At 45.7% G+C, this 115,950-nt stretch overlaps 6 protein-coding genes across 12 annotated transcripts; 5 read left to right on the forward strand and 1 right to left on the reverse strand.

Moving 5' to 3' along the window:
• Nucleotides 1-2,497: 2,497 nt before the first annotated feature.
• nup160 (nucleoporin 160) lies at nucleotides 2,498-20,244 on the forward strand. The gene is made up of 35 exons (XM_066700698.1): nucleotides 2,498-2,618; nucleotides 3,926-4,031; nucleotides 4,378-4,588; nucleotides 5,714-5,936; nucleotides 6,207-6,285; nucleotides 6,529-6,643; nucleotides 6,775-7,011; nucleotides 7,192-7,289; nucleotides 7,559-7,643; nucleotides 10,552-10,620; nucleotides 10,808-10,891; nucleotides 11,076-11,246; nucleotides 11,405-11,504; nucleotides 11,704-11,869; nucleotides 12,024-12,151; nucleotides 12,363-12,523; nucleotides 12,727-12,863; nucleotides 13,163-13,233; nucleotides 13,340-13,499; nucleotides 13,683-13,752; nucleotides 14,122-14,220; nucleotides 14,368-14,490; nucleotides 15,761-15,856; nucleotides 15,950-16,044; nucleotides 16,171-16,267; nucleotides 16,658-16,763; nucleotides 16,993-17,153; nucleotides 17,328-17,388; nucleotides 17,711-17,821; nucleotides 18,098-18,221; nucleotides 18,341-18,442; nucleotides 18,548-18,689; nucleotides 18,882-19,007; nucleotides 19,148-19,252; nucleotides 19,539-20,244. Exons 1-35 carry the CDS (start codon nucleotides 2,528-2,530, stop codon nucleotides 19,620-19,622), a joined length of 4,194 nt encoding a protein of 1,397 aa, XP_066556795.1. The 5' UTR covers nucleotides 2,498-2,527; the 3' UTR covers nucleotides 19,623-20,244.
• Nucleotides 20,245-21,036: 792 nt separating this feature from the next.
• fnbp4 (formin binding protein 4) lies at nucleotides 21,037-32,115 on the forward strand. 4 transcript variants are annotated; one of them, XM_066700702.1, is made up of 18 exons: nucleotides 21,131-21,220; nucleotides 21,900-21,950; nucleotides 22,832-22,924; nucleotides 23,555-23,685; nucleotides 23,803-24,004; nucleotides 24,323-24,470; nucleotides 24,602-24,722; nucleotides 25,533-25,877; nucleotides 25,994-26,195; nucleotides 26,291-26,412; nucleotides 26,622-26,726; nucleotides 27,070-27,203; nucleotides 28,224-28,402; nucleotides 28,938-29,230; nucleotides 29,518-29,677; nucleotides 29,786-29,985; nucleotides 30,074-30,231; nucleotides 30,473-32,115. In XM_066700702.1, the coding sequence occupies exons 3-18, from the start codon at nucleotides 22,891-22,893 to the stop codon at nucleotides 30,561-30,563; spliced, it is 2,625 nt and encodes an 874-aa protein (XP_066556799.1). In that variant the 5' UTR covers nucleotides 21,131-21,220; nucleotides 21,900-21,950; nucleotides 22,832-22,890; the 3' UTR covers nucleotides 30,564-32,115. The 4 variants fall into 4 exon arrangements, with proteins under 4 accessions (XP_066556797.1, XP_066556798.1, XP_066556799.1 ...); XM_066700700.1 differs by lacking the exon at nucleotides 21,900-21,950 and having other exon boundaries at nucleotides 21,037-21,220; XM_066700701.1 differs by lacking the exon at nucleotides 21,900-21,950 and having other exon boundaries at nucleotides 21,037-21,220; nucleotides 24,602-24,716.
• A 588-nt stretch (nucleotides 32,116-32,703) lies between these two features.
• agbl2 (AGBL carboxypeptidase 2) lies at nucleotides 32,704-51,086 on the forward strand. 4 transcript variants are annotated; one of them, XM_066700704.1, is made up of 23 exons: nucleotides 32,704-32,790; nucleotides 32,980-33,086; nucleotides 33,579-33,642; nucleotides 33,917-34,066; nucleotides 34,277-34,465; nucleotides 34,942-35,049; nucleotides 37,590-37,737; nucleotides 37,873-38,655; nucleotides 39,072-39,231; nucleotides 39,408-39,534; nucleotides 40,817-40,917; nucleotides 45,453-45,583; nucleotides 46,119-46,185; nucleotides 46,483-46,593; nucleotides 46,794-46,868; nucleotides 47,079-47,195; nucleotides 47,504-47,582; nucleotides 48,049-48,132; nucleotides 48,471-48,719; nucleotides 48,881-48,923; nucleotides 49,291-49,523; nucleotides 49,689-49,824; nucleotides 50,066-51,086. In XM_066700704.1, the coding sequence occupies exons 2-23, from the start codon at nucleotides 33,051-33,053 to the stop codon at nucleotides 50,358-50,360; spliced, it is 3,486 nt and encodes a 1,161-aa protein (XP_066556801.1). In that variant the 5' UTR covers nucleotides 32,704-32,790; nucleotides 32,980-33,050; the 3' UTR covers nucleotides 50,361-51,086. The 4 variants fall into 4 exon arrangements, with proteins under 4 accessions (XP_066556801.1, XP_066556803.1, XP_066556802.1 ...); XM_066700706.1 differs by lacking the exon at nucleotides 48,049-48,132; XM_066700705.1 differs by lacking the exon at nucleotides 32,980-33,086 and having other exon boundaries at nucleotides 32,710-32,790.
• A 529-nt stretch (nucleotides 51,087-51,615) lies between these two features.
• mtch2 (mitochondrial carrier homolog 2) lies at nucleotides 51,616-59,189 on the forward strand. The gene is made up of 13 exons (XM_066700708.1): nucleotides 51,616-51,769; nucleotides 53,282-53,366; nucleotides 53,503-53,609; nucleotides 54,247-54,273; nucleotides 54,507-54,563; nucleotides 55,279-55,336; nucleotides 55,709-55,760; nucleotides 55,850-55,909; nucleotides 57,727-57,820; nucleotides 57,988-58,035; nucleotides 58,181-58,248; nucleotides 58,445-58,520; nucleotides 58,944-59,189. The coding sequence occupies exons 1-13, from the start codon at nucleotides 51,683-51,685 to the stop codon at nucleotides 59,028-59,030; spliced, it is 906 nt and encodes a 301-aa protein (XP_066556805.1). The 5' UTR covers nucleotides 51,616-51,682; the 3' UTR covers nucleotides 59,031-59,189.
• Nucleotides 59,190-61,335: 2,146 nt separating this feature from the next.
• psmc3 (proteasome 26S subunit, ATPase 3) lies at nucleotides 61,336-67,884 on the forward strand. Its single transcript, XM_066700709.1, has 12 exons — nucleotides 61,336-61,480; nucleotides 63,023-63,103; nucleotides 63,388-63,513; nucleotides 63,736-63,840; nucleotides 64,115-64,177; nucleotides 64,443-64,580; nucleotides 64,795-64,938; nucleotides 65,094-65,242; nucleotides 66,701-66,797; nucleotides 67,036-67,181; nucleotides 67,277-67,358; nucleotides 67,558-67,884. Exons 1-12 carry the CDS (start codon nucleotides 61,439-61,441, stop codon nucleotides 67,666-67,668), a joined length of 1,284 nt encoding a protein of 427 aa, XP_066556806.1. The 5' UTR covers nucleotides 61,336-61,438; the 3' UTR covers nucleotides 67,669-67,884.
• A 2,901-nt stretch (nucleotides 67,885-70,785) lies between these two features.
• On the reverse strand, nucleotides 70,786-107,869 carry tmem276b (transmembrane protein 276b). Its single transcript, XM_066700710.1, has 4 exons — nucleotides 107,043-107,869; nucleotides 87,601-87,714; nucleotides 84,252-84,389; nucleotides 70,786-71,527 (listed from the first exon to the last, which is right to left on the reverse strand). Exons 1-4 carry the CDS (start codon nucleotides 107,440-107,442, stop codon nucleotides 71,283-71,285), a joined length of 897 nt encoding a protein of 298 aa, XP_066556807.1. The 5' UTR covers nucleotides 107,443-107,869; the 3' UTR covers nucleotides 70,786-71,282.
• Nucleotides 107,870-115,950: the final 8,081 nt, after the last annotated feature.

Consider the following 115,950-nt stretch of genomic DNA (forward strand, 5'->3'; position numbering starts at 1 on the left):
CTGGACATCGGTGTTTGACACCCTTTCTCAAACCTTGCAGGTAATGACTGCTCCCACCCCACTAATTGCACTTTTGGAGTGCTGGGCTGTTTTCTGGGCAGCAGCCCAACACTGTGTCCTTTGTGACTCTTTTGGCTCTGCGCCTCGTTTTATTTTGTTGGAAGCACTGGATTAGCGATGTAAAGACATTCCTTAAATTGGAATAAATTAATTTACTCTCTGGTTCAACAGCTACATTTTACAAAGCTTGACAACCCTGCCCAGTCTTCTATAAATTCACACATAATAATACTACTACTAATAATAATAAACTAGTGGCAAAACCACTCCCTCTCTCTCTCTGTATTATTATTATTTTTATTATTATTATTATAATTGTTGTTATTTTTAAATGTTTACAGTTACCAGTGTAGTGCTTGTATTATCATGTTGTGTATTATTGTGAAAAAGGATAATCCAATTGTTTAAAATCTTTATTATAAATGAGAAGTCATATCTTATAAACCATAAAATGTATATGTCGGCCCATTACATTGTTTTATTAGTTGACAATGCATTTGAAAATGAACCTATTTGTTCTGTCTGGTTTCTGTGCACAATATTTACTATAATGTCTGAAGATTATTAATCTGTAAACATCCAACTTTTTTTAGATTTCAGTGAACAGTCACCTTAGCTATTTTCACTGACTTCCTCCTTTTTAATAGTGGGTGTTGAGAAACGGTTTCAAAATTATATTTTACAACCATCTGTGGTCAATTAACTTTCTTCATTCACTTTTCTTTCATTGGAAATGAAAAAGTGGAAGCCACAGTTACCCAATGTCAACAGTTTTACCCATTGCAGATTAGGTCCTATATAACACAGCTATGCAATTCTAAACACAAAGCAAAAATACATTTTATTGCATTGTTAGTTTTCCAAGTGTTGGTGAAATGCTTGTAGTTAAACTACAAAGTTTGTTTCATGTCCTCACTGAATTCAGGGGGGCTGAGTTGGTTAAATGTTTATATGATGCTCTTTTCATTAATGCAAGATTTAGATTCATGTCAAATGTCAATGAAATTATGAATGAAACCATGGCTAATAAATTAAGGCAAATCAATTAATCCACAGTATGAGTATCAGTTGCAGAAATAATACTTTATTAATTGACACTTTTTAATTGGAAGCAGTGATTAAATAAATTCCTTTGATTGTGCCTTAGGGCAATCCCAATTTTTCTTTATTGTGAATTATCAATACCATCAAATCCCTCTTCATGAGTAATGTTTAAAGTTAGATGTAAGACCATGAGATGAAAGCGATTTCCTAATGCAATTGTGTTTATTGGAAAGAATGACCTTTGGGGACTAGGGCACATATGCAATTGCCCAATCGCTCATTTCAGGGGTTCCTCATGTTAACTTTCACAACTCGAGTGGTGTAATGTATGTGTAACTTGGCGAGGGTACTATCAGACTCTGACACCCTGTTGATTTGCTTTTGGTGGGCAGGGTCCCCTAAATTAACTTCTAGAATACCTCCCATGAGTTCTTTAACTCAGTTAAGTTACGGGCAGAGGAATGTAATATTTAAGTCTTTATTTTCAAATAAAACAAAGTATATTTAAAAGTTTCAGTATCAATTATTCATACAAAAACAACAAAATATGATCAGAAAAGAGTCCAACAATTCTTTAAAACAACACCAACCTTATACTCACAGTCACACACAGGAGTGGAGTGCAGGAGCAGAACAAGAACAAGAAACCTACACACTGTAAACTAAAGGCTATCTTTTGTTTGTCTCTTTAAAATACCTTATTTCTCCTTAACACTACCAGCTAAAGTATATTATTTTTCTATTTAAATATCTCCTTAGTCTATATGTTTTTCGTTTCTTCATTTTAATGTCTCACCATTTCCCTTGCTCCTGCACTGCACAGCACCGCACACACACACAGTAACTCCAGGATGACCATCCAGCAACCAGAGCAAAAAGCTATTCCCAAGTATCCAATTATCAATCAATTAATTGATGCAGAAAATAGCAGTGTGGAGTAGCAGCCAGGGCTCTGGACTCTGGAGGGAGCGGAGGCTCGGGGTTCAATCCCAGGTGGGGGGACACTGGACTGTACCTAGATTGCTCCAGTAAAATCTAAAAACATCAGCTGTTTTTGGCAGCTGTATCAATGGCTAACTGTATGTAAACAATAGTGTGATATATTGCAAACATTCACTTTCATTTATTGCATGCTTTTTTTTTCAGTGTTTAATGTTATTTCACTATTATTACATTTCTTAGCCGACGTTGTCGGCTAAGAAATGTAATGATAGTGAAATAACATTAAACACTGAAAAAAAAGCATGCAATAAATGAAAGTGAATTAAATAAATACATATAAATGCAAACACAAATGAGAAACTATGCAAACTAAAGTCTCGTACGCCGAAACGCGGCACTGTCTCTTTAAGAGTTTGAACGCAGCCGATGGCGCGTCTCTTCGGACACTTCCTGCTGCCTCCCAGGGTGCACCGCGGCGAAGATGGCGGCGGCTGTGGAGAGGAGTTTCATAGAGATCTGCGGGTTCGAGAGGGAAACCCTGCAGAGGTTCCGAGACATAACCGTCAACCCAGGTAAAGCTGTCCGGAGCCCCAGGCCCATCGTGTGTCCCGCCAGCCCGGAGAGGGAGACTGTAAACGCGGACACTGAGCAGGACAGGGGATGCACGCTGCGGGTCCTGCCATGCTGCTCCTGTGCCTTTCACAGCCCCTTCACACACCGGAGCCGATTTCAAAACCTGCCACTTACATCCATACAGTCACCTTTCCTTCGGGTTATAGTGCATGATCACATATTCTTTCTCTTTATTGATTTCCGTCACGGAAGCCGGTTACAGTTCAATGAATCGATAACCGCCATAATAAAGTAATACGGAGGCTTTTAGTGTTGCATTGGGCTTTAGTGACACTTCCTTATTCTGATGTATTTTTGTTTTTATTGCCGCCACTTTTGCGTTATTGATATATCTAATTATTAACTTCCTGCTAAAGTATGTCTTATTCATTATTGGTGCGTTAAGTTAGTCTCTGAGATCCAGCGCTGAATTGCTGAGGAATCGGTTGTGTAGTGTTGTGTGTATCTTGAATTGTCCGCAAAATCACGCCCACATGGTCTTTTCTGGCCTTGTTGGCAATAGGTATTGACCCTTATTATCATGCACGGTGTCTGTGATCTGTTTGATTAGCAATCCCGATCACGCTTATAATAGTATCTCATTCTCTCTCCATCTCAGTCTAGTGTCACTCAACTCTTGCAGTGCTGGGTGTCCCGTTAGAAATAGTAGATATTCTGCTCTTATTGTGTCTATTGGGAATTCCTTGTAGTTTTAAAATTAAGTAAAAAGTGCCTACAGGGGTGTGGGACTCCAGGCCTGGGGGGCGGCAGTGTCTGCATTGTTTTGTTCCAGCCCAGCGCTTGCCTCCTTAATTGGTCTAATTAAACAATTAACATGATTCATTGAACACTTCTCTCCAGACTCTGAAATGTCCTGTGGGTTCAATGTGTTTGAGTCATGGACAAATTGTAAGGTAGCAACTATACAATTAAAAGATGACATTTTGAGTTAAGCCTACCTGAGTCAATAATGTCATTAATAAAGTAATTAGAACAAAAACCATTAGACACTGTGGCCCCCCAGGACTAGAGTCTGACAGCCCTTGTCTTTGAGGGCCAAGAAACATCTGTGTTGGTTTTTGTATCCCCTCCACTCCTTAATTGCTTAATTTAACCCTTTACTTAACCAGTTGCAATTACCACGTCTCTCAGATCTGCAGCAGATGGGGGTTAAAGACGCTGTAACTGATTTCAGAATCCAGGGCCGAACCTTGTGCCAGCCCTGATTACAATAATGTGATGAAATCCTTGTCTCGATTGATTGCAGGTGTGAACGCTCTTCCTGGGGTCAGGTATGCTGACAGCGCCGGAGGATTTTACTACGAAGAGAGCGGCAAACTTCTGTCGGTTACGAGCAACCGGTTCATACACTGGTGAGCAACAGTGCTAGAGGCTCTACTGACCTGGGCCTGTTTATCCCTGTCAGACTGTTTGAATCAGTTTTGCCAAAGAAGAATGATTGTCAGGTTTGTTTTGGGTTGTGTGTGCCAGTTTACTTTAGTTGGGGGGGGGGGGGGGGGGAGTTGTAATGATTTCCTTACTCTCTGTAGGAGGTAAGTCAGAAATCAAGTGCCCCTCCTCACCGTTTATCTGCGTAAAGCGGTGTGAGAAGGTTAGTGGGTGAGCGGGAACGCGTGGGCTCGAGTAGCCCAGTTTTAAACGTTGCCACCGGAGAGTCCCATGGGTTGTGTTGAGCGCCATTCTGCTCCGTCTCTGCAGGAGCACCTCGGGGGACACGGTGCAGCTGGTGGAGCAGTCTCTGGACACCAACCTCCTGAACAACTCGCTCCGTCTGAAGATCGTCAACTGCACCCTGCTGCCCGGGGGCGTCCACATCCAGGAGACCTACAACCATGTCATCATCCTCCTCGTCACCAACCAGACGGTGCACCGGCTGGTGCTGCCCCACCCGTCACGCATGTACCGCAGTGTAAGTGCCCCGCCACGCCCCTCTCTGTCAGAACTGCAGAGAATAGGGAGCCCCCATTGTCTCGCACTGTTACCACATAAGAACATAAGAAAATGTCCAAACGAGAGGAGGCCATTCGCCCCATCGTGCTGATTTGGTGTCCATTAATAACTAATGCCGGGGTCACACTACACGATTTCTACAATCCGACCCGATTTTGTGAACAGTGCGCAGCTCACACTTAACGACTATTTTGCACCGAATTTGTGACTTTTGCGTCGTGAAGGAGCGCACACTACACGATCGCTTAAGTACAGGGGAACACACACTACACGACTGATCTGACATCCTTGTCGTGGCAATCTACGTCACAGCCTCCAAATCTTGCAGAAACGCGCGCGTGATCCATACAGCGAAAAGGTCAACAAACACAGATGTGCACATGTACAGGTCACATTTGTGTAGCGCAGATCTGCGCTGCTCCACCAATGGGGTCAGTGGATTTCTGCAGATCTGTGCAAAACTGCGGAAAGTACGCGACCACAAGCCGCTTTTGTTGTTTGTGTTCGTCTGTGTGGACAAACAGAAGAAGCGTATAGTATTTTAGAATAACGTGCCCCGAAACAACCATTGGTATTTGAAGTATTTTAATAAATACGTATGACAATCTTATTCTCCTGTCATGTTTATTCTTGCTGTTTCTTCTCTCTTCTTCAGTCAGCTCAGCTCTTGTTGGCTGCTGATCACGTCACTCTCCACGATCGGTGCCGATCGAGCCGTAAATATTTAACAAGTTTAATCAAATCCTAGCGGCTCCGACAAGCTTACAATCAGATCGGAGGGCAATCGATCTCATCGCAGCCCGTCTCTCACTACATGACCATGGGTAGCGGGGACATGCCCCGACCAGGCTTTCTTGATATCTTTCTTGAAGTGTGGAGCCCAGAAATGACTTGTTAACATGAAGCTTATCTGCTTCGATCATCTGAAAGATAATCCACAAACTCACACCCCTCGTATGACTGACTGTCTTCCAACAAACTGCTGTTGTTGATTATTTCCTTTTTTTTTTTTTTTTTTGTGAATCCAAAAATCTGTGTTCAGTCAGACTAAAACATGAATCTGCTTTGTGCCTGTGACGTCCAGGAGCTGGTCACAGAGCTGCAGATGCAGTCCATATTCACCGACGTGGGGAAGCTGAACCTGAGGGACCCCTCGACCTACTTCGTGATCCCCGCCGTGCCAGGCCAGGTGCCCCCCTCCAGCGCCTCTGCGGCCTGGGTCAGCGGTGACGGGGAGGCTCACTTCGCCGTGGCATCGGTGGCGGGGGGCATGCTGATCGTCCGTCTGCCCGCCCATGATGTGCAAGGTGAGACTGAGAGCTTGGCCTCCTACTTGCTTCCCTTTATGGACGGGTCTTGTTCAGTTCAGAGCTGCCACTTCCCCTCTCCCCTCTGCAAACTCCTTGAGGCCTAGATCATGCTTCAATTCTCTTTCTGTCTCTAAGAAGATGAAAGCATGAATTTGCATTACAGCATATTGCTAATCAACATCTATTGTACTGAATTGATATCTGAAATACTGGTGTCTTCTAGATAATGTTAACTAGCTCTTTGTCTCCCCATTGTGTTTCCTTCAGGAAGTGTGTCTGTCCTGGAGCTGAAGCAGAGCTCTGTGGTCCAGCGCTTCCTGGCGGGCTGGATGCCAACAGCCATGAGGTGAGAGAAAGAGAGACGTGTTCACAAATATCTGTAGACCCGTTAAACATGCCACTTAATTTCCTGTAGAAATATTTACTCCTGATCAACCTGCCACTTCAGATCCCCTTCTCTCACGTTTGGGTCTCAAGTTTTTCCATGAGCCACTAAGGAGAAGATGGTGTGCGCGTTTTTAATTAACGCACCACCGGTTTTACATTGGCGTATCTCTCTGTACCGATGATTGACTGGTTTTCCCAACAGGGGTGACCAGAGCCCCTCAGACGTGCCCCTGAGTCTGGCCGTGAGGCAGCTGGAGAGCGACACCTTCATCTTCGCCCTGTGTCAGGATCACAAGCTGCGCATGTGGTCGTACAAAGTGAGTGTTTCATTTGTGGTGGAGTTTCTGTGCAGCGGGGGATAGCCTTAGAGATGTCCGTCTCTCTGCGAGTGCGTGAATGCTCTGTATTTGAAACGATGGCCGTGCTGACCACAGCCTCCCCCCCGCAGGACCAGATGTGCCTGATGGTGGCCGACATGCTGGAGTACATGCCGGTGAACAGGGATGTGAGGAGCAGCCTGGGCCAGGGCCACAAGCTGCGCCTGTCCTTCTCCTCCTCCACCGGCCTCTGCCTGGGCGTCTACCTCAACATCCCCAAGAGAGGGCAGTTCTGCGTCTTCCAGCTTGTGAGCACGGAGAGCAACCGCTTCAGCCTGGACCACATCTCCTCGCTGTTTGCCACGCAGGTGCCCACCTTTACACTCCTCTGAACGAGGGTCTCCACACTCGTTTGTCTGTCTTCTTGCTCAAGTTACACCCAGTTAGTGTTGGTAAACGAATGTCAGTCGAGCTTCGGGATTCTCTTTGTAGTCTAGGGCTGGTATCACAGATGGTACATATTTCTTTAATTCTCTCTGTGTGTGCAGGAGACTCTGGTGGATTTCTCTCTGACCTCCACCGACGTCTGGGCGCTCTGGCTGGACGATGAGAACCAGACGGTTGTGAAGTACATCAACTTTGAGCAGTAAGTGATCGCAGTCCGCCGGCCATTGCCACTGAAATCCCTGTCGGTGAAATCAAGCCGTGTCAAACGCCGTCGGCCTAGCTGAATCATTTTTAAAACGGCTCGTAGATCTGATTCAGCTATAATGTCTGGTGGCCCCTTATATAAATATATTAAAATAAAGGCAGTCAACTAATTACGGATAGACTTTTCGGGGATTGTTTTAGGGTGCAGTTTATGTCCGGGTGTGACCGTTGCGGTTCTCAGTGCTTGCTCTGTTCTTCCCGCAGTAACACGGCAGGTCAGTGGAACCAGGTGTTTGTGCAGCCCCCCCCAGAGGAGGAGGTCAACATCGGGGAGGACCAGGACCCCAGGGTGCGTACCTCGGGACAGATTCACGAAGGGTCACTTTGCTGTGAAGTTTCAGCCACACTGCTCTCCTCCATCTTGTCTTCATTGATTGTGCATTGATCACGTTTGTTTATGTCAACACGCAATGCACATAGAATTTATTTTCGATATTTGGCTGAGGCACATTCATTCCAGAACAAGGGTCGCGTTCGAGAAGCGCAGCTCTGCGCAGAGACTCGGAGACGCGTGTTACTGCAGTGTTTCTGCGTGATGCCACTAAGACCCAGCCACAGAAATCTGCGCAGAATCACACAGCGCAGCGCAGCTCTGAGAAGCTGCTGCGGGAGGCGAGCTGTGGCTGTCAGACAAAAGATTATGCAGAAATCAAGAAGGCAGAAGAGCTGTATGAAAACTACTGCTGCCCCCTTGTTAGCGGAGGCGAATGTCAACTTTCATTACACAATGAAGCTGTGAACAGCATCTATATCAACACTTGTCAATGCTTTATTAAATAATTACATCAATTATTTTTACAAAATTGAATGTAAATCTGTGATGCACAATAATTAAGTTGTTACTTAAATGATTGGCAATTCTATTTTTTTAAATAACAAATATGAAAATAATATCATCCAATTACATTGATTTCTGCAGGGTTTGTGAAGAAAGGTGGTCATGTTCTTGTAGCGCAATCTGCAGGATCCAACCTATCCCATTGGTGGAGCTGTGCAGATCTGCGCAGATCTGTGGAAATTTGTGTTACACGAACACTGTCTGTGTTTTTTGATCAGATGCGTCTCATGTCAGAGAGCGCAGTCTCAAGCAGCCGGCGCAGCAAGTTGTGGCATACGCAAACACGATCCCGTTTACTGGTAGCTGAATGCTATGACACCGTAAATAGTAAATTATTCAAAACTTTAAAATACTGATATGAAGGTATGGTAAAATTCCAAACTGGTCCGTAAATCAATACTGGTATATCGTTTTTTTACGGTATACCGCCCAGCCCTAATAAGAATAGAAATAAACATACTTAAACGGAAATAAATGGTAAGGGGAGATGGAATACTAGAAAAGTAGACCCAGGTTCATTGTGTGGGGGCTGTTTTATGGGATACTAAACAACAACAACAGGGAGGGAGCTGCCACACAATGTTCTGTCGGTGGTTAAAGGTTTATAAATACTGTTTTATTGGGTGTAGTATTTTACAATTTCATAACAATTCAAATTTTTAATACTTGTGATTAAAAACTTTTAAAATCTTTGTGATTTTAACGAAAAACAAAACAATTAACTTAAAATAAACGTGCCCAAAACAACAAAACAAACGTGATTAAAGCAAAACTGCTCACCATTCAATACATTGAAAATAACTGAAAATGCATTGGACAAAATAAAGAAACAATTAAAAAGGTAAAAATAAAAAACAAACAAAAAAGGTCCAATGCATTTAAAATTAAATCCAAGACGGACAATGTATTTGACAAAAGAATATAACAAAACGAAACCAAAAAACCCCTAAAACAATTAGTGATTTAAAAACAACTAAATCTTTAAAAACAATTAAGATTCATTTTTAAAATCGTTTTAAAAACAATCATCCATAAAATAATTAAAAGATCTTGGGCTCGGGCTCCAGCAGGGGGAACTGACCGTCCCCGGAGGTGGGTCCCATCATGGGATCCTGAGCTCCCCCAGATCTTGTATGTGCCAGTTCTTATAGGCTTCCTCCTTGCCCCTCTGATGGACCTCCAGATTGACATAGTCCCTTACGAACACCATGCCCCTCCGCGCGATGACAATCGGGTCCAGCTCCTGCTTTTTGAATAGACAGATGTTCCGTCCCTCCCACAGTGCCTGCTTCACTGCGCAGACGACACGCCACCAGCACCTCAGGGTGGATGATGATAGTCCCCTGGCAGGACCGTACAGGATCTGCTGGGCGGTCGCCCGCGCAGGAACGGCAAACCTGTGGAGGAACGGAGAAAACAGGAGCCAGACCCTGTGGGCGGAGGGGCACTCACTAAAGATGTGAGCTTCCGTCTCCTTCTCCAGGCAACCCTTATAGGGGCAGGTGTCATAAGGAGCTATGCCCCTTCTGTGCATGAACACTCGGGTGGGGAGACACCGACTCACAGCCATCCAGGAGACATCTTTCTGCGTATTCGTGAGGCAAACGTGCGTAGCGTTAGCCCAGATAAACCGGCAGGTTTCGGGAGGGAAATCTTCTATCCGGCTGGTCTCCTGGGTAGATCTCATCTGGCTACAGATGGTCTTATAATCCCAGGAGGCCAGCACGACTTTATGGAGGCCTACTTCGAGCGCAAAGGCTCGGAGCACCCTGTAGAACGGCGGGGGATCCCACGAGTGCGGCCTGGTGTTATCCATGGCGCAGAGGCCGAATGGTCTCAGGCTGCTGGCAAAATAAAAGCGGTTCATGAAACTCACCTTCTTGCCAGCAGCCTGGATGTTCTTGACCACATAGGGCAGCCCCTGCGCCTTAATCAGCCGCACAACGTCCGGGACCCCCCTGCCTCCATCCAGGGTACCCTTCACCATCTGCACTCTTTTCAGCCTCTCCATTTTGCTCCCCCAGACAAACCGAAATATAATTCGGGTCACAAATTTTGCGATGACCTTGTCTGGGGGGAAGATCATTCCTACGTAGAGGAGTATCGGGAAGAGGATGGCCTTGACGACCAGCACCTTACCAGCCATCGTCAAGGTCCTTGTGCTCCAGCCGTGGATCTTCTTTTGGACCTTCGCTATGGCCTCCTCCCAGCTCCGGGTGCCCGTGTTGGTCCCGTCGATCGTGATCCCCAGAACCTTGATAGACGGCTTCACAGGGAACAAGGTTTATAAAAGCAAAACAAAAGCCTTTCTTGTGTTCTGAGACTCAAATTCTGAAACGTTTTGTCCTTCTTTCGACAGGAGACCTATCTGGAAACGCTCTTCTCTCCCGGGAGGTTCACGGCCTCGGCTCTGCTCAAGGCGCTGCAGGTGATCTTGTGCTTTCCGTGTCGCTTGCTCCGTCACCGGAGGGGGCTGTGAGGGGGAGATGGGATGGGGGGCTACAGAACAGACATTAATTGCTCGGCAGACTGGAAAGCTGGCTGCTAATTCGGTTTTATGCTGCTGTGTGCCGCCCGGGCTGACGAGGTCTCACTGCTGCGCTCTCTGCCCCCAGATCTACCGCAGGGGCGCCGAGAGGATCGCCGACCTCTCCTGGGAGGCTCTGAAGAAAGAGGTGACGGTTGCGGTGGAGAGTGAAGTAAGTGCTGAGTCGATTGCACGCTCAGGAAGTTGTTGCAGAATGTGTTTCAATATACTTCCTTTAATGGAGTGTTTTGTTTTGTTTTTTAATAATAATAATTGTGCTGTTGGTGTGTGCCTTGTGTCTGCTGTCCTGAAAATGCCTTTTTGCTTTTCGTTCTTGTCTGTGTCTGCGTGCGCAGCTCCAGGGCAGCGTGACGGAGTACGAGTTCTCCCAGGAGGAGTACCGCCAACTGCAGGTCGAGTTCTGGTCCAAGTTCTACGCCTGCTGTCTGCAATACCAGGAGGACCTGTCTGCCCCGCTCGCCCTGCACATCAACCCCTGCACCTCCACAGTGTGCCTACTGAAGAAGGTGAGGCGGGGGGCTTCTTGCATGGAAACCATAACGCGCTCGATCGGACGGTCCTTACCATTTACAGAGGGTCTGATTTCGCTAGCGGTATGAAAAAAGTAAAAAGTAAACGTCCACCTCCCACTCAACCTCCACCACTTGAATCTAATCTCTTCCAGGGGTTCATGTCTTTCCTGGTCCCCTGCTTTGCTGTTGATCACCTGTACCTGTCCTCTGACGACAACCTGTCCTCTGAAGAAGAGACTCCCCTCGCGGAAGGTGAGTCTGCACACCGGACACACTGTTGTGATGTCCCCTCTGTTTGTTTTCCTGTCTGTTGGGTGGTATTGTGACTACTCCTGTAAGCCCTCCGGTGTTCTGTACCTGTACACGTGGGTTCGAGGCGGAGGCGGTTGTGGTTGGGCAGGATGTTTTGGACTGAGGGTGACTCTGGGGTGGCTGTCTGTCTCCCTGGCAGACCCGGACGTGGCGCGGGACGTCCTGCAGCTGGTGCAGTGCCTGCGGATGGTGGGGGAGTCGGTGTCGGGGGAGATGGCCTACATCATCGAGAAGGCCCTGGAGCACCTGCAGTCCCCGGAGTGTGCGGCCGAGCAGGTGTTGGAGATCCTGCTGGCCAATGACAAGTGAGTGCTGGACACAGGCCGCTCCTCCTCCTCCTTTTTACATTTTTCTCTGTCTGTGTATTGATTTTATCCACGTCGTTTTTGGCCGTATCGATCCCTGTCCCCCCGATCGTGTTGGCCCAGTCGTAATCTCGGTTTTGTTCTGCCGTTTCAGCGATAACGTCATCGAGGACATCCAGAACAAACTACAAGACATCAGGAACCCAGTGAACGCCATGGCCATCCTTCTGCGGGAGATGGACTACGAGACAGAGGCCGAGATGGAGGGGAATCTGGCAGCGGGTCGGTCCTGACTGGAGCGCGATTTAAATGCGGCTTGCTTCATTATTTAAAATCCGTTCCTTTATAACGATGATACTATGGTTCCTGGAGAGCCGCGCCACTCTCTGTCCTCCTTAAGGGCTGGAGACCAGGAGATTTAGATCAGAGCAGTCGTTGAAGAGCTCGGGTGGAATGCGTCTGTGTCCAATGTGCCATCTCCTGTCCCCCCCAGCCCAGCCACTCGGCGTGCGCGTTAACCTGTCCCAGCTGTACGGCAGCAGCCCGGCGGTGGCGGTGGTGTGCCAGGCGGTGTGTCAGAGTGCCATGACCCGGGTGCTCTTCTGCAGGGACCTGCTCATCCTGCAACAGCTCTACCTGCGCCTGGGAGACCACGTGAGTGCCAGCATGCCCCCGCCCCCCAACCCACCTTCTCGCTCTCCTCCTCTGAGTCTCTCTAACCCAGATCGGGAAGATTGAGAAAGAAAGGAGAGGGAGAAGGTGTATCGGGATTAACCCAACTGCACATGATAGGAAGTAGACCGCCCGTCCCCAGTGCATCGTGGGAGCCAGAGATTGAGCCGCTGTCTGTCCCGCAGGTGTACCTGGGCGGGGGGGGGCAGCTCCTCCAGATGCAGCAGGACCTCATCCCGAGGACGGCCTACCTGCTCTGCTCCTACTACCTGGTCCGGTGGGCCAGCCAGTGCCTGTCCACTGCCGTGCCTCTGGACACGCTGTGAGTATGACTGGGGTTGACGAGAAAAAATATAATAACAAAGGTTAGGATGCGCACAACGGTTCCTCTCTCTCGCCGAACACAATGAAAGCATATTGTGCGCATCTTAACCTCTGTTATTAGGAAAACAAAGTCTGTTATGGGGATTTCCATCCAAAATGAGCTGGTTGTACTTTGACACGGGGAAAGCCCTGGTTAAATGTGAGATTCCCACACAAGCTGTGACGCTTTACACCTTGAGTGGCATCAAAATCCCCCGTTATACTTGACGTGTTTTTCTTATTTTCTACCCCTTTCAGAGACGCCAACTTGCAGCACCTCTCCGTCCTGGAGCTGTCCGACTCGCCCGCCTTGAGCCCCAATAAATCCGGTAAGAAGTGCCAGAAAATAAATTTAAAAAAAAACCTGAGCCCTCACATCTGGGATCAGAGGGGTGTAGATGCCCCTCGACTCCTAATGCTGCTCCTCCCCTGTAGTGCTGAGCCCCCAGACCGTGGTCGAGCTGTTCTACCAGAACGTGGCCCGGCGGGTCATCGTGTCCCAGATCTACGCGCAGCAGAACACGCCTCTGAGCCAAGCTGCCCTGAACTGGCCGCAGATGATCTCCGCCATCGTGGGCTACCTCTCCCAGCACCTGTATCCCTTTACCTAGTGTTTCGACCACCCGACAGGATGTGGGGTTTGGTTGTCGCGTTCTAATGGTTTAAAAAACAATAGCAGTATCATGTCGTAGTGTTTAATAAATACAGTAAACTGAGGCTGAGGTTGTTGTTATCGCTTACCACGTGTAGGTTGTCGTTCCTTAGTTTGATGCTCTAGATGGCCGAGCAATCCAGGCTTCCTGTTCCCAGAGTGTCTCATGGGAAATTGCCAGTACACCCAACTGCAAGTGAGTGACGTCTGTCTGTCTGGGATCGAGGGAAAGACCTCAGGCACTTCACTCTGGAAAGAACTTTGGTTTTTATAGATCTTCTCATTAATCTGTTTTTTATCTGCCTCTTTTTATTCACCTCAAGCACTTTTGATTTTGTTGGCAAGATTGTCGTGATTACATTTGAGAAATATAGGTCCGGAATAGAAATCTAAATGTGATGTTTCCACGTCATGCCTGCCAAGTCTATCATTTCATCCTCCCAATTTCCACATGGATGTCTTCTAGGGCTTTTTTCATGTGTTGGTATCCATTCCATAGCGTCCTTTGTCCGTCTTTGATCTGGTCTTCTTGTCCGGCCCAGTGAGTCTCTCCCTCTCCTTACAGGAGTACATCCGGCTCATCAGCCCCTGGTGTCAGGTGAACGTGGGGTCCTGCCGGTTTGTGCTGGGACAGTGCTATCTGGCCACTGGGGAAGGACACAAGGTGAGTAACTGAAAGCCTCCTGCATGAGTTTTTACTCTCTCTTGTCTCGTACCTCCTCGTGCTTGTCTCCACTCGTCTTCCGCTACGTTGAGTGTTGTGTGTGAGAGGGACGGTGAAGGGTGTGAGCGTCGTGTTGTGTGTTTGCAGGCCCTGCAGTGTTTCCAGGAAGCGGCCACGGAGGTGGAGAGGGAGAACTTCCTGCTGCGCCTGACTGGCACAGAGGAGGAGGAGGAAGCGGCCACTGCCCCCCGCCTGCAGTATTACAACAAGGTACGGGCCGCCACGCCGGGCAGCGCTGGCTGTGGGTCGATACGTTACGCAGTCCAGTCCAGTTTTAGTTCTGTGCAGCGTAAAGAGCGCCTGCGCAAGCTCTACTGACCTTGAGTGTGTGTTTGGACGGAGACATTTCGCGTTTCAGACGGGGAACATTCATTCCCTGTTTGTGTTGTACTGGCGCTACATGCAGGAGTGATGAGAGAGAAGCTGAGATGATTCCCTAGAATTTAGTGAGAGCTCCCTGGGTCTTAGTCACCACATCTTTATTATAAATACACTGATCAGCTGTAATATTATGACCTACTGCCTAATATTGTGTAGGTCCCCCTTTTCCCACCAAAACAGCCCTGACCCGTCGAGGCATGGACTCCACTAGACCTCTGAAGGTGTGCTGTGGTGTCTGGCACCAAGACGTTAGCAGCAGATCTTTTAAGTCCTGTAAGTTGCGAGGTGGGGCCTCCATGGATCAGACTTGTTTGTCCAGCACATCCCACAGATGCTCGATTGGATTGAGATCTGGGGAATTTGGAGGCCAAGTCAACACCTTGAACTCGTGATTCATCAGATCAGGCCACCTTCTTCCATTGCTCCGTGGTCCAGTTCTGATGCTCACGTGTCTATTGTAGGCGCTTTCGGCAGTGGACAGGAGTCAGCATGGGCACCCTGACTGGTCTGCAGCTACGCAGCCCCATACGCAACAAACTGCGATGCACTGTGTGTTCTGACACGTTTCTATCAGAACCAGCATTCACTTTTTCAGCAATTTGAGCTACAGTAGCTCGTCTGTTGGATCGGACCACACGGGCCAGCCTTCGCTCCCCACATGCATCAATGAGCCTTGGCCGCCCATGACACTGTCGCCGGTTCACAGCTTTTCCTTCCTTGGACCACTTTTGATAGGTACTGACCACTGCAGACCGGGAACACCCCACAAGAGCTGCAGTTTTGGAGATGCTCTGACCCAGTCGTCTAGCCATCACAATGTGGCCCTTGTCAAAGTCGCTCAGATCCTTACGCTTCCCCATTTTTCCTGCTTCTAACACATCAACTTTGAGGACAAAATGTTCACTTGCTGCCTAATATATCCCACCCACTGACAAGTGTCATGATAACGAGATTATCAGTGTTATTCACTTCACCTGTCAGTGGTCTTAATGTTATGGCTGATCGGTGTACACAAACACACACACAGGCACATATTTCCGTATTTCATTGCTTAACCTGGACTGTGTGGGTCTGTGTGTGTCTCTGTGTGTCTGTGCAGGTGCTGCGCTTGCTGGAGGATGTGGGCCTGCCCGAGCTGGTCATTCAGCTGGCCACCATGGCCATCCCCGAGGCCGCCAACGATGTCAGGAGCCAGGTAAGGCAGGCCGGGTGCCCCCCTGCAGTGCGTTCCCTCAGAGCTCCTCCGCTGTGACCCATTTAGTTACAAACCCTGTCGATTCCCCCGCAGGCGGCTCTGAGAACCCGAATCTTCAAACACCACCTGGACCTCGGACACAATAGCCAGGCCTATGAGGCGCTGACTCAGAACCCGGACTCCAGCAGGTACGGCTTGTCTGAACCCCCCACTGTTCCCCCTGCGGGAGATGGTGCTCTTGTGTCGTAACCCAAATGTGTCTCTGTCCTCCGTGGCACTGTGCCCTGACTGCTGTGTGCATGTCATTTCTGCAGGCAGCTGGATTGCCTGCGCCAGCTGGTGGTGGTCCTATGTGAGCGCGCCCAGCTACGGGACCTGGTGCAGTTCCCCTATGTCAACCTGCATGACGAGGTGAGGGGCGCTGCTGGAGGATGTTAAAACCCTGATCATGTCGTTTATTAGCTGGGCCTATCCCTCACTTATCCTGTTACACGTTATCCCTCACTCGGGTTCGGGCTGCCTTTGTGCTGGTTGTTTGCTGTCCCTGGCGTTGCCTACAATGGTGGTTTCCACACCTGCCCTGGAGTTCTTAATTGGACTAACCATGCCATAACGGTTCAATTAAGTCATTAAGAGCTCAGTTGGAATAAAAGCCACAGGGCGGGGGTACCCCAGGAACAGTTTGTGAATCCTAGTATGTGACCCCTGCACTGTGTACTGTGGTTCCCATCTCCCAGCCCGCTGTGGGCTGCTCTGGACCAGGAGGTGAACAGAGTGAGATGGGGTGTCCTCTCGTTGCAGGTGGTCAGTATTATCGAGTCACGCGCCCGAGCCGTGGACCTGATGACCCACAATTACTATGAGCTGCTCTACGCTTTTCACATCAACCGGCACAACTACAGGAAAGGTACGCGGCTCTGATTGCGATACATATTCAGTGATTCATATGATGGGGGGGGGGGGGGCGAGGACTGTTGATGGTTATTGGATCAATAAGAACCCTTTGCATCTCGAGCGCGGAGCGGGGGGATTAGGGGGCGGTGGGCAGTGTTAGTTTTTAAAGACGAAGCAAGTTTAAAAAAAAAAAAAAAAACGCGCCAGATGCAGATTGAGTGTCTGTGTCCCTCTCCCCTCAGCCGGCACCGTGATGTTCGAGTACGGCATGCGTCTGGGCAGGGAGGTGCGCACCCGCCACGGGCTGCAGAAGCAGGTCAACTGCTACCTGGCCGCCATGAACTGCCTGCGGCTCATCCGGCCAGACTACGCCTGGATCGTGCAGCCGGCCTCCGGGGGAGTGGTGAGCTCGGCCCTCCGTACTCTCCCTCTGTCTCTAAGTCTCTCTCTCTCTGTCTCTGCGCATCTCTCTCTCTGCTGCCTCCTCCCTCTCACTGATCAAAGGACACAAATATGTAAATAACTCCATCCCAGCGTCTGTGCCGGTGTCTCTCATGGTGTGACTTGTCGTCCTCAGTATGAACGCCCAGGCACGTCCCCGAAGAGGAGCCACGATGGAGAGAGCGCGGCCGGCCCAGGTACACCAGTCCATCCCCTCTGCACGGCCTTCTGTTCTGCTGTGTGTTTTGATCTGTGATTAAAAGCTTGCACACGAAGTCAACATGTTTCAGATGTGTTATTACAATGACCAGCATTGTACACAGAACGGCTGAGGTTCCTCTTCGGTCTATATTGCTTCTCTCCATATAAGATCTTTAAATAAACTGAACTAGTGAGAAAGTAATGGAAAAACAAAACTTGAGACTGCATCACAGTGTGACTTTCCTGGCAGGTGCACTGTTACCGTATGTGTAATTCCGTGTTAATGTGTGTAACAGTGTGTGTTTGGTTTAACCGCAGTCAGTCGCCAGATTGAGATCCTGGAGCTGAAGGACTTGGAGAAGGAATACACGCTGGCCCGCAGCCGCCTGACGCTTGCCCAACATGACCCGGCCGCGGCGGCCATTGCAGGTGAGGTGTCTCTGCCCTCAGACCGCTTCCCTGTCCGCAGGGTTCTTTAACATATTACCATAACAAAACGCCACCCCACCAGTGGACAGTGACTAACCCAGTACTGCACGGCAGCTTTTGTGTTCTGCCTCCTCGTACTCCCTGACCCCTGTCAGAGTGAGAGTGCTGGTGTGATTGGGAACCGGCTGGGGGGTTGAAGTTCAGATATGAGCCTGTTTATCGACATGGTTTGGTTATTCTGTGCCGAGCCGTAACGGCCGTGTCCTCGTCCTGCAGGCAGCGCCTCCGCGGTGGAGATGGTGGCCCTGCTGGTACAAGCCGGGCTCTACGACTCGGCGCTGTCCCTCTGTCAGACCTTCCAGCTGCCCCTGAACTCTGTCTTTGAGGGTCTGGCCTTCAAGTAAGTAACTAGGCTTTAGACCTGGTTGAGCCCAGCACGCTGTCCGCTCCTCCCTGCGTGTGTGTGTGTATGTCGGCACCGTCTCCTCTCCTCTGAATGTGTCCCTGCTCTCCCTGCAGGTGTATCAAACTGCAGTACAATGGCGAGGCGGGGCAGAACGAGGCGTGGAACTGGCTCGCGGCCAATCAGCTGTCCTCGGTCATCACAACCAAAGAGTACAGGTTCGTTTGATCTTCACGGCTGCAGCCCAAACCATGACCAAAAAACGTGTATCCAAAAAAACCTAAAACTAACTCCTGGCTTAAACTCTTTTTCCACCCTCTTAGCGCCACGGACGAGGCCTGGCGTTTGCTGTCGTCTTACCTGGACAGCTACCCGTCCCAGAACGCGCAGTACCACCGCTGTGTCATCAACAAGCTGCTGTCGCACGGGGTGCCCCTGCCGGACTGGCTGGTGAACGGATACAAGGCAAGGAACCGCACATCCAGAGAGTCCGGTGTCGTCCCCGGGGTCCGGCTTCGCGGATGGGACTGTCCTTTCAACTTTCTCTGCGATTTTCACTTTACACTTTCATGTTCCGGTGGTGGTTGGGGGTGGGGGGTAGGGGTTCGAGAAGGTATCCGTGCACTCTGTGAAGAAGCATTTTTGACTCCCCCGCAGGCCGTGGACGCCGCCGGTTTACTCCGCCTCTACCTGAACTTCGACCTCCTGGAGCCGGCGGTGGAGCTGGTTCTGGAGTACGTGGACGCGTTGCTGGGGAAGGGCCACCAGTACTTTGGGATTGAGGTACGCCAAGTGTGCAGTCTTCGCTAAGGTCTGGGCCCACTCTCTGTGTCAGCACTGGAAGTTGTTATATGTGGGCTGAGAGTTTCCCTGCTGGCACCTGTCCCTAACTGAGTTGTGTTGTGGCGTTTGGTGCGTTTCAGAGGCCTCTGTCAGCCACCGCTCCTCTGGTCTGGCTTCCGTACGTTTCTATTGATCAGCTGCTACAGGCGCTCCACGAGAACCAGGCCAACACCAATAATTCCAGAGTAAGTCTATTTATCTTTCTACATCTATATAAATCTCTTTAATGGAGCGGTTTCAAAGCTCATTAGATGGGCCTGATGCACTGTTTTCATTGACGTTCAGTAGAGATTAAAACGTTCTTTAAATGTATTTATAAATCACTCATCTCTCATCATTTCTGCGATTACAATTTATAATGTGTTTATTTGTAAACCATCGAGTTTCCTCACATAATCGCTTTGGAGATGCGACGTCTGCTGGCCTCCTCCCTTTCCACAGACCTCTGACTTCTCTTAATTTCATTCTCAGCTGTACAACAAGCTGCAGGAGTCGCTGGCTCACTACTACACCATCGTGGAGCAAGCCACCATCCGCAGGCAGAAGAGCGCGTAGGAGACGCTGCCCCAGGGGTCCGTGCGGGGGTCTCTCCGCAGCCCTGCCTTCTCACTTGGTGCTCATATCCTCCATCAACCGGTTTTAACAAACATCCATAGTCATTTGAAATTTATTTTTCTACCGCAAGAAACGAAACAAAACCCAGGAATGTGTATTTATATGACCATGTGTGGATGATTTTTTTTTTCTGTAAATGTAAGTTCACCGCCTGTAATACGAAATTATTCGCACGAAAGCAATCGATTTGCTCTCATATTGGGAAAACGGGAGGCGAAATGGGCCCGGTCTCTGTATGTTGCTGCCGTGTTGCTGTGGTCCCCCCATGTCAGAAGATGTACAGTATGTGTGTGTGATCCGTTTTGTTCCCCTTAGAATGTTTGACTGGTGAAAATTCTAGAATGTGTGTCACTAGAATCCAGAGTAAATATATTTTCTTTTTTATATATGAAAGTACACTATAACAAACTCCTCCTCGTCCTTACTTTTCTGACGGACTCGTTGTCTTTTGTACTCAGCCTGCTGGGTTCCGCCAGCAGGTCAACTGTAAATTTTTGGAGCTTTCTTAAAATTTGTTTTCTGTACTGTATTTACAATTAAAGGAAAAAATGTCACTGTACAATGTGTTTTATGTATTATTACTGATGGGTACTATTCTGTACATCAATTATACCATTTCTACTTCAATCACTTCAGTGCCACCCCCACCCCCCCAACGGACAGTGGCCCCCTCAGATATGGAGCAGCACAACCAATTCAGCTTCATACCGGTTATGTTTCTTGTGCTATTCTAAAGGATATTTTCAGTAATTATTGATTTAATAATAGATTAAAAAAAAAAAAAAACGCCCTTGAAAACAAATGTAGAGCTTTTTTAGAATACCTCACCTTGCAGAGTGAATTGTACACTGTACACTGTGACCTAGATTATAGGGGCGTCTGGCAGGTGGTAGGGGAGCTGAGTAATACATTTATTTTCCCCTTGTGACACTTTCTGTCCGCCTTGTAACGCACTTTGTCTCCTTTTTCTTATTGGCTTGTATTTGTATTGTAGGGGTTATGATGTAAAAGCAGCTTAATTACTCTTGGGGTAATTAGTATTTCATTGTATGATCACACTAACTCACATACAGTTACAAACATGGGTACCTGCATATACTACAGCTAAATAAGTTCGTTGATACTACTACCCAAACATTTAATATCAGTACAATTAACTGATATTAACTTGCATACTATCATAAAAAACAAATGCATGTCCAATAATGTTATATGCAAAAGTACCGTCAGAAGCAGATCATCATCAGGTAGTTTAAATCTATTTACCCGCATCACGTGTAGGAGTTGTTGTTGTCCCCCAGTAAGATGGCGACTAGGGGGCAGGCTTCAGTCCCCTGTCGTCACTTCCTTTCCGGCCCTCTTTGTTCCTTTGTGACAGTGCGGGGCCGTACCGAGCTGCGTTTCGGACGCCATGGGAAAGAAAACGCGCACAGGAACGGGGCGTAGGACGATACTGCAGCTGTCTCCGCCAGGGCCACGCTCCCTCAGTGCTGGCGGAAACCCCTGCCGGGAAGAAGGCCCGCTCTCCGGATCCGACGGTAAATAAAGAAGTAGGCCTCAGATACATCCTCGGGGTTTGAGTAGTCGGGTGACGGCATTCAGCATCGGGATACCGGCGAGCGCTAGTGCTGGGCACGGATCTCCATGTTTGGCGTGCAGTAGGTTTGAGGAAGGCCGTGAAAGACACACCATTGAAAGCCGTAGGGGATGTGCCGAGACTGGGCAGTGTTTCACAGATGGACACAGTCGTCCAGATGTGCACAGCGCTTTGTGATGCCTGTTGCCTCTTTGAACTGTTGATACAGTAACACATCGCCTTCTTTATTTACAGACGTATGTGATTATTTATTCGCCTAACTTAGCATTGTGCTACTATGAGTGGCACGGAAATGCCTTCAATATAATTACTGTAGGCCCGGAGTTTTAGGCTGTTTTTAATGATGGTCAAAACAGTGACGGAAATCAAACCACAATGAAAACGGTTGGAATTCCATTAATGTTATATAAACCACAATACAAATATACAAAGTTATTTCCTCAGAACAACAACAACATAACAAAGGTACCGCACTAAGTAATAAGACCGTGTCCAGTGTGTGTGTGTGTGTGTATATATATATATATATATATATATATAGTCGCCTGCTGAGATGATTTCCAAAACCTTGTATTCATGACATAATGGTCTGGTTAATCTATACACTTTTTTGATTTCAGTTTCTTTTGGGTAACTCGCTGGACCACGATCGACCAACCAGGGAAAAAGTGGTTTGTTGAATTCAAATCCCCTTAAGAACTGAAGACCTGGGTGCAAATTAATGCCTGATATAGGAATTGTTTAATGTCACTCAAAATAAGGGCGTCTGCAAAGAACTACATCATAATCAAATAACACATCTTTGCATCTGATAGCTGCTACAGCAGTGACCTCTGACCCCAGTCCTGCAGAGGCTCAATCCAGTCACTTTGTGAGGTCAACTGAAGTCCCCAATGCCTCGAGTCTGGGGACTCATGCCAGTTATTGATCAATTAAGCAAGTCCATTAACACTGGTGATTTGAAGCTCTGAAACTGGTTTGATAGAAATTGCTTTGAGGATTTTGACAGGGTGGTTGAGGGCAGGGGGGTTTGAGGAATCCTTTATGGCATTTTGTAGAAATACAGCTGTTGTATCTGTCCTCCGTCTCCTGCTTTTTCTTCCACACTTCATTTACCATAGATGTGTATAGTTTACCACAGAGGGAAACGAGGCCAATTAAAGCAGTCCCTCGTCTGAAGCACACCCCTTCCCTTCCTCGAATCAAATGCCACCAATTGCTGCCCTCAGATTTAAGCTCTATTTGTTTAATTTCCCAGATAACTAGGAGGCTTATAAATAAGTGTATGACATTATGTTAAAGCCTGATTTGCATCTTGTTTTTGCTGCATTATGTACCTTAAAAGGTACTAGTGGATAATCTTCATCTCTGATGTCACCCTGTCTGTGTTGGTGTGTTCATGGCATGTACAAAGTAGTCTTGGAGGTGACTTTTGACTGAAGGGGGCATCTTCCACTGAAAGCGTGAGTGGCAGCTGGTAGACAGATTATTTTCATGTTGCGTCTCGGCGGCGGTGTGGCAGTGACCGTTCTTTCCCCGTGTGCTTTTTCAGACGAGCAGGACGGGAGCACCGATGGTCCCCGTGTTCACAGCATCTCTAAAGACCTTGCCATGGAAATGAAGCCGCCAGCAGTGAAAGCGACAGGTAAGGGGATGCCACCGAGCGAGCGGGCAGGCAATGCACCAAACGGGAGTGGCACAGTGACTGCATCTCGAGAGCCGCGTATAGGACAGGGTCGGAGGCTTTGATTTAGCTATTATCCACAGTTATATTAATTACAGTTTAAAATATAGCAGAAATTGGGCAAAAAGTGCAAAGAACGTCATCAGTGATATGAAAACCTTCTGTCCTTTTCGCTGTGAGTGTCCAGTTCACTATAAGTAGAAATGCCATTGAAATACACTTCTCTTTGTGTTTTTCCGCTTCCTGTTATTCAAGCTGTATGTGGGAGTGATGCAGCCTGTAAATCTGTGTAATAGCAAAGCTTGTCCTTTTAGGATCATTTGGTTTTAATTTAAAACAAGAGAAATCCAGGTTTTAATGCAGCACATATGGTGGTTTATGTAGATGCATCATAGTAAGATCCCAGTCTGGTGTGATCAGCTCTTAGACAGTTTTTTGATGTGGACTGTATTTTTGGGGGCTTTTAAAGTGAAAAACTTGTCCCAAAGAGATTGCCCTGGGGAGTTAGTGATTATTGACCCTTTACCCACCCTGTAGAAATCCGGTGAATAGAATCAGTTTGGTGACACCTTGTTCTCTGTTGTCCCTCAGAGGGCCTGTCCTTGCTTGGGGCCTATGAAGACAGCGACGATGAGGACGGGACAGATTCTCAGCCCGCGCCAGCGAAAACCAATCACAACCAGTCTGCCGACATCGACAGCACACTCGCCAGCTTCCTGGCGGTGAGTCTCTCTTACCGTTCCTGTTTTATCCGTTAGAGAAAGTCACGAATGCCAGAGTGCTGCTCTTGATTTGTGTCCGTGTTTTGCTGATTTGCTGATTCTCTTGTCGACGCTCAGGAAATCGACGCGATCACGACGCAGCCCGCCCAGCCCTCGGAGGACCCTGCGGCGGACTCCTCCGCCCCGGCCCCCACTCCCCCACGCCCGGACCCCAAAGACCAGCCGCAGACCCCCAAGCACCCCGGCACGCAAAATGGGGCGGAGCCAGCCAGTGAGGGGGCGGAGTTTCAGTATGACACGCAGTACTCCCTTGTCGGAGGTGAGTGCTGGTCTTTATTGTGCTGTATGGGCCCGGAGATTGATGGCTGTGGCTCCTTTAGGGATCCAATTCACAGTCTTGCCTACTTAATGAATAGCTTTGGAATATTAAATGGGAAAATCTATTCATGACGTGCTTCTAAAGCCGAGAAAAGTATCGCGTGTATTCAGGGATACATGGCTAGGATATATGCATCTTGCATTCCCAGTTGGGTTCTTCTCTGTGCTCATGAAGTATACTGTAGTAATGTGTGTTGTGGTCCCCGAGGACAGGGTTTCTGTAGGGTCTCCTCTGAGCTCAGTGTGTGTTGTTTTCCAGTGGGAGTGGAGATGGGCGACTGGCAGGAAGTGTGGGACGAGAACACAGGCTGCTACTACTACTGGAACACCAACACCAACGAGGTCACCTGGCAGCTGCCCCACTACCTGGCCCACCAGGTGCAGGGTCTGCAGCAATACCCCGACAGGTACCCGGGTCGCCCCCTCACGTCATCTTGATAACACACACTGTCGCAGATTTCGATCGGGGCATTTCTTGTCCGCTGACGGATCTGCAGCCCCGTGTGAGCCAGACTCTTTCTGGTTTTGTCGTCCGTAGTTCGGGGGTGACGGTCAATGGCAGCAGCGCCGCCCCAAGCGCCGCGTTTTACCCTGAGCAGAACCCGACGATTTCCACGACTGTGCCCGCCGCCAAGAAGGAAGCCAAGAGGAAGGTGGGGGTCAGTGTCTAGCACATCTTTAAACCATAGATTAGAAACTGCTCTGATTAACAACTATCGATGTAATTTACAAACCGTACATTCTTAATGATTTAGTTTTACATTTTAAAATGGCAACTTAAGAACATAAGTGTTCAATCGAGAGGAGGCCATTCGCCCCATTGTGCTCGTCTGGTGTCCATTAATAACTGAGTGATCAAGGATCCTATCCAGTCTGTTTTTGAATGTTCCCAAATTGTCTCTTCAGCCACATCGCTGGGGAGTTTGTTCAGATTGTGACGCCTCTCTGTGTGAAGAAGTGTCTCCTGTTTTCCGTCTTGAATGTCTTGAAGCCCAATTTCCATTTGTGTCCCCGGGTGCGTGTGTCCCTGCTGATCTGGAAAAGCTCCTCTGGTTTGATGTGGTCCATGCCTTTCATGATTTTGAAGACTTGGATCAAGTCCCCACGTAGTCTCCTCTGTTCCAGGGTGAAAAGGTTCAGGTCCTCAGTCTCTCAGTAGGACTTTCCCTTCAGACCTGGAATAAGTCTGGTTGCTCTCCTCTGAACTGCCTCTAGAGCAGCGATATCTTTCTTGAAGTGTGGAGCCCAGAACTGTCCACAGTATCCAGATGAGCTCAAACTAGTGCATTGTACAGTCTGAACATGAGTTGAGAACATAAGAAAGTTTACAAACGAGAGGAGGCCTTTCGACCCATCTATCTTCCAATAGATTAGCATGCTTGGACTTCAAAGGAGCTCATTATGGTAACGAATGATATAGTTTTAGATGTAGATCAGGTGTGTGACGGCTCGGTCTCGCTCCCCGGCAGGAGGTGATGGAGAGTGTGGTGGCTCTGACCTGCGAGGAAGAGGAGCGCCGGGGGGTGGCCGCATCGCTGCTGGCGCCGCTCATCCCCGCCGAGGTGAAGGAGGCTGAGGAGCGCTGGAGGAAGAAAGCCCTCGGCCTGGCGGAGGCGGAGGTTCCGGACTCGGAGGGGGAGGCGCGTCCCGCAGAAGAGCCCGTCCCCATGGAGCCAGAGGCCCCCGCCCAGGCGGACCCCCGCAGCAACGCCCAGTCGGGGGAGAGCTCGGAGGCGGAGGCGGCGGTTGTGGAGGAGGAAGAGGAGGCGGAGGAGGATACCATCGAGCTGGAGCTGGCGCTGGAGAGGAAGAAGGTAGGAATGCGGCGCTTCCGGGGCAGAACAGGTCATGTTTACGTGCCTCTGATTATTTTGAAAACCTGTGGGGTGGGGTGCGAGGCTCCTCTAACCACCCCTCTCCTGTGTCCCAGGCGGAGCTGCGCGCCCTGGAGGAAGGGGACGGCAGCGTGGGGGGCTCCAGCCCCTGTTCGGACGCAAGCCAGGAGGGGGCCCGCGTGGCCCTGCTGCGGAAGTCCAAGTGGAAGACGACGTTCCTGCGCTCCGCCAGCCCGGACTCCAACAGCCGCGGCTCCGAGAAGACGGGCAGGGACACCCCCGAGCCCCCCGACACAGGTACGTTCCCCCCACAACCGCCGTGAGCTAAGGGTGGCCCTGGAGTCGAGGCGTTTCGGCAGGGCACGGGTCCTGAGCTGTGTTTTGTTTTACAGTGCCGCTTCCCAAGCTGATCGAGCAACCGATCAAGGAGGAGCCGGTAGAGCCGGAGCCGGCAGCGGAGAAGACCAAGCCCAAGGTGCCCACGAAAGAGGAGGAAGAAACGGCGGAGCTCAAGGTAACCTTGCCCACAGTGGCTAGGCGGTGGGGATCCCTCTGCTGAGCACCCTTCAAGGTCTCTGGCTACAAAGCCAGTAAATCGTTGACTTGGTTTAGAGTATTGTTTAAAGGCACCAGCATTGCTGGTCCTTATTTCTTGAGGTTTGTGCCAAATGCCCGGCATGGACTGGCTGCTTGCCCGTCTCAAATCCGTCTGATCTCTTTCAGTTCCAGATCGGAGAACTCGCCAACACCGTGACCAGTAAGATGGAGTTTCTGGGAATCAACAAGAAGGCCATCTCTAACTTTCAGCTGCTGCTCTTACAGACCGAGGTAAATGTGTGTGAACGTGTTCGGTGTAGACTATGTCGATCTACTGGTGTCGGTTATACAGGCAGTGAATCTGATCAGTTTCCTTATCATCCCATACAAGAGAACATGAAATGGGAGCAGAATAACACCCCGACGTGCTTTAACCCTGGTCTTCTGGGCGGGAAACCTGCTTTATTCCTTAAAGGCTGTTAGAGACTGTGAACTGGAATCGTTCGAGGGCCACTGCGTTGTTAGACATCAAGCGTTATTCGATTTGATCTCTGAAAGAATGTTGTTTAGAGGAATTGCTCGTCTCTGTCTTCAAACCTGACGGCCTGTCCCTCTCCTCTTCCTCTCCTCCCAGACTCGGATCGCGGACTGGCGGGAAGGGGCCCTGAACGGAAACTATCTCAGGCGCAGGCTGCAAGAAGCTGCCGAACAGATAAAACATTATGAACTTAACGCCACACCTAAAGGCTGGTCCTGCCACTGGGACAGGTACGCTCTCTCTACCTTTCTCACCTTTCACTCCCTCCGAACCCCACCCCCGCCACCCCCCTCCCATTTGACATTTGACACCTCGGCTGTGACATCACCACCGCTAGATGCCGTGATCTCTGCAAGTGTCATTGACTTAACCTTTTGTTGTTGGGGGGCACAAAAAAAGAGAGAGAACGGCTGCAACGACCATTTACCAAACCAAGGTGCTTCTGACTGTTTGGACTGGTCTTTAGCACGGAAACAAAACAAAACGATCGCTAAAAACAGGCCGGCCTGGTTTTAATCACGACCGAGAGAAAGCGGAGCGGTCAGTGGAAGGGTACTGTAGGACGGTGGTTGCGCGCGCGAGAACTTTGCACTTTGCAGGACGACCCCCTGAGTGCGAGTGATTGACAGAGTGACATCCTGCCGGCGGCGTGTCATGGCAATCAAGTAAGAGAGAAGACCGAGAATTGTCCTGGACGAGCAGGTCAGACTCCTTTTTTTATTTCATCGTTTTCTGCATTTTATTTCTTTGCTTTTCTTGGTTTTGATTACTGTGTGCCACAATGTGATGATTCTGAATGTGTCCGCTCCTCGACGGCCTCCGGAGCCACAGTCGGGGCTTCTGGGGCTCGCTCTAGTTTTTCCTCTCAATCCTGTTTCTGTGTGCTGTCGATTTTCGGACACGTCTTGCGATGACCTCCGAACCCTTTCAGCTGCCAGCTAGGAATTCACGATGGTTTTTATTTTTCTGTGTTTTGCCAACAAGGTGGGTTCCATGCCTCTGGTGGAGGGAGGCACTGTATCCTCCCCTCCGTCTGTCCGCAAGAGACCAATGTCCTCGAGAATCTGGCATTACCCTGGGTAACTGGCTCACTGGGCAGCTGACACAGTTACCCGGAAAATTCCTCCTCAGGCTCCCCCTGCCCTTTGCTCGCGGCGGCGCAGTCCCCCTGCCGCAGTGTTGCATCATGTGCGCGCTCCTGCACCCCCCCCTGCTGACACGGCCCTGTCTCTCTGTTTCCCCCCCTCTAGAGAGCACAGGCGCTATTTCTATGTCAACGATCAGACCAGCGCGTCGCAGTGGGAGTTCCCCGATGTGGACGAGGGCAAGGACGGCGATGGGAAGGACGCCGGTGCTGCCCCTCTCGGCCCTGAGGCCCCGGACGACTTCAAGCCCCCGCCCCCGCCCGAGCCCCCCGCCGTCTACACAGGTGTGACCCCCCAGACCCCTCCCAAGGGCCTTGTCAAAACAGGAACAGGAAAATATGTTTGCCGAGCCTTTTTCTGCCAAGAGGACTTGGATATCTTAAAAACTCGGTCTTTCAAGAGACATTCTGATTTATTATCCTAAAGCTGGAGTGTCAGACTCCAGACTTGGGGGGCCGCAGTGTCTGCTGGTTTATGTTCCAACAGGAGCTCCCAATTAATTATTCATTATTGACTCAGGCTTATCTAAAACTTTTTAATATTAGAATTTTTTTAAGCCAATCTGTTACAATGTGTCTGATTTAAAACACTGAACCCACAGAACATTTCAGAGTCAATTAATCCAGTTAATTGTTTAATTAGACCAATTAAGGAGCAGAGCTGGGCTGGAGAAAAACCCAGCAGACACTACGGCCTCCCAGTACTGGACTCTTGAGACCCCCGGTCTAAAGTGTAGCCATGGGGTACCGGGATGAGGATTTGTAGTAATTTGTGTAGATTTCAGATTATTTTACAACTTGTCTAAACCCTGTCGAACAGGTGCCAGCGGTTACATGGGCCTGGCCCCAGTGCAGTCCGGACTGGCCTCGTACTGGACCCTCCCACAGCCCCCTCTCCCTCCTCCCACCGACCCACCTCTCCCTGCTGACTACCCACCGCCGCCGCCGCCCCCCCCGGACTCCCCGCCCCCGCCCCCTCCGCCGCCCCTGAGCGAGGACGGAGAGATCGAGGAGGTGGAGATGGAGGACGAGGAGGGGGAGCCGCCGGCGCCGGGCACCGAGGAGGAGGCCGGGAGGAAGTCCCCCCCGCAGCCGGCCGTCTCCAGCACCAAGGTACGGTTCCGCTGCGTGGTGCTGCCTGTCTGGAGGGGCCTCGGACCCCCGGAGAGCATCTTTTCTCCTCGGAGTCTGTCTGTCCATCTGTTCGTCTGTGTCTTAGCCCTTGGCCTTCACAGATTTAAGACCGGCCAGTACAGTTACAGTCCAGTCACGACCTGTCGTCTCTTGTTCTGTTGTGACTGGACTGTAACTGTACTGGGCGGTCTTAAATATGTGAAGGCCAAATGCGCCTTAACTCGTTACGAGCGACGCTGTATCAATTAAAACCCGGATTGTTGCAGGTTTGCGAGTCTGCTGCCTCCCCCGGCGTCCCGGTCAAAGCCCTGAAGAGGAAGGCGCCCAGCTCCGTCCCTGGCTCCATCCCGGGCCCTGGCCAGCTGCACAAGACCGTCACCATCGGCAGCAGCCCCATCCTCTACAGCCAGGCCGTGCTGCCCACAGGTCAGGGGGGGGAACGCCGGGAAGGGGCCCTGGGAGCTAATGTGGCGCTTGAGGAATCGGTGAAAAAAAGAGTGCACGAGCGTGATTGTCCCCGTCTCATCGGTGCAGGCCCGGTGCTGTCAGCTCCCGTGTACTGGGGGGTCTCCGCGGTGGCCGCGCCCGTCCCCGCCGCCGAGACCACCGCGCCCCCGGTCCCCGCCCTGCCAGCCCAGCCCCCCATCGCCCCGGCGCCCGTCTCTGGCCCAGCCGACCCACCGCCCGGCAAAGTGCAGGCGGCCGAGAAAACCAAGAAACTGAAGAGGGACAAGGTGGGTGCAACGCCACAGGGGGGTGACTCCTCTGCCAGACGTGGGTGAGCAGAAGCACAGAGGCCTGAACTCCTCCCTCTCTCTGCAGGCGAAGAAGAGCAAGACGAAGATGCCCTCGCTGGTGAAGAAGTGGCAGAGCATCCAGAGGGAGCTGGACGAGGAAGAGAAGTCGAGCTCCAGCGACGAAGACCGTGACCAGCTCAACCACAAGCGCATCGAGGAGTGGAAACAGCAGCAGCTCGTGACGTACGTCTCCTCCTCCTCCTCTTCCTCTTCCTCCCTCCTCTCTCCTCCCAGTCTGTGTCCATCCTGTCAGCGCAATGTCCAGGGGCTGGAGTCTCGCCATCTCACTCATGCTAATTAAAATAGTTTGTCCTTCGGCTGGGTTTTATCATCAAAACAATGGTGCCCTTGGTGTCTGTATTATTTAGTTTTTGGTGTTTGTTTTTAAAAACTTTCACCTCAATGAGTCTTTTCTTCTACTCAGGGGGAAAGCTGGGAAAAACGCCAACTTCGAGGCCCTTCCCGATGACTGGAGGCAGCGGCTGAAGAAGCGAAAAGTGACTCCAAGCACCTGAGCGTCCATCTCAGCTCCGGGACATCTTCGCTCGTTTACTCAAACTTTATACTTTTTTTTTTTTTGTAAGTTAAAATGGATTAAACTAAATTGTCAAAACTCTCAATTTTAACAGCCACCTGTGTTTTACGGGGCCATATTTTTAAGCTCTCAAAGTTGTACGGTCGGATGACAAAGCTGTGAGGGATGGGATGGGTCTCAGTGTTTAGTTTAGCAATTTGAATCGTGTCGTATTATTTTTGCCCTGCCTTTCTTAGCCGCTTCTCGAAATGGACTGGAGTCTTTTCGTGGCCCTCAACGGAAGAGGGCATCTCGGCTTAATATTAATTTCGTCTCAGTTTTCAAATTCGGGTTCAGATCCTCAGCCCTGAGTTCCTGAAGCCGCTTTTTCTTCAGGGGAGAAGACGCCGGGGGGGTTAGCTTTGTGTACTCGGGCTCGGCGAGGCTTTGTAGGTCTGATACAGGGAAAGGCCCTAGTCTTTGTGTTGGTTTGTTCCTGCTTCCCCTCTATATTATTACCCTTTAACTTTTTAAATGGCATCTAGTTTGCTTGTTCCTGTAGTTTTTCGTTTTTGTGACAAACCGAAATATGAATTTCTAAGTGTTTTTGTACCATGAGCTTTGCCTGTCCTGCCGTCCTGTTGTGTAGTGATTTGTCTTCCACGATGCACGTCTGATCATCGTAGTCTCGCAGCTTCCGTCTGTGTTCAGTTGCACAACTTAGCCGTCTGTAACGCGGACAGTCTCTTTATTGTTGACAAAAAAAGTTGGACGTCTTTAGCTCATCGGCCCTCTATTGTATGATTTGATATGTCGCTGTTGTGTATGGGATGTGAGATGTGCACTTCAACTAAGCTATCCTGGTTACAGTGGGCCTTCCCTTAGCAGATGTTGTCCAAGAGCTTTGTACGGTTTCCATTCCCCCTGCTTTTATTTGGTTGGTTTACTTTAGAACAGATGGATGTTCTGACCCAGTTTCCCTCTGAACGAACACCTGAGCTGCAGTGCCTGTGAAGTGTGGGCCTTGGTCCTGGAGAGCCAAGCGTCTTCTGCCTTCATTCCAGTTCCGTAATTGAGTCCATGAATGTCTTAATTAGTCAGGTTTCTCGTGGTTTAAAGGGCACCGATGTGAACTCTGGAGGACTTGGTGTCTCTCGAGGACCAAGTGTAGAGAGACTGCTTTAAAGCTCCGAGAGACCAGTGCCAATTTCCGTACAGCTGCCTTTTCCTCAGAGAATTGTTTTAACCTTCCTGGACTGTGATCCATATTTCACTGAGACCCAGCTTGTTCTAGATGCCGAGATGCTTTTGGTTTCCACTGGGGGGGGGGGTTGGTGCCAAAAGCTCCCTTTAAGTAACCGTCAGAGACGCCGAACACTGTACTGGCTACAGTTTTTGCCACTTGAGAGTTGAGTTGCTGTTTGTGCATCGAGTGTGGACCTGTGAAGCTGGGACTGTGGGCTCCCGTCAGCGTTTCAGCTTCGACCTGATGAATAAACGCAAACTGTTGTACATTTTGTAAATAGCGATTAATAAACATTTTTGTAAACAAACACTCAATTGTGGATTTATTTTCATCAACCCGAGCAGGAATGTGTGTGTGTGTCTCTCTCTCCTTTTTGATATTTTCTCCCTGGTTTAAACAGGGGACATCTTACAGTTAGTTGGCATTAGAACCAGATGCACATTTCTAGAACTGAATTGGAAAAGCAACTTCATTTTTTAATGTTTTAATTAAGGTTGCTATCGCTCCAGTTTTCTCGTGTCTTCCAGCAGGCGGCAGTAGTGCTCAGATTGCGTTATTTACTGCGGAAAGAATGGTTATATGCAGTTTGCCGGTGTTGGTGAAACTTGAAAATGTAGAGCTTTCTACTCCTGCAATAATAATAATAATAATAATAAAGCTATTTATGTGCCTCTAACACCTAAACAGTACTATAACTTCGGTACTTTTAGTACTAAATGTTTTAGTTGGTCATTTTCCGAGTATTTTGTTTTTTTCAATATAGCCTTTTGATTAGTATTAAACATAATTACAGTGTATATCCTAAATCTGTTCAAACGCGAGCTTGACGACCTTCGGTGACGTCATGCGGGCGACACCCTTTGAAGTCCCTAGAAACGGCTTTCTTATTACGTCTGTTGCCTGGAGACGGGCACGTTGTGCTGGCGGAGCGGCGGCGACAGACGGGAAAACATGAAATAAACTCCAGATCCGCAGTCCTTCTGTAAGTATTATAGCTGCCATCTCAGACGGCAGAGCCCGTCCAGCAGGCTGTGGTCTGTCCGCTACACTTTTAAGAGTTTGGCTAAACAAGCGCAGACCTGCAGCCGCTGCACAGGAAGCGCTGCCTGGTCGAGCAGCTTGAACAAGTCGCGGTTTTAACGCCATTAAACAAAGTCGGCTTCTCCCGCAGGTGCTTCAGTGCGTTAATTGATCATCTACACAAGCATGCGCCTCCCGCGGACCCGTGTTCGGTGAGACGCCATGTGTCCCGCAGTGCAGACGAGCCTGGGACCGCAGGTGGGGGCTGTGTGTGTTTGCCCTTCCACACTCATTCACCCTTTGCCGTCATTTTGCATGGAAACAATCCAACAATACAACTGAAAAGACAAAGTCCTTCATTATCCCGCTGCACATTTAGATTAAGAGCCCAGGTAACAATGTAACGTTGCTGCAATGTAATCGGGTGTGGTTGGAACAATGTTGCCACAACGTTAATTTTGGACCAGGTAACATCTAACGTTGTCAGACCGTTGCTTTGGCTCCAACCATCCTACAACCTTGTAGCAACGTTGTTCCCTCCCTCCCTCGCTCACTCGCCATGTGTATTGTGCCGTTTAGTCTTTTATTGATTGCAGTGTGATTTAATTCCTCCGTTTTATTTTTTCTCTTCCAAGTACATCAGTCATTTAGTCCAGAGCAGCTGTTAAACAATATTTAAGTCATTACTAAGTCTCTCTCTCTCTCTCTCTCTCTCTCTCTCTCTCTCTCTCTCTCTCTCAAAAAAAAAAGATATTTAATGATCCTTATGAGAACTTCATGCAACACCACCTGCAGCACTATGGACTGTTTACAGGTAAGAGGAGAAATAATGTCAGAGAGTGGAAACTCCTGATTAATTAAATATATATGTCTGGAATCAAGACAGGAATTCAGTACAGTTCATATGTCTGGTAAATGGAGATAGAAGCTGTGAACTGTTGGCAGGAATGGCCTGTGGCCCTGGGGTGGATTGTGGGATTAATGCTGCCTGTCCAAAGAGCAGTTTTTGTGCAGTTGCCTCAAATAGACAAATTGAAAATAATTTAAAAGTACCTAAAGGATGGTGAACTCCCCCTCTCCATTGTTAGGAGGGAACGTCCCGTATCAGAGCCGTTTTAAAGCCGCGGAGAGCTGGGACAGGAAGAACAGCTGCCTCATGTCTGACAGCAACACCCAGGACAGCAACGACTCGGCCTCCGACACCGAGGCGGACAAGGAGACGAGCAAGAAAACACCCTGTGAGTAAAACGCTCTTAGACTGCCTTGTTCTCCACCCCAAGCAATTAATTGAGTTACCGAGTGACAAAGATGACGTTATCCAGGGGGACCTTACATCAGGGTCCCCTCCCCACCAGCCCCTTCCAAGGGAGCGGCACACCCCCAGCCCCGGCTCCTTGATGAGATGAAGCCTGTTCAGACTCTAAACCCTGATCCCGCTGCCCCGGCAGATTCCCTGCTGTTGGAGCGTGCTCTGCTGAAGACGCGGCAGCTGGTGTTGGACTTCGAGGGGGGGAAGCAGGTGCCCCGCCTGCGGGAGCCCCGCGCTCTCTTCGCCCTCCCCACCGCCAGCAGCCCGAGCCAGAGCCCCCGCTGGCCCATCGAGTGCGAGGTCCTCAAAGAAACGGTCCAGCACATAGGTGAGGGGTCGTCCAGTATCTGAAGGACGCGCAGAGTTCGTTTCCCTTCTTGTTCGTTTTGTATTTATCTATCTTCAGTAGAAGGGTGTATTAAAAATGTGTGGCAATCCCCTACTTTGAGCCATGCTAGGGATGAATTTGCTGAGGGGTGGGATCTCGGGTCAAATTAGATGGCAAATAAGGACAACCGAGTGTTTGTTTTGGTCCCCCTATATTTATCAATAAAACAGGGCGGTGCATGAATTGTGCGACGCTCGGGGAATACACTGAAAACTGGAGTGTGTCGTGAAAAAACGTGTCTGGTGAAAATACTCCATGAGGGGCCGTGTGTCCCCGTCAGCTCTCCCCTCATGTGGCATCAAGGGTGCCCTGACTATGTGACACAGCTTACGAATCACCTGTTTGTAGCTGTTCTGTTTGTGCGTGTATGTGTGCATATGTAACATGAGTTCTCTACTGTTCTACCGCCACTGCAGAATGGGAGCCACCTGAGCCAGAGGGGTTTTACCAACTGACCGGCTATGAACGAGCGCCTCTGTGTGTTGGGGAAGAGAAGGGCACTGTGGTGTATTGTATAGACACAGGTACTACATCTGTACTGACACTGACACAGGCAGAGTTGCAACCAAGTCACTAAAACTGGGACTCATTCAGGAGTAAAGACTCACTAAAACTGGGACTCATTCAGGAGTAAAGACTTGAGTTGAGTCATTTAGGAGTAAAGACTCAAGTCGAGTCACTGGATTTGTCAAGTCAAGTCAAATTAAACATAATACAACTACCGGTTCAAAATTACAGATAAACAGTTAATATAAAATACAAGATCTACATCCTAGTTTGTGTGTGCTCGAGTGTAGGTTTGGTTTCAGAATGAGGTGGGAAATGCTTTTAGAGTCCGCGGTTTGGGCGAAGGGGGGGGGGGGGGCGGCTGGTGCGTGTAGTTTTCGAGTAGTTGGCGTGTTGTTCTCTCAACATTAAATAAAATGTGTGTTACTGTGCATGTATAAAAACACACACACACACGCACACAAAAACGAGCTAACATCAACAGTAATTTTCTGACATTTCAGGTTCAGCTCCAACGTAGTTTACTGTGAGACACTGGGTTAACTGGTGCGGTCCTGTACTGTTGTGGCCTCTGGATGAATATTAAAAATTAAATAAATAAATAACAAAACAAAACACGGCAGACTAGGCAGGTATGCATTATGCACACGCACCTGTACACATGTTCAATGTTAATTTTAAGTGTGCCGCTTTCCATAGTGTTGAAAGTACAGTTTAACACTACCACTCACCACTCCCCACCTCATATCTTAGGTGGTTTTCTGGTACCACCTATTTGTGCAGATCTGCGCAGAATCTGACTATCCATTGAATTCCCAGTATCGGTGCAGACAATGCACCACCATAGCTGGAGTCCGGCTCTCTGACGTTATGACAACAGAGCTGTGCTATAGGCTAGAAAAGCGTTTCCTTACCAACAGTCTGGCCAATCACTGCGGGAGCCGTTCTGTTTATGCCATAAGATGACTGCGTGCACAGAAGGGGAGGTTCAGTTTTTGTCTTTTGACTCGAATCGAGTCACGTATTTTGGGCACGAGTATTTTTGAGTCGAGTCTTTTCTTTCAGGGAGTTGAGTCAATTCGTCAATCCCCCACCCCCCCTAAACAATATATACCCCCCCCCACAAAAAAGAACAATATATATGTATTTTTAATTATTATAAAAAGTGTTTTCCCTAAAAAATTTCACGGGGGGGGGGGTGTTGACAAATTTCGACTGGAGAGATGGTGTGAGGGAGGCGGGGCAGGTGTGCACGGGGGGTGAGTCGAGTGCACACAGTTTATTCAGTGAAACTGTCCTGACTGCCGTCTGACTGCTGCTCTCATGAAAAGACCGAAGCCATCGGGGGCACAATATAGAAAGAAAAAAGACAGACGTTTTTTATGGACATTTTTAAAGCATCTGTCTGTCTCTTGTTTTAACTATTTGAAATGTAGCGCGCTAAAGTCACACTACACGATTTCTACAATCCGAGCCGATTTTGTGAACAGTGCGCAGCTCATACTTAATGACTATTTAGCACCAAATTTGTGTCTTTTGCGCCGTGATGGAGCACACACACCCGAGCGCTTCAGTACAGGGACACACACACTTCACCTGGGGTCACACTACACGATTTTAAGCCCGATTTGGCCCTCACAACAGATCGGCACTGATCGTCACGACAGGCAGCCTGGTCGGGGCGCTTCCCGCTGCCGATGGTCGTGTAGTGAGAGACGGGCTGATGCATCGCTGGCCTCCGATCCGATTGTAAGCTTGTTAAAATACCAATGGTTGTTTCAGGCACGTTATTTTAATATACTATACGCTTTTTTGTGTTTATCTCCACAGACGAACACAAACAGCAGCAGCGGCTTGTGGTCGTGTTTTTTTCGGCAGTTTTGCACAGATCTGCAGAAATCCACTGACACCATTTGCGGAGCAGCGCAGATCTGCGCTACACAGACGTGACCTGTACATGTCCATGTCTGTGTTTGTTGACCTTTTTTGACGCTTCTCGCGTGTTTGTGCGAGATGTGGGGAGGTTGGAGGCTGTGATGCATCAGCCCGTATCTCACTACACGACCATCGGTGGCGGGACGCACTCGACCAGGCTGCTTGTCCTGACGATCAGTGCTGATTTGTCGTGAGGGCCAAATTGGGCTCAAATCGGGCTTTAAATCATGTAGTGTGACCCCAGCATGAGCTACCTAACTAGCTAAACCTGAACTAGAGTAGCAGTAAAGACATAGCATGTGCTGATGCATCGCTGGCCTCCGATCCGATCGTAAGCTGGTCGGAGCCGCTACGATTTTATTTAAAAGCACACATAATGCAATTTTGTTGTCTTTTTTTAGTGTATTTTTGTTTGCCCACCTTATGCACCTGCTGTTAAATATTTGATTGCACATTAGTAAATATTTTGTTTTTATGTTGTCTTTATTTATTTATTTATAATTTTTTAGCTGCACACAATATTTTGACTCCTTTTTTAAAATGATTTTTAGAGATCTGGCCTAGGGTGCCAGATTGGCCAGAAACGCCCCTGCTCTTAATAACACCATTGCCTCCACCGCAGCGATGAAGAGCGCCTGTTTCACCGGCTCCCGTGTGGGGGGTAGTCGCGGCCCGGTGAAGGACGCCTGTGCGAGCGCGACGGCGAGAGACGACTCCTTGGTGTTCGAGTCCCGGTTCGAGACCGGGAACCTGCAGAAGGCTGTCAGGGTGTAAGATCTCCTTCACAAGCTGTCTCTCGCTATTAGTGTTGCAGCTGATGGCGATACGCATCAGCAATGCACAGTTAGAGAAATTACCGGAGTAACGAAACTGTTTGTATTGTTTTTCCATTTTTGTCTAATCAGAGGCCTCCACGACTACGAGCTCACGTTGCGGGCTGACCTGTACACCACCCGGCACACGCAGTGGTACTACTTCCGGGTCCAGAACATGAAGGCGGGCGTCACGTACCGCTTCACCATCGTGAACCTGATGAAGTCTAGCAGCCTGTATGGCGCCGGCATGAAGCCCCTGCTGTACTCGGAGCGGGATGCCGAGATGCGGGGTGTGGGCTGGAGGCGGGTGGGCGGCGACATCCGGTACTACCGGAACCAGCAGGAGCAGGAGGGCCGTAGCCTGTACTCACTCACCTGGACCTGCCAGTTCCCCCACCCGGGCGACACCTGCTACCTAGCACACTGCTACCCCTACACCTACTCCGACCTGCAGCGCTACCTGGCCCGGTTGGCCCAGGACCCGATCCGCTCGCAGCACTGCCGGTTCCGGGTGCTGTGCCGCAGCCTGGCCGGCAACGCGGTCTACGTGCTCACAATCACCTCGCCCTCACCCAGCCCCGCCGCCGCCGCCGCCAAGAGGGCGGTGGTGGTGACAGCCAGGGTGCACCCGGGGGAGACGAACGGCTCCTGGATAATGAGGGGCTTCCTGGACTTCCTCCTGGGTGACTCGGCGGATGCCCGCCTCCTGCGGGACACCTTCGTGTTCAAGGTGGTGCCCATGGTGAACCCGGATGGCGTGATTGTGGGCAACTACCGCTGCTCGCTGGCCGGCCGGGACCTCAACCGGAACTACAGCACCCTCCTGAGGGAGTCCTTCCCCTGCGTGTGGCACACCCGCAACATGGTGAAGAAGTGAGCTGCTCAATTAGGGTCCGGTGTGGGTCCGGGGTACCACTAGGATCAGAGTCCCCAGCACAGTTAGGCTTTCCCCGAGGATAGGGTCGCTCTGATATATTTGGGCCTAGCTTCAACATTTTGTGTTGGTTGGAGTTGGGGTTCGAGCTCTTGTTAGAGTTTCTAATAGGAGAAGTATCTTCCTACCTCAATCCTCCTACGAAGAAAAAATGAAACCCACCCACATTTACCATCTTAAACTCAGTGTCTTAACCTTACCAACACTCTCTCTGAGCCAACACCTTAACCTGTACTAGCCCTGACCCAGCAGAGAACGTGAGAAACCTCCTCACTTGACTCAGATGTTCATCCAGGTGCTCAACGTGACGTAGTACAACAGTCCTAACTGGTTGCTTTCCCTTGGTCTCTCCCAGGCTGGTGGCCGAAAGAGACGTCATCCTGTACTGTGACTTCCACGGACACAGCCGGAAGAACAACGTCTTCATGTACGGCTGCGACAACAAGAGCGATCCGGCCCTGCGTCTCCGCGAGCGTGTCTTCCCACTGATGATGAGCAAGAACGCGGCCGACAAGGCAAGAGCTGTGTGCAATCAGGGTCTCGTTGAACTGCTGTCGTGCATTTTCACACAGGAATGATCATCTAGGTCAGAGTCCTGGCAGGATAGGATCTCAAGACTGTTGTGTCGTGTTGTGATTCTCTTTGAGTCTCTCTTTGAATTACATCTCTCCCTTTTTCCTTGTGACGTCAGTTCTCCTTCAAGAGCTGCAAGTTCAGAGTGCAGAAGGGCAAGGAAGGCACGGGCCGCGTGGTGATGTGGAGGATGGGCATCACCAACAGCTACACCATGGAGTCCACGTTTGGGGGCTCCACTCTGGGTGAGCAGCACGGCTTTCTGTTGGGGGAACAGGAATTTAAGAAGATCTATATGTTTGGAATTCAACTTAGACTCTCAGACTGATCCGTATGTCCACCTTAAACCAAGTGATTTACACAGTTGTAATGACTTGAATCAGTGACTCGACTCAAGTCACACTCGAGTCCCTGTAAAAAGACTTGACTAGAGTCAGTGCTCAAATTGTGACTCGACTCAAGTCAAAACACAAGTCTCCATCTGACTTGAGTCATTGTCTTCATGTAAAAATAAATTAAAACTACAGGCAGTCATCTTGTCATGTAAACAGAACGGCTTCTACAGTGATTGGCAAGACCTTTGTTTAGGAAATGCTCTTCCAGCCTATAGCACAGCTCCGTGGCCATAAGGTCAGCAAACACAATCCTGTTGCACAGAATCTGCACAGATACTGTGAATTCATTGGTTAAATGGTGAGATTCTGCACAGATTTGTGCAGATCTACAGAATTCGGCGGTACCAGAAAGCGATCTAATATGGTGGGGAGCGTGTAAGGTAGTGTTCAACTGTACATTCAACAATATGGAGAGCCGCACGCTAAAACATAATATGAACATTGAACAGTGTGTGCGTGTGTGTGTGCACTCTGCCTAATCTCCCATTTTTATCATTTTAATTTTTTTTAATATTCAGAGGTCACAACAGTACAGGACCGAATCAGTTAATCCTTTATCTCACAGTAAATTACATTGGAGCTGAATCCAAAATGTCAGAAAATTCAGGTTAGATTACAAACACACCTACTGATACACACAGTAACACACACACATTTTATATAATGTTGAGAGAACGTTAGTCCCTCCCACAAATAGTTGCTCAGCTCCAGAGGTGCAGTGGACGCCCCTCCCCCCCGATATGAATGCTGACAAGCTTTCTGCTCCGCTCGACAACAATGCGCCTCTCATAACTACTCGAGATTCGAAGTGACTCGACTCCACTTGACAAATTCAGTGACTCGACTCGAGTCCTGGTTTTAGAGACTTGGTTTCAACTCTGTATTTACATTTGTCTATTAAAATCAAAGTTTTCTGCCCACCTTCACCGGTAGCAATTCACAAGCCTGATCTGTGAGGACGCTGGTGTTTCTGACGGAGGTGTCTTGCTTCATCCAGTTCTTAGTTTGTGATTTAAGGATTCAGATTAACGTGCAGGTTTTGGTTTCGATGTAAGAAAACTACTTCTCATGCTGTTTATTTTCTCTTTGAAGATTAATTTGATCTTTGTTGTGTGTTTTTGTTTTGTTTAAGGTGGCAGAAAGGGAACCCATTTTACCACCCAGGACCTACAATCCTTGGGTTATTATTTCTGTGACACCCTTTTAGACTACTGTGACCCAGACCAGGCTAAGGTGAGAAACAAAATGAAAACAATTTAGCTTCTCTTTATTACACTGAACTTTAGGGTGAGTTTTTCAATCTCCAACTTCAGTTTCAATAAAACTCTCTCGGAAAACATTAGCTGCTGTTTCTGTGTATGTGTGTAATACCTGGCAAGGGGCAGAAGGGTAGAACCCAAGTGCAGAGAGACACAGTGGCCGTACAGGCGTGGGTCGAGGGCCAGCAAACGGAATCCGCAAGGCAATCTAGGGCAATCCAAGAGCTGACGGTCAAAAGGAGGCAAACGAGGTCACAAAACAGTAGCAATACAAAAAGGTGCTGAGGAGTGTTAATTGCATGATTGCTCGTTGTGCTGGGGTAATGTAAGTGTCAGGGTCAATATTCTGGAGATGATGACCTCTTGTGGGGAATGGGAAGTGTTGCGCTCAGATGTAACATTACCACCCCCCTCCACTGGAGGCTCCCGACACCACTGGGGGTCGGCGGCACGGACGTCCATGAGGACGAGGAGCAGGAGCAGCCGGGTGGTCACTGTGGAAGTTCGAAAAAAGGGAAGGGTCAAGAATGTCAGATGCTGGAACCTATAATTTATCCTCCGGGCCGTAGCCTTCCCAGTCTACAAGCTACTGGAGGCGACCCCGTAGACACCAGGACCGAAGGAGAAACCGAACCGCATAGACAGGACCATCTTCAAGTTCGATGCGAGAAGGAGGAGGAGAATCCAGTTCTTCAGCAATAGCACAGTATACTTTTCTGAAAGGTTTATGGTTGTCATTGAGTCATTAGAGCGGTAGATGTTCAAACAGCCGTACAGAGACAGACGAGACGGTTTATATCCATAGGAAACTCTTTAGTTACCGCCCACGCTGCTCAATAATCGGATCAACAAATTATATCAGCGGAGCCGGATCGTGATCTGCTTCGTACAACGGTTTTTCATGATCCGGATCCAGTGAGCCCGGATGCAATCCTGTTTTCTGATCCTGTTAGTACAACCGGCCCCTGGCGCTGAACTGCACGTTGAATACATGTGGGCAGCTTGCCAAACCTCCTCACTGCGACAATACCATTCGTCAACCGCTGGAACATCCGTACGATCGTCCATGCCAGGAAACAAGGGGGGTTGATAACCAAGCACACATTGGAAGGGCATGAGACCTGTAGAAGAGTGAATGAGAGAGTTTTGTGTGTACTCGCCCAGGGAAGAAACCTGCTCCATTCAGTTAGGTGACAGCTGCAGTAGGTGCGGAGGAAACGTCCGATCTCCTGGTTGAAGCGCTCCGTTTGTCCATTGGTTTGTGTGTGGTAACCTGATGAGAGACTGACATTGACATTAATTAATCGGAAGAAAGCAGACCACCCCTGAGAAATGAACTGGGGACCACGGTCCGAGACAATGTCTTCAGGCAACCCATAAAACCAAAAGACCTGGGAGAAAAGACATTCAGTGGTAGCAAGAGCAGTGGGGAGCCCCTTGAGGGTGAGTCGACAAGCCTTTGAAAACCTGTCCACAGCCAAGAGGATGGTGGTGTAACCACTTGAGTTGTGGAGATCAGTGAGGAATTCGATTGCCATGTGGGACCAGGGTCTGTGTGGAATGGGGAGAGGTTCCAGAAGGCCGGCTGGGAGTTGACATGATGACTTGGCTTGGGCACATGAGGGGCATGCAGCAACAAAACGCGTGACATCCTGAGGTATGAAGGCCACCAGAACGTTTGTCGAACGAGGGTGAGAGTGCGACGGACACCGGGATGTCCCAAGGTGGTGGAGGAATGGAGCCAGTGAAGAATGTGGTGACGTACAGAAGAGGGGACATATTGATGGGAAGCAGGACACATGCATGGAGTGGGTTGCTGTATGTGGTCCATTATGTCCCATCAGATGGGAGCTACAATGCAGGATGGAGGTAAAATGGGATCTGTGGAGCCAGGGATAGAGTGCGAATCATATAGTCGGAAGAGAGAATACAGTGAGGGAAAAAAGTATTTGATCCCCTGCTGATTTTGTACGTTTGCCCACTGACAAAGAAATGATCAGTCTATAATTTTAATTGTAATGGTAGGTGTATTTTAACAGTGAGAGACAGAATAACAAAAAATCCAGAAAAACGCATTTCAAAAAAGTTATAAATTGATTTGCATGTTAATGAGGGAAATAAGTATTTGATCCTCTATCAATCAGCAAGATTTCTGGCTCCCAGGTGTCTTTTATACAGGTAACGAGCTGAGATTAGGAGCACCCTCTTAAAGGGAGTGCTCCTAATCTCAGCTCGTTACCTGTATAAAAGACACCTGTCCATAGAAGCAATCAATCAATCAGATTCCAAACTCTCCACCATGGCCAAGACCAAAGAGCTGTCCAAGGATGTCAGGGACAAGATTGTAGACCTACACAAGGCTGGAATGGGCTTCAAGACCATCGCCAAGCAGCTTGGTGAGAAGGTGACAACAGTTGGAAATGGAAGAAACACAAAATACCTGTCAGTCTCCCTTGGTCTGGGGCTCCATGCAAGATCTCACCTCGTGGAGTTTCAATGATGATGAGAACGGTGATGAATCAGCCCAGAACTACATGGGAGGATCTTGTTAATGATCTCAAGGCAGCTGGGACCATAATCGCCAAGAAAACAATTGGTAACACACTACGCCGTGAAGGACTGAAAACCTGCAGCGCCCGCAAGGTCCCCCTGCTCAAGAAAGCACATGTACAGGCCCGTCTGAAGTTTGCCAATGAACATCTGAATGATTCAGAGGAGAACTGGGTAAAAGTGTTGTGGTCAGATGAGACCAAAATTGAGCTCTTTGGCATCAACTCAAATCCTCCTCAATGGAGGAGGAGGAATGACCCCAAGAACACCATCCCCACTGTAAAACATGGAGATGCTTTGGGGGTGTTTCTCTGCTAAGGGGACAGGACAACTGCACTGCATCAAAGGGACGATGGACGGGGCCATGTACCGTCAAATCTTGGGTGAGAACCTCCTTCCCTCAGCCAGGGCATTGAAAATGGGTCGTGGATGGGTATTCCAGCATGACAATGACCCAAAACACACAGCCAAGGCAACAAAGGAGTGGCTCAAGAAGAAGCACATTAAGGTCCTGGAGTGGCCTAGCCAGTCTCCAGACCTTAATCCCATAGAAAATCTGTGGAGGGAGCTGAAGGTTCGAGTTGCCAAACGTCAGCCTCGAAACCTTAATGACTTGGAGAGGATCTGCAAAGAGGAGTGGGACAAAATCCCTCCTGAGATGTGTGCAAACCTGGTGGCCAGCTACAAGAAACGTCTGACCTCATGGGTTTTGCCACCAAGTACTAAGTCGAAGGGGTCAAATACTTATTTCACTCATTAACATGCAAATCAATTTATAACTTTTTTGAAATGTGTTTTTCTGGATTTTTTTGTTGTTATTCTGTCTCTCACTGTTAAAATACACCTACCATTAAAATTATAGACTGATCATTTCTTTGTCAGTGGGCAAACGTACGAAATCAGCAGGGGATCAAATACTTTTTTCCCTCACTGTACGCCTTGATATTCTTTGAGCCTGGATGATAGGTGAGCATGAAGAGGAAGCGTGTGAAAAACCAAAGCCCAGCATGCCTGACGGGGCTTTAATCACTTTGTGGAACGAATGTACTCGAGGTTGCGGTGGTCAGTGAAAACCAGGAAACGATGCTGGGAACCCTCCAACTAATGCGTCCATTGCTCAAAGGCAAGTTTAATGGCATGAAGCTCCCGGTTGCCAATGTCATAGTTAAGTTCTGCAGGAGAGAGTTTTCTAGAGAAGAAGGTGCAGGGGTGGAGTTTATGTGGAGAGCAATGATGTTGTGATTACACGGCCCCTACGCTGCTTTCAGATGCGTCAACTTCCACTACAAAGAGGATATTGGGATCCGGATGCTTTAAGATGTGTGCGGTAGTAAAGAGTGCTTTGAGTCGGACAAAGGCAGCAGTAGCCGCTGCTGTCCAGGTCAGAGTGCGAGTGGATCCCTTGAGCAACGATGTTAAGGGAAAAGCCACAGAACTGAAGTCTGATAAAGCGCCTGTAGAAATTGGCAAACCCCAGGAATCTTTGTAATTCCTTGACAGTCCATGGTTGTGGCCAATTTGCGACAGCTCCTACTTTATCCTGGTCCATATGGACACCATCAGCGTCGAGGATGTACCCCCTGGGTACCAATACACTGGCGGTGGAACGTGCACTTCTCTGCCTTCACATACAGCTCGTTCTGCCATAAGCACTGTAGAACCTGGCGGACCTGGGCGATGTGTTCAGAAATAAATCAAGATGTCGTCAATGTAAACAATGACGAAATGATGTAAGAAACTTCTCATTACTTCATTGACGAATGCCTTCAAGACTGAGATGGCATTGACAAGACCAAAGGGCATGACCAAATATTCAAATGATGATGATGACCTCTGGTGGCGAACAGGGGAATTGTGGCGCGCAGATGTAACTGTGTGTGTGTGTGTGTGTCTCTGTTCTGTCTGTGTCTGTCTGTGTCTGTGTCTGTGTGTCCTCTACTGTCCTGTCCTGTGGTGCAGTCCAACCTGTGTCTGAGGGAACTGTGCGAGATCCTGCAGCAGGAAATCCGAAAGAAGATGGAGAATCTGGGTAGGAGGGCGGAGTCCGACGGCATGCTGAGCGATGTCTTCGTGTCAGACATGGAGTCCAGGTAAACCACGTCTGACTGTTAAGTTAGTGGTTCGTCATGCCTCCCTCCTACTCTATTGTTTATTATTTTAAGGGCTTTGGCTAGCAATAGTTACACATGTACCAGCAGCAAAAGTCCCTTAGTTTCAAGTGGTGGGGTCTCAGTGTTATGGTTGTAGTGGATATAGACGGAATCAGGTTTGCTGGAGAAGTCCCTGTTGTCCAGGAAATGACTGAAATCAATCCCGGCGTGTTATTTTATTGTTATTTTTCTATTTGTGCACTCAGTCTAAGGGAAACGCACTCTGGATGGTAAGTGTGTTTGAGAATTTATTTGAGTTTTTTAATTTGTTTGTCAGTTTGCATGAGGATTCATATACTTGCAGTGGATTCTTCTTTTTCTTTTCTTTCTTGGCAGCATATCCTAAACTGAGAATCAGCTGTCTGTGTTTAAGTATTGCTCGTCCTCTTCTGCTTGACAAATCAAAACAAGGACATCTGTATGTCCACCCTGAGAAACTCTGAATGGCTTGTTCTGTTGACCCTATTTTTCAAAGCACCAGCGGCTCAAACAGCACGGAGTCGGACGGCCTGCCTGTCCATCTGCTGAGCCTGGCACACAAGGTACTTGGATATTAGTTGCGTAATTGAACCCTTAATTGAACAAATAATTACCTACATTTTAATTATTTAAAACAGTAGGGGTTTTAAAGTTTAGAATTGTATAAATAACTTATTAAAGAACTACCATCTTGTAATACACAATTTAAAAAGTCAAATCTAAGAAGATTGTTACTTCAATTAAGGTAACTGGGAGCTTGGTTGGAACAAAAACCAGCAGGGTAGAAGCATATTGATGTTAAAATAATACATATTTAATCTGGTAATAGTTAAGACTTTCCTGTTGCTCTTCCACTGCAGTTTGCACAGAAAAAGAAACATCTGAGGACAAGAAAGGAAAGAAACAACATGCGTCAGGGACGAGCCCCAGGCCGAGAGCAGAAAACGCCCAGCGAGAACCACAGCCACCCGGTGAGAGAGAGGCTTTGTTTCAGATTAAGATCAGGACTTTTATTTTATCCCACTTTTGAATATCCGAAGCACAGTTCACATATCTGTTATAAACTCATGTGTCTGCAGTTCATCCTATTAAGTGCAGGACACTTGCATTACTTAACTACCTAATGCAAAATAATCTTGACCAGTTTCTTGGCACCCTGTGTAAATCGCAGGACTTCACAGCGCTGCTCAGTGAGGGAGGGATGAAGGGGGGGGCGACTCCTGGCACCGAGAAGAAGCCCGACAAGGTAAGATCACGTTGTTAGTGGCACATAAAGACACCACAGCAGACTGAAGCACTCGTTCACCCGGGTCTATGCCTGGGCCTCCTGTGTCCTAATATGATAGAGGCTGAAAAATCTCAGCATGGGAAATGTGTTCATACTGAAGGTGAGGCCCCATGTCAGGTTGGCTGTATCCCACTGAGTCTGTTCTTATGATGTCATCCCATCTTGGAGGTGCTGGCCAATCACAGGGAGCGAGGCCGGAACGGGCCGGCCTGGATCCCACACCCAGCCACTGGGATCACGGTGATCGGGGAAGGCAGTCTCTGGGACCCCCGGCAGCGCAGTAAGGTATAACAGCAGCTTCTGTGTGGTAACGAAGGGAACTGATATTACGATCCTTTCATTTGTGGAGCCGTGGTCAAGCCATGAGACTCGATATTTCTAAACAGACAGGCAATCCTCGTTGTCGGTGGTCCTTGTTATTCTTCATCATATAATACGTTTGCTCAGGTTGTTCACTTTCCCTCATCGATGCATGTAGTTCTCTGAGTGCTGAAGACGGCTGCTGGACTGTAGGGGTAGTGTCTTTGTAGTGATTTCTCCAACCTATTGGGCCCTGCTGGCTGGTAACTGTCCAAACTGTCCCTGTGGTCTAGAACGTGTATCTGGAGGCCATGACCGCCGCATATCTGCGCAGCGGAGCCGTGTTAAATGCAGCCCGGCGCTCTCTGACAGGTACGCATGGCTACAGTCTTCTGCTTGCTGGACATTTTAGTTGCCTGTTTCCAGTTCACAGGCAGCAGCTCCTGATCTGTGCTCTGGATTTTTATTCGCACTGTTGTGAACTGTTTTCACCATTATCACTGACAACCGTCCACCAGTTCTCTTGAATCTACCAGTCTTCACGCACTTTCCTGATTGGCCAGTGGGCAGGGTAGCGGTTGGGAGCTTTGACTTATTGTAACACGGCACCACAAGAGAGAAGTGTAGGGAATTGAATATCAGTGAAGTCTGGCCAGGGTGGGGTTTCAGGGACAGACACATTGAATTGACACTGATATCAGTGTAAGTCGCCCTGGATAAGAGCGTCTGCTAAATGACAAATAATGTAATGTAATAATGTAATGATATCTTGTGTAGTGTTATTGTAGATTAAAACTAAGAATGAAAGCCTTTCTAACTGCACTTTACTGACCTGTAGATGTACCGCACCTGAAATACTCCCATGTGAAGACTAGCGCTGATGTACAGAATACTGTCAAACTCTCATCCGCTGCAGAGAGTGGTTTGTACACTGTCTCGCCTCCCTCTCTTTCCTTCTCCAGGTGACTGGGAAGTCATGGTGCCTTCACTCAAATGTCTGTGTGCTTGCTTGTGTGTTTTAGAAAATGATTAAACCATCAATAAGTATAAAAAGATCTCCTTCTTCAGAAAAACGCAATCAAATAATTAAATAAACAGATAATTTGATTGCGCAGCGCTGATCTCAATTCAAAGGAGTTTTTGAACGGCCTCTTCCAGTCTGTCCTTCTGTGTGTGTTGCATGTTGCATGTTGCGTGTTGTATTCTTCGTGGCCTTTGTGGTGGAACGCTTCTCCTCCTTTTCTGCTCACTTATCCGCAGACTATGAATGGTCCAGCAACCTGTGCAGCCGCCACGGCCACCGGTCGGTGACATCACACCGGCCCCCGCTGACCCCACAGCGCCGGCCCCTCGCCATCACCTCCATTCGGCAGCACTGTTCCCTGGAGCCCCCCAGGAAGGGCGGGGAGAGACTCACCCCTCTCAGACAGCAGCCCCTGCCCTTCGACTGGGCGCCGGAAACAGGGGGCATGAGGCCGTTCACCCCAGCGCAGCCGGCTGCCCGAAGAGGTGAGACCCCTGCCACCCCCCCGACTATCAGCTCCTTCATGTCAAACCCCCCACAGAGAGCTGATATATATGTGCAAAACTGCAGATCTACATTTTAACTGGTGCACAACTTGCGCACAGCTCTGATGGCAACGTGTGTTTGTGTGTTGGTTTCTCCTCAGGAAGGACAGCTTCAGCCCACACGCTGCTGAGCTCCGTACACTGGTAATCCCAGCAACTACACAACAGTAATACTGATAAAAAACAATACTCTGTGAAGATTAGATAGTGAGAGATGTTTCTGTTACTGTTAGATGCCCTATCTAATAGCACAATGATCCTCTGTTTTATTGTTGTGTGGATAACTTACATTTCTCACACTCAAACTCCAAGCTGGAGGCCACTGACCCTTCCTGCCCTATTTGAGATGTCTTGAAACGGAGTTAGTTTGTTAGATGTGTAATTCAGTTTAAGATTTCTCAAGTTGTATTTCGAGATCTCTAAATGACACTTAAACTGGCCATAGTGGGTTTCTTTTCTTTCTCTGATGCAAGATAAATAAATGTAACAAATAATGTCTGAAATTGACCAGGTCTCCCACTGCAGTGAGCAGTCAGGTCATGCTAAGCAAGGTGATGCCAGAGCTGCCAGTATCTAGGGGACAGTATTCCTCAGGAACGCCTGCCCCCGTCCAACGGTCCGCTCAGGAATCCCCCGGTCAGCCTGCTACAGTTTCTGGGCAGGACTTCAGCCACGACATGGCCACCTCCAGCTCCGACACCATGGACACCAGCAGAAAGAGGCAGGAAAGAGACGGTGTGGCAGGTAACTCTTACTTTCCCCTTAAAACAACAACAAATGCACCGAGATAAAAGCCTCTGTCTGGTCAGCTTCATTCAGCTTTAGCCGTGTTTTGGCACCTTGGACTAGAGCAGGTAGTCGAATCAAGAACAAATAAACAGCTGGACATCTGTGCTGCCTTGTCTTCAGGAGCTGTTTCTCTGGATGAACTCGGAACTGACAGAAGGTCTTCGAAGCCTGACAGCGTGGTGAACCCACCTGTGATGGACTTGACCTCATTCTTGCCCGATTTAAAGAAGTCGAGTACCAAGCTGTTGGAGAAGAGGTGAGGCATCAGGAAGCAATTCAATTGACTGGTCTTTCTCATGAGTAAACTTTTTACCAACTTTAAAGAACCAGACCGTCAATGTGGGCTCTGATTTCTTAAGAAAACCTGAGTTATCGTTCACCACCAGGACTAAATTAATAGAATAAAATGCAGATGAATATATTAATTATTCTGTCATGTGATCCTGGTGCTGTAATTGATGCAGGTGTTGATCGATGTGCTGAATCCCTTCCTATAGGGTCTCCAGATCCCCATCCGAGGTCGCAGATGACATCACGCTCCTGATGAGCCCCCTCACCCGAGCAGCAGCGCCGCCCCCTCAGCAGCCCGGGCGCTCGGACCTGCGCAGGGAACGTCTGCAGAGACTGCAGAAGCTGAACTTGGCCAAGGCGGGGACGAGGGGAGGGACTGAGAAACGGGCAGAGCTGAGCGGGGGGTGGCGGGCGGAGGAAGCCAAGGAACAGGCAGGGGGTGTGGCCGGGTCTGCGGGGGGGGACCTCAGTGACTCCGGGGCAGCGCCGGCCGGGACATGACCACCGGGACCCGTCCCAGCATGTCTCGATCAAGCAAATCCCATAGAACAGGACCAGGAGAATCTCGGAACCAAAGTCCAGAGACACGAGATGTAGACTCTGTAGATTATGCATCCTAAGATGAGTAGGGAACGTTTACTCTACACAAGTACTGTCTGTTTGGTGTTTAAATATGCACATACATTATTTGAATTAAATTAAATACACCACCCCATCAGTATATCGCTGATTTGGATATTTATCACCGTTGTGTTTGCCCTACTCTACTGTATACAGTGATGACACGTTCTCATCTGTAAAGCAATAGTGCATCATTTAAAAACAGTTACTCTGCACTGTATTAGCCTCTGATTTATTTGTTTCTAGATGTATTGCTGGCCTTGTTAAAATTTTTAAGGCCTGCACTAAAACTAAAGTCAATGTACAGTATGTGTGATTTTTTTGCCTTTTTTCAGCATGTCTTGCTTTATCGTGGCCCTCAATATACTGTATATCATGTTTTTTTATTTGACCCTGACATCTTCGATATAAAGAGGAGGTGGTGTAGATGCATATAAATATATAAATATTGATCCACTGCTGGGTGAAGGTCTCACCAAGATGTTTCCACTATATTTTGTTTAATGCCTGGAGTTTATACTCTATCACTGTTACATTATATTCTCATCAAGAACAATATTATGATAAGACTGAAATGAAGAGGGGGATTAAAACAACTGAACCTTGTTTTAAGCGCCTATGTTTTGATTTTTTGGTTTAAAAATATTGTAAACACTTCTGGGTATAACAGCAATGCTTTCAACCTTCTTCCAATGTGGGCTGTCTGTGTTGGGGGGGCACCATCAGAAATCAATTAGGGGTTCAATCATTAGCTTCATTGAACTTGTTTTACTCTATTTCATTCAATTTGCTGTAATCCTTTACAGTAGTCATTGAGTATTTTGCATAATTCTGCTTAAGATAATAAAAACACGCACAAAGCTAAACGTTACCTGTAATCGGTGCTTCACACAATTTTCTTAAATGAAGGCAAACAAAAAAAACAACAACAACAATGATGATTGAAAACAAGCACCACTATCCCCCCACGACCCTGGACGCTTCTACAGCGCTCAGGTGAATCTCAGGGTCCAGGTCTCTGATTGCAGTCACAACGGCTCCCCCGCCGGACGATTCTGCGCATCTATATGGCGTCTCCCCTGTCACATGGTCCCCGGGCCGGCCTCGCACCACGTGACGCGAGACCCAGCGCAAAGCCCGGGCAGGTCATGTGACCGCCGCCTGGTTCCCGCAGCCCTCGGAGGAGAGTGTCGTTTCCCATAATGGCGGACACGTGTGGTCAGATAGCGCTGGGCTCGGGGCTCACGGTGCTCTCCCACCCGCTCATGTACATCAAGGTGCTGGTGCAGGTAAGAGGCGAGCAGTGACGCGTTGTTTTTGATTTATATATTTATATCATTGCACTGCTGCGCTACAGCACAGGCTGTCCTCTGCTGTCAGGGCACAATCATTCACTTTTCCGCAGCATCAGATAAGAGCAAAATGTCTCCTGTTTGAACCCCGCGGTGTCTCTGCTACAGTTTCGCTCGTTTGTCTTTGAGGTGGGTGTGCAGGGTCAGTGACGTCATAATGCCAGTTCAGAGGACACGGTTGTGTGCCTGACGCGGGGCGCAGGCCGTGAGCCCGAAATGAGGGTTTTAATAAATTAAATCGGCAATGGCACAGCTGTAATCATCCCTGAGCTGCCCTGCTGTGGAGGCGACACGCATGCGAATGAAATGCTGTCCTCAGACCCGTGGACAGACCCTGGCAGGCGGCTGTGGCCCGTTTCACAAGCCTTACGGTCCTCCCGGTGTTTGTTCACTGAGGTCAACACAGTGCATTATTGATTGGAAATGAATAAATGATTTATATGTGTTCAGTAACCTTGACATGCGTCAATGACTGCTGTTTAAAAAAAAAAAAAAATGGGGGGGACATCCTCATTAGTGAAAGTAGCTGTAGTGTATCTGACATTTGTGAAAGGAAACTAAAGAGAGGAAAACTGCCAAATGAATTCTTCGTTGTTGTTCTTTCAGACACCATTTGGCAGAAGAGAGGCTTATGTCCTATAGCAAGTTTTCTGATCCATAACAGAAGGGGGATCATTCATAATTGATTTAGTAATCAAGACCTGTCTGTATTGTGTGTGTGCTTTAAATTATTCCCCATAGCTGTGTCACTTGTGCTGAGACGCAGTTTAAGCTATGCTGTCATGTCTGATATCTGTTCCCATTTTGATTTAAAAGTGGATCATGCTTTTCTGATGCAGGGAAGTATCTCATTCAGAATTAGTCTGGGCTTACTTTATGAATTACCTGGTTGGGAAAACAGACAATAATATCGGCAGTGAGAGCAACAGTTGATCAAAGGCTCCTCTCTCAGACATGACCTGTGGCTTAGTTCCTGGCCACACCCTCATCCTCCACATTTCACCCCACTGCGGTCTGATAGACAGCTTTCCTTTCTGCTGAAACCTCGCTGCTTCTCTCTTTCCAGATTTGAACACAATGTGTATCCAAGTCTCTGAAAATAAAAGCTTTTTTTCCCCTCAAATAAGAGTATTCATTGACTTTTTATACCCTTTCAGATATTCTGCTGTGATTTTTTCCCTAGGGTCCTGTGTAGATCTTGTTTTGAGAGATTGTGTGTGTTGTTAAAGATGTTAGATCGTTCTGTTTATGTATTTATTATTTGTTGAAGTGTGGATGGGAAACTGGAACCGAAGCTCATATTTCACCAGTGACTTATGGCATTCCCATTGACGTTTACCATCAATAACACTGCAATCGATGCGTAAGATTGCAGAGCTCGCTATTGCGATAATGGAAGTCTTAATGATTGACACTTTGACCGATGCTTTGAACAATGTTCCCTTTCAGGTCGGGCATGAACCTCTCCCTCCCACTCTAGGCAGAAACATTTTTGGCCGACAGGTTTACCAACTGCCAGGCCTCTTTGCTTACGGTAAGACTTTGAACAAAAATACGTACGTGTGTGTAGTATTTTTGTTATGTATTGGTCTGCATTGTCAGTGGTGTTTATTCACAGAGATTTTTAAATGCTCGTCTAAAAAGAAAACTGCTTGCTTCTCCCTTTCCAGCGAAACACATCGTGAAGATCGATGGGAAATCAGGCCTGTTTAAAGGCCTTGCCCCCAGGCTGTGTGCTGGGACCATTGGGACCCTTGTCCACAGTAGTGTACTACAGGTAGGATGAGAGAGCTTCTGTTTTTTCAATATCAGCCCCCACAGTACAGGCGCTCCCCATGGATCGACACAAGAATGTTTTTACATAAAGTACAGTGAATATGTGCCATAGGATAGGAAACTGTGTACCTGTACAGTACATACGGACATAGTGTATAAGAGTGCTTTCTGTCTCCAGAACCCCTCGCGAGTTGGGAAATATCCGAATTGTAGAAGAAACGTATTGAATTCAGTCTTGCAATGGTGCAGTGTGAGCCGCACTTCCACCAAGACAAGGAAGGAACCGCCAGAACGTTTGCTATTTGTTATCGATGGAATTTCAATAAGTTGACTTTCTCTCATAACCGTCTCTATAACCTTGCATTTGCACGTCCAGCTTTGTGTTTCTGGTGTGTGTGAGGAAGACACTTTACTGTTAACTGGTTATCATGTTCACGTTTTGCATAGCAAGGCTACTTAGTTTGCCACTTAAGCCTAACGATCAGAAAGGTGTCCAGTCCAGGTTTCGACTTTAATTTGCCTGAAGATTTCCAGTGTGTATCGGAAAGCAGAACTGTTTAGGTTTCCTGATGTTTCACCTGGCATGAGTTTGTTTTGTTAACAATTGGACTGATTTTGTGCACGTTGTTCTTTTCCAGAGATTCTCGGAAGGAGATAGAAATGAGGTACAGTGAGGGTTTGTCTTTTTTTTTTCTCCCGCCCCCCTCTCTCTTCCTCTAATGATACAGTGTTAGACCCTGTTCAGTTTTGTAGGTTTTACTCACGCACACACATTTGAGAAACAAAATCTGACTCTTTCCCTCTTTGCCCTTAATTCGCTTTCAGAATTAAGTTATTATTCAAATCTGTGTTGATTGTGTTTTAAATTACAACATTTTTTTGAATAAACTTGTTTTAGGAATCAGGGAACGGGAAGAAGGAGGATTGTTCTTCGCTACAGCATGTCGTGAACGAGGTGAGTGTGGGACTGACGCATGTTGAAACGCCAGACTAGTCTGCCTGGCCGTTTTCCACCGGGTCTAAGGGACTGTCCGTACTGTTCTCAAAGTATTTATAACCACATACATGGTGGATTACTCTTAGCATGGGAACACTTCAATGGTAGGTCAAAAAGCAACAGAATAGAGAGCAAATCCAGCTGAATGAAATATAAAATGACTTGTCTTTACTGAGACTTAATTGGAAAAGTTCAAGGTTTGCTGCAGCACGTCCACTTTATTCAGCCACCGAAAGTAGATTTATTTATTTAAAGTCACAATTGAAAGAAATGTAATCTCCAGGATGTTTTCCTTTATTTAATTAAAAACTGACACTAAATTTCTCACTGTTTCGAAGTGAAATGGAGGACATTAGAATTTCTTATTTGATCTTAAGTCAATATTATATATTTTTCTAACATGTAAGCAGCAAAAGAATAATAATGAAATATGACATTTGCTGTGTTAATGATTTATTTTAAGTTGGCAGAATCCACTGTTTGATACCAGACCGCACTCCTTCCCTGTTTTTAAAAAATACATCCATAAGAGAACCTGATGTGCGTGCATTTCGTTCTCTTTATCTTTTCGTTTTCGAAGTTCAAAGGCTGTGATAACGTGTCTGTTTCTGTGTCGGGGTGTGTGTGCTTTTTTAAAAGTCCTCTCCCTGCCTTTTATTCCCCCTTGTCACAGACAACCAAAGAGATGGTGGCACGCTCCTGCGCCACGATTGTCACGCACCCCTTTCATGGTAATGGCATGGTCTCAACTCCCGTCATTCCCCCCCCGCCTCAGTGTCCCATGACTCAGATTAAACCTGAGCTCTGGAGACTGTTATCTTTTCAGCGGAAAGGGTTTCGGTCTGCACTGGCCAGTGTTGGCTTTGTCCACAAACACAATTTAAATCGCCTTTGTAATTGAACTGTAGTATTTTCTTGTTCCAATTCATTGTGTTTTTCAAAATGTTCTCCTCTGTTATAAAAGCCATTTCATGATTTATCTTCGATTATGATGATTATTACAGTTATGTGTGCATACTATATTCATTGTAAACTGAATGTGTAATTTTAACGTGTGTGTGTGTAAGAAACAAATCTGATGTTTGATAACCTTTCTCTTCCAGTGATCACTTTAAGATGTATGGTACAATTCATTGGAAGGGAAACCAAATACAGGTCAGTTTAATCAGTTGATTTTCTTTAAGTAACTTTACTAAACCCTGTATTTGAATTATATTTATATATGTACTTTTGTTTATTCACAGCGGAGTGTTCGACTCGATGGTGACCATCTATAAGGAAGAGGGAATTCTGGGATTTTTTGCGTAAGTATGACTTTATATTTGTCATTAGGTTATAGATTCGTGGAATCAAATTCTGCAAAATCAGTGTCTTAAACCCCAGGAACAACTGGAAATGGTAGTGAACGACTCAAACAACCCGTCTATACATAAGATTTCTCCGTACATCGGCAAAAGAGGGTTTTTAAATCCGTGTCGAGGATGACTGGCAGTGGAAAAGGGAAGGAAGCCGTGCTGATGTCGTTTTGCGTCGGTTGAGTGGGTCGGGGCCACGCTGAGATTGGCAGTATGAATGTACTGCTACGTTGTAAGTGAGGTGGGCCTCGGGAGGTATTGACATACCAGTACGTTCTACAATAGAAAGGTAATACAGCACATATGAAACTATATGCAACTAGCTACAACCTTTTTTTTTTTAATCATTTGACAACTGAATGTTGCTGTAGACTAAGAAAACAACTGAACAACATTAAAAGTCAAGTCTGATAAAAACCTGCATACCATTACAAGCTTTGTACTGGTAAGACGGACTTATTCTGGACTGATTTTTGTAATTTGCAAATAGCGGTCAAAGTGTTATTTCGTTTATTATATAGTAAACTTTGTCAGTGAGTGTCCTGTTAAAAATGGGATGATTTACTCCAATAATACTGTGTTCAGTGCTGCGAATGGGAGTATAGAAGAAAAGGTGCCTTGTGGCGTTTTATTTTGGCTTTTCAGCAAACGCACTATAACAGAAAAATAAAACAACCTAATTATCCACCTCACGGATGTATATGGTAAAAAAAAAAAAACTAAAACTAAAAGGCAGCGCGTCACGACACTTCCTGGTTGCAATATGCAAGGATTGTGTTTCATATTGCATGATAAATATCTAAATAAGGAGATAATTAAATAGATGATCTTTAACATGGGGGGGGAAAAACCCCAAACGAAATACCAGCTAACATGCATATTGTAGATCAATAATCTCCCATAGAAAAAAATCCCTCTCCCTCATTCAAGTGCTTTTTGGAACAAAAAAAAAACAAGTGTTTCCAGTGCTATAATTTAAATATTTATATAATTAAAAGCAAGCTTATTCTCACTCTCAAAATAACTAACTTACTCAACTCCGATATTGAAAGTTAAATGCATATATTTTCTCTCTGGGATGAAGAGATGTGTGTAAGCTACAGGAATCGAATTTTAAGCACGTTCAAAAACGGTCCCTCCGGGTCACGGCAGAGCATTTTGTAACGCACTGCTCAAAGGGTTAAATAATATCGAAGGCTTCCAAGAATAGATCCGATATTCCTCGAGTCCGTCCTGCTGAAGCCGGGAGAGTCAGTTGGCGGTGCTTGTGGAAGTCGAACAATGCATCCATATCAGACACGCTTACGACCCTGAAGAGTTATCTGAGTTGTTGAAGAGCTCAGACACTGCGTTCCCTGGAGGCTTTACTCCTGAAATAGCTTGAGTGGGGGTGGGGGGGTGGAAATTACCTATCATTAGATGACCGTATTCTAGTGTGAAGTCCTTGATTATTTTAATGTACAGAGAGGAATTGAAATATGAGCTATAGAGAGCAGAGTGGAGCCAAGAGTATATTTGAGACTAAAACAGACCGAATTAAAGGACCGTGAGGAAGCTGTAATCTAGAAGACTCATTTAGCGTATTATAAACTAAAGAGCAGGAGATGGTCAGTCGGGAGAACTGTTTTACCCCCCGTGTCAGCGAGTGTGTGACCATTCAGAGCTTCATTCGCCCATCCTGGTCAGACACCAATCTGCCAAGCGCCGGTGGCCCCTTGTGTAGACTTTGAGATCTGAAAGGTTGCTGACATCCTCCTCTTTTGCAGGGGTCTGATCCCACGCCTGCTAGGGGACATCTTCTCGCTGTGGATCTGCAACATGCTGGCCCACCTCATCAACACCTACGCGATAGACAGCTCGGTAAGTCCTCCTCACGCCCGGGCCGAGCTTCAGACAGACCGTGATGTTTTCAGAGCCGTGATTGATCTTGCTTTTGACCCGTCCACAGCACCGTGTCCGAGTCCTTGCGCTGTGAAGGGCCGGGGGTTTTCTAACGTTTCTTTAATTCAGATTCTCTATTGACACAGATGAACCACATGGGAGAGATCAAGAACTGTTTCCAGGCAGTGACCGGGGTGAGTGAATTATTACTGTACTGTCTGCTCTTTAGTCTTCCATCTGGATTATCAATTAAAAATAAAATATGCAATCAATTAAAAACACTTATTGGAAAATGTCCGCATCTTCCTGACCTTCTCATGTCTTCTCATGTCCCCTCAGTTCTTCGCCAGTATGGTCACGTACCCCTTTGTGTTGGTGTCCAATGTGATGGCAGTCAATAACTGTGGGTAAGTAAGTCTGGTATCTACGCGGCAAAGTAACACCAACCATAAGGGCATGGAAAAAAAACACAACGGAATAATAACGACACAAAACGGCTTGCAAAGATGCATGTATATATTGATTTTATATTTACACTGACTGTTGTTACATTTCTTTGAATGCACTGAAGATGTTTTTTGTTTTTTTCCCTTCTCCTCCCAGACTTGCTGGTGGTCTCCCCCCCTACGCGTCCGTATATCCTAACTGGGTCGACTGCTGGAGGCACCTCAGCAGAGAGGTCAGTCGAATTGGGACTCTTCGTTTATGATTTATGATTTGGTTTTCAACTGAGCATAGTTATCTTTTTAATTGCACGTTGTGTGTGTGTGTGTATTGTTCGATTGAAGTAATATCTCACGACTGCCATCCCCTGGAATCCTTTTACATTTACAGCAGCTTTTATTTGGATTTCCTTCTTAAAATACCATCAATAAATGTATAAATTTTTCTGGATTTCTAAAGGTTTTAACCCACTTAGCACCATGGTTAATTACACAAAACTATCAGTGTTCTGTTATGAACCCATTACAAACTGATTTAAGTGTGTATGGGATTTCAATCAGTCTGAAGTGCTTTTATTAACGCTAATGTTTATTAGTTTGTCAGTGTTGACATTGATGATTCTGGTCCATCTCTCATTTCTTTCGATTTTGTCACGCAGGGCAACATGAGCAGAGGAAACAGTCTATTTTTCCGGAAGATACCGGCCGGGAAGACATACGCAATGGAACAGAAGAGATTTTTTTAAAGTGATGGCGATACAGAATAGTCTACTTGTAATAATATAAAGTAACGTAATGATTGAAATTATGATTCTTTGTATGCATTTGTTTACAGACAATGTACAATGTTGTTTTTTTAAAACAATCTGTCAAATCCTGCAACTAGTAAAGACCTTTATGCATTATTTTATGAATATGCGAGCTGCTTTCATAAGAATAAGATTTATTTTTACACTTTAGTTTGTATAGACAACTGAAGGATCTTGTGAGATTTGGATTAATTTAGTCTCGGACACTGACAAACTGAAAGTTGTACCTTTTGTTTCACCTTTGTGTTCATGCCAGGCACCAAGCACTTAATGTCTCTTGTTTTCAGAAACCTCTGGACCGATCAAATGTATAGGCATTAGTCATTTAACAGACATTGGCTCTTTCAGATGTGTGCAGGTTTTCTCTATAAAAAGGGAAATTCATTGTTAATAAGCAGGATTTCCTCTGCTGTGCACTGATAAGTTTTCGGGGGTCTAGGATTTTCAAATTTAAGTGTAAGGTGTTATATACGCCAGTGTAGCGCAATGCTTCGGCCCCTCATCACATATAATCGAGCGGGGTAATGAAATGCGTGGGGACAGATGTGCTCAGGGTGTAGCTTGTGAGGTATTCCTACCAATGACTTGAAACAATAATTGCATCCTCCTGGTGAACTGTGTTTTTGTTTTGCTTTACCTGAAGGGGCCGAGTGAAAGACAAGGAACTATAATGCTGCCGTAAATAAGCAGTGGTCGCAAGGTGGTATTTAATAAAAATTTAAAATAAAAATAAATCTGCAGTGGTATTCCATAAATATAATGTGTATGAAAAACATATTCATTGACTTGATTTTCTGCCTCTCAATGTGATACCAAAAACGACTCGCCCCCCCACCATGTTTCTAGGAATAGTCAGTGTCGTATAGGTGCTGGGGGTGCTGCATGTTCATCTCGAGTCCCAGCATGCCGGCGGTGAAGCACTGCGTTCTGCTGCCCGGATCCATGTTCTCTCTCTGGTTTGTGATCAAGAACGTCCTGCTGGATGTGCTGGGGCTGAGAGAGTTGATGGCGACTTCATTTATATAGGCTGAACAAAAATATAAATGCAACATGTAAAGTGTTGATCCAGTGTTTCATGTGCTGAAAGATCCCAGACATTTTCCATACACACACACAGCGTATTTCTCTCACATTTTGTGCACAAATTTGTTTACAACCCTGTTAGTGAGCATTTCTCAAAAGAATCCATCCATCTGGTGTGGTATGAAGAAGCTGGTTAAACCACACGATTATTACACAGGTGCACCTTTTGTTGGGGACATTAAAAGGCCACTAAAATGTGCAGTTTTGTCACAACACAATGCCACAGATGTCTCAAGTTAGGAGGGAATGTGTGATTGTCATGCTGACTGCAGGAATGTCTCCCTCAAAACTTGAAACTCATAGATTAGGACCTAATTAAATTGGCTGATTTCCTTATATGAAGTGTAACTCCGTAAAATCTTTGAAATTGTTGCATGTTGTGTTTATTTTTGTTCGGTATATATTAATTTACCAACTTAGTCTTGATGGAAGGGGTACAAAAAGGAAATGTATTGTGTTCTCTTAAAACACGTGTCCTCTTGAACTTGGTATGGTATCTATACAAATCTCAGGAGTGGTCTGTAGGAATTGGCACATCTACAGTACCATCTCAGCCTATTGCTTTAAAATCAGCACTGAGGCCATATAATTCAAATGGTCTGTGAAAAGCATTTTTAATGTATTCATGATCTGCCAATATTCTGGCTACTGACTGGTGGTGGATATAAATTGTTAATTAACCTCACTGTACAAGCAGTCCAGTGGATCCACTTTTTTTTAATAAATCTCCTGTTTCAAAAACGACACTGTTATTATGTAAAATAATTTAAGAAGTCAACTATTTACATGAGACTGAAGTGTCATTCAAGATCATATAGAGATTTGTATTTCAAATCTGGTTTGTCGATGGCATCTGGATTTTGAATTTTGAAACAATCATTTTGGATTATATTATAATTATAATGAATAATATAATCTCGGGCATCAGAATTGACTAAACTTGAGATCTGCAATAATAATAATGTAGTGACAATAATGTCGTCATAATTCATCGTATTGTATTACCATTCAAATCTTTCATCATAATGACATGCGCATTACTGCTACCTTTCGATTGTGCGCCTCAGATTCGACATTTATAAAAGCCACACGCACAACTTGGAAACGTTTTCAGTAGCTAAAACTGAATTATAAATATATTTTAATTAATTAGTTGATGTAAATATTATTTTGATTTTTATGCTTCTCTAGGCTATATTCCGGCGCGCGTGTTGAATGAAGCCGACCCTCCGCTGCATTTACCCTCATTGTGATTTTCCAAGATGGCGTCTCTGAATGACAGATCAGTTTGGGACGAGGTGGAGGTTTGTGATCATTTATATTCACTAAGGGTGGTGTTTGTGTGGGTCTGTGTACAGAGGGGTGCCCCTGGCCGGCGGGGTGCTGTGTCTTCACGGCCGTAACTGTACCGTTTACAGCGGAGACGCTTCTGGGTTGAATGCGAGTGAAGTGCGGAGCCGGGCGGCCTGTGCGCCGGGGGAATGACACAGGGAAACGGGCTGAGCCGCGGGGTCGCTCTGCACCGGAGCACACGCGTGGAAAAGGCACACGATAAGTGCTCAGTCCCGGGGTGCGTGTGCAGTCCCCCCAGGGTTTATACGTGAATAAAATGAACACGGCTTCCTTATCCGCGAATTCACCGCAAGAGTGAAGAGAAATGGTGGCGCGACGTGCAGAGAGACAACAACAACAACACCGCGCCGGCGTGTAAAAAGTGTGTTAAAACCCGTGCAGTGCAGGTGGCCACTTCATTACAGGTCAAACGTAACTATAGTTCATTAAAGATCCGTATTTGGCATCTCTTCTGGGGTAACGATGCACTGCTGATTGTGTCTGTTCTGCAGGATTGTAGTGTAATTGCAATGCACGAATTAAACATCTTTTTCCAAGTGTGGCTTTAAGGGATTGAGAGAGAATTGAGCTCGGGATGGGGGGTGTCTTCAGTATGTGGTGTTTATGTGTAGCAATACAAAGCCAGTGTTTGTATCGGCTTGTTTTACTGCTGCACCCTGTCTTTAAGTGTAGGGTCATAGGTGTTGCTATTATTTTGCGTGATGTCTTGGAATTACGTCGACATGGCTGTCAGAAGGTCTTGTGCAGGGGTGGCTAACCCTGGTCCTGGAGAGCCGCAGGGTCCACAGGCTTTTGTTCTGTCCAGATTGTTAACTGCTTAATTGAACTAATTGTTGGTCTTAATTAGGCAAAATGTTCAGGGTATCCATTAATTGGTAATTAAGAGACCTGGAAATCCTGCAGGATTGCGGCTCTCCAGGACCAGGGCTAGCCATCCCTGGTCTTGTGTGATCTAAAGCAGGGGTTCCTGGTCCCTGAGCAGCCCCTACCCTGCTGGGGTTTATTCCAGCTGAGCTCTCAATTACTTAATTGGAGTAACAATCTGCTTAGCGTTGACTTAAATTGTGTAATAAGAGTTGGTTCTTTAAGTTATTTGCACAATTCTATACTTAAATCCCCTACTGTTTACAATCATTTAAAGGCTCTGATTCAGGAAGTTAAGAAATTGTGCTCTTGTAAGAACTCGGTTGGAACAAAAACTAGCAGGGTAGGGTTGGGAACTACTGATTTTTAAAGGCCACATTAATTATAACCAGAGTCATTGTTTTGTTCGTTAATTTTGTCTTTCAGTTTGTTGACTGTTTAATCTCTCAGATCTGATTTTTGAAAGTCATTCTCCCGTGTTATCCCTAGTAACTCCTCCATCTTTGTAGATGCACTCACTGGTCCCAGGAGTCAAATGGGTATTTATGTATGATTGTAATTAAGCAGTCTCAGGAGAATAGAGTCAGGAGAGTTAATAAAACGTTAATATTTTAATTCTGTGCTCTTAGGATGGGATCGGGGAGGAGGTGCTCAAGATGTCCACCGAGGAGATTATCCAGAGGACGCGCCTCTTGGACAGTGAGATTAAGGTTTGTGCTTCAAGTATTATCAGACGTTTATAGATGTAATAATATGTGATGTTTAAAACTTTATATCCTACATTTTCAGATTTACGTGATCCAAGTGAACATACATGTGACCCAAGATACCCAAGCGATCGTGTGTTATTTCAGTTTGCGCTGTATGGAATTAAACAAAGTAGAGTAAATGCCAACGCAGCACAACGTAGCCTGCCCTGACTGGACGCCTGTGGTTTAATTGTTGATGGCAGTGCTTGTGTTTAAGTGTTCAGGGGTTGAATTTCCCTCTGTAGATCATGAAAAGTGAGGTCTTGAGGGTCACCCACGAACTCCAGGCTATGAAGGATAAGATCAAAGAGAACACGGAGAAGATCAAAGTGAACAAGACCCTGCCGTACCTCGTCTCCAACGTCATTGAGGTGAGTGTGAGTGTAACCGTGCTTATACACTGACTGAGCAATTACATTATGTATGTATGTATTTAAAACATGTGCCTCTTGGCTCCAGTTCCTTGTTCGTGTCTTTCAGTAGCTTCGGTATCTGAATCAGGGCCTACTTTGCTCACTGGACAAGATCAGTTAACACGAATTATGAAATTAAATCCACAGGCGATTAAACCCTTTGATCTGCCCCCGTTTTAGCTGCTGGACGTGGACCCAAATGATCAGGAAGAAGACGGAGCCAACATTGATCTGGACTCCCAGAGGAAAGGCAAATGTGCCGTGATTAAAACATCCACACGGCAGGTAGGACTCGTGGCTCGTTGTTGTTTTGCTTTTATTTAAGGCTAGTATTTGTGTAGGAGTTAGTCTTGCCTTTTTATTTTTGTTTAGAATTTTAGAACCCATAATTCATATTTATTTCCATTGTTCACATGAAATGGTAAGTGTAACGACACCAGGGCCGATGCTGGACAGTGTGGCACCTGCCTCTAACGTTGCAAGTGATTCTGACCCTCCTTGCTTGAGGGGGCAGGGGTCAAAGTGAAGGTGTTAAATCCACGTTGTCTGTGCTCTTCAGACATACTTCCTCCCTGTCATCGGATTGGTCGATGCCGAGAAGCTGAAACCAGGAGACCTCGTGGTGAGTGCGCATGGATCTGTTTCAATCTTGTGTGTCAGATGCTTTTATTCTTTCCTGCTTCCATCGTCGCGGCGCCTTACTCGGCAGATTGTAACAACGGCGGTTAATTAGCAGTCTGTTCAGCAGGGCGCATTTCGAGCCTCCACCGAGATGCTTTTTAAGATATTGTGCTCCTCGGCTGTGCTCTGTGCTGCTCTTTTTGTTGTGGTTGTATCGAGGACTCTGCTGTTGTGAGGTGCCAGCTGTGTTGTTGTCGTCCTCCCAGGGGGTGAACAAGGACTCGTACCTCATCCTGGAGACTCTGCCCACGGAGTACGATTCCCGGGTGAAGGCCATGGAGGTGGATGAGCGCCCCACCGAGCAGTACAGTGACATCGGGGGTCTGGACAAGCAGATCCAGGAGGTCAGGAGTAACACTTTGAATAAGTGCAAGAAGTCACTGTTAGATGACAGGGCTGTACTTTGTAATTTAGTGGGTGTGTCAAAGTTTTGTTGTGGTCCTGATCAAAGAGATGACCAGACAGTGTTGTTGATATGGGATATAAGGTGTGTTTCCTGTGCTGAATGATCTTTAAAAGCAGTGAGAACCTCTGATTTCATTCCTCCTGTCTTTGCAGCTGGTGGAAGCCATTGTGTTGCCCATGAACCACAAGGAGAAGTTTGAGAACCTGGGGATCCAGCCGCCCAAGGGGGTCCTGATGTACGGCCCACCAGGGACGGGCAAGACGCTGCTGGCCAGAGCCTGTGCTGCCCAGACTAAGGTAGAGGACACGGGGACAAAGGCTGGGGTGGGGAAAGGTGACGATTGTGAAAAGGGTTGTAGACTTTTATACTGTACTGTTTCCGGCCGTGCTCTACGTGTGCGTTGCGTGTTTCTGCACTTCAAACTCAATGATTTCAATGCTCCTCTCTACAGGCTACTTTCCTGAAGCTGGCCGGCCCACAGCTGGTCCAGATGTTCATTGGAGATGGAGCCAAACTGGTTCGAGATGCCTTTGCTTTGGCCAAAGAGAAGGCCCCCTCCATCATCTTCATCGATGAGCTGGATGCCATCGGCACCAAACGGTCAGTATTCTGGCAAAGCCTGTAAAAGTCTGGAGTTGTGTTTGAGATCTGTGGTCTGTGTGCTGCACCATCACGCGGTGCGCGGGAGCAGGGCTGGCGGTGGTCCTGTCCTGTCTGACAGCACTGTGTGTTGCTGTTGTGCGTTTAGTTAATCGGCACAACATGGTGAAGGTGTTTCTTCTGTGATCGCTCTGAATAAGGAATCTGTATGTTTCGTGTCCATGAGTGTTTCTAAAGCAAAGGTCAAAGTTTGAGTTTAAAACCGATCAGCACCTTCCCCTTCACTTGTTGGAGAAAGAACTACAGCCCGACCTATACAGGTTTTTTGGGTCCGATACCGATAATTGGGAAGCTAAATTTCCAGGTTTACCGATATATCTGCAGATATGTAGTTTTTTTTTTGTTGGTTAGCATGCGAAACAGATGGATCCCCTCAAATCTCTTCCTGTCAGAGAGAAATTGTCAAATATGCACTGAAGGCAGGATTTTTACATAATAAACTTAACATTCATTTTCATCATCAATAACAACCACAAATCAAACAATGTAAAAATAAATTAAATAAGTTTAGAATTAGGGAGACTAAAGGAAACGTACAAATATGAATGTTATATACATTAGAACAAAGACCAAGGTATATGAGAAATGTCTCTTGCAAATAAAAAATAATTGCACGTTCTATACATTCGAGCAAAGAATAAGAGTGTTCACTGGTCTGGCTTATATTTGCATTTGACACGCGACAGGTTCTCAAGTCCTGCTCATTGCTCAACACTACCGCTCACACTGGGGCAGTTATAGCGCAGGCAGCACAGCACTGCTGCATTTGTTTTAAAAACATGTATTTAAAATGCCCTCGAAATTGTAACTTTTTAATACGTATATTAAATGTATTGAAAAACGAATAACGGCCAAAACACGATGCAGGATTTTAAATAGTTTTGTAAATATCATGTATAGTTTCAGTTTTATCCAACATTGTCTGAGATGCGTTTGTCACAAATTTTCTTGAGATGTTTTACTGTGATCTGAGCTTGTCATTTGGAGGCAGTTTTTGTTTGCTGATATCCAAGTCAACATCTTGCTGTTTTTCTATGTTTTAATTGCTATTGTGAATTTTGAAAAGCGATTTAATTAACTTCAGTAAAAATGTGCCTCTATACCATATTATAGGGTAATCTTCAGTCATGATGAAAATAATCAAACCATGGACACTCAAATGCAGTGCAGCTTTCAAACATACTTTCTATTGATTATGAGGGTTTTAATAAATGTATCGGTGGAATATGTGCCGATAGATATTTCTGTAAAAGGCCAAAATCGGCCGATCATATCGGTGCTCCAACATGTCTGTCGGGCCGTAGAAAGGAAATTGTTGGAAGAACTGTGATAGCTAAGAAAGGGAGAAAGTCATTTGGTATCACTGCTCGATCTCACACGTCTCTCCTCGTGTGCCAGGTTTGACAGCGAGAAGGCGGGGGACCGTGAGGTGCAGAGGACCATGCTGGAGCTGCTCAACCAGCTTGATGGCTTCCAGCCCAACATGCAAGTCAAGGTAACTGGAGACTCGGAAGTGTGTGTGGGGTGGGATGTGTAGAGCTGTTGATTGCATTCGAGTCTGACAATATTCACCATCTGTTTAACTGTAAAATGATGAAGTATTGAATATAAAATTATACAAATCAAGTTAAGGTAACTATAGTCCCCACATTGACTGCACTTCTGTCTCGATAACACTGTCTGAGCTGTGGGCTGACCCAGTCTGTCCCATTCCCCTCCGTTGCGTCTCACAGGTCATCGCTGCCACGAACAGAGTGGACATCCTGGACCCGGCGCTGCTGCGCTCCGGCCGGCTGGACCGCAAGATTGAGTTCCCCATGCCCAATGAGGAGGCCCGGGCCCGCATCATGCAGATCCACTCACGCAAGATGAACGTCAGGTAGGCCGGGGCGTGGCGGCTCCGCTCTGTGCAGCTGTGCTGACTGTTGTTGTTTGGACTCCCTTCACCTGTGTCTGTTCGTCCCTCCCCTGCAGTCAGGACGTGAACTACGAGGAGCTTGCCCGCTGCACGGACGACTTCAACGGAGCGCAGTGCAAGGCGGTCTGCGTGGAGGCAGTGAGTATTTCACCGCTTTTTACACCCAGAAATTAAAATCCGCACCTCAACCACACAGGAATATCTCCCTTTGGAACCCATCGTGACTCGTTGGCCTTTGTCTCGGGCCTCGTAAACCCTCCTGAAACCCAGCGCGGCCTGCCTGGTGTGGACCCAGTAGTCGAGCTTTTCCCAACCCTGTCCCCCCTCTCCCCCACAGGGTATGATCGCTCTGCGCCGGGGGGCCACCGAACTGACCCACGAGGACTACATGGAGGGCATCCTGGAGGTCCAGGCCAAGAAGAAGGCCAACCTGCAGTACTACGCCTGAGCCCGACCCTGCGCCGCCTGTGGGGGGCGCTGACGAGGGACAGGGAGGTGTGCGTGCGTGCGTGAGAGAGAAACACGGCTGGGGGGGCCGAGCACATGCGAAACGGAGGCGTGGGGGGGGTGGGGGTCTGTATTGAGACGTCTGGTCTTGTACTATATGATTCTATTGTCTGTTGAGCTAAACAAGAATTAAACACTTTTTTTTTTCCAGTTAAAACGTGTCGGGTGGAATGATTTGATGGATTTAGTGAACGTGCTTTGTTCTTTGGTCTGTGTGGGTCTTTGTTCACAGCTACACCTAGACCAATGGCTTAGATGTAAAAGTTGTGAAAATTTGTTTACTGACATGAGATGAGATTCAGTGAATGAGATTCCTCTTCCTTAGTCCCAGTCTTTATTCTGCTGCTCAGCTGAGATAAGGCTGTAAGCGTTTTTACTGAAATTACTTCTCACCAGATGCCTCCAAGCTTTGTGAAAGAAGACCCATTCTGGGCCTTGAGCGATGCATGTAGTTAATCAAATAAAATAAGTCAGAAGAGCAGTAATCTGAAGTTTAGTCCTGTCTTAACGCCTCTTCAATCAGTTGGAATCTACATTTCTCTTGAGGCTGAAACCCGGAAAGTAGATCCTTAATATATAAAGTATAGTTTAATGAACAATATTTATTCAAGGTAATGAATCGCTGAATACAATTGTATCAGCTGATGGTTGTGAATCAGTTCAGCAGCTGTGCAGGGTCAACTGGGGATGACGAAGGGTGAGACATTGCATTAAATACAGTCGTAAGTTCATCGACCATTTGGTGGTTTGACCTCTGACCTCTGTGCTGGATCAACCCGGTTGGCCAAGGAGTCTGAAATGAAACACACACATTTCATCGAATATTTTTAATAGAATCGTAATTACAGTTTTCTTTTAAATAAAATAAATTTAAAAATCGTCACGAGTCTTAATACATTAAAAAGAAAACATTTGTTCATGCTAGGCAGTGCCTGTTCCTCCTGTTTTTAAATGTTAGAAACCCAAAGAAAACGGATAACTCTCAAATCAAATTGGTGCTATCGGACTGAAGATGTCAGAGATGTGTTGGTATTTGTACAAATAATGCATTAGAACACCATACAAATGCAAGACACGCACACAGTTCTGTACAAAATACTTGGGACTTTTTAGTTTTAGAGTTGGGAGCCACCGTTCACCACAGAGGCCTGTTTCTCTTTGCTCGACGTTTGTGAAGTCAAGTACAAAATTGTGCTTTCAGGTGTCTTGTGTGTCTGGCCCAGCTGTTGGCTCTTTACTAGCGATACGTCGGAGGAATAGACTGGGATTCCTGCATCGTAAGTAGGAAATCACTGGTTATATAGATTTTAATTCTCATGCACCCTGAATGCAATATTTATTCGCATTCCTGCACTTCAGGTTATTCTGTGCCTTTCAAAACAACGGGGTTCGGGCTGTTATGCTTATCGGTGAGCCTTTAACCCCCCACACATGAATCCTCATGAAACGAATCTGCACACGAGTGAGGCCGGTGTCGAGCGCTACTGTGACCCGACAGGGTTCTAGATTTGGTGTCGTGGCAGAGCCTAAAAAAAAATACTATGGCTTCCCGTGACAGCAGTGTTTTGTCTTCCTCTCGCCTTGTGGCCCGTGCTCTCTGACACTTCCCCACATTTGTGCAATTTGTGTACTTTGGTACCGCGATAACATCTGTCCCTTGAGTAAACAGTAGCTGGGTAATTGTTAATGAGAGACTGTGCTGGCTGTGAGGGTTGAACGGACTTTCTGTCTGAATATGAACTGGGACACTGATAGGGTTCTGATTTCCCAGCTAATGGATAACTTTTTAAGTTAAAGAGCCTAAAAGGTCTCAACTGAAAACATGCCTTGACTTCACTTCACTCTCTGCCTTTTCAAATAAGGGGATTTAAAATGAGTATCTGCATCTGTGTAACATTTCTTTTTAATGTGGGCATTTAGAGGGATGATAGGGGCAGCTAAGATGATTTAATTTCCTGTAAGCAGTCATTTGACAATATTTCCCCCCCTCTGGCACCTCCAGCCCCCAGTCTGTCACCAGCAACACCAACACGCCATTTTAAATTAAACTCAGGAGCCGCGAGTGGAAAGTTTGGGACACCAATGTTATTGCACGTCTGTTCGGGAGAATCTGCGCTTGTGCTAAAGACGCACAGAGCCCTCGTTTAGAGATGGACCGTCAAATCGAGGGCTGGAGACAGAAATGAAGGGAATTCTTGTCCGTTGTTTTCATTGGGAACCTTAAATGTTATTGTGTACGTTGGCTACCTTAGATGTAAGATGTTTCTCTGTGTGCTGTGTTTTAGAAACACAAATGGCCTTGCATTTAAATAATTTTTAAATAAGGGGAAAATCCCCAGCCTTCACAATGTGAAAACTAACAGAGGACATCAGATCATACAAACTGGGATGGGCGGGACATTGGTGAGGATATTTGAGAGGTTTGTGCAGGCATGTGTAAGACCTGTGCAAAAGATGGGGTCCTCTCTCTGGTTCGAGGGCTCCTGTGCGTTAGTCCGGGCTGGGCACACCTACAGCCTGCAGCCTTGTGCTTATTCTCGAGGGCAAACCAGACAGGAAGTGGTCCAGGAAGTGATGCGATGCTAAACGATTCTCAAGCATTCCACTGGCAACCCAATTAGTCCCCTTTCCCTTCTCCCAATTAACACTCCCACGACTGCGACCTCCGGCAAACCCCTCAACCTCCACATCAGCATGAAACCATTTCCAAAAAAAAAAAAAAATTATCCTTTATACAGTTACTTAAAAGAGAAGCCTGTATGTACAATGTATGAATGCCTTGGAACACGGTTTACAGGTACTGAAGAGTTGCTACTTGACAGCTGAAAGCACATTTCCAAGTGTCTCTGTTGTGTTTAAATCTCCGGCTGCGGATCCGTGTGCGTCTCACTCTGGGTGAAATGCACAGCAGCGGGTGTGGATAGTATAAAAAAAAAAACATGAAACCCCACAGTCCTGCTAGCAATGTTATTAAAAGTCCATCAAGTTGTTTTTTTAAACAAGTGACAGTTTATGCCAGCATAATTGTTTTCCTTCCCCCCCTCCCGCCCTCCCGCCCTCCCTTGTCATTAGAAACCAAGAACGAACACACACTACAGTTCACCAACCCAGAGAATAATGGGACGGAGTTGGTTTTCACTTTGTTTTTTCTCATTTTTTGTTTCCTCTTGTCCTTGAAATACTGAGCGTTCATCCTTTTCTATTTATTTTTGTTTGTTTTTTGTTTGAAGATCCTAATAGAAACAGAGGAGAGACAGAGAGAGAAAGAAAGAAAGACAGAGAGAAAGAGAGCACCATTTTAAAAGAAATGTCTTCGAAAAACAGTAGCTGTCTGCACTTGGCCGGAGTGAGTGAACGTCTGAAGTCATGTTTGTGTCGAGCGGCGCTCAGTGGGAGAGTGTGGCCCCCGCCCCACCGGTCCCCGTGGGCTCGTCGTCTCCAGTATAGTTCTAGTTTCCCGCCCGTCTGCCCAGAGCGCGCGGGGCGAATGTCTTCCACGAGGGGCAGGGGAGCCGGGGTGGGGGGGGCGGCAGTTGCTGGGCCTTGGTTCCCAGGTCACACGGTGCCGTTCTCCTGCCGCGGCTTTTGCACCATTGTGCGGGGGGTGCTGAGCGAGGGGGCTAATGTACACAGGAATCCAGCCAGCAGCGTGAGGCCCAGCCCGCCCCAGGCACAGAACATGGACCAGCCGTAGCCGTGGCTGATGTCCTCGGGCAGTCCGTACATGTGGCGCGGGTATCTGGATAGTTCGAAGTTGATGCCGGCCACACAGGTGCACAGGGAGATGATGCAGCAGGTCCCTGGTGGAGGACAAGGAGGAAGACGTCAGTGTATTGGCAGTAATGTACAGCCAGAACCCAACCTGCTCAGCATTTGACTGTCATTATGGAAAATACATAATTGTGAGTCCCAACAAAATACAATGTAACAGAACAAAAATGCACAATACTGTGCAGGAAGGAATCATCACCCAGTCTGCCATTTATTCCAACTTTATTGACTCAGGAGACAAATCACATGATGAACCCCCCGAAAAAGTATATATAGTTTAGTTTATTCATAGAACAAATAGATGTACTTATCTAGAATGTATTTTATTTAACCAGAAAGGCTGATCGAATTAATTCTGTGCACAAATACATTTTTGCACTGAGTCGTATTGCAAGCCTTTGTTCACATATATTTGTTTACAGTCCTTAACGATTGCCTTTAACTCCACATCTGAGTAATGCGTAAACCAGCAAGTGCACCAGTCTAGAGAGTCTGGGTGTTTATCATCCCGTGTTGCTTTGCAAGATGTCAGTGTGTAACGTTGTGCAAAGAGTCGCCACTAGAGGGGGCTGTGGCAGCACAACAACTGTAGATGCCATAACACTGGCTTTCCATTTCAGTTGAGCCAAGACCAAGATAATAATAATAACAAGAACAACACTGACAATACCAAGAAGAACTATTAACCATATTCCTTCCTTGTTCCTTCCTGTGTCAAACTACTGCCAACTATAATTACTGCGTCATTCATTTTCTGAGCTGAATAAATACAGAAACAAAACAAAAAAGTGCTAATTTCTAACCGTTAATTCTGACAGGCCGTCTCAGCAATGGCTCAAACGTCTCTATTCAGCAAACCTGAACGTCACTGTTAACTTTCACTGCAGGAGAGTAACAGTTTTTTTCTCAGCGGCATTAAACGTTTGAATCTGAAGTGTGAAAGGGTTAACCATTAAACAAATTAATGCATTGACTTAATTGGCGTTGAATCCTCTAAAACCCACACTTGGGGCTCTCTATGGCCTGTGTTTCCCCGTCGCCGGTGCTCTCTCCTGTGTGGCCGTGCAGCACCCGGCCCCGGTATCTCACTGTACTGTGAAGCAGACCCTGTACTGAAGACACACTGGCAAGCTTTGACCGTTACACTCTCTGGAGGGGCCTGCTCCAGCTGCTGGAGGGGAGCATCGTCCCGGGCCTGCTCTGAGCTCCGTTTACACTCGTGGTCAGTGGGGGAAAGAGGAAGCACTGTGCGCCGCTCGAGGAAACTCTAAGACGGCTCTCCCCTTCCAGCTCCTATTTTTAGCAGCCGCCGGAGCTCTCGAGAAACGCTGGCTGGCACGGGGCTGATGGGAGGAGGCCGAGCCCGCAGCGTCCCAGCGGGACAGAGTCTGCCAAGAGCACTTCCACTAAAGAGCGGCGGACACTTTGAAGACCGATCAAGACGAGGATGGTGAAGCCTCCCTGTGACCCCTCCCTCTCGCCGGGCCCCGTCCCTCACGCCTCCCATTTCAGACACCCAGACACCTCCAAATCTGTAGTCACTCCTTTCCTTTCACAGAGACACGCCACAAACCCCAATGGGTTTTCTGCCTCAAGCTCTGATACTGTGACACATTTGCAATACCTTGAATGAAGTTTCTTACTTTTTTTTCCCCAGTCTACGGAGATAAACAACATGTACAGTGAGGGAAAAAAGTATTTGATCCCCTGCTGATTTTGTACGTTTGCCCACTGACAAAGAAATGATCAGTCTATAATTTTAATGGTAGGTGTATTTTAACAGTGAGAGACAGAACAACAACAAAAAAATCCAGAAAAACGCATTTCAAAAAAGTTATAAATTGATTTGCATGTTAATGAGGGAAATAAGTATTTGATCCCCTATCAATCAGCAAGATTTCTGGCTCCCAGGTGTCTTTTATACAGGTAATGAGCTGAGATTAGGAGCACTCTCTTAAAGGGAGTGCTCCTAATCTCAGCTCGTTACCTGTATAAAAGACACCTGTCCACAGAAGCAATCAATCAATCAGATTCCAAACTCTCCACCATGGCCAAGACCAAAGAGCTGGCCAAGGATGTCAGGGACAAGATTGTAGACCTACACAAGGCTGGAATGGGCTACAAGACCATCGCCAAGCAGCTTGGTGAGAAGGTGACAACAGTTGGTGCGATTATTCGCAAATGGAAGAAACACAAAATAACTGTCAGTCTCCCTCGGTCTGGGGCTCCATGCAAGATCTCACCTCGTGGAGTTTCAATGATCATGAGAATGGTGAGGAATCAGCCCAGAACTACACGGGAGGATCTTGTTAATGATCTCAAGGCAGCTGGGACCATAGTCACCAAGAAAACAATTGGTAACACACTACGCCGTGAAGGACTGAAATCCTGCAGCGCCCGCAAGGCCCCTCTGCTCAAGAAAGCATATGTACAGGCCCGTCTGAAGTTTGCCAATGAACATCTGAATGATTCAGAGGAGAACTGGGTGAAAGTGTTGTGGTCAGATGAGACCAAAATCGAGCTTTTTGGCATCAACTCAACTCGCCCTGTTTGGAGGAGGAGGAATGACCCCAAGAACACCATCCCCACTGTCTAACATAGAGGTGGAAACATTATGCTTTGGGGGTGTTTTTCTGCTAAGTGGACAGGCCAACTGCACCGCATCAAAGGGACGATGGACGGGGCCATGTACCGTCAAATCTTGTGTGAGAACCTCCTTCCCTCAGCCAGGGCATTGAAAATGGGTCGTGGATGGGTATTCCAGCATGACAATGACCCAAAACACACAGCCAAGGCAACAAAGGAGTATCTCAAGAAGAAGCACATTAAGGTCCTGGAGTGGCCTAGCCAGTCTCCAGACCTTAATCCCACAGAAAATCTGTGGAGGGAGCTGAAGGTTCGAGTTGCCAAACGTCAGCCTCGAAACCTTAATGACTTGGAGAGGATCTGCAAAGAGGAGTGGGACAAAATCCCTCCTGAGATGTGTGCAAACCTGGTGGCCAACTACAAGAAACGTCTGACCTCTGTGATTGCCAACGAGGGTTTTGCCACCAAGTACTAAGTCGAAGGGGTCAAATACTTATTTCCCTTATTAATATGCAAATCAATATATCACTTTTTTGAAATGCGTTTTTCTGGATTTTTTTGTTGTTATTCTGTCTCTCATTGTTAAAATACACCTACCATTAAAATTATAGACTGATCAATTCTTTGTCAGTGGGCAAACGTACGAAATCAGCAGGGGATCAAATACTTTTTTCCCCTCACTGTACACTCACCTAAAGGATTATTAGGAACACTTGTTCAATTTCTCATTAATGCAATTATCTAACCAACCAATCACATGGCAGTTGCTTCAATGCATTTAGGGGTGTGGTCCTGGTCAAGACAATCTCCTGAACTCCAAACTGAATGTCTGAATGGCAAAGAAAGGTGATTTAAGCAATTTTGAGCGTGGCATGGTTGTTGGTGCCAGACGGGCCGGTCTGAGTATTTCACAATCTGCTCAGTTACTGGGATTTTCACGCACAACCATTTCTAGGGTTTACAAAGAATGGTGTGAAAAGGGAAAAACATCCAGTATGCGGCAGTCCTGTGGGCGAAAATGCCTTGTTGATGCTAGAGGTCAGAGGAGAATGGGCCGACTGATTCAAGCTGATAGAAGAGCAACTTTGACTGAAATAACCACTCGTTACAACCGAGGTATGCAGCAAAGCATTTGTGAAGCCACAACACGTACAACCTTGAGGCGGATGGGCTACAACAGCAGAAGACCCCACCGGGTACCACTCATCTCCACTACAAATAGGAAAAAGAGGCTACAATTTGCACAAGCTCACCAAAATTGGACAGTTGAAGACTGGAAAAATGTTGCCTGGTCTGATGAGTCTCGATTTCTGTTGAGACATTCAGATGGTAGAGTCAGAATTTGGCGTAAACAGAATGAGAACATGGATCCATCATGCCTTGTTACCACTGTGCAGGCTGGTGGTGGTGGTGTAATGGTGTGGGGGATGTTTTCTTGGCACACTTTAGGCCCCTTAGTGCCAATTGGGCATCGTTTAAATGCCACGGCCTACCTGAGCATTGTTTCTGACCATGTCCATCCCTTTATGACCACCATGTACCCATCCTCTGATGGCTACTTTCAGCAGGATAATGCACCATGTCACAAAGGTCCAATCATTTCAAATTGGTTTCTTGAACATGACAATGAGTTCACTGTACTAATCTGGCCCCCACAGTCACCAGATCTCAACCCAATAGAGCATCTTTGGGATGTGGTGGAACGGGAGCTTCGTGCCCTGGATGTGCATCCCACAAATCTCCATCAACTGCAAGATGCTACCCTATCAATATGGGCCAACATTTCTAAAGAATGCTTTCAGCACCTTGTTGAATCAATGCCACGTAGAATTAAGGCAGTTCTGAAGGTGAAAGGGGGTCAAACACAGTATTAGTATGGTGTTCCTAATAATCCTTTAGGTGAGTGTATATATACATAGCAATGTAGGTTTAAGCAATAACACACACCAGCTGAGCCCTTAACGATGCTTTACCCCACATCCACACATTTCTAATAAACAAAACCACTTCGAGACACAGACAAATAAAAGAACCACTCATACATAACATCTAACACAATGAAAGTCATGTTAAATACCACGACCCACATTCAGAGCAGGTAATACGATTTGTTTAATAACATTTCCTTTGGTGGAAACCGAATTAAAACCTCTACCCCCCCCGCCATCAAAGGAAAGGCCGATTGTACCTCACGACTGACATGCTCGGTATAAATGGCAGCCATCATAACTAATGACATAATTTCTCCTTAACGAGATATGCAGTCTGCAAGATTTCATTTATGGGGGAGGCAGGCGTAGCAGGCACAACCCCCCACCTTCATTCCCAGTGCTAAAGTTATTAAGGAACCGCAGCGCAGCTAAATCAGAATCACTAATTGAATTAAGCTCCAATTACTAAAGGTCATTATGTGTCCCTGGGTGCTGACTGACAACCTCAAGGCATAACCTCATCGCCTCTCAGGTCTGAGGCATTGAGTATTGAATACAATATAACGACAGCCTCAGATACATAACACATTAATACAAGCACAGGAATGAATAAATAATCATAATGATTAAGAGTAAAGCTGGTACGATTCACAGATGTACATAATCTCCCCGGAGTAACAGATGCGTCACAGCAGAATATTTACACTGCTCTGCGGCTACATGTTTGTTAATTGAGTCCATATGTTATTTATGTATGGATGCGTGTTTTAAACGGTGGGACCGTCCCACAGTCTTGGGTTTTCCGTCTGTACAGAGACCCCCGGGGAGGGAATCGGTAGAGAAGCTGTTAAAAACCCTTCATGAAAGAAAAACAAAATCTGTATGTAAACATTTGGATTAGTTTGACAAATCTATTATTTTCTACTGCTTGTTCTTTTCTTGTTTTCAGGTTTTTCCATCATGACTTCCCAGTGTCTGGGAGGCCAGGAAAAGAGGACAACACACAAGAACTGAGGGCCATTTTCTCTGTGTCTCTGAGTTTCTGTGTGTTTGTGGGTGCGTATCTCTGTATGTTTATGTGTTTGTGTGTGCGTGTTTCTGTGAGAATTTAGTTTGTGCCTTTCTCTGTGTGTTTCTCTGTGTGTGTGTGTGTGTGTGTGTGTGTATGTGTCTTGATTGTGTTTGCAAGTCTCAGTGTGTGTGTGCGTCTGTGTCTCTGGTCTCTGTGTTTGTGTGTGTAGGTGTGTTTGTGTCTGTGCTTGTGTGTTTGTGCGTGTCTGTGTGTGTGCGTGTCTGTGTTTGTGTGTGTTTCTCTGTGTGTGTGCGTGCGTGCCTGTCTCTGTATGTGTGCATGTGCGTGCGTGTCTTTGTGTGTGTGTGTGTGTGTGTGTGTGTGTGTGTGTGTGTGTGTGTGTGTGTCTCTCTTCAGGACAAGAGGGGGAGGCGCAGGTGGAGCGGTGAGAGGGCAGCCGCACCCCCGTGGTCCGATCCTGCGCTCAAGCAGCTGGGGGGGCTGTGTGTGATCTGAGCCACATGAGCGGCCGAACGGCGCAGCATGGCACCACCGCACAATAGCCTGGGGGGGGGGTTTGAATTAAAAACAGCGGCAACCTGATTATTTATCTGAGTCGGTGGTCCCCTGAATTGAGGACCGCCGACACAATGAAAGAGCAGCTGCAGATTGGGCAATGGTTTCTGTGAGAGGGAGAGAGAATGTGAGATAGGGTGTGTGTGTGTTTGTGTGTGTGAGAGAGAGAGGAGGGAGCTCTCTGTACAACACCTGGATGTGGAGATGAATGGTGTGTCGAGCGCCGGGGCGGCCAATCACACCTGCCAGTCCAGCTCCCCTCCAGCTCGATTATCAAGCACAGTGACAGGACCCTCCCCAACGGATGGGCAGCGGGGCAGAAGCTCGGCAGGGGGCGGGGGGTTGTGAGAGCTGGTGTACAGACTGAGCCGAGCCCACAGCTGCCTCCTGTCACACACAGTGTAATTCTTAATTGGACAAGACCACTAATGAAGCCGCACTCAGACCCCGGGCCCCGGCGCTCAACGCGGCTACAACAGGTAACCTAACTGACTGTGCAGCTCCTCCGTGACTACAAATCACCGGCCACACGGACACACAGACACATCCCTGAGCAAAACAAATACACCAATAAATGCACAACCGAATGAACGAATACAACACAACTACAATACTGAGGTGAGTTATACAGTGGCTCTCAAAAGTGTGCACCCCTCTTGGACTTTTCCACGTCATTGTGTTACAACATGAAATCAGAACGGATTTAATCAGGAGTTTTTGCCACTGATCAACACCGAAAATGTCCATAATGTCAAAGTGGAGGAAGATTCTATGGTCTGATGATACAGAAATAGAGCGTTTTGGCCTCAACGCTAAGCGCTGCGTTTGGCACGAGCCTAACACTGCACATCATCCTGAGAACACCATCCCTACCGTGAAGCATCGTGGTGGCAGCATCATGCTGTAGGGATACTTCTCTGCGTCAGGGCCTGGAAACCAAAATGGATGCAGCAAAGTACAGAGAAAACCTGGAAGAAAAACTGCTGAAGTCTGCAAGAGACCTGGAACTTGGGAGAAGATCTTCCAGCAGGGCAATGACTCCAAACATTGACCCAGTCAAATTGACCCAGTCAAAGCCCGGACCTCAATCCAGTTGAGAATATGTGGAAAGAGTTGAAAATTGCTGTTCACCAAAGGTCCCCATCCAACTTGATGGAGCTTGAGCAATTTTGCAAAGAAGGATGGGCAACAATTGCTGTGCCCAGATGTGCACAGCTGGTAGAGACTTATCCACATAGACTCATGGCTGTAATTGCTGCCAAAGGTGCCTCTACAAAATATGGACTGAAGGGGTGATTACTTATGCATTCAATTATTTTCTGTTTTGTATTTGTAATTAATTTAGAACAATTTGCAGATTATATTTTTCACTTGGACATTATGGACATTTAGTGTGTTGATCAGTGGCAAAAACTCCTGATTAAATCCATTCTGATTTCATGTTGTAACACAATGACATGTGAAAAAAGTCCAAGGGGGGTGAATACTTTTGGGAGCCACTGTAGCTGCAGCTCTAGGGTTAACATGAGGCAACAGTATGAATTCACACTCACACACTCGGTTTTGCACCACAGCACTATATTTAAAACATGCCAGAGTTTGCTTTGCGCCACACGCTGGTTTCCTCGTCGAGTTATTTTAAACCAGTTTGCTGGTGTAATGTCTTCCTGCCCTGAAAGATTCTGCTTTCCATTTTATTTCTGAATGTGCAAGAGCACGAGTCTCGCCGTGGCGGGGAGAGGGAGACACCGTGGGACAAAACCACTGGTGGATTCATCATCTCCGCACACTAATCACACTTCAAGACGATGACAAGTTTATTGTAAGTACTGCCCACACAATAGCTCTCATTAATTTGCGCATCATAATAATTGTGCGTCTATTAAAAAGAGAACATTTCCTGTCTGGATTCATATTGTTATTATGGTTCTCTTTACATTTTTTCTGAAAGATTAATTTGAATTCCTCCTGCGTGGGTTAAGGTTTTTATTATCGTTATTGTCTTTTTTTTTTCCCAGGGAGAAGAAATAATTGTGCAAAGATCTAGACTCAGATGTTGAGAAGCCACACAACCACACAACAAACTCATTTCAAAACTACTGTAATGATCTGTTACTTTCGATACCAAACAAAATCATGTAATCTATCATGATTAATGCTTAAAAATTCATATAACGATGATTATATATACATATAAACAAATTGTCATCTGATGGAATAAATGAATGAATAAATAAATGAAGGCCTTGATGTTTGTAAAACTACAAATACTGATCATGTCAGAAAACAAATATTGGGGAATTGTGTTTTTCAGACTCAAAGCCACATCTTGCAGACTGATGAATAGAGAACTAAAGCCTTAAAACCAAACAAAATGTCCTGCTACACACTCACACTCACACTCACACTCTCTCTCTCTTAAATGTATTTATACACACTGTAACACTCTAACAAGGCCAAGAATGATTTTTTTAAATGACAAATCCAACATGTATATTCTCGATTCTCTTCTCTGACACACAGGAGAGTTAGTCAGCGTTTGGAGTGGGTCCTCCGTGGTCTGATGGGTCCACAGGAAACCCGAAGCCGAGTGGGCCGCTCGGGGGGCACAAACTGGGTCAAACAGATGCATTAACCCCCGCACCTGCTTCCGCGCTCCGACTCGCTGCATGCTCTCTCTTAATCTACAGTGACTGAAATCTCTGGGGGGTTTGTTTTCGGTTCCAGACAAGTGCCTTTTACTTCTGAAAGGAGCCATCAATTTTTCATTGCACTTGCCGGCACAGGATGAATAGTGTTGGGAGCTGCCAGTTAAGCACATGACCTGGGGACATCTGTATCCCTGCCGTCTCTCTCTCCCTCTCTATCCCTCTCTCTATGAGCCGTCTCCTCCCTCAGGGCAGTGTTTATTATATAATGCTCACAGCCAAGATCCCCCATTAGATCCTCATGCCAATATTGGCTTGAATGCAATAACCCTCCGAGGAGAGAGCGACTCCCACTTCAGAAGACCCTACTGTGTGCCAAAGGACACCGCGATGCATTTCATAAAGCCGCGCAGGACCGTGCCATAGGATGCCCCGTGGAAGATAAATTAGCGTGTAGATTTGTTTAATTAAAAGCTCGAGTTGGTGGGCTGCGCTCTGGCCCTGCACACTGCGCTGAGAGCAGGATATTCAGAGCGGACTGGGCTGGAATCCAAGCACAGGGAAGAGCCGTCTCCGTCCAGCTTTTCCACATTGTCACATCAGACCGCATGTCTACCATCGCAGGAAGTGTCCCCGTGAGTCTCAGTGATAAATGTTGACAGTACAGGGGTTTAAGGTGGGAAGGGGTCACGTTCTGCAAAGAGAAAACCTGTGTGCTTTTCACCAAAGCACAGATTCCACAGCAATCCCTGTGCAGAGACCCTATAACACAAGGGTGTCTGACTCTAGTCCTGGGGGGCCGCAGTGTCCGCTGGTCTTTGTTCCAACAAGAGCTCCCAATTGCTTAATCATTGTCATTATTTAGGCTTATCTAAAACTTCCATATTTAATTTTAAAAGCCCATGTCTTACAATGTGTTGAAGACTCAAAACACTGAACCCACAGAACAATTCAGAGTCTGGAGAGAAGTGTTCAATTCAACCCGGTGGTTTAATTAGACCAATTAAGGAGCAAAGAGCTAGTCTGGAACAAAACCCAGAAGACAGTGCGGCCCCCCAGGACTGGAGTCTGCTTTAACAGACCTCCCCCTCCACACACACATTGCCCCCACACTCCCGAGACGTGCTCCTGGCCATGAGTTTCTGTGGCCCCTGTCCTTGTCTCTCAGCATTAAGGCAAGAACTGAAATTAAGCATAACGGGGGCGGGAGACTCTGAGTAAGTAAAATCCAGATGCTAAACCTAATTAAGTTTAATAAAAGAAAAGGAGGGAAGAATCCCGACTCGGTGGGCGACCCGGTACTGAGTGAGTGCCGAAATCCTACGGCTGCAGATTTTGCTTGATCTGCGATTAAGATACATAGTTTGATTTCGGCAGCATTAAGGAAATAATAATCCTCTTGGGAAAGGCAGTCCCTGTAATGAAGGCTGGGAAATAAAATCAGCAACGGTTTCAACCGCCACACAACGGAAGCGCTTTATTTTCAGTCCATTGTATAAGCAAATGGGATAATATTTGCCATCCCGGTTTTAATTAAGCATTAATTAAAACACGTAGGTTGAATTGAGCAGTTACAAGTTATAATTTTAGCTTTAACTACAGATAACATTTACCGGGAGTGTCTGTGTCGTGTTAAGCTGCAATATGCGGAGTAAATTCAGCGCATGATGTGAACCCGACACACGCAACCGCTCTGAACCGCGATCACATGTCAATGCCTGGCAGCCAATCAGAGCACAGCAGTGAAAATGCCTCAATCCTATAAGCAAAGGATTATTTTCTCTCAGTAATAACTTGGGAATTTCTTATAATCGGAACGAAGTCTATAACATTGCCTAATTGAGATTTATATATATATATAAATGTGTGTTTGTGGATGTATATGTACAATTGTTTATCTCTCCTTAATTAAATAAATCTTGTACTCTTTGTATTTTCTTTCCTATTAGATTCATATTTCCAAATACTGATTAAATTATAACAATGGACACTGTGTGATAAGAGCGCAGTGATAAATACAGTCAATGAGCTTATTTAAATTCAGAAACAGCTACACACATGTGTCAGTATTGAGCGTTGTGCAATTGTTGTGGGTGGTGGGGTGGCTTGGACAACACAACCCAGGAGGACTCACATCCAAGGATATGTGCCAAACAATAAATACAGCAGTCCCTCGCGCTCACCAGTGTGTTTAAGGGGAAATACATATCCCACTGGAGGACACGGCGGTGTGCAGTGAATGCTGTAAAAGTCACATGGCATCCAACGAAGCCTGCAATATTTTGGAAGGGAAATAACATCTTGCATCAATCCAGTGACGCTGCATGGCTGTTACATAATGAGAACCGAGAGCCAGGTTTATGCAACTCAAAGGTCACACGTCAAGGTGCAGGCGTTAAAAATATTACATTGCAAATGATGGAAAAAATACTTCTACTGGAGTGGGTATCATAACAGCTATGGCACACAGTCCTGGCATCCTTCATCTGGACACTGAGGATTGCTGATCTTGGTAAAGACAGAAAAACAGGAACATACTTGGTCTTTTGGGGGGCGGGGGGGCAGACTAAGACAGTACGCCTTGCTTGCATCGGCAACTGAACACGTTACGGGAATAAAGACAAACTGTTCTGTGCGTATCGGATTCTTGCTGCTTTTTGTACAAAGAAGCAGAATATTAGTTAAGAAAAAAACTCTAAAGATGTAAGAGATTTAAGTCTACAGAGAGGGAAACGCTAGTGGCACAGACAGTGATGTGAATGATGTAATTACCAGGCATTATCTCAGGGGGGCTGTAATCAGCACTTACAATACAAGACACTGGGGAACAATGCTCCCCTTGTGGAAGAAAAATGTCCAGGACGCGAGCCTCCTAAAATAAAATTTACTCACACGTTTAAAGCTTTGTCGAGAGCTAATTTTATCTCACAGTAACCGATGCTCCCATTGTTGAAGTTTTCTTCAGCTAAAGCACAGCCGGTAATTGAATTTTGCTCTCCGGCCGTATCAGTACAGATAGGCCTTTCATTCCACCGAGGTTTTTGGTGCAAACCTGTGCGGTCAATGGTACTGGCACCCTGTTTCTTAGATTATCGTTTAACCGCCTCTTGCTATCGAGGCTTTTAAAGAAAGGTACAATGTCCCATTACTGCAAGGACTAACAGAACCCATTCATTGCATTAATTCGCTTCATGGAGATCTCAAGATAAAAACTAAAACTGGGTGTTCGTGCCAACATTCGTCCTGCTGGACTTGGAAGCTGTGAAGATCTCCCTGCAGCTGCACTGGGGCCGTCCAAACCCAGTGAAAAGGTCTGTTGTCCATTTCTGCTGGGTCTCTTACTCTCTCATGAAGATATCTTCAGTCTGCATCAACCACTCCATGTCAGCGCAGTGTAGTGTGGGTTTGGATACGGTTGCCTTTTCCACAGTCATTGAAGCCAGAGCTTTATCATTCTGCACATGCATTTGAGTGCCATGCCTGCTGGGTGTTGGGATGATTTACACCCAGAATATTACTGGAGACGAAGGGAGATGAACGGCAGGCTTTATTGATTCTATTTGATTTAACATGCTTTTCAGATGAGAGCTTTGATGCCGTTAGTTACTGCTCTGTGCGCCGTGGCTTGTCAGGAGGGGTATTTACATACAGGAGGTGTGTGTTGTTGTTTGTGGGAACATAAACACACTGCTGGGGGCAATTCTGACCCACTGGCTTTGTAAAACACGCATTTAAAGAGCAGGCAAAATCTCTAAACCCTGCCTTGGCACCTCATCGAAATCCAGTTGTAAAAAGCCCACGCAAGAGAAAATAACATTTGTGACAAAACCGAAAATAAGAAAATCTTGCTGTTTTATTCCTTTTCTTTTTACTCAGTCAGATAAACCGAGAATAAGAAAAACGCCCCCATGCATACTTCTCAGTGAGCTGTTGGGATAAAACACACGCACACAGAAATACCCCCCAATATGTGTATGTAGAAAACCACTCTCGCTCTTACCTCCCATGAGAAACAGCAGCCCGGCGACGTACTGCATCAAATCGTGTTGCTTGCAGCAGCCGAGGACGCCAATAATCCAGCCAAAGAGGATAATGGACACAGCCATTCCTATAAAGCCCGCTGTCATGCGACGCAAGTCTGTAGGCAAGGAGGAAGGGAGAGAAATAGAAAGAGGGGGGGAAACAATAATAATAATAATGAAAAAACAACAACGACAACAACTCACAGACACATCCCATTACCAGCAAAATGAGAGCGGGGACAAACAAAACCCACAGCGATTTGTGGTACTGAAGCGGTCAGCAGTTCCCCCCGGTCCTCTGCACTGCACGATGGATTGAGGGCCGCTGCCTATTCCGCGGCGAGCCGGAGGCGGGCCGTGAAACAGTGCGGTTCGGCCCGGGAGGGGTTACATGATGGATGTGCGTCCGTCCCCGGATCCACGGAGAGACCGCCAGGCACGCCAGCGAGGGATTCTGCGGCAGGCGGCAAATGCAAGCGCCGGGACACCTGTGGGAGCTTTATGACTCGTTACTAGAAAGCCGAGTGGCGCGTCGGCATGTGCAGGTCCCTCCAGGCCCCGGGCCACACACTAGCTCCTCTCAATTGTGTTTCTGCCCGTGCTTAGGCTGCATAAGTCTAACTGACAGATTCAGCAGAACAGGAAATATATCACTGCTGACAGCTACACATTTCCATTCACCTCCCCAACCAACCAGTAATGGCTTTTGGAAACAGAAGGGGGATAAAATTCACTAGATGTGTTTGGGGGAAAAGGAAAATAATATTGTATAAGTAGGCATGCATTGTACATTCTGCATTGTACGTTTTTAAATGCCTTTTAAATATGTCAACATTCAGAGCTTGATTTGCAAAGCTTTGTGGATCCAGAGGAACTCAACGTGTTTTTGTGTGTTTGATAGTAAAGGTCCAGTCGAATCGAGGGCTGTGCGTCTCTGCCGAGCTTGTGTACGTCATCAGAAGACAAAAGCTACGGGGCCTGAAGGAGTGAAATAACACAACATCTAAAAACTAGAGAATATATTCTTCTAATATCAGTTTTTTATTTCAGCGGGGTGTGTGTTTATGTGTGTGTGTGTGTGTGTGTCTGTCACAAACAGCGCTCCTCTTTAATCACATGGGCTCAACAACTCCACAATGTCCAAAACAATCAACTGTGGCACTGAATTAATAATTTGACGAGCTGCAGAAGAAACAACAGCTGTGCACATTTCACTCCCTTATAGAGATAATATCTTGGCTGGCATTTAATTTATTTATATCCTAGGATCTTGTCAGCTTCCAGGTACCTGAGAAAAGCTGGATCTCTGGAGGGCAATGGTCCTGTCATTCCACAACAGTGATTCAAGCGGCACGTCTGACTGTTTCACACTGTTCAACAGCGCAATCTTACCTCTGTGTCTTGTGAGAAGTTGCCTATGGATAGTGTTGAGATGCGCGTGCAGAGCACATCACATCAGTATACACAGACAAGAGATAACAAGGAAGGCAAAATAGATAGATAAGTAAATAATTTAATATAGACACCTTGCTGTATGTCAGTGATCAGCTATGTTTAAAAGCACTTGAGTGTCTTTGCTGGGTCCTTCTGTTAATTTTCAGCAGCTACAAAGACATTAGAGGGGCTCAGAGGACTTTACACAAACACAAAGAGAGAGACAACAAAGAGACAGAGACGCAGAAAGAAACAGAGAGCCAACGAAAGAGATGGAGAGAGAGACAATGAAAGAGAGATAGAGAGAGAGAGAGAAGGGCAGAAAGAGCATATCTTTCCCACCACCCAGTACGTGACATCCTCATGAATTTCACTAAGAGTCCCGCCAGTTCAGAGCGAGACTAGATTTTGAAAACGAGTCCATTAAAAAAAGAAACGCATTAAAATGCAAATTGAAGGGCTGCAGCTGCTCGTGGCGGTGTGGGAGTCGTGAATGTGGGGCGAAGGAACGCTCACATGTTATTCTCTTCTTCACTTCCAATTACCTCAATGAAAGAAGGTCAGAAAGCATGCAGGTGATGCTGGGAGTGTTGTTCTGATTTCTATCGGGGTCTTTCTATTCAGGGGGCTTCGGCAGCAGTCTGTTGTGCTAGACTTAAAAGAGAATCTTAAAAAGCTCACTTTTTCCATTTAATTCATTTACATTCATTTTCCTCTGGAGTATAATAAATGCTGTATACCATATATTTATTTATATATATTTATGTACTTGCTCATCTCCCTCTGGGGTCTAAGCTAGTTCTTTCACTTCTGATTAAGGGCAAGTCTGTAAGTCTCAGAGGAATGTGTTATCCTAAAAAGTGGTTCATCCCATGGTAACCCAGCGTATTAGCGGGACAGAGAGAAGTGATCTGTGTCAGTCTAGACGCTGACCATTAGAGATCCCAGCTGGTGTGTTGAATGGAGAGAGTGGTCTTAATTTGTCCCCCTCCCACCGAGCCGAGAGCACTTTGTCCTCAGCCCCCCGTGGCCAAAAATGTTACGCCAAGACCGAGCGCCGCGCTGGAGCCCTGGCTGGGATGTTTAGCACAGCAACGGTGGGATGAGGAGAACACCTTGCCCGGCAGAAAAGCCCCTGGCATCCAGAGGGCACCTCTGCCCGCCATCTGGTAATCCCAGCTGTAAGTGTCCCATGCGATGAGGCTCAGTTGAAACCAGCTTATGAAAGCACTAAAATGGAATTGAAACAAACAGATCCTTAAGGTCCTCTGGAGAGTTTGGCTATTTATGTTCTTCATGCTCCCCCCCATCACCACTGCCCTCAACCGCTTTCAATAACTGCCCTTCATGTGAGGCGCTGTGATATTAATCTGTCATTTCATATGCAAGGTCATGCAATCTATAAGAATCTGAGTGGAAGTTGAAATGGGATTAATCTCCTTCTTCTATATTTGCCGGCAACACAGGATTTTCCGCAACCTGCCGAGAGCATTATCTATCAAAAGACAACGGCCTTGGAGGAGCCACAGCGGAGGGTGTTGTGCTTTTTAATCTACTGCTGCTCTGTTGTGAAGGAAGATCTGAACTGCCTTGAGCTACTCGTGGAGAATCTGTGAATCCTAATCTACCCCCCCAAGAAGACAATGCAGTACATCAACCTCTGCCAAACTTTCGGCTGATCTGAATCTCAGGTGGACTTTTTAGAGTCCATATATATATATATATATATATGAAGAGAGAAGAAAAGAAACACTAAAAGAGAGAGAGAGAGATTGCTGTAAACCCAGAACAGAAGCCTGTAGCGTCCTGGTGGACACATCTATAATATGAACCAGCCACTAATAAGAAGGCTAGAAGGCTTTCAGATAGTTAGTTATAGAGGGAATGACTTACGGAGCGCGTGCCACTCGTCCTGACGGATCGTCTTGGTGATGTTGATGGGGAGGTTCCGCGGAAGAGTGGAGGAGGAGTAATGGTACTTTACTGGCGTGCACCTCTGGATCATACCTGCAAAACAGCGAGGTAACAAATTTTACCGAAACATGGCGAGGACACGAGAAACGTCACCAAAACACACCAAGGACACGAGTAACGTCACCGAAACAGGACGAGGACATGAGAAACGTCACCGAAACACAACGAGGACACGAGAAACGTCACCAAAACACAGCGAGGACATGGGGAAAAAATCACCAAAACATGACGAAGACACAAGAAGCATCACCAAAACACCTGCATGTGACATGGGGAAGAATTCACCAAAACATGATGAGGACACAAGAAACATCACTGAAACACGGTGAGGACACGAGAAACGTCACCGAAACACGACAAGGACAAAAGAAACATCACCAAAACATGGCGAGGACATGGGAAAAATCACCAAAATATGTCAGGGACACGAAAAAATACCTAAAAGACTGGGGTCGATTGCCCCTGATTATGTACATTTCTGGTTCTTTTCACTATCTTAATGTAACGGGTTCAGTAACTGATACTCTGCACCCACCAGAGCAGGGCACCTTATCCTGCGTTGTGAACTCGCTTGGGATCATATCTGCCGGGGACGCATTCCTGTTCACATAGAGTATTTTGCACATATTGACTGTATTTTGTAATGCTTTTGACAAACGTTTCTTGTGACAACTGTAGGTCGGCCTGGGTGGCGATAACAACAGCACAGCTCGGTAAAGACTTCAATAGCGGCTCCCACTGTACGAGCAAACAAGAGGCCCCTCTCTGCATCCTCTGTCTTTCCAAGATCTCTGACTCCTGTGTTGAGTCTTGTGCTAAAACATCAAAGACCCAAAATCAGAGTCCCATGAAGCCTCGCTCTCTTCTCCTCGCTGCGATTAGCACGCGGCCCCCCGTCACACCTCCCTTTGGAAACCTCTCCTGCGCTTGCCGGCGTACCAGGGTGTTTTGCTCACCGTGATTCAAAACCTGTTTATCAGCATATGCAACCACAAGAAGTGCAGTGCAGCAGAAAGAGAGAAAACTTAAACCAATTTCCGCATCGCTTTTACCACCCAGGAATCATCTGTGTGCCTTTTAATCCTCTTAACTCTGTGCTCCTAAGCTCACACCACCTGTTATCTGCTAAGCAATCCTTTTAAAACTGAACACAAAGTCTCGTGAAAAATAACAGGATGTGCCATGTGGCAGGCGAACACTCAGACGGATAATCAGCCAAGGCCTCCGTAGATAAGATTTGTAACCCCTGTCTCATATTCCTTCCCCAGTTCCTTGCCTGTCAATCAAAATGGTCCAGAGACGCGGTGACTGGCGTGCCATATCAGAACTGAACATTTTAGACAGAAATGCTTTGATGCCAAAGAGCGAGGCCACCAAGCAACAACCAAACTATATTAAACCTGTAAATATAGCAGCAGTAATCTGGCACTCGATTGTGCTGAATCACACTCTGTACTGTTTCGGTACAGGATGTATTAAGAGCCCTTCATTATGAAACAGAAGTACAGTTGTGTACATGGAGTATACTCAAATATATGTATAGTGTACTCATCTGTATTTCCTGTTCATAAGGGCATAATCAACTGAACGGCATTCTAATGTAAATTGAATTGTTGTTGTGATTTATTCTTCATTATTGAGGTGTTTATTGTTGTGCACAGCAAGTGCCACTAACCAAGTTGTTGTTATTGTGCTGGAGTACGGTGAATCTGCTGGAGGGAAGGAAAAGTTAGATGTGTTAGACTGTGACGTCAGGGTGGAGAGTGAGACGGAGTGAGTGGTCAGCTGCACCTCATTCCTGTTACATTGTTGATTATAAATGCACTATATATTAGCCCCCATCTGTTATGTTTTGCCTTCAGACCCTCTTACATTATTATTATTATTAACAGTAGTAGTATATTGCTCCACCTGCACACCCTCCAAGCTGTCTCTCTGCTTTGTAAACCTACAAACTCACCAGCACAGCACCAATCCTAGTTCATAGTCCATCCTTATGGAATGATGTCACTCTTCGTACTACACTCATCGTTCAACCATTTTGTAACGCATTCCTGCACCATAATTTGTGGCTAAATCTGATGCACACTTGGTGTACTGTCTCCCTGTGCAATGCATAGCAGTGGGACTGTCATGCTCTCTCACTACTGTTATAACTACTTGACATCAGCTCCTGGCAGGATCGCCAGGATTATTTACATGCTACTACAAATGGCCTCCTGGTGGATGAGCACGGGGTCCCCTCCAGGTCCTCGGACCATCTGCTCTCTCCCGGCTACAGACAAGAGAAACCGTGTGGCAGAGACAGCCGAGCCAACAGGCACCTCATACTGGTAATTTATTCTAGAACCTACACTGTCAATGTAAAACAGTTTGTCCAGTTAATTGGGACATCGAGGACGCGCTTGTGTGCGTTATTGGGGAGGGAAAGCGGTGGGGTTTGTAATAGCAATGATCATAGTTTGAGACTGCTGGCGGCCCCCCAGGACCGGGGTAGAGACGCTCTGTGGCTGTTTGCACCAGTGGTGGTATGTGTAGGTCTTGCTGGGCAACAGTACAATGTCTGCTGTGAGTGCCTTCACTCTACAGGTGAGTTGAATTTCTCAATAAAGTGTTTTTATCTATTCATCTATCTACAACACTTTGAATATTAAAAGGTGTGATTCCTTGCATTTCTTTGCATTATTCCCCTGTACCTTTTGTTTTGCCCTCATATTTTAGGCAGGGTAGTGAATGCTGTGTCCATGACAGATCTGGTCTTGTGTGTGTGTGTGAGAGAGTGAGTGTGAGTGTGTGAGTGTGTGTATTGTCTTTTAACGGTATGATTTTCCTCTGTCACCCAGATCAGTGATCAACCCCTTCGGTCATTGTGTGTAAAACTGTGAACACCACTTATATCAGGCATTAATCCATATCATAAACTTGACCTACCCATGAAATGCAAATGTACAATCCTGTACACTACTGCAGTGTAATTTATTGCCAAAAGCCACTCTCTACTAGCTACAATCAAAACACGAAAGGGTACAAGTTTGCAATTTGCGATTCAAGGGTGGGTCAAACGTCTGATTTTGCCTGAAGGCTTTGTGTCTGAAGGTGTTAAATGCAAATCATACCGTTTCACATTTATGATCTCTTTGCTTATTTTCTGTAAAAACAAACTCCTTACAAACTCCCAACCCAGCTACCATGACATCATCAGTGCAAAACCATCGCTGTGCAGGCGGCCTGTCGCTCGGTAGAGAGTGACGTAAGATATAAGAATGCAGTCAAAATATAAAAAAATACAAGAAAACAAAAGAAAAACAAAATTCAAATCATAAGCTGGGTCGTCATCATTAAAACCGATGTCAGCCTTGAAATGCTTTGTAACACGTATTCCGTGTTCAGGGGATCACTCCGTACGGCACATTTTTAAATGAGAGACGGCTTTAACACCCTGGAACAAGCTTTCCAATCAGTGGTATGTTTTATTTCTCCCCTTATGGAGAAATGAATCAACTCCATTACTGCGAAAGAGGCCAATGCAGCATTTTCATATCTATGTGGATGGGGGCGGGGGGGTGCAGCAGAGTCAGTAAGATCGTTCTGCACGACTATTACCCTCCAATTCCCTCCTCAATTCCCTGACAACAACAGTCTTTCCGAAAACTGGCACCCCTGAAAGAGAAGCTGCCTGTGTTGCAAGATAATGGCTTTTGTTCTGCTTTGTTAGCCAGCAGATCCTGAATCGGCAGAAAGGAGCTCCGTGGCTCGAAGGAGGGCGACACGGACGTGGTTATGCAGGGAAGTGCAGCCTCTCTCCATTCGCCTCGGCCCCTATTTTATTGGCATCATTTAGGTCAAGGGCTAAACATAGACCGGTTGAATTATTGAACGCTGGCGAGTGCAGCAGCAGAACAAGATATAAATAAATAAATGGATCATTATAAATAAATACAAATAGCTAAATTGTGTTGGCCTAAGCTGAAATGCATGATATCCGAAAGTCTCAAGCCCCTCCGTCTCTTGGTCTCCCTTTGATGCAGCTGTCAGCCCACTTTCTGTACATGATAAATATATCCCGACGCCAGGCAAGGCTGACAGAGGAGGAAGTTTCACCATCGCTAGCTAAGGCCTTCAGATGGGAAACTTCTAAAAAGCAATGTGCGAGGAAAATAAAAATCTCTCCTCCTCTTAGCCACGCTTTAGAGAAATGTTATAAGCCCAGATATATCCGCGATGTTAAACCCTTCAAACTTCATGTGGAATAGAAATGAAACTTCCACAATGCACGAGTATCCATAACCCCACCGCGTCGATCCAGCCGCCTCCGATAGAGAGGCCACCTGTATCAGCCTTAATCACAAATAGAAACCCAGTCTGAGATACCATGTTAAAAAGAAAATGCTCAAAATAGCTCTGGACAGAGAAAAGCCTGAAGCCTCCTGGGATTGGTCACTGAGAGCTATAGCTCAAGTGGAGAGCAAGCAACAGATAATGAGAAACAACCCAAATGGATTTTCTAGCAGAAATTCAATCCTGACCCCCCACCCCCACTCCCTGAGATCTGTGACATGGTGCTAATTATGTATCGGGAGGTGAAAGTTAAACCAGATCAGGAGAGATATATTTTCTGCCTTGAAATAATGATTGTACGAGTTTTTCTTGTTGTTGTTTTTTTAAATAAATGGAGGAATGGCATCCTCATCGAGCAGCGAGAATGGGAGAGATGATAATTACAGCCTTTGGTGAACGTGATTGGATTTAAATACATACATACATACATACACACATATACACTCACCTAAAGGATTATTAGGAACACCTGTTCAATTTCTCATTAATGCAATTATCTAACCAACCAATCACATGGCAGTTGCTTCAATGCATTTAGGGGTGTGGTCCTGGTCAAGACAATCTCCTGAACTCCAAACTGAATGTCTGAATGGGAAAGAAAGGTGATTTAAGCAATTTTGAGCGTGGCATGGTTGTTGGTGCCAGACGGGCCGGTCTGAGTATTTCACAATCTGCTCAGTTACTGGGATTTTCACGCACAACCATTTCTAGGGTTTACAAAGAATGGTGTGAAAAGGGAAAAACATCCAGTATGCGGCAGTCCTGTGGGCGAAAATGCCTTGTTGATGCCAGAGGTCAGAGGAGAATGGGCCGACTGATTCAAGCTGATAGAAGAGCAACTTTGACTGAAATAACCACTCGTTACAACCGAGGTATGCAGCAAAGCATTTGTGAAGCCACAACACGTACAACCTTGAGGCGGATGGGCTACAACAGCAGAAGACCCCACCAGGTACCACTCATCTCCACTATAAGTAGGAAAAAGAGGCTACGATTTGCACAAGCTCACCAAAATTGGACAGTTGAAGACTGGAAAAATGTTGCCTGGTCTGATGAGTCTCGATTTCTGTTGAGACATTCAGATGGTAGAGTCAGAATTTGGCGTAAACAGAATGAGAACATGGATCCATCATGCCTTGTTACCACTGTGCAGGCTGGTGGTGGTGGTGTAATGGTGTGGGGGATGTTTTCTTGGCACACTTTAGGCCCCTTAGTGCCAGTTGGGCATCGTTTAAATGCCACGGCCTACCTGAGCATTGTTTCTGACCATGTCCATCCCTTTATGACCACCATGTACCCATCCTCTGATGGCTACTTCCAGCAGGATAATGCACCATGTCACAAAGGTCCAATCATTTCAAATTGGTTTCTTGAACATGACAATGAGTTCACTGTACTAAACTGGCCCCCACAGTCACCAGATCTCAACCCAATAGAGCATCTTTGGGATGTGGTGGAACGGGAGCTTCGTGCCCTGGATGTGCATCCCACAAATCTCCATCAACTGCAAGATGCTATCCTATCAATATGGGCCAACATTTCTAAAGAATGCTTTCAGCACCTTGTTGAATCAATGCCACGTAGAATTAAGGCAGTTCTGAAGGCGAAAGGGGGTCAAACACAGTATTAGTATGGTGTTCCTAATAATCCTTTAGGTGAGTGTATATATACATACATATATATACAGTGAGGGAAAAAAGTATTTGATCCCCTGCTGATTTTGTACGTTTGCCCACTGACAAAGAAATGATCAGTCTATAATTTTAATGGTAGGTGTATTTTAACAGTGAGAGGCAGAATAACAACAAAAAAATCCAGAAAAACGCATTTCAAAAAAGTTATAAATTGATTTGCATGTTAATAAGGGAAATAAGTATTTGACCCCTTCGACTTAGTACTTGGTGGCAAAACCCTTGTTGGCAATCACAGAGGTCCGACGTTTCTTGTAGTTGGCCACCAGGTTTGCACACATCTCAGGAGGGATTTTGTCCCACTCCTCTTTGCAGATCCTCTCCAAGTCATTAAGGTTTCGAGGCTGACGTTTGGCAACTCGAACCTTCAGCTCCCTCCACAGATTTTCTATGGGATTAAGGTCTGGAGACTGGCTAGGCCACTCCAGGACCTTAATGTGCTTCTTCTTGAGCCACTCCTATGTTGCCTTGGCTGTGTGTTTTGGGTCATTGTCAGGCTGGAATACCCATCCATGACCCATTTTCAATGCCCTGGCTGAGGGAAGGAGGTTCTCACCCAAGATTTGACGGTACATGGCCCCGTCCATCGTCCCTTTGATGCGGTGCAGTTGTCCTGTCCCCTTAGAAGAGAAACACCCCCAAAGCATAATGTTTCCACCTCCATGTTTGACGGTGGGGATGGTGTTCTTGGGGTCATTCCTCCTCCTCCAAACACGGCGAGTTGAGTTGATGCCAAAGAGCTCAATTTTGGTCTCATCTGACCACAACACTTTCACCCAGTTTTCCTCTGAATCATTCAGATGTTCATTGGCTAACTTCAGACGGGCCTGTACATGTGCTTTCTTGAGCAGAGGGGCCTTGCGGGTGCTGCAGGATTTCAGTCCTTCACGGCGTAGTGTGTTACCAATTGTTTTCTTGGTGACTATGGTCCCAGCTGCCTTGAGATCATTAACAAGATCCTCCCATGTAGTTCTGGGCTGATTCCTCACCGTTCTCATGATCATTGAAACTCCACGAGGTGAGATCTTGCATGGAGCCCCAGACCGAGGGAGACTGACAGTTATTTTGTGTCTCTTCCATTTGCGAATAATCGCACCAACTGTTGTCACCTTCTCACCAAGCTGCTTGGCAATGGTCTTGTAGCCCATTCCAGCCTTGTGTAGGTCTACAATCTTGTCCCTGACATCCTTGGACAGCTCTTTGGTCTTGGCCATGGTGGTGAGTTTGGAATCTGATTGATTGATTGCTTCTGTGGACAGGTGTCTTTTATACAGGTAACGAGCTGAGATTAGGAGCACTCCCTTTAAGAGAGTGCTCCTAATCTCAGCTCGTTACCTGTATAAAAGACACCTGGGAGCCAGAAATCTTGCTGATTGATAGGGAATCAAATACTTATTTCACTCATGAACATGCAAATCAATTTATAACTTTTTTGAAATGCGTTTTTCTGGATTTTTTTGTTATTCTGTCTCTCACTGTTAAAATACACCTACCATTAAAATTATAGACTGATCATTTCTTTGTCAGTGGGGAAACGTACAAAATCAGCAGGGGATCAAATACTTTTTTCCCTCACTGTATATATAAATAAAAGAAAATAAGTGGTCCTCAGTTCCTGGCAGAGGGTGCGAACAATCACCAGGTAGGGACAGTCTACCATAGTAACTAATTGAACTGAAGGGTGGACAATTTCATTTTTTCATGGCACTACGAATTGTCGCACATGTGGCGTTGGATTTATTTTCCACAGGAGACTGAAGAATAATACAATCGAATTTGACATAACAGCAAGAATAGTTATCCAGCTGACACAGTGATATCACCTCCAGATTGTCCAAGCCTATGGACCTACATCAAGCCACACTGATGAGGAAATAGAAGGACAACTTAATGAAAAAGGAAGAGCACACTTTAAAATCATCATGGGAGACTTCAGTGCAAGAATCGGAAAACAACACCGTGATGAGTCTTCAGTTGGTTAATATGGATAGGAGGACAGGAATGTGAGGTGATAGATTAGTGAAATTTGCAGAAAATGAAAATCCTTTAATCACAAATTCTCTCTTCAAGAAAAAGCCAACTAGAAAATGGACCTGGAGAAGTCCTAATGGCGGAAAAATTGAAATAGATTATACCTTAACGAACTGTAATCATATAATAGAAGACTGCACAGTCCTAAACAGATTCAATACTGGAAGCGGCCACAGAATGGTTCGGTGCAGAATTAATCTCAATGCCAAAGTGGAAAGAAGAAAACTAATTAAGAAACCAAACAAGCCAATCAACATCATGAACCTCAGAAATCTTCAAGCGGAGTACAAATTAGAATTGAAGAACTGATTTAGTGTACTTTATGATCAATAAGAACTAGATGCTTCACAGTTATGTGATAAAATATTGAGTGACACCATGGAAATTGCAAAGAGATTTTGAAGGACTCAACACATCACAAGAAGATATCAAGATCTCTCAAGAAACAAGAGAACTTATGAAGAATAGAAGAGAAATAAAATACAGTCAAGACCCCAAATCAAATGTTAATTACGAACTGTGCAAAAGATTAAGGAAAAATAATACTGAAGATGTAAGAAAGTTTAACAACAACCTAATTAAAGAAACAATTGAAAATAATCGGAACATCAAAAATGCAAAACAACGCCTCCGAATAGGAAAGAATGAAATCATTGCCCTGAATGATGACGACGGCACAACCATCAAGGACAGAGATGTGATTATCAGAAGAGTGGAATAATTCTACAGAAACCTATAGAGTATAGAGAAGAGGAAGAAGTGGTCCCAATGAACACAAGTGATACCAGATGTGACTCCAGAAGTAGGCTGTGCCATAAAGAAGATGATAAATGGAAAAGCACCTGGAGATGATGTGGAGATCATAGAAGAAGCTGGAGAAGAAATTGAGAAGATTCTGGCAAAACCTTTCCAGTGTCTCAGAAATAAACCAAGACACCACCAAGATTTGTAAAGGAGTATATCAAGGAGACACAATCTCTAAAAAACTCTTCACAGCAACTAATGGAAGAAAGAAGTGTTCAAGACTTTGGACTGGGAAGAAAAAGGTATCAAGTTAAACGGAGCTTAATAATATTAAAAAAAACACCTGAAGACCTGCAGATTAAATTTCTCAGATGCAAGAACACTGGACTTAAAATGAACCTGAGTAAAACCAAAGTTATGTTTAACTCCCCTTAGATTGGTTTAATCTAAGAAAACTGAAATAGATCAAAGGACACTCAAATAAGTCAAAAGTAATGTCTTCCTTGGACAACAAATCTGTGCAGACTGAGATATTTTGGAAGAAATCAAAAGAAGAGTAAAAATGGGATGGAGGGCATTTGGATGAAACATCACACTGTTGAAAGGAAATCTACCTGGTTGCCTGAAGAGAAAAGTGTTTGATCAATGCATATGACCAGAGCTCACTTATGGATGTGAAACCTGGTAACTAAATACAAAAATGTTACATAAACTGCAGATGACATAAAAAAGTCTGGAAAGATGTCTTCTTGGAATAACAAGAAGAGATATAAAAATAAATCAATGGATTCAAGAAATCAATTTCTTGAATGGATAAAAGAAAATGTGTGGCGTAAGTGAAAGGGCGAAAATGTTAAAATGGCAATGGACTGGACACACTACAAGAGGAACAGATCAAAGATGGACAAAGGAAGCTATGGAACGGATCCCGAGAGATGAAAAACAGCCTAGAAGACCATATAGAAGATGGGAAGATGAAATAAAATACTTTGCAAGCATCACGTGGAAAAGACAAGCTGTAGATCGAAGCAAGCGAAACATCTTGGGGAGCCTTCATCCAGCAGGGGATCGATATGGGCTCATGCTGATGATGATACTCACTCACACACACTCACTTGCTACCAAAAGGTTTCATCGTGCTCCTGCTGGAAACATTTAATCAGAGTCAAATTTAAAAGGTTTTGAGCAGAGCAAACTAAATATTGCTGAGCTTTACCCACATCAAGAACAGCTGGGAATACCTCTAGCCCTTCCCGTTCACACTCCACCTCGCTCAGTGAGCCAAGAAAACAGCTTTGGATTGTCACCCTATATTGTTTCCCCCCAGCTTGCTGCTGCACATGTCCCACATGAATAGTCATAATTATGATTTATTTATTTTATATAGCGCCTTCTCAAAGATCCAAAGCCCTTTACACAAAAAGCAATCAATAAAATAAGGAGAGGAATAAAAACAGAGCAAAAACAGGTAAAGAACAAAAATAAAACACGCACAAAAACAACCAACACCAAAATACTAAAGTAAAAAGATGGTTGATTTCCTTTGTTCTTTATACAACACAACACGTTGTTTAAGCAATATTAACTTTTTCCAACACAAAGCAACCATCTCTCCTTCAATTGGGAAAGAAGGAATAAAGATTGTCCCTACCCCAGTGACTGAGATGTCTCTCATAGTAAAGACCATTAAGACAGTAGTGATGCATCTATATCCTACACCTGTTGACTTCACGTTGCACTGTAGATGGCAGGACGGTTTCTAATGAAGTATTTGTGTGGGTGGTGTTTATAAAATGCAAGCAGGAGAATGTCTTAATGAAAGGGAACAGACTTAAATATCACCTTGAGAACAGGCACAACCAGATATACATATCTAATGATCCAGGGCTTGTAAATAGCATTAGGTAGGCATAGTGATTTAGTCAGCTCAAATTACTGCATCTGGAAAGAATCCTAAAGGAAACAAGAAAATCACACCCACAACTGCTAATTTTTAAGAATCTATTTTCGTCGAGAGAGAATTCCCCGACGGAAGAGCCGATCTTATTAGACAGCACGTTCCCCCTGACTGCGGCCCATGAGGTGGGTTGGCGTTTGAACAGCTGCTGTCTTCCCGGGTTCATGTGAGGCCAGTCATGCGGAATAGACTGCAGCCCATGACTTCCTGGCTCCAACGCCATCTCTGTCACAGGCTTATCTCACTGCAAAGTTCAAAGGCAAAGCGTCTCCTCCAATTCGGCCCTCTGCTGCTCAGTAACATTCATCTTTCAATCGAGGGACTATCTTACCAGGCAAGATTTATCCTTAAAGGTGCGACAGCTCTGAGAATGAAACCCCTGACCCATGTGCACCTATTTGGGCTTCCAGGACATTTCGAACGGGGCCTGTCACTAAGACATGCGCCTCTTAGGTGTGAGACAGTTCACAGCTGGGATTGTACTGGGAATGTTCACACAATCAAGGCTCACTACAGCAAGCTGCTGCAAAGTCCTGACATTAAATGCTTCAGCGCCATTGGCCTCCTTCGGTCGCTAGCTCCGATGAAGACCAGGTTCACAAACATGACCCACTTTTTCTTTTTTTTTTTACTCCAGCATTTATTTATGAATTCATTGATTTACTTGTCTATTTAATAGAATGCACACGTGAGTGTGAAAAATCAGCTTCCGCAGCCAACGAAGTCAACAACCCTAGTGCAACCTTGCATTTTACGACTCCATGAAGACAAATGCGATGCTATATGTCTCCCCTCTCTGCCACAAGAAACGAATCCCCCACTAAACTGCTGAGATGCAGCACGATATAATCTATCGCATCCAAGCAAAACGGATGTCTCTATAACGCACTCGTCGGGATCAATAAGACATGGCGCTGATTGGAGAGTCTTGCAGGTGACATGTAATGCGATCCAAGACAAACTCTGGACTAATTGATTAATTTCCATCAGAGGGACATCAAACCCACAGTTGAAAGTGATCACACCAAAACAACAAGAGCTCCAACTGTCAACCACTAATATATGTTACTTACTGCCGTTTCTCTTTCCTGTTTTTAAGAGAAACCAATAGTGGGAAATTTAGTTTTCATATCTGTCAATCCAGGGAGTGCTTCTCTATCCCACTTGAAACTGCAGCTCTTGATTTGATGTATTATGTTCCAATAATCGTTGACCTAGTCTCATTTAATTGACATGGTTGGGTCATTGGTTTAATCAATCAATCAAGTCAAACATGACTTGGCTCGAAATTATGGAACACATTTCTGTCTTTCAATGAGCTGCAAAATCGAATGAATACACAACAGACAAAACAAGGACAAGGAAATCAAGAAATCTTGATGTATTGCCTCGATTCTACAAACTTTCAAATCTGCTTCTTAATGGGAAGAGCCTGATTAGACTGAAAAAAAAGCTGCATGTGGTCTCTGTGAGGCAATGTGCCATAAATAAAACCATTTAAGTTGATAATAAGGAAGATGAACAAAAATCAGAACACGGTGATTGATTGTAGCAATTAAAAGGCATAACAATAATTAATGTAATCAAAATGATAATGCTGTTTACAGTAGGCGCTAATTAAGAAAGGGGAGAAAAGAAAAAGGAAGCAAATTGCCCTCCACAAAACAGCAGTAGTCCTTCACTCAAAGACAAAAGCAATTTCTTATTCACATCACTTTCCACCCCCAGAAAGATTATGAAACTCAAACACACCTCAGTGAAGAAGATCACAGGAAAGGATGTAAAATAAGCTCTCAATCAACTACATACAGTCAGGGAGGAATACCTTTACACCAACGTACAATGAAGAAGAAAAAGGACAAAATAAATACAAGGAAACACTATTTCCTGTGAAGACTGCATTACAGCCAAATGAAAAACCAGTGTTATTTAAGCGGCCAATTTTGTTTATTATTATAATTATTATTTCAGTCACATTCTCTGACAAGTCAATGATTTGGTCACATCAGCCTTTTGAAGGCAGCTTTCAGTAGAGCATGGCCCAAGAAGCTTCCCTTAGCAAACACAAATGCCTCCATCAGGTGAGGTGCCTAGAATCTCAGCCAGCCACCAAAGTGAACATCCACACAGAGACACACTCACACACACACATCTCCTCTGGTTGTGGCCGATCCTGGGAGAAAGCAATCTGGTGTCCCCATCACTGCACAGACAGCAGGCACCCAATCCCCCTCCAGACCACCTGAAGCTCAAGGAAGCAGCCCAGTAAGGAGCAAACCTCCTTTATAAAGGACCTGCTTTGTACTGAGGGGGTTCTTTTTTCAAGACATTTCCATGCTTAGGCAGCATGTGTGTGCAAAGTATTTTCCCATTTCTTAGCACACTGTTTCTACAGAGGTGCCCCCAGCCCCCAGCGGCCCACGGGACGCACTTAACTTCGTCCTCGTTTAAATTAAAAGCTGGACGGGCCAGAGCTGGTGTATGTGACGCTCCGCACTCAAAACAAATTATTAGCAGTTGGTTAGATTTAAAAAAAATAAGTACAAATCTGTTGGGAGAACTGGACCGGAGGTGCTCCGCCTTAAAGGAACTGAACATAAATAAATGAATAAATAAATACATAAATAAAATAAAAAGCTCATCCTCATTTAGGCCTCATGTTCAGGAAGCTCTTGAACCTGCTTGTCTTTGCTCATTTGTGCTTCCTGGCAACATCTGTCAATGGCTGCGCCCCCAGGCTGTGAGCCTCCTCAGATACCTCACTTACCAAGACTGCAGCACGCCCCCCCACCGCCGCAGCCTTTCCATCTAACTGGACGTGTTCATGTTAATTAAGCTCAAGTGCAGGAATCATGGTATCGCTCTGTGTCTCGTGGTTAATCGTGCCAATGTGCCGAACTGCCACACTCGATAACGGGCTCCGGCGGTGAGGGAGCGGAGCAGGCCGACCTCTGGCTCTGACAATTTGGTTGAGCGATAAAGGAGGTCAGCTGTGAAAATAAAATGTGACAGATTTAAATATTTTTAAACGCATTCCACTTCAATTGGAGACGAGCTGAATCTTGTTCTGCGCTGATGAACAAACTCAATCTAGTTTCCTTACTCATTATCTTATCATTTTCAGAAAAAAATACACCCCCGCTGAATGAGAGCGCGCGCTACGGATGTCAACCGCAAACACAAGCCTTCAGAGTCGGACCCTGACTTTTTACTAAAAGAAAAACAAAGTCCGCTTCAAACTAGAAAACAAGCTGGGTTTCAAAGATTTCTCTCTACAGTTTTGATGCCGCTCCGCAGTGCAAACTGAGACAAACACCGGCGCAGGATAAACAAAGAAATGAATAAAGTCACGTTCACGTTACACGACATCATTCTGCCTCAGACAGCAGGAAATACAGCAGATTCAGGAAACTAGTCACAGCAGTGTGTCAGAGAAGATTAATAAAAAGAGAAACCAGCAGGGTTGTAAAACATTAGAGTATCATTTACTTTTCACTTGCATTTCATAAACACACACTCTCACTCTCTCTCTCTCTCTCTCTCTCACGCTCTCCTTCACACACACAAAACTCCTTTCTAGGGCCCTACTAATCACCACTGCACCCCCAAGCTTTTTGACGTTGTACATTAAGTCACCTCACTGACCCTTTCGTTGTAACATCCAGCTCTGATGCAGGCCTCTCCTGCCCCTGCGACTCTGTGCTGGTCTATTACTTCAAGTTGCATGTTTCTTTTTCTCCAGGCAGACCGAAATTATATCTCTACTTTGGCTGGCACAGAAGGAGCCCAATTAATGGATTATCCCAACTTTCCTCTCAAGGGGCTTGTTTTGAAACCCTGCCCACGTCCTAATGGTGGAGAACGCACCAACTGTGTGACGAGAGGATGCCAGCACACAAAAACAAAGCCTCGTATCGATATAAATATGAGCAGCTCTTTTGAGATTGATTGATTTATTATTTATTATGGTTCTTCTAGTTCAATACTTCAAATCAACTTCAATTCAAGTTTCTCCCTTAAAAATGAATAATTCTCAACAGTGTCAGTAGCTATTTTTGTGAGCGGTCACAGTGCAATGATGAGAAAATAAAGTACAATTACATGCAATTGGAAAATTTGAATCAGAGGGGAAAAAAAACCCTAATATATATATATATATATATATGATACACATAGCATCATTATCAGCTTTTATCGATCCACTGCTGAATGAAGACCTTCCCAAGATGTATTCATATATATATAATGCCATTGTGCTCTTTGGTTTTGCTTCTGTTTGAAGAGCTGGTTGTCTTGTTGGGAAGCTGGGGTTATGATGTGTATGCTTTGGTGACAAGTGATATACTGGTCTTCTTATTCTCAGGTCAAGTCACAAATCCAGCCCACAATGTAGAGTCACACATTGACTGATCTGTACAGACAGTGAACTCTCCCATGAGCCCATGAGACGACGGTGGAAGATGGCTGGGAGGACGATGTGGGGGTGGGGGGTGGGAGAGTTTGTGCTGCTCTGTGCTTAACCTGGCTGCTATTAAAACAAAAAAGAGAGAGAGATTTGACAGCTACAAACTGGATGTGTAATCAATCACTCAACAATCCATCCATGAATTCCTTGCATGGCTAATAAAAAATACCCATTCGCTTGCTAAAATAACGCATTAGACAACGAAAGCTCTTGTGTGTGTCCTTGCACCTGCCTCTGATTGCGGTTGACCTTTATCTTTTATTTTATTCCAACAGAGAAGTTTCAACGCTACTCAACCCGCCTACTCACTTCGCTCCAGTCCCGCCTGGCAGAGGGCAGATCCCACAAAGATGCCTGAATACATTTCCATAATCGAGAGGTGGTTTAATTCACACGGGCACAAACCCTGCACTTCCAGATGCATGCACGTTGTTTCTGCGATGTTTTTAACATTCCCTGTCAGTGAGAGAGTCTTCCATTAGCCTTTTAAATGTAATCTCCACCCCCCCTACACACACACACTCATTCAGACTTTGAAATGAAGTGGAACATCTGAACAAAAATAAACATTCTTGTTTCTTATTCTCTGTGGGGAAGCGAGTAGGGTGGGCCCTTTGTTCAATACTAAAATGACGAGAGAATCCTTTATGTTATACAACAGGTGAATAAAATGACATAATCAAAAAGGGCTGCATGTCTTCTTCTTTCAGAAACGTACACTATGGATAATGTTAAACATTAGGATGACAAATACAGCAGACAGTCCTGACGTCTGTCTCTTCAAAGACACCCAATAATAAAAAATAAAAAAAATCTACTGGGAAGGAAGATGTATATCAAGTAGAGTATAATATAGTCAAATCATTATCCTTCCTAAAAGGATTTTGCCAATTGGAGGAAGCACGAAGGGGTGCCAATCAGGGGGGAAGTGCAGTTATGTAGAAGCGGATGTTTTTTCCAGCATTTGATGAAGACGCCTGGGATGAGCGCTGCGGGCTCCGCCAACCCGTGGACCAGCTTCTGTATAATTCAGGGACGCGAAGGCAATCACACAATCATGTGTTATTGTTCGGCTAAAAACATCTGTCATTCAAAAGCAAAAAAATAAATAAATAAGATCAAATAAAAATAAAGATCGGAAGAAATAAAGAAACAAAACACAGCTTGGTGCTGCAAAGTAAAATTGGAAGAACAAAAAAACTAGGAAACTGAAAGGGGAAATGATTGTGCAATTAAAATGACAGACAAAAGAACTGCTGGATTTGCGGTAGAGGAAAGGAACTCAGACATCTATAAGAAGAAACAAACTAAATCAGATTGTCCTTCTAAATTCTCCCAACTCACTGGTTTACTGCAAAACAGCCAAATTACAAATGTAAATACTTTAAAATCTATGCTTGCTTATCAAAGCAACCCCAGGGGCACAAGTGACCTCACTGAGTATAACCAATGAACGCTCAATTGAATCCAGCTCTTGCAAGCCCTGCATGGATGATAAAAGATCATTGGCTAGTTGAAGCCAGCAAGCATGATGGGAAAGAATTAACCTCCAGGGGATGAGCAGAGGTTATGAAATTGGGACATACCAGAGAAGCACCTGGGGTATGTCCCAAGAAATAAAATGCAAAATTCAACATTGATGTCCATTTGCTAAGAAGATAAGAAATATTTTTAGGATCATTTTCAACTCCAGCACCCATAACCCCAAATTCATCCCTCTATGCACAATTAAAACTGACTACCTGTATCACTAGTATTATAATGGCATACATGACTGATGTGAACAGACAAAGACTAGGGTGATGTCCCTTGAAGCTTGCGGTGCCTTGGAGCAGCGTGGTGATGGAACAAACTGCAAAGTGACTCTTGTCCCTCTTGCCTCAGTCCTGTGAACTACAGACCAGATATTCTCAGATCACCAACCTGTCCCAAAGTACAGCATGGTGCAGCTCTGGAGACCAGAAGTCACCCCTGACACACTCACACCCTGCCCATAGCCTCCCTAGCTTGTATCTGCATGCAAAGCCACTACACAAGGTCAGCTGCCTCTTCAAACTCTTCACCTTCCCCTGGCGTGGCAAAGGAAAGTCAGCTGCACAGTATCACTACATAAAGCCCTCAGCACCGTACAACAAAATGGAGATGAAGAATATTTTCAGTTCTAGTTGGTGATTCATTAAGTAGCAAAGCCCCTAAAGAAGATAGCCGCCAGTCAACCTACCCACTGTACTATCAGTACACCCACTGCATTGATGGTTTAAAAAACTAAAGTAGATCTAAAGTTGCAAAATACTCCCTTCATTGTATTAATTTGGGGCTTGGTCCCAAACTCAAAATACTTTTAAACTATTTTGGGAGGACAGTAGTTTAAACATGTTCTTGTATAGGTTCATTCTTGCTCTTCAGTGGCATTATCTGAGTATCCGAGTTAAGCCCTGACCACTCATCTAAACGTGCCTAGTGGAAATGGGACATAAAATGTAAAATGAAACCTCTCTGTTCATTTGCTGAGAATATAAGAACCTGGTAACACTTTACATTAAGTGCCCCTAATTACTGTGCATTTACACTGTAATTACTTCTTAAATACCACTGTAATTATGCCTATTTACACTGTTTTACACTTTAATTGTGCAGGGTTACAATGTGTTTACTGTGCTAGGGGAACACTTTACATTTAGTGTCAACTAATTACTGTGTATTTACTTGGTAACTACCACTATAATTATGCCTATTTACACCTGTTTGCGCAATTGTTTTAAATGAATGAAAATACAAAAACTTCCATAAATTATGAGTTATCTGGAAGGCTCAAATAGACACAGCCCAGCGAAAATTTAATATTGCAGCTGATTGAACGGAGTTAAAACAGGTGGTATGTGAACCGTATATATAAACCATAATGACATCTCATATACTGAATTAGCACAGCTGTTATTATTAATGCTATTTTTGATGCAAGCGTTTGTTTTGTCGAGGTCTTCTAAACATTTTATAGTAAAGAATATCGTATAACAAAACAAAAAGAGGGGAAAACACATTATTTGCACATCGACAAAGACGGTGTTGAGCAGATTTGCGTGCGTGGAGTTTGTCGTTCAGGAAACCTGCGCTACTTCCAAAAACACTTGCTGGGGGGGGGGGGGGGGGGGGGGGGGGTATTTTTTCATGAAACCTTCTGCAGCTCATGCCTCACCATACCCGGATGTGAATCAATAATTCACTCTTTGTTCTGTTTCTCTCTCTCGCTCTCTCTCTCTCTCTGGAACAGCCGGGACTTGAAACCATTTCAAACCCAGAGCTCGGGTATATAATTACCACACAGATGCCCCCTTTGAAGGAAGACCATCACAATAATCCAACGCCACCTGAGACAATCCCTCACACCCCCACGTCTCCTCCAGCCCCTCAGTCGCTCCGACACCAGCCGTGAATTACGCACAGTGCACTGGGGGGGATGGGCGCCAGTTTCAGCACCGTGGACAGCACTCGTGTTGCTCAATGCGCCTCTAGACGGGATCGAGTCATTAAGCAATTAACCACAGCAGCCACTTCCCCGAGAAATTCATTTACACAGACACGCCAAAAATGAAGGACATGCATGGTTTGAAATCATTAAATATAAAGACACACACTGAGTGTAAAAAAACACTTGCTTCCCATGTAAGATGGCTTTTATTCCCGGAGACAATGTTTACGCTGCATCCATGCTTAACTTGTCAAATATCCGTGGGCTATGAAATCCACACAGGGGGCTCATATTTGGTTGATCAGGACCTCACCTAATAATACACAGACCCTAACCGAGTCCTTCCTTCCATCCCCAAGAAGCACCTTTTTAAAATCCTGTCCGATTAACACACAAAAACACGCACAACGGACAACAGCACACCGTGGATATCAAGAGCCATTTCCATCGTAGAAATATAATACGAATCGAGTGCTGTAAAATACATGCATATATGGAAAAATCAGCAACCACCCTTCAACAGACAAATCATCTCAGACGTGCACATCGTGTAATTCTAATCGGTTTCAGATAGATTTGTAACACAATTGTGGACGTTGTTTTATGATAACTGGGAGGTGACTAAAGAACCATCCCAGACGGATGCGGTCTATATGCGGTCCCAACCTTTATAGATGAGATCTTCGGTCTCCAGGTCAAAGCCCTCCCGGTGACACTTCCTCCACAACCCGGAGATGGTGGAGTTGAACTGGCGGCTGCAGTGGGACTCCATCGCCGAGGCAGCTGCCAGGAAATGCCGCCTGGCTCTGGGCAGAGCCCCGCTGCCCGCTCCCTTCCCTCTCCTGCTACTAGTATCCTTGGGAGGCATGCGGAGGGGGAGGTTGTGATTGGAGATATAAATGTACCCGGGATCAGTCCTCTTGTTGGCGTAATTCTTGCACCTTTCCCGGTGCCTCCTCGCGTCCGTCTCGTACCAGTTATCCGTGCAGATGGCCATCGCTAGCAATCCTAACGCGCAAAATGCCAGAAACAGCCCAGTGCTCGTTAGGATCTTCATGGCAGCCATCTTCCCGTCTCGCTGGAGAATCCAGATAGGCTCCTTCTTCGGGTGCCGTGATGAGATCCCGGACAGAAAGCGCAGGGCACCTACAGCTCTCCGCAGCTCGCCTCTCCAGACATGGTGGATGGCCGTACAAAAACCCCTGCTCGAGCTACAAATGCCTCCTTTTGTTTGGGTCCTCCAGACAGATGGGGTATTTTTTTGTTTTTTCACATCATCTGTGTGGGTTTCGGTGTTGATCGAGGATGGACGGAGACCAATGCTGGGAGGATGGCTCGATGATGCAATGCTTTCTCCGTCCTCCTGGGATCTGGTGTGGCAAATCAGGGCGGCACAAAGCGCTGACAGAAATCACACACCTTCGCCCTGTGGAGACGGGCAGCTCTCAGGCGCTGGAGCACTGGCTCTGTGAGATCACAACAACAACAACAACAACAACGTTAAAGTTAAAAATAAAATACACATTCATCTTTTAAAAACTATGTTGTACGTTTGTTTAATGATACGTTTGAGTGGTGAAAAGTAAATATCCGTTTTAAGATGTGTAACTGTGTGGTATCAAACTGGTTACATGGCTTTCACAGGACAACCAGTGTGTGTGATGCGGAGAGGAGTGCGGCGGTCCTGGGCCCCATCTGAACCCCGCCATCTGTTTGCTGACCCGCGCTTTGTTAGGGTCACTGCCGGGGTGAAGGGGAATTGCACACAATGTCATGGAAACAGATTATGTTAGTTAATATCTAGCAAAAGTGTAGTGCGTTTCTGGGGCTTTTGTGTCGTCACAACGTTCTCACAACGTTGTAGCGGCGTAATATTGTTAACTGCAGGTGGGCAACGTTCTGCTGAATATGTATTGGATTATTTAAGATAATTGTGTCTGTGCTTCCATTTTCCAGAGGGGCGTGATTGGGTCTGACCACAATCTTAGAGAAGCACAGGAGCGCAGTGGCCCATCTGTCGGCTCCCTAATGGTGACAGCAGCACTTACACACCGGGCGTTATTTCTGCCGCGGGATGACCGGTGATGGAACCCCCCCCCCCATCACACACACACACACACACACACACACAGACAAACAGATACACACACACACACACACACACACACACACATACAGATACACACACACACACACACACACACACATACAAACAGATACACACACACACACACACACACACAGACAAACAGATACACACACACACACACACACACAGACACACAGACACACACACACACACACAGACAAACAGATACACACACACACACACACACACACACACACAGACACACACACATACAAACAGATACACACACACACACAGACAAACAGATACACACACACACACACACACACAGACACACAGACACACACACACACACACAGACACACAGACAGACAAACAGATACACACACACACACACAGACAAACAGATACACACACAAACACACAGAGACAAACACAAACACACACACACACACACACAGATACACACACACAAACACACAGATACACACACACACACACACAGCTACACGACCTCTGGAACAACGCTCCAGGGATATTGTTGAATATAGCCCACACCTTAGTAAAGAGTAAAGAGACCAATGACATGATGTCATGCATGCATATAAATAAACACGAAAATCAGCACTGACCAATATAGTTATGCCAGTATGTTTTTAATACTTTTGAATGATGTTCGAAATTCAATTAAATTTCCAAACAAAGCTATGCCACTGTTTCCCGGTCACACAATATAATTAAATAACCACTAGAAGGTGATATGAATTTTCAGATTTGCCGTGTTCACGCCAAGTCAACCAGTGGCTTTGCGGTTGGTGTTTCTCAATTACAGCTTCATTTTCAATCTCCTAAACTCTTATGTTGAGTTTTTGGCAGCAGTTATCACCTAAGTTAAATGGTGTTACAAACCTGAAACCGTGGTTTTAAAATAGCCCAAGGACATAAAGGGAAAATTAAAATAAAATCTAAATTTTTCATGTGCGTGTGTGTATAATTTAATAGGTCGTGTGAAGGATGTCTCTTATTGTGTAACATGTCGTCATTGAAGCAAAGCCAAACTGCACGAAATAACATCTCTTACAGAATAAGACACGCTTCACACGGTATATTAAGACATTATAAACCACACAGGTAAGGATTAGACACACAAATATCTTCACAGTGGGGAAACATACATGTATTTAGTAAAATTAACAATCAACTCTCTTTCTACAAATGTTTTGGTCCAGATCCGCTGTAACCGACCTACAGATGCGTTTTCAGGCTAGTAATGGTAACACAATTATAAATAAATTACATGCTGTGAAACTTGCACCACTAGCATTAAGTGTCCTGAAGCCTCATGGATAAGTGAAGATTTTTTCATACTCTGATAATTCTATAAACAGAATGACATGTATACACAAGATAAGAAATATAGTTTTGTTTGGGAAATGCTGCTCTGTGATTGACTGGTTTGCCATATGTGCTTTATAATTTGATATATTAAGACACACACACACATAATATATATATGTGCCTGACATAAATAGTCTATACACAGTCTATACACAGAGAGTGAGCTATTGCATTATTATTTTATCTTTACACATAACCAATATCAGGCATTTTAAATTCTTGTATTATGATGTTAGTTAAAGAAGATGGTGCAGGGGGGGGTAGAATAATTGTTCAACAGCACTGTGAACACAGTGTAGAAGATATAAACATAGTGAATGTAACGCAGCAATGGAAATATGATGTTTGAATTCAATTTACTGCATAGCTTGAAATGCTAAGAAATATTTGTTTTCCTTTTTGCATTGCTATGGGCCTTGGATTGAAGTCGACCTTGGAGGGAATTTATTTAGTAAATTATTCTAAATGGTGCAAAGAGGCCTTTTTAAGAGAGGATGAATCACGAAGTCTGAACACTGAGAGCAGGCTTATGATAAATAAACCCTACGCCCATCGAGCATCGATAGGCGTGAACAGATTTGACAGATGGTCTTTGCAAGAGAAATGCACCTAATTAAATACATTGATTATTGTGCATTAAAAAAAAATCAATGCATCGGTTTTAAATTTTTATCACCTGAGATTATAGGATAAAGATAAACAATCTCCTAACTGGTGTTGATTTGATTTGCATGGTGGAAATACTGGGTTTGAATACTTGATCCATATGAAGAGTGATATTTTCATGATACTCACTGTTTACGTAGTATGTTCTTCAGGTGTGGATGTTGCAGGATTTTCCCAGTGCAACTTTCCACGCAGGAAACCCAAATTGCCTTAATGAAAGACAGCCTTTGCATTAACAAAATTGCTTACACTATGCTTTGGGATGTAATCAGGTAGAAAGTGCATTGGGGCCCCCCAGTTTATTGCACTCCTGTGTGCAGGGTTTCGGGAGGCTGCGTTAGCTCATGTCTTGTGCACCAAGCTGTCCAACATGGCTGGAGACCCCTGGCTGTTGTTTTTGGTGCCCTGGCTTGTTCTGAAAAGATATTTAAGAGGAATATCTTCACTTCCAGACATCCCAAGGTAACCTAGTGCTAAATGAGGCAGCCTGGAGATTGGCTGTTTTCAATAGGTTGAACGCACTGATGTGTCCGAGAGAGGAAACGGGATGCAGCCAAAACAGACAGTGGTATTAAAACAGACTCGGTGATTCCCTGTCCTTAGACTTTTAGACCTAGTTTTTATTTTTAAAGAGTGGTAATACTTTGCATCCATTGTATGGAGATACAGAGGTTAAATACAGATTTGATTTTGCATAAAATCCTACCTCAATTCAAGAGAGCAGTGCATAATTTACCCATAAAAAACATACAACATACAAATATGTTTGGACAGCCAACATCACTACTGAATGCATCTCTCCAAAATATATTTCTTCAGATCAGAAACTGAAGTACAAGAACATTTTTTGATGATTGAGAAAGCACAATGATTTGTACACACAGTTGAAAAACATTCTGTATATACTGGGTACAACCTATTTCTGGGTCTCACAGGTCTTCAAAGTTATTGATTCAGTTTTCTTACTGGGGGGGGGGTTGAATCTAGCAAACAGAACAGTGTTTAGGAAAAATGTAATTAAGAAAAGAAAAGTACAGTGATAATTTCTTGGGAATTGTGCTTAAAAAACTGCCATCACTCCAGGTGCATAAATAAGCTTTTACCAGTGTGTTGTTTTTGCTGGATGTTTAGTGACATTATACTGATCATGGAGATTTCCTTAGTAATAAAGGAAATATACAAGCCAAATTCCAGGTGGAAATGAAAACATTCAATCAGCTTCACACTAGGCCCCCACTGCGGTGTCTATCTGAGATGCCATGGAGAGATGTTCTGTGTCTAACAGAAACAAGACAATACACATGAATGAGCTCACCAGGAAGCAGCACTATTAACTCAATGAAACATGTATTTATTCCATCATCGTTTAAATATTGCAACTGATGCTTCTCATTTGGCTTCCTCTATCAACACTAATTTAAATAAGTGTTCAGCTTATTTAAAAGCAATCGTAAAGCCTTGGAAATTTGATCATAAAGTGCACAAAAAAATGTCAGCCACTGCCTTAAGGTGATAGGCAAGAGTTGGCTGCAAACAAGCAATCTAAGCTTTATAAATCTCTCAGGAGTATAATCATCTCAGGGCCTTAAAAATAATGGTGTTGATGCATAATTGCTTATTAAAAAGACATATTCAATTGTCTGTTGAACTATAAATTAATTTTGGAAGCACTGAACTACTAAACAATGAACTACTAAAGCTACAATATATCCATCTGAAAATATGAGGAATACTAATGAATAATTTGTAGGCTTGGTTTAGAACTGGCCGACCAAATAACCGATTTTAAATGTTTAACGTGTTTAACGTAATCCAGAGAAAAATCAGTTCTGAACATTTTTACAGTCCTGTTTCCATATCATTTACCTTTGTTGGGGTTGTCCATAATTATTTTCTGGGTAGGGCTGCACTTGTATGTTTTTCACTTTCTGTTTCCTGTGCATTACGCTTCTAGTGCACAGACTAGCTATGCCAATTAACACTGAAGAGACAATGATGAAAACCACCTTTACATGCCTCTGAGTTCAAGAACTAAATACAAGCGAGTGCATCTCGAACCAGAACCGGATAGCGAACGACGTCAACTCCAGGCAGGTTTGAAGCTTCACAGATATATACACCAGTGGCACTGCACATCAAGCTTTCTATAAGGAGGTCCCCTTTTCCAGAGATGTGTTGCCTTGCCTGGCTGGAAGCAGAGACTATGAGCTGAAGGTCCAGCAGTGTCCAAAGCACAGATGTAGGTGGGAATCCATATACAAGACAAGGCAGGGTGACACTTTGGCCTAGAGACACACTGTGGTTCACAGGCTTTTGGTAGTTTGCAAGTTATTAGCGACACAGTAATACTGACAAATATCTCTTTTACTGATGGATTCTAAAATTAGCCAAGGGCCTTGGTAGCAGCAGCCCAGGGGTGAAATCCAGTGTACTACGGGTTCTGGAGAGCCGTTAGTTAAACAAGTTGATTCACTGTGTTGTCTCACACTACCATGCTTCTCTGGGAAACCTTGACGGAGGCTGGAAGATATCCACATAGATGGACATCTCATCTGTGCCAACTGCATTTTCAGCTTGGCAAGTATAGATTCCTGCCAATTGACACCTTGGTTGGACTCTTAAAACGTGATTACCAGAAGATGGATCAAATACAGACGCAGCCTTCTTTCGATCAGGGGACAGCCAGTTTCCCAGAGGCTCTGCATTTTAAAGTAAAGGGACCTACCTCTTTAACCAAAGATGTGTTCATCTTGGAATCTGCTTATCTTGGCGACCCGGCAAGAAAGGCTCTTGATGGCCTCAGGTCTGGGGGGCGGTCACAAACATACAGATGACTGACCGCATTGTCTAATATTGATTGGTTTGCAGCCATCCAGATGTTAGAGCAATTGCAAGACCAAGAATTACCTGTGGCAGAAAATGTCTTAAGTGCCTTGGCTTCAGAAAACAATTTGTGGTTTATGGCCTGGATTTTATTATTGGACAGGGATAAATATTCCAGAGCTGTGGAATTTGAAAACCATTGCAGGCTCACTGAAGCGAGCGCATTGTTTTGCAGATTTACAATGTATTCTTGATTGCTGAAAGGTTAATGAGTGAATGAGTTGTTTTGGATGTAGAGCCCCTGCAAAGCAACTAGTTTGATAAATGACTTTTGCCGGATTGCATTGCCATTTAAAATCAACTTAGTTAGGAGAGGGATTATCACTAAAGAGCAGCTAAGCAGAGAACGCAAAAGGTTTTGTGTAAATTCTGTATTTCTAGACTGCCAGTTGCAGAAAATGTATTGCAGCAGGTGTGAATATGATTTAGAGAGATGTTGAGTACCTTCAGTTTAGGCAGGAGAAAAATACAGTTTCCCGTTGAGAGGAAATTTCTGGAGAGGTCAAGTACCCTTAAATTAACCAGAGCACTAAAAGCTATTTGGTTAACCTCCCTCAAGTTATTCGACTGAGGTTAAGGAATCTGAGGTGGACAAGCCCATTGAAGGCACTGTACTGCAGTGACGATTGTTGGAAAGTGTGAGCTGCTGAAGGAGTCTGAATGATTTCATAGCATCAGTGAGAAAAACCGTCAAGTTGTTGTTAACCAGGTGAACGCAGTGAGAAAGTAAGTGCCTTCAAATGCCAGAGTAAATGGTGTGCATTCGATTGTTGTAAAGATGGAGAACCGAGAGTGAAGAGCATCCAAAAAAAGCATATGGTCCCAATGCCTGGTTATGGTTGTACTCCAGATGCAATTCCACCATCGCTAAAGCCTACAAAACTCAAGCCTTTTATGAATGCAGCCGATTGTACGAGTCTAAAACAATTAGTTCAGCACAGACATCAGATTATTCTTCATGTTCAACAGCCTGAGAGAGGGAAGAACTATGAAGGTGTCTGCTGAGATGATGTCAACACATTCCTGCAAAGGCTGAGCTGCTCCAATACTGGAAAACCACAGAAGACCTTTGAAGGGATTGTGGTTAAATTATTGTAATCCAGATTTATCCTATGCAAAGATCTGTTGACCCCTTTAAATGCATCTTCCTTCAGACAGCTAATCTCATTAAAGAACAGGTTCAAAGCAGGCAAATCAAGAGAGACCGGCAAATTTTCATGATGCAATCCAGAGGGCGCTATTCTTGGTCAGCTGAGTGTCCAAGAATTTTCTCAGGTCAAAAATCTGGGAAATCCTGGATAGCATTCTCGGACAAATCCGGAAACAGAAGACTAACAACCCATCGAAAGCTTAACCACCGATGACAAGTAAGCCAATGGCATTGAGGAGAAGGGTCTTTAAACTGGAGAGCGATTAAAATGCATTTCCCACAATGACCTGGATCGAATTGTCACTTAGCACAAGGAACTCCAGCTTGGGCAGGCCGAAAAAGGTCTGGTTGTCAAGCGACATGATTGCATTGTTGCTCAAATAAGAACATGAGAACATAAGAGTTTACAAACGAGAGGAAGCCATTTGCTCATTGGTGTCCATTAATAACTAAGTGATCAAGGATCCTATCCAGTCTGTTTTTGAATGTTCCCAAATTGTCTCTTCAGCCACATCGCTGGGGAGTTTGTTCAGATTGTGACGCCTCTCTGTGTGAAGAAGTGTCTCCTGTTTTCTGTCTTGAATGCCTTGAAGCCCAATTTCCATTTGTGTCCCCGGGTGCGTGTGTCCCTGCTGATCTGGAAAAGCTCCTCTGGTTTGATGTGGTCGATGCCTTTCATGATTTTGAAGACTGAAATCAAGTCCCCATGTAGTCTTCGCCAGGAGGCGCAGCTGTGTCAGTGTTACAAAAGCTCCTGAAGGGATTACACTGATCAAGTTGCTCTTCAGCCTGACCTTCACAGCTATAGTTGCAGTCCACTTCCGTAGAATCCAAGAAGCAGCTACATCTAGACGGGCAATGAGAAGGATCGCATTTTGCATTGTTCAGGTACATTAGCAGGAGGAGCACCAGGTTGTGGCAAGTTGTTACTGCCATTGGAAAAGGACATCATCCATTCCTCATCTGAGCGAAACAAAGAAGCGAGGCTCTGAGGAGCACTTCTCCTGAAGCAGCAATTACTGGTCATCATATTTCAAGGTAGTGACATCACCGCAAACACAACTTGCCCTTTCAACAAACGGCTCTTGTGCAAACTTGTTACGCCATTCTGTTTAAATCATCTGCAGTGGCCTCTTAGTCAAGACAGGAGGATATGAAAATTATCTAGTCTGTTTAATCTTTCAAACAGAGGGCAGGGGTGGAAGTTTGGGGCTGTGATGAAAGAGTACAAAGGGGATACTCAAAGTGTTTCACATTCAGTATAATAAAAACATACTAATAATGCAAACAACTAAGCAATAATAATAATAATAGGAAACCTTTAGAATGAGCAGGATATGTCAGGGAGTTAAGAGTCAAAAGCAAATGCTACAAAGAGCAAGTTCCAG

This window comes from Amia ocellicauda, chromosome 4, assembly GCF_036373705.1.
Source record: "Amia ocellicauda isolate fAmiCal2 chromosome 4, fAmiCal2.hap1, whole genome shotgun sequence".
In the NCBI taxonomy this organism is placed as follows: domain Eukaryota; kingdom Metazoa; phylum Chordata; class Actinopteri; order Amiiformes; family Amiidae; genus Amia; species Amia ocellicauda.

What these genes read in the sequence shown, in the direction of transcription:
- mtch2 (XM_066700708.1), top strand. Translation starts at nt 51,683, where the DNA reads ATGGCGGACACGTGTGGTCAGATAGCGCTGGGCTCGGGGCTCACGGTG. An exon ending in GGAAGGGAAACCAAATACAG is followed by an intron (nt 55,761 to 55,849) that starts GTCAGTTTAATC and finishes GTTTATTCACAG; the next exon opens with CGGAGTGTTCGACTCGATGG. An exon ending in CCTACGCGATAGACAGCTCG is followed by an intron (nt 57,821 to 57,987) that starts GTAAGTCCTCCT and finishes CTATTGACACAG; the next exon opens with ATGAACCACATGGGAGAGAT.
- psmc3 (XM_066700709.1), top strand. Translation starts at nt 61,439, where the DNA reads ATGGCGTCTCTGAATGACAGATCAGTTTGGGACGAGGTGGAG. An exon ending in TTAAAACATCCACACGGCAG is followed by an intron (nt 63,841 to 64,114) that starts GTAGGACTCGTG and finishes TGTGCTCTTCAG; the next exon opens with ACATACTTCCTCCCTGTCAT. An exon ending in TGAAACCAGGAGACCTCGTG is followed by an intron (nt 64,178 to 64,442) that starts GTGAGTGCGCAT and finishes TCGTCCTCCCAG; the next exon opens with GGGGTGAACAAGGACTCGTA.
- agbl2 (XM_066700704.1), top strand. Translation starts at nt 33,051, where the DNA reads ATGTGTCCCGCAGTGCAGACGAGCCTGGGACCGCAG. An exon ending in GGTGTATTGTATAGACACAG is followed by an intron (nt 35,050 to 37,589) that starts GTACTACATCTG and finishes CCTCCACCGCAG; the next exon opens with CGATGAAGAGCGCCTGTTTC. An exon ending in GCGAGAACCACAGCCACCCG is followed by an intron (nt 46,594 to 46,793) that starts GTGAGAGAGAGG and finishes TGTAAATCGCAG; the next exon opens with GACTTCACAGCGCTGCTCAG.
- fnbp4 (XM_066700700.1), top strand. Translation starts at nt 21,094, where the DNA reads ATGGGAAAGAAAACGCGCACAGGAACGGGGCGTAGGACGATACTGCAG. An exon ending in CTGCAGCAATACCCCGACAG is followed by an intron (nt 24,471 to 24,601) that starts GTACCCGGGTCG and finishes TGTCGTCCGTAG; the next exon opens with TTCGGGGGTGACGGTCAATG. An exon ending in TGGCGCTGGAGAGGAAGAAG is followed by an intron (nt 25,878 to 25,993) that starts GTAGGAATGCGG and finishes CCTGTGTCCCAG; the next exon opens with GCGGAGCTGCGCGCCCTGGA.
- nup160 (XM_066700698.1), top strand. Translation starts at nt 2,528, where the DNA reads ATGGCGGCGGCTGTGGAGAGGAGTTTCATAGAGATCTGCGGGTTCGAG. An exon ending in CTCTGCTCAAGGCGCTGCAG is followed by an intron (nt 10,621 to 10,807) that starts GTGATCTTGTGC and finishes CTCTGCCCCCAG; the next exon opens with ATCTACCGCAGGGGCGCCGA. An exon ending in AGAGACTCCCCTCGCGGAAG is followed by an intron (nt 11,505 to 11,703) that starts GTGAGTCTGCAC and finishes TCTCCCTGGCAG; the next exon opens with ACCCGGACGTGGCGCGGGAC.
- tmem276b (XM_066700710.1), bottom strand. Translation starts at nt 107,442, where the DNA reads ATGGCTGCCATGAAGATCCTAACGAGCACTGGGCTGTTTCTGGCATTT. An exon ending in GGACGAGTGGCACGCGCTCC is followed by an intron (nt 84,390 to 87,600) that starts GTAAGTCATTCC and finishes CCTTGCCTACAG; the next exon opens with ACTTGCGTCGCATGACAGCG. An exon ending in GCTGCTGTTTCTCATGGGAG is followed by an intron (nt 71,528 to 84,251) that starts GTAAGAGCGAGA and finishes GTCCTCCACCAG; the next exon opens with GGACCTGCTGCATCATCTCC.